Consider the following 144179-nt stretch of genomic DNA (forward strand, 5'->3'; position numbering starts at 1 on the left):
AAAAATTAATTAAAACTAAACAAATTAGGAAGATTCATTATAATATATAAAATAAAAATATAAAGTTGAACTAGAAGTAAATTATTTATGGGAAGACGTGCCACAATGTGGTCTTCGTATTTGTCGTCGAGGTCTTCGTGGAGGGTGATGATCAAGATATCAAATTAATTTTTAACATTATATAATTTACTACCCAATATATAAACAATAAATTAAAAAAAAAAATTATGACGTGGCAGAGGTCGTGCCAACTTGGCACGACTTCAATATGAAGTGGCAGAGACGTGTCATATTGGGACGAGTTATGCATATGAAGTCGTACAAAATTGGCACGACTTGCCCCAAATTTGTAATTTTTTTTAAACGGATCCTATTTTGATAAAAAGCAAAAAAAATAACTCCATTATGGTCAAAAACACTCCAATCACATTAATAACGATTAGTTGTGAGAAAATATGATTCGTTGGGTTGAATAGATTGAGTGAATAATTGAAATAGTTGAGAGTTGAAAGTATAGGTGTTTTGAAGTGTTAAATAGAAGTGATCAGTAGGTTTGAAGGGTGAATGGGACAAGGCTTATTTACTATGCCTGAGTTAATGAGTTAAAGGTGGAAGAGGTTGGGATTTGGCAGGAACATAAGAAGCTGAGTAACAAGCTTTACAAAGGTCGTTGTACCTTTGAATGTCAAGGTTGTAGATCTTCATGAGACGCTGTTGCTTGCTCTTGAATCTGCTTTGGAAATAGCCCTGGAAGGTGGGTTCTGTTGATGTCCTTAGGAAGAACATGTATGCCAAAGAGAAGTACACAGAGGTCAGATAGAAACATATGGGCTCCATCACATCCCAGTTCAGTTCCCAGAAAGTAAGCCTCATAAGCCCGGCTGTTTGAACAGTTAAAAAGCCCAGCCCACAGTAAAGCTCCCCTCGCACCTGGGCCTTTGCCTTTTCGTCAATCATCGCCTTTTGCCTCTCCATCTTCTCCAACTCCTCCCTTCTTGGGTCCTTCGGATTCGCTATTGATTCCGTTATTAACCTCTCCATTGTTTTTGCTACCTGTAAATTCAAACAACATAGCATTTTATTCATTCCTCATTCCAATCTTTTAACAAATCTCTCTCCATTAATCAACATTTAATACTTTTTTTTTGGTTAACTTTGCTGCAGTAAATACAACTATTACTCATAAGTAATCAGCACTTACACTTTAACTAAAAGGGAGCTTTAGATATGTATGAAATCCTGGATCAAATGTGACTTGGGAATGAACAAAAACATTTGTTTTCCAGAATTAAATAATTATATTCCAAAAAATCTATTTACCCATTTTGTTATCACACCTTATAAAAATCTCATACGTTGCTATCACACTTTATAAAATAAAAAAGAAAGCTTTCATTTTCCTCAATAAATTTACTAAAGTCTACAAAAATTGATCAAACTTTAAGCATTTTTAAAGATCTCCTGGCTAGATATAAATAAAATTCCTAAAACTTAATCTTTCAAATAAAAGTTTATTTTCTTGAAAGTAGTTTTTTATGTTTAATTCTCAAATTATAGCATTTTTTAATTTTTAATTTTTAGTTTATGTTTATTTTAAGTTTTAATTTAGTTGATTAAGCTTATCTTATAGTACTTTTAAATAGTTTTCGATTTATGTTTGTCACATTTTCCATTCGCGTGTAATTCAAAATTACTTCAAATTGTATTAAGACGGAATATTTATTACAGAAACAAGATTTTATCTTTTTTTTTGTTTAATAATTTTTTTTTACCTTCTTAATTATAGAATAGTTGATTTGAAAGAATGTATTTACAAAACTATATAAATTTTAAATTTAATTGCTCATTTTTTTAATAGATTTTATTTTATTGTATATGGAAAAAAATATATTAAACAGAGATTATTTTATTTTATTTTTTATTAAATATGTAAGATTTACTTGAAATCTTACATTCTATTTGAAATGTAAGAATAGATGTAACTATTGAGGGTTATATGTTGTTTTTAAAGAAAAAATATTAAACTGTTCTTATGAGTTAGTATATAACAATCTCTTCACGGGTTCAAACCACCCTCAGAATTAGGAGAACTTGGACATCTTTGTCTCATTCGAGGCTAATAAGAGAAAAAGAAAAACCGCAAATTAAATAACAAAAATCGCAAAAATACAAAAGAAAAAGTTCGGCATCTGTGTAAGAACCATCTGCATAACTCCAAAATTAAGACCCGTGAATTTGTCAGCGAAAAAGAAAAAGACAACTGAATATCCTGATTTGGCTTTCGACGGTAGAATATTTTTTTATTTTTTTATCTTATTTACATATTTTTATTTTATTTTATTTTTAATTAATATGTAACTTTTAACCTACTTTTTATGTTGTATAATGAACATTTTAACCTTGACATTAGATACTTATGTGTAATGAAATAAGAGAAAACATAACAATCCTAACCAACTTCTAATAAGATAGAATGCCTTACTATTATTCTAAAAAACAAGTTCATACTTAATTTAATTTTGCAAAATCGATATAATATAATGCTTAAACTCATACAAATTTTATTTTATTTTTGTTTGTCATGGAAAATATCTAAGCTCTTAGATCATATTTATTCATTCTACCTTATAAAATGAACAAATTAGAAAAAAGAATGGTTTACCTTTTGAAGAGACCTACCTGTTCTGGGTGTAAAAACACTACGTTGCCGAAAACGATGACATTTCCAGAGTGATCCAATATCTCGGCGAACTCCGTGGCTTGACGGTGATTGTGATCACAGTGCTGGAGGCAGATCTGAAAGTAGTGAGAGTAAGAAATGGAGGTGTGAGGAATGTCTCTCAACTTCGCTTTCACCTTCTCCATATGCGAGGTCCTAAGAATCTTCCTCGCATCATTGACGGAAATCCCGCTGATATTTGGATGATTAACATCAAGATCAACGGTGGCGCCGATGTCTTTGAGTTTGTTTTCAGCAGGAAGTGAGAGAACGTTGGAGTGGCCGTACAAGCCTCTGGCCTCGAGAAAGCGGCCGAAGAAGCCTTTCTCGGAGGATTCCGGCGAGATTAGGTAGTGGCAGGGGGAGGTGGGTTTGGGAGAATTTGGGAGAATGCGAAACGACATTTTAACACAGTCGAAAAGTCGTTTTGAGGAAAGTTTCCCAAGTGCCATTGACGAGTTATGTGTGTTTGTGTTTTCAAGTGGATGCTCGGAAATTTGGACTTCAATTTAAAGGCTTGAATTGAAGACCCTCTTAAATGGCCCCTCTCTCACTGCAACAAAGCTCTAATTTCAAGAATATTCTAGCTTTCAATTCTCCCCAACATGTTTCTTCTTACACGCTATTATTCTATTTTAAACTGGAACTTTACTTTTAAAAAAAAATATATAAATTTTTTCATTATGTATTTAAACTTTTATTTTGTTATCATTCCCAAAATTGTGTGATACTAGTTCAATAGAAAATCAAATTCTGAAATCCACTTTTTTATTTCAGAAAAGTTAATGTAACCAACTACTTGTTAAAAATATTTAAAAATTATCTACTAATGTTTTTCTTATTATTTATGTTTGCTTTTCAAATGTAATCTGGCTTAAGGTAAATAAGGATAAATATTAAATCAAAGGAAAACAAAAATTCATTCTCTTATAAATTTGAAGATTTTTATTATTATTTTAATAAAACTTATTTTCAAAAAAGTGGGGGTTACGAGTTTTTTCTTCAAAATAACTTAATATTTACTTTATTTATTAAAAATCATTTTAATAATTAGTAATATTTAACAAAAAAACTTTTTTTTTCTATTTATAAGTTTATTTACTTAATCTCTTGAGATTAAGAAAAATACGAGTTAATTTAATTCATAATAATAAATGTGTTTTACACTCATTTGTTTTCTCTAGCTATTTTTGTAACTAATACTCATCTCCCTTTTATGTATTCTATCAATTTCCCCTGTCAATCGTATTAATTACAGTTTTAGTCTAAAAATATTAATGTGAACAAGTTGAATGAGTATGATAAAAGAAGGTAGTATTTTTAATATTTAAGACTTATATGCGAAAATAAAGGAGTGTGTGGTCTTTTTTTTTTTTACTTTAAAACTACAAGTTATAATAAAATTGTCTTTATAATTAGTTGAAATTCGTTGAATATTGTATTCCAAAGGTTTTGTGATTACTGTAATATCAAACCATTAGGAATTAATTATAAACAAAAGTATTTTGATATTTAGTCAAACCATATGAGTGTTAATTTTAACTAAATAATTTTTTTTGTATGAAATTATAAGGTCACAGACATCATGACTTAGGATATTTGAGTAGCAAAATATCTTTAATATTGAGAGGGATAGAAGAGTAAATATCATTGGTATCATGGAATACTCACAGTAAATAATATTAAGAATTAGTTATTATCTAGAAGAGCAAATATATTGGTATCATGGAATACTCACAGTAAATAATATTAAGAATTAGTCATTATCTCTATAAATATAAATATAAGAAAATTATAAAAAATATAAGAATAAGAGATATTTTTTATTCTCTTATGTGTATGTTACATCACTTTATGTATATATAGGAAATATATAGGGAGTTTCTCCTCCCAAATTACAATTTAATTAGGTAGAAATTCTATCATTATTAAATTAATTGCATATAATTGGGTACAAATTGTACAATATTGCATACAATAATTGCATATAATTTGATAATTATTATTTTCTTTAATACTCTCCTCAAGTTGGTAGCTGAAGATCATGAACCCAACTTGTGTTGTATTTCCTTGCCCAATGCCTTCGTAAAAATATCTGCGAGCTGACACTGTGTCGATACATATGAAGGACTGATTATCCCATCTTGTAATTTTTCTCGCACAATGTGGCAGTCTATCTTAATGTGTTTTGTGCGTTCATGTATGTAATGTCGTTTGATTGTCACAGGAAAGTTGAGCTGGCAAGTTACAACAACTATAAATCCTGTAACAGATATCGTAACCAAACTTTCTCCAAACAAGTATTGGTCATCGCGCGGTATTCTGCATCCGCTGATAATCTTGAACGTTTGTCTGTTTTTTTTACTTTCATGAGATAATAGAAGAACCAAGAAAAATTCAATACCCAGATACTGATCTCCAAGTTGTACAACCTCCCCAGTCTAAGTCGCAATAAGCTGTCAGTTTGCTTTCGGATGGCAATAGGAATCCTTGTCCTGGTGATCCTTTGATGTATTTAGGACTCGAATTGCGGCATCCCAATGAAGTTTCCGTGGATCCTGTATATATTGACTTAGGGTCCGAACCGAAAATGCTATGTCAGGCCGAGTAATCGTGAGGTATATCAGCCGTCCCACGAGTCGCCCGTATTTGACTGGATCCTTTAATAACTCTTCATTGTCTGGTGTGAGTTTTAGGTATTGTTCTATTGGAAATTTGTCTGGACGAGCACCTGTGAGTCTCATACCCTGCAAAATATCAAGCGCATATTTTCTTTGGGACAGGTAAATACCAACTTTGGAACGGGAAAATTCAATCCCTAGAAAATATTTCAGGTCTCCAAGATCTTTAATGCGAAATTGTTGTAATAGACAATCTTTAACACGCGCTGAATTTCTGTCAAATCATTTCCTGTCAAAAGAACATCATCCACGTAAATCATAAATCAAAAGGGCAGTAAATGATGAGTTATTCTGTCTTGTGAATAGAGAGTAATTTGTCTTGGACTGTTGAAATCCTACAGATTTAATCACATGAGATGCTTGTTTGAGACCATAAAGGGATTTGTTGAGTCGACATACAATGTTCTCTCTCCCCTGTCGAGGATGCCGGTGGCAAGTCCATGTAAATAATTTCATGCAATGTGCCATTAAGAAGACATTTTGCACATTTAGCTGGTTAGTAAATCAATTTTTGGTTGCTGCAATGGTGAGGAGACACCTCAAAATTGTTAATTTTGCTGTTAGTGAAAAAGTTTCAGTCGACACGGTATCTTTTGCAACAAGGCGCGCCTTATATTTGTCGATACTACCATCTGAGTTGTACTTTTATTTCATAAACCCAACATTTGATTTAGCTGCAAGGCGAAAAGCTCTTCATCCATTGCTTTTTGTCAATTTGGATAAATGATAGCTTGAGCATAAGTGTGAGGTTATTTGACATCATGTATAGCAAATAGGAAATATATAGGGAGTTTCTCTCCTCAAATTACAATCTAATTAGATAGGATAATAATCATGAGATTCTATCATTATTAAATTTATCTGCATATAATTGGGTATAATATCGTACAATATTGCATATAATAATGCATATAATTTGATAATTATTATTTTCTTAATAATAAAAAAATAAAGATTACTCAAAAAAATAAACCATAAACACACACAATGAGTACAAACAAATAACTACCGAAAGGAATTATGGTAAATTATATTTCTCATATTCACCAAATCCATTAAATTTCAAGCAATTACAAATAAAACACTAAAAAGAGTGTGTTTGAAAAAAATATTGAATTAATCTTATTTTTCCATACCGATAAAATGAATTTATTATTTATTAGAGATCTCATGTATGTCCACTATATAAAAACATTCTATAATCCTAAGCTTTATCTTGTAAATTAATTTTACAAAGTTAAGTTAAAAAATTTATTTTTTAATATATTTTTAGTTTGAAGTACACTTTTATGGTGTGTTTGGATTGAGGAGAGGATTTGAAAGAGTTGTTTTGAAATAATTTGAGAAAAAAGTGTAAAGAAAGTGAAGTTGTTTGGATTGAGTATATTACAATCTATTTATGAGAAAAATTTATTGAAATTTGTGAGTAATGTGATAGTTGTGATTTTTTTTTTAATTTTTTAAAAACTATAAAATTTAAAACTACAAATTTATTCTAATCTTTAAAAATATTTGAATAATAATAATAAAACAAAATTAATTAATTAATTTCTATATTTTTTATAATTAATATTATTATTATGTATATTTATTTTCTATGTAAACAATTATATTTTATTAAATAAATTTATTATTATTTAATAAAATTATTTCATTATTTTGACAGGGTAAAGGGTAATTGCGTAAGTTGCTAATATGAAATTGGTTTATGCGCAATTCATAACCAATGAGTGAGAATGTGTATGAATTTGAAGGAGTGAATATATGAGGAAAGTGAAAAAAAAAATGATGGTGTTTGGATTGAAGTATATTAAAGTAGATGCATGAGAAAAGTTTATAAAAGTTTGTAATTGATGTGATGGTTATAAAAGAATTTTGATTTTTTTTAAAGATGTAAAATGTTATCTTACAAATTTACCCTTAGTTATTAAAAAAATTTAATAATGAAATGAGTTTTTTTATTTAAAACATATTCATAAATTTAAAAATTATAATTAGAAAAAATAAATAGGTATTAAATGTATATAGATATAATTTAAAAATTATAATTAAAAAATATGTATTCAACAAATTAAATAAAAACAGAAATTTTATGTAATTTCTTAAAATATTAAATATGTATTATAAAATTAAAAAATAAATCAGATATTATATAAATAAATAAAAATATTATTTTTTAATATTAAAAGTCCTGTAATAATAAATAATAAAAAATAAAAAATACTAAAAATATATAAATATTTAACAATAGAAAATAATTTTATAAAAAATTATAATTAAATAAATTAAAACTCATATAGAAAATATATTAATATAAAAACAACAAATTAAATAAAAACAGAAATTCAAGTAATTTTTAAAATATAAAATATATATTATAAAATTAAAAAATAAATCATATCTTATATAAATAAAAAATACTATTTTTTTATATTAAAAAATGTTATAGTAATAAAAAGTAAAAAATATTATAGAAGAATAAATTCACATGCCAGGTGACTTTCCTTCTAAATATTTTTATTTTGAAGAAGAAAATAATTATAATTCACAGGTATATCTTCTATTTCATTTTCTCTTTTTTTTTTCACAAATTTCTGGATTCAAATAGTTAATATCTAGTTACCTCTTTAGTTGTGAACACAGAAAGAAACATAACCTTAAACCATAAAATATCTTTATATATGTAAATGTGTGAATTTATATTCCTTACAACCTTCCTAACATCTATCACCGGTCTTATTAAGTCTATTATTATTAATCTTGAAAGTCATTTGTGACCGAATTAGCAAGAGAATAGGTTGATTAGTTGAATTGTTTAGTTAGCTTTCGATTATATAAAATTATTATTAATTTGTAACCATTTTATTTGAAAACTGGGATACCTTTTAATTGTTTGAGAATCTCTGCAACTGCCTGCTGCATCTCATCAGAATCTTTATTCCTTCAAAGCTTTAACTGCCCTCTGTTGTATTTGTCCTTTGGCCAATTCTTGATGACGCAAAATAAAAATATTAAACCAGGAAAAAAATCCGAATGCATGAAACAAACTTCAAAACAATTGAATTAATTGAATATATGCACTGATTCAATTTATCTGGGATTTTAAAACGGTAAATTCACCATGGTGTGACAACTAATATTTATTATTGTATCAAATTATCATTTTTTCAGTAAATTTATATTTTAATATGCATTACTATATTTGTATTACAAATGTGTGTGATATTCCTCAAAAAGACACAATTAAGTAAAAAAATTAGTTTGAAGCTTATAATATTGGTTGTGATGTCGTGTAAGTTTTCTTTTAGTACTTTGGAGCTTTCTCTTCGCAAGTGCTACTACTAATCTCAAATCTGTATTAGAACGGCTTTTTTCAGAAATATATATATAGAGGAAAAATATTGAAATAATTTTATAGTCAAAATTAAAAATAAAATGTAGATATATAAGAAAATTTCTGGCTATTAACTTATATATGAAATAATTTTAACTTTTTCTATTTTTTAATGCAACACGAATACTTTTCAGAATATAATGTATTCTAGTAGTATTATCGTTCAAACACACTTAAACGTGAAGTTATGATGTGATACGATATATATATATATATATATATATATATATATATATATATTTGAAGTATTACAAATTATAAATCAATATTAATTTTATTTAAAAAAAGTATGTTGTAAAATTATGTATTTTAATTGAATCCCTATTAAAAAAATTCTTATTGAATATAAAAAACTTTGTACTTTTCAATCTAGTCTTTGTTGAAAATTAGGATGACGTAACTATTTAATCTTAAAATTTAGAATTTAAGATTTAAGATTTAATTTTATTATCTCAAATAGAACACCACAAATTTAGACAATAATAAAAATGAAGTTTTAAAATCATAGTCATCTTTGTAAAAAATGATATTGTTTTATTTTATAAACTACATACTAAAAGAAAAATAAATTCAAATGAAGCATGTGAAGGAAAGAAGAAATGACGTTTGGCAAAGGTAATTAAGGTTCAACATCATTTCTTTATGTTGTTCAAAATTTGTTGTATAATACTTGAAACTACAAAATCAAACAATCACTATATTTAATATTAAAATTTTATTTTGAATATTTAATAAAATAATTATTTTAATCGAAACCCAATTAAAAATATCAAGTGAAGGAATTAAAATTTAATTAACTTGTATTTTTTATTTTTTTTATATAAAGACAATAAATTATATACTAAACTAACAACCATGAGGGTAAAAACTCAACTAAAAAAATATTAAACAGTTGATAAAATATTTTTTAATAGAAAATTAATTAAAAATATTAAAAATATATAAATAACTTAAAACTTAATTGATTTAATTTTATTTCTATTTGGTGACACAATAAGTAATGTTATGCAAAGTAACAACAATATTAACATACAGAAAAGTCGAATGAATAAATTTCAATTGAAAAATATCAAAATTTTAAATATTCAACAAAATTAAAATTATAAAATTTAAAAAAATTATCGTGAACTTAAAACTTAATAATGGTAAAAGAGAGAATGGCTAAAAAAAATAGAACAACTGAAGTGGGAATCAAACTGGGCTCTGGGTTCAAATCGGAAGGATTAGAAAGGCCATTTTGAGATAATGCAAATCTACTAATGTTATCCCCGTGCTAATTGCGGCAACGTATTCAACACTTCATCACTTCCTTTTGCTTTTATATTTTTTAACAATTTTTTCTATTGTTGATTATGAATAATTGGTCTACTCACTAGGACGTAAAAATATTAAAAGTTAAAATAATACAAATAAATAATAAAATAACATTATATCAAAGTTCAATAAATAAATTTAAAATATTAAAAATATATTTAGTAACTCTAAGATATATTAAAGTTTCAATAAATAAATTTAAAATATTAAAAATATATGTGAAAAGTAAAAATCTAATAAAATTAAAGTCAAACCACGATTCTTACAAAATAGAGTTTTTTTGTATGTTGTTACTTTTTACGAGTCAAACCAAACTCACATAACAAAGAGTTTAAACTAGCCAATCTAGTAACCAAAAGTCAAAATTAACAGCAAGAGACTGAAAAGTTAAAAGAATAAAAAAATAGTCAATTATTTATAAGAACATATAACAACAATTCATTTCTTTATTTTATTTTATTTTATTTTCTTATACTAACTTTTTATTTAAGGAAACATATAAGGAATGAGATTCTAAATTCAAAGTTAATTTCAATGAAACAAATTTGAGTAAATTTAAATTAAAAGAGGAAATACCTTACAAGAAACAATAAAAAAATATATTAAAATAGTTGTTTTATCCAGTTTCATGATTTACACTATATTCAACTATATTCATGAGAAACTTGATGTATTTAACGATTATACTTTTTTAAGATGTGTTTCAACATTTTTTAGTTTCATTTTTATAGTTTTGTTTAGTTAAACTAAATCATTTTATAAGTCCCATACGTATAGAGTTAATTCTAAACTTGTTGTATTCACAAATTAACTTTTTTTATATGATTATTCAACTAAGCTGAATAACATGTCAATAGTTCATATTGAATCTTCTAGTTGGTGAATTCAAGACAACAATTACTTTTTATAGCTTACGTTTTTTAACTGAGCATTTCAGTAATATTTCATATATATTTTTTTGGTAATTTATATTTGTAACGTTTTTTACCTTTTAATAATTTTTTTCATGCTACTACATGTTATATATATATATAAATTATTTTTTATAGCTTACGTTTTTAACTGAGTATTTCAATAATATTTCATATATTATTTTTGGTAAATTAAATTTGTAACAGTTTTTAGTAATTTTTTATGCTACTAAATGTTATATATATATATATATATATATATATATTTATTAGTGATGTCCTAGATTAGAAGAAAAAATAAAAATTGTTCACACATTGTGTTTTATTGGTACTATAACTAAAAGACTTTTTTTTTCAAAGTTAAAAATATTTTTTCAATAGTGATGGAAAATAAAAAATATGTAACGAGATAATAATAAAGTGAAATCTTAACATCCTCAACTTATAAAACTCGGTTTTGTTTTAAAAATCTTGTCAATAACAAATAATAAATGAAGAAAAATACAATTAACACTAAAAAAAAATTATAAAATAGAAATTAATTTTTAATGATAAAAATTAATTAGTTGCTTTGACAACGTTAAAAAAAACACATAGAGAACCTTACCCTCACACCATAGTACCTCTTTTTTTTTTTTTCTCTCTTTCTCTTTTTAAATTTTTTCCCTTTTCTCTTAATTTTTTTTTTCCAATCTTAATAGCACCCTAGGATTGAAGATCTGAATGTGGAAAGGACGTGATCCCAATATTCAATTTCTCTTGTAGGTATGTTGTGTGTTAATATATGTTTATATATTATTTAAATTTATAAAAATATTAGATTTTGATGGTTTAATATTTAAGTGTTTTTTTTTATGTTAATTAAGCTTTTGAATGTTGTGGATAGTGTTTGGAATGATATTGTATGATGAAATGGTGTGAAATTGAATTTATACATTTGGGATAATGTATGGATTGATGTTTTCTATGTATTAAGTATTGATGCTTATGTGGTAATAGAGATATCCGAGATTCACTGATAATCTAAGTCACATAGACTAATATATCAAGTGGTGAGAAACTGATGGAGGGAGTTCATGCACACCGTGACATATGAGATGCATTGACTTTGGTTGTATTGAACTTACCCTGATCCGATCCTTTCTGTTGGATTCTATAAGAAAATTGTATGTAAGAAGATGGTAAGAAGAAAAAAAGAAGTTTTTATTATCTTATGTGTATATTTACATCACTCCATATTTTAGTATATATTAGTGTAGAGAGATTTTCTCTCTCCAAATTACAATCTAATTAGGTAAGGATCCACTAATCATGAGATTTTATCATTATTAATTGCATATAATTGGGTACAATATCGCACAATATTGCATACAATAATTGCTTATAATTTGATAATTATTATTTTCTTAATGCTCCCTTCTCAAGTTGGTAGGTGAAGATCATGAACCCCACTTTGTGTCATAGCGTCAAAAACTGTTACTTGACCAGTGCCTTCGTAAAAATATCTACGAGCGAATACTGTATGTCGGTACCTATGAAGGACTGATTATCCCGACTTGTAATTTTTCTCGCGAAATGTGGCACTCTATCTCAATTTTTTTTTTTGCCTGAAATACTGGATTTGCTGCTATATGTAATGCCGCTTGATTGTCACAAAAAAGTTGGGCTGGCAAGTTACATGACACCTTTAAATCTTGTAACAGATATCGCAACCAAACTATCTAAACAAGTATTGGCCATCCTGCGGTATTCTGCTTCCACTGATGATCTTGATACGTTTTTTTTTCTTCCATGAGATAATAGAAGAACCAAGAAAAATACCCAAATACTGAATTTTGAGTTGTCTGACAACCTCTCCAGTATGAGTCGCAATAAGCTGTCAATGTCAGATTGTTCTCGGATGGCAATAACAATCCTTGTCCCGACGATTGTTTGATGTACTTTAGGACTCGAATTGCAGCATCCCAATGAGGTTTATGTGGAGCCTGTATATATTGACTTAGGATTCGATCCTTTAATAACTCTATATCATCTGGTGTGAGTTTTAGGTATTGCTCCATTGGAAATTTGTCTGGACGAGAACTTGTGAGTCCCGTATCCTGCAAAATATCAAGTACATATTTTCTTTCTTTGTGACATATAAATAACAGCTTAGGAAAATATTTTTTAACACGCCGAATTTCTGTCAAATCATTTCCTGTCAAAAGAATATCATTCACATAAATCAAAAGAACAGTAAATGATGAGTTATTCTGTCTTGGACGGTTGAAATCCTATGGATTTAATCACATGAGAAAATGTTGAAAAACCATGTCTGGGATGCTTGTTTGAGACCATAAAGGGATTTTTTGAGTCGACATACAATGTTCTCCCCTTGTCGATGATGCCCGGGTGGCAAATCCATGTAAATAATTTTATGCAATGTGCCATGTAAAAAGGCATTTTGCACATCTAGCTGGTGAGTAAACCAATTTTTGGCTGCTGCAATGGTGAGGAGACACCTCAAAGTTGTTAATTTTGTTGTTGGTGAAAAAGTTTCAGAATAGTCGACATCTTCAATCTCAGTGTACCCTTTGCGACAAGGCGTGCCTTATACATGTCGACGTTGCCATCTGAGTTGTACTTTATTTTATAGATCCATTTGCATCCAATGGGTTTCTGCCCAACGGATAACGTTGTCAAGGTCCACGTTTGATTTAGCTGCAAGGCAAAAAACTCTTCGTCCATTGCTTTTTGCCAATTTGGATCAAGGATAGCTTGAACATAAGTGTGAGGTTCTTTGGTGGTTGTGATGTTAGCAAGATATGCACTATGATTCATATCGTGAATTAGAAAGAAAATGATGCATATGATACCTCGCTCCATTCGACCGGTCTTGGGCAGTGGTCGAATGATTGGCTTGGGATGTTGTTACGTAGTCTTAGCCAGGAAGGTGGGGTTGATGTGCGACTGAATCATCAAAAAGGAAGGTCGGTTGGAGAAGGTTTGTTATTGGGGCTAGACTTCTTGGCGTGGGAGAAGAAGGTTGGTCTGTTGGAAGTTCAGGTGCATTATGACGAGTAGAAGAAGAAGGTTGGTTTGATGGAGGTTCAAGTGCATTCTGACGAGTAGGAGAAGAAGTTTGGTTTGATGGAGGTTCAGGTGTATTGTGATGAGTAGGAGAAGAAGGTTGATCGAGTGAATGTTGGACAGGAGTGGGTAAGTCAATGTCAATAGTGGACAAAATACCTTGAAATGGAGGTGAGGATAAGAGAATAAAAATTTCTTATTTCTTCTTACAATTTTCTTACATACATTTTCTTATATAATATCATAGTACCGATCTTGGTGCTCTGACATTAAAAGTTACTCTAATTAGCTTCTACTTTGTAATAGTTTTTTTATTCCTTATATTTTAATATATTTCAATGTATTTCTTTATTATTAATACTTTTTAAATCTATTATTACTTATTTTAATTTTATAAGAAACAAATAATTATTATACTATTTTCAATATTTATTGGAGTAATCTTTAATTTTTTTATGCAGTTTAAATTTTTTTAAAAATAATATTAGAAAATAAAGTAACTAATTCCATTGATGATGCTATATGAAAATACATAAAGTTAAAATTGAAAAGAATAAATTCAATGTAACTGCAATTTAAATTATTGAATACAAAAATTATAAATAAATAAATAAAAAATTATTAATATTTATTATATTAAATAATCTAAAAAAATGACCAATCCAAATTAGAAAAATTAAATTTTTAAAAAATAAATAGAAGTACTAAAATTTTAATAAAAATTAATTATTTTTAAAAAGAATTTTTTTAATAAAATAATAATATATTTTTATCTAAAAACACAAATTCCCTTTGTATAATAAAACTTATGTACTTTGTTTATATAATAAAACTTATGTATTTTGTTTATATAATAAAACTTATTTAGTTATATCTTTCATGTCATTTTTCTTTTATTAATTATTTTGTCATATTTTATAAAACAATTTTAATTCAAGAAATCAACTTTATCATCCGATAACTTTATAAGTTATCGGTTAATAGTTAGTTTATCAATTAGAAGTTCAGTTATTATTGCTTATCAACTACTGATAGAAATTAGCTTATCAATTACCAACAACTAAAAATTAGCTTATCAATTACCAACAACTAAAAATTAGCTTATTGTCTATTAATTAGTTATATCAAACAAACTTATCTTAAATTAAGTTTATGCATTTCGCCTTTTATGGACATGAAAATTTAGAAAAAGAAGAGTATGAGTTGATTTTAGTTCAGGCTTCTCTTTTAATTTCAAACTTCTACAATAAATTGTACTAATTATTCTTAACACTTTATATGAATTTTGCATAAATATTTCGTTTGTTTTATGATCTTATGCAATAATATTTTATAAGGATATGTACTTTAAAAAAATTAAGGAGTTAATATAGTTTTTTAAATCAGTTAGAAAAAGGTATAGATAAATGTGATAATTTTGTAAGACTTTATGAAGTTTGTGTAATTTTTTAAGACTTTAATAATACAGTGTTAAGTTATATTTTTAACTGTTGTGTTTATGTACCATGACTCAAATGATATAGTTTCATCCCTAATTTTTTGTTTCGTATAACTACGTGTATGCATCAGACTTAATGTTTTGTATTAAATACTATATTACAAGTGTTTTGTATTAAATACCCTTCGTGTTTATTAACTCGCTCCCTGACCAAGATTTGTAATTTTCCAATTAATGTTGCAAGTATTCATATCTAAAAGTTGCTGTCACTCATCACTATCCCTAACAATACTATATTGATAAATAAATACTTTTGAGCAATTTAAAATATTTTTCGATATAGTTTTAGAGAAATAAATATTTAAGTTAATTTTTTTATTTCGTTGCTTTTACCATTCATTATTATTTTTTCCATATTTTTAATTTATAGATATAATGTACCAGTTGCTGCTGATAAAAAAAAATGTAATGTACCAGTATTATACAACTTCGTCTCATGATAGCTTTGATTAAGAAATAAATAAAATCTCAATCATTATTATTATTTCCTTTATAGATGGAATTCAACGATCAAACTTTACTATACTTTAAACTCTAAAACCACTAGAATTTTCATTAAAAATCTATTCTATAAATATTTTAATTTATTTTAGAGAATGATGACAGTTTTAACACTTAATATGATTTTATAACGACGATTCTATAGTCATTATAAATAATTAATTTATAAAAGTTAAAATAATAGATTAAAAACCGTTTTTATATAATTTTTTTAATCGTTGTTAATAAGATTTTCTATAATAGTGAGGAAAAAAAATATAGTAGGGATAAAACAAAATGAATCTTGCAACATTTTCCTCAAAATTAAAATAATAGGTCTAATTAAAAAAAGTGAAACATTTTTATCTTTTATTATTTTTAGAATAAAATATTTTTTTTTATTTTATAGTCTTGGAAGAGTTATATTCACCTTCCCTAATATTTCCATCTTTATTTCCTTATTCTCTATTTTCATGGAAATGAGTAGTGGGTAAGCTGTGTTTATTTTAATATGACATATAAATATCTTTTAAAATTTGAATATTTTAATTAATTATTTGATCCTCCTAAAAAGCTTGTTAAATAGGGTTAAAATATACGAAAACAATGGTTTGTAACTTTAAGACACATCATCAGTCAAATTTATTACTCTCCCAGTAAGAGAAACAAGTAATCGGGTCCATAAAAGTCAACTAAGGGTCAATATTTTTAATATTTAACTCCTTCATTAAAGCTACTAAAACATGTGCTTTTTAAAGTTAAAACAAATGTTGTGACTTTTTAGTCCATGTTATCATAAATAAGATGTTTTTCATTCTAGTATGGAAAAATAGTCATTACTTATAATGTCATTTATGTTGAGTTTATATAATTTTGGTAATATGTAGTGTGATAAGTATCATTACCGTTAGAATTAACTCAACGAATATTATGTGGCACTTTACGATTATTTATATTATTAATTGATTAATTACCATAATTATTTTATTATATTATTGGTAATTATTTTGATGGACGTAATTATTCTTATCATAAATAATTAGGGTTTCTCTTTGGGTGTTTTATAAATAGAGATTACCAGACACTCTCATGTTCTAACATCACACGGGCGAAACTCAATCCCTAAAGTTATTTTCGAGTCTCTCATCTTTTTGTCTCTCTACTCACATAATTTCATTATAAGCGATACACCCTAAAAAAGAACCCGATCCAAATCATGTCTTCGTCCTTCACTCATTAAATCACGAATCTACCACATATTATTTAATTATTATTCTCATTTCATTGTATGATATTGGAATTCTAATCCAACGTTAACAAGGAAAAAAAAACGAAAACAAAAGAATTAAAACCAAAATATCGAATATGGAGACTGAAAATATAAAATGGCAAACATTTTGGGATTCTTTTTTGAAAATAGCATTAACAACACAAAGGTTACAAGACAGTAGTAGTATGTTCTTCAAGAACAGAAGAAGAGAAAGGAGACGAGAGTGGAAGATACTATTACAGCAAGAAGCATTTTCGTCCACCTGGGCTCGACGAAGCACACAGTGGTAATGTGATGCCAAATCAAAGTAGCCGAATCCTTGGTGGAGCAACGTGTTTTGGGTCCTGCCCCACAGGCCTGTGACTTGGCTGAAAATAAGGAGGGCTAGGAGGCGGCGGAGAAAGGAAATAAAACGCGGCGGGTGGCGGTGGCGACAACCGCAGCGGTGGTGGTGGAGTTTTACGATGCCTATGGTTTGGAGGTGTGTGGTGGTAGCAACCTGGGTTGGAGTGGGAGGGAGATGTTGGAGTGGGGTAGGAGTGGACAAGAGCACATGAATTGGAGAGTGAGAAAGCCAAGAGAAACACAATCCATACTTGAAAGTTACTCATATTTCTTATTTTTTTTCTTCTTGAATTGTTTGTTACTAAGACCACTCATAAAAAAAAGTGTTGTAGATAATATTGGAGTTATAATCAATAATAGAGACAAATGGTACTTATAGGGGCAAAGGGTCAAAGAAGTGAGTTTGTGTGTTGATGAAACTTAAAGGAATTAGTTAAAAATGGATTTTAATAATAAAGAGCGATAATGAATGTCAAAGAAAGCACCAACCGACCAACAAACTTTATTGGCGTGTCTGATATGTTTGGTGTATTCAGTGCTTCGCCGCTCTCTGGCCCCACCGCCACTATCACATTTCCCTTCCTTACTCAATTTCTTACCTACTTCACTTTCTATGCATCTATCTTTTACTGCATCTGTTTTATTTTTATTTATTATCTATTACCAAACACTACATTAGGTTTCAATTAACAATTTTCAAATTTACAACTGAATAAGTCAATTTTATTTTTTTCAAAAATTATGTATAAAAATAATTATTTGCCCTTTTCTTCTTTGTCTTAGTTTTAATTTTTAAAAGAATATGCATGCATAGCACTAAATAAAATCAGATCTTTTTTTCATAATTACTTCTAAAAATAGTTAAATTATTATTGTTTTTGTTAATTATTTTAATAAATAAAAACCACTATTAAAATTTTAAAGATAAAATCGTAAGAAAATGTATAGAAAATCACTAGCATGTATCCTCTTTATTAACTTTTATAAATATAATAAAAATACTATTTATCTAATAATTTCAATATATAAAGAAATCGATTTTATAGTTCATATAAATGTTGTTATATGAGTATTGCGATTAAATATTCATACACACATGAACAATCAACATTATTATTTAGTTAATCTCTTTGAATAGCATTCAATGAGTTGCATAATATATTTTTTTAAGAAAGTTGGTAAACGGATTTACCATTATTATTTTGTTATTGTCGTATTTTAGGAATTATTGTTTATATGTACATTACTAATTATTTTGATATAGGTGTACAATTTTTTTTTTAATTATTGAACCCGATGATCAACCCAATTAAAGTAGGGTTGCTAAAGAAGAAATGACAAACTCAATTCCATTCAATCTAAAAAAAATCAATTGGTTTGTGTTAAAAACCAGAGACTTGAAGAGAACAGAGAAACCAAAAAAAATGAGATATTTTTTTTTGCCAGAAGAGAGGGAAAAAAGAGAAAGAAAATAGCGAAAAAGACAAAAAAAAAAAAGTACCAGGAAAAAATTAACCAATTTTATTTATAAAATTCAAGAATTTAATTTTCAATTTAAATGAATTAAATTGCATTACATAATACCAAGTAAACTAAACCAAGTTGGATTATTTTGATTGTTTTTGAAATTAGTTGAGATCTTAATTTTTTTAATTGTTACCAACAGTTAGATTATTTTAAAGTATATTTTGTAATTTCACAAATTATAATCAACTTAGAATGCTGAAATTTAGTTTTTACAAACTAAACTATAATAGAATTCAGTTTCTATTTTATTTTGAATAAAATCAAAAAAAAAATTATATCATTCAATCCCATATAAAGTTCACTCAGTTCACCAAAACAATGTAGTTCTTTTTTATTAACCTACAGTGGTCAACAGTACCTAAAAGCATCCATTTTATTCATGTTTGGATTTAAACGGCTTTACTTTTAAAATCACTTTTTTCACTTGAACTCAAAAGCCCGTTTACTATTGGCTTCAAATTTGCACGTCAAATACACAAGTTCATTTAACCCGGACTCAAAAAATAGACATCTTTCTGTTCGTTTTCTACAAAATAAATTTATGAAACAGCATCTATTGCGAAGTAAAACTTTCAGTAAAAGAATGGAACACCGAGTCTAATTTCTGCTGAACGCACGTTGGCATTAACGCAAAATCCAAACTAGCAGCAAGACTATTTGTAGTGGTGGACAGCACAAGAAGTGATGTAAGACGAATGAAAGAAATTTGAGAAACTAAAAGAATATATACATTAAGGTGTCTGAAAATCACTTCCCAGGTCAGCAATACATTGAATCAAGTTGAAAAGAAAGCCGTGGAGACTTCCCTACGTTCCAGTTGCAATGTCATACATATCTACACAACTGGGTGGCTACAAAAGAGTAAGAACCTCTATAACCTCAAACTACTAACCTACTACTATATCAGAATATTAAAAATTACCGATAAATATGTTACATAATACGAAGGGAAGTGGATATTACATACATTATCTTTGTTAGCATAGACAATTTAACTTATCAAGCATCATTTCTCGCATCATTCCATCTCATTTGCAGACAGTCTTGAGCCTCTTTGCAGCCTGGACAAATCCCACAATCACCTGCAACTCGTCAATTTGCTTCACAAAAAAGAAACACAAGTTCAGAAAAACTTACGAAAACACTTTTGCACATATGCGGATCAACATACGTTTAAAGGCAATGCATCTTTCGTTTGGTATAATTTAATGACAAGCTTGCACCAGTCACATTCATCACTAGCTAGGAACTACAATTTAATGAAATATGAAAAACTATATTTTTTTTTTCATATGCCCTTCACGTGGGATGTTTTTTTTACTGATATAATGATAAAATAATTATTTACAAGCTATAACATATTAGGTTTACGTTACTCAAAACTGTATGATTAAAGAATTGAGTATAATAATTAACTGCTTATTTATAGCAAGAATATTCCTTTCATACCAATTTTGTTCCTCAAAGATTAGAAAGAATAATTTTTTTATCATCTGATAAAAGAGATTAGCCTGCACTCGGAGAGACTGGAATCAGACATGAAATTAACCACTTAAAATCTTAATTTAAGAAGCATAGAATACTTGAACAGTAACTATGAAAGACAAACGAATATGCAATCCGTAATTTTGAGATACCTGCGACATGAAATGCCTCTGAACAATGTCTACTAGCTGCTCTTTTGATGGGTTTGGGACCGCATCCACCTACAGATCCATTTCAAGAAGTAAGTACATCAGGAGGGGACACATACACGCGGTTAAAATCATCTTTTGTGGAACATAGTAACAAAGCGGATAGGTCAAAAGAATTTACAAGATTAAAATGTCGCCAATATCTCCACAATGCAGTCATTTCGAGTTTGCTCAAGTCCACCTTCTACAGAAAGATTTCAATGTAATGTTAAGAAATAAATCATTTACTATGTAAGTGGCAAGGAAAAGAAATTATGAAAAAAATAAAGTTTATATACCGTGGACCCATGAGGCATAGAAACGGACCCCTTCGAGTGTGAATCGCCAGAGAAGGACCTACTCATGGTCTTGTGAGATGATCCCAATGTTCTATGCATTCTGTGTCTCGATTTGTGGGACTTTTGTGTGTCGTCGGATGCTGAGAAATCAAACAAAGCTCACAACATAAAAAAAAATTAAAAAGTGGTGGGGTCTTGAGAGATTAAAGTAGAGCACTAGAACTTCAGAGATAACAAAAGCAAAATGAGAAGAGAATGGATCCAATGTTACCAATCTCTTCCCACTTTGGAAACCCACAAATATGGAAGCCAAACCAACAATTAATTAATAAAAATATCCCAGCATTCCAATATGTGTCTACTTTCAGTGTCGGGTGCACACACAATATCAGTCAGCACACAAGTCTCAATACTTAGTTCATAATACCAGTACCTGTCAGTAGGTAACAATTAAAAACTGTACAGTACTCACCCATATCAGATCCATTCCACTGCATATTTTCAAATTCAAGGTCATCATCCTCCTCATTACCCGTAGGTGCTTCAATCACGCTAAGAGCATTCCTCTGTAGTTTCACTTCAATACCATTTGTAAGAACCTGCATTTTTTTTATGCCAGTTAAGAACGATGTAAAATAATAGTCTAACACGAAATGCCAACTAAGGATCAAAATTCTATGTGCCATATAATCACAAGCCTCCCTTCAAATGACTTTTAAAGTAACTATTTTAAAAAATAACAAACTTATCATAGATGGTACTCTGACTGAGATAACTGTAAAACTATTTATTCTCCTATTTAAATACATTTGTTTTTATGTATGATTTAGATACAATAATAAGTTTAATTTGATTCAATTTAATTTATTAAGTTTTTCGTGAATAATATATTTTTCCCAGTGCAAATAAATATTCATAATTCGACGAATAAAATCATTATAACTATGCTAACAATCATCATCTTAGAGATAATATTTTTAGACATTGAATATTAAAATTAATGCTATATTATTAAATTAAATTTTTATACATATACAAAACAAGTATATCATATATTTTGCATGAACAAAATCCCTTACATAAACTAAAAAATGAGTAATTTAAACTTATAAAAACCAAATACCAAACATCTAAAAAAGATAGTGCTTATAACAAAATTAGATACCGATGAAGAGAATAAGGTATACAAAAATTTATTATCACTATTAAAATAAGAACTCAAATTTAATCATATATAAGAGATAACAAAGAAAATACTTTTTAAAATATTATTTATTTATGCAAGTGAGAGAGCTAAGCTTTCAAGCAAACGGTTGCAGGACAAGGATATATACGTCACTCTAATGGGGAAAAATGTCTTGATTTGTGTCCATTAAGTCATTGACTTGGGATAATAAATTTGATATTTTAGATTACAAGTGAATGCATTAGTAATTTTGCATAAGATGTATTATATGAAATGTTTATACTTTTTTATCGTATAATGAAGATAAGTTTAAATCGTTTTTCTACGTTAATTAAGATTAATTTTATCTTCAGTTATTTTAAAGACACTTTCTTTATACCTACTAAAGAGTAAGAAATGAATCATTTGTTTGTAAGTTTCGGAAACAGACCGAACACAATGTCAAAAGTTTAAAAAAATTGTTATAGAAGTTTATTGCTAGATTTCTGTTGGGATACTGTAAAGTTATGCTTCTAAAGTTCTACGGTTATTCTGACTGATATCTGGATGATTTAGGACTATGTTTGATTGAATTAAGAATTAGCAATTTAGTTATAGAATTATTTTTAGTTGAAGTTTCTTTTTATTCATTTATTGAATGGATATTAAATCGGATATTACAATATAGGAAAATGGAAATTAAAGTTTTTAGTCCAGCAAGTTCGAGGATTGGGTTTTTTCAACAGTACCTTGGCCAGATCCTGTCAATTGTCATCTCCAACCCCAGACTAGTTTCAAACAATCCAAGCTTAAAAACTATAGTCAAATTCAAATCTCCACGAAGAAAGCCCCAAGAGTAGTTTGATTTCAATGCAAATTGATCATATAAATTATATAATCAGTCATTTTATAAACAAGGAAAAAAAAAATCAGAGAGGCGAAATTGGGGGAAGAAACAAATAAAATTAATTGATGATTAAACCTTCAAAGAATAGCTCTGATTCTGATCGGAGTTTAGATTCAACTATCTTATCAATAGCATGAGCTTAATCCAAGCATAATTTTGAGCTAAGACATCAAATTAACAACACCAAATCAGAGCAAGGATCATTTGATTTACTTCCGTCAATAAAAAAAGAGCAAACAAAAGACCCAATTAACTACTAATGCTCATAGAGCACTTCATAAAACAGCAGATCCAGCAAGGAAGAAAGGCATGCAACGGATACCCACAAGTAGTAATTCGGAATTACGCCTAAAATCATACACAAATTAAACCTAATCAAGTTGCAACATGAAGAACCCAGCATTCGAAATTTTGAATTAAAATAGCTGACTGAATGACTCAGATAACAATCACGCAGGAGACACCTTCAAGCAACAGAAACCTCGGAGTAATTAAATTTGAGCAGAATTAGCCGCGTGATGAAATAATAAAACATAAACTACCAAAATTGACCGACACAGGTCATGGGTTTGAAGAAATACGCGGTTTCACAACAATGCAAACAAACGACATTAGCAACCCAAAATTAGAATAAAGAAATTCAAAATCAGTAGTGTCGTTTGGATGGTAAAGAGAAAATTACCAGCCAATGCCATCCTCCTAGACCAACGGCTTTCTTAACAACACCTTGGAGACCAACGAGCACCGATTTGGTACGGTTATTTCCGGTTACCACCACTTTGGTGTGACGTGGCAGCACCGATAACTCCTCTTCGCTGCTGTCTCCGCAGCTCTGCAAATGGGAGAAGCCACCATTGACTGAGCTTTCCATTGCCTCTAGCATTTCTAATTAAGCGGTGAAAAGGGCAAAGTGGGAAATCAAATATCAAAATTGCATTCGTACGGAAGATCGTGCATTGCTGGGTGCGAATGTGGGAGTTTCAGGAGCAGAAGAGATAGGGTAGTGGAGAAATTGGGGAAATTGTGCAGAGAGAAAAACACAGATGGAGAGAGAGAGAGAGAGAAAGAAAGAAAGAAAGAGAGAGAAAAACGAACGAGAGTGACTGGTATTGTTTATTGGTGTGTTGGGATGAATCCCGACGAGAGGAAATTGGCCAATGAAATGGCGCCACGTCATGGAAGGGGGTGGGCTCTTCAATCATGCGCTTGGAGAGAGGGAGGTTACGGCATGAACATGATGTGGGTTTTGTTTTCAGGACTCACTCTGCTTCCTTCCCATCAATTAACCAATTCCACCACACTCTCTTCTGGGAATCACTAATTGCTAATTACTATTTTTTTATTTATCAAATAAATAAATAAACTATCTAATGTGTGGATAATAATGGTTTAATTATAACCAAATACGTAGATTCTTTAGATAAATCTTCAGCATGCAAAATAGGGTAGAGGAATAAAATGTTATCAAAAGTTACTCTTTTGGAGAAGATGGGACACACCTGAATGTTTGGGTTGTAGATGTTATACATGAACAAATTCGAATGTACAAAACATAATCCATGAAAATACTTTCAAAAGCGCCAAAATATGACAACATTTTTTCCCTATGGATCTCATAATTTGCAATATTTTTTTATTAATTGTGTATTTGCTTCTTCTTCCATAACTGCTCAATTCAAGCTGTCTCCAATGTAAGTAATTTCATGTTCCCATCATCACCACCTAATAAGGTGACACATGATCACAATTTTTGTTCCTTAAGTGGTGGAGGAATCAAACTTTGTTTGAAACTATGATCAATAATGTGAGTGTAAGGAAAGGAAACTCCGAGGCAATAACAATGGCCCCAAACTGAACAGCCATTACCTTGGCGTAGAACATAAATTATTGAACTCATTTGGGAATGTATGATGTGGATGAATCTCCTGCTCTCAGAATCGCCAAGTGTGGAGAGAGAGTCAGTTTAACAAATCACCTTTTATAAACCCAATCCTGAACATATACATTTTTTTTATATTCTTTAATTAAAACAAATATTACAATTTAACATTTTTTATTACTTTTATGAATACTGTTTTAAGATTTATACATGGAAGAACACAATTACATGGCAGTAATCTTTTAGCTGCTTTTATTTATAAAAAGTCAATTATGTCAAATTTTATGAATACTGGTTTAAGATTTATACCTAGAAGAACAAAATTATAGGCCAGTAATCTTTTAGCTGCTTTTATTTATAAAAAGTCAATTATGTCAAATTCTCTCCTAATTATTCAAGTGTAAAGTTAAATAATAAAAGATTAAATATATTTTCATTGTTGTATTTCCTGATCCAAACTAATGTTGTATGCTGTAAATGGTCTAGTATCATAACAAAAATCAATCTTGTGTTATAGCATATAATGAAAAATATAATTAATTTAATTATAAATGGTTTTATATACTTAGTTATATTAATTTTAAGTTTGAGACTATTGATCTTCAAAGAACTTCAGTTAAAAATTATTTTAAAATCGAAGGATAAAGAACTTCAATTTAAGATTATATTAAAAAATTAATTGAAGATGTGTCAAATTATATATTATTATCTATAATCTATATCTATATATAAAGGGATTCCCCTCTCAACTGCTCTTAATTTTTTTTTCTATTTTATTCTTATATTAATATTTAATTTTATTATTGTATCATGGTCATTGTGTCATTTCTTATTACTGCTCTTAATTTTTTTTTCCATTTTATTCTTACTTAATAATCTATTGTATTAATTTATTTTGGTTATTTGGACATTTTATAATTTCAATAATTAATAAAATAATTTTAAAATTTATTTTATTTGTTATTATTTAACTGGATAGTGGAGAGATTGATTAGTTACTTTTCTGTTTTAAAGATCTTCTTCTCTATTAAATAAAAAATTAAAGATATTTGTAATATACTGATATTCTCTTTTATTAAAATTGTAGAATTTAAAAATTGATTTAAAAAACGGATTTTATGATTTTCCACTACACATAACTCACGTATCATACTTCTCACTTTTTCTCTCTCCACTACACATAACACATTCTTTTTTTACCCTACCTATCACTTTCTTTTCTCTTTCCTTTTCACTTTCATGTAAATAAATAAATTCATTCATTCTTTGTCATATGCAACTTTTAATTACCGCTCTCCACTATTTTATTAACATACTCTTTAACAGTATGTTCTTTAACTTCTCATTTTAATGTTATTAAGAAAAATTGTTTTTGAAAAATAAAAAAATACTAAAGAAAGAGAAATAAAAAATGCGGATACACACTACTATTTAATTGTATACTCTTTAACTTCTCATTTTAATTTTATTAAGAGAAATTATTTTTGAAAAATAAAAAAATACTAAAGAAACAAAAATAAAAAATGCAGATACATAGAGTGCTGTGTTCCCGCTAGTAATATATAATGATGATTTTTCTAATAACTGTTTTTAATATACAATTTTTTTTCTTAATTTTATTCGTGAATAAATAACAATTAGTTTAATATATAACTATCTCAAGTTTCACTTCTTTTTCTCCTTTCCTTTACTTTTTTTTTTGACACACAATTCCATTCTCACTTTTTACTTTTCTCTTTTATACACATACACACCCTCATCCTCCTTTCTATTACTCTTTCTATTAATATGTACAAAAAACTATTCATCTTTACTAAATTTAAGTTCAATTTTTTCTTAATTTTATTTTAATTCTTCCATTTTCTTTACATATATCATGTGTTTGTACATAAATTAAAATATTATAATATAAATTTATAATAATGTTTAAAAGTACAAATATACATGATTTCTTAGTCTTGAGTCGAACAGATGGAGAAACTAATTTTATAACTCCATCCAACAAAGCAGATTATGTTCTAAATATATATAACTCCTCAAATAAAAAGAATAATTTCACGACTTAATCTCATAGGTCAAACTTCCTAGAATAAAGGTTTTAAACTACGAGTCAATTTGGCTCAACAATTATAATTGAAAGAAAAAGTGAGAAAAACATGCTAATTGTGAGTTCAAGCAAATTCTACTTACATATAATTCATGAATTAAATATATTTGAATCCGATTGATGGTAGATCAAAAGGCAACCCATTTTATATTTAAATACCCAAATATCTTATAATATTTTCTTTATTTGAATTAAAGTTAAATACATCTTAAACATTTTTATAATGTTTTTCTTTAATTATCTTTGTAGTGCTATTTTGAGATTAAAAAAATGGGACCATAGGGATTATTTGTATTGATACACAGAGAATAAAGAGATATGATGCAAGCATCTGTTAGAGATGCATTGATTAAGCAAAATGTATATTTTGTGGGTTAGTAAGGAAAAAGTATTTAATATAAGTGGCGTATTTATTAAAAAAGAAAAAAAAAGTAAAAGTAGGTGGTGTAATAATTTGTTTGAAAACTTTGTTGTCGTAAATTGACTATTGTGGTCATGAAAGAGGACCCTACCATAACAGAAGGGAAGCAGGGCAATTAATGAGCATGGACATTATATTATATACATTCACTATTCTTTCTCCACGTTACAAATTTTATACACTATTTTTCTTATGTATTTCGGCACACCTTTTATACTCAACTAAATTTATACTATATCTTATTTCACACTATGCTCCTCCACATCTTATTATACCTCCACATCTTATTATATAATATATACTCATGTTTAAAGGAAAATTTTCTTTCACATTATAATTTTTATTTTTCAATTATATCCTTGTTCTCAATTTTAACATCTATTGTAAATTATTTAGAAACAAAATCAATAAATACAGTAAATAATTAGCTTATAATTACATTCAAGATGAACGACTTGATTTTTTTTTGTTTAAATAATATTAAAGGACTGTTGTATAAAAATAGAGGAATATTGTATGAGGGGAGATTCATATCCACATAAAAGATAATTTATTGGATTTTACCACTTATAAATTTTATGAGAGTGAAGACTTTTTAGTATTGTCTTTATTTAAATAAAATATAATAAATAAATAAATAAATAACATATATATATTTAAACAGATTTAAAAAAATGGATTAAAATTAAATTTCTTTATACATTTTCCATGTGAAAGAAAAACTTATGTGTGATTATTGAGAATAGAATTTTAATTAAAAATTATTGAATAATGTTTTAACACTCTCTCCGGTAATTGTGGTATATTTGTTGCATACAGATTAATAAGGTTTCATATTTTTTTTACAATTTTAGTGCTTAAACGTTTTATCATCTACAATGTTTGTTTTCGAGTTTTTAAACGTAATTTTCATCTCTTAACTTTTAAAAATATATAACTTTGTTTACTTTTTAATTTCAAATTATATTAATCCAGTGTCAAATTATATTTGATGCAATTACTCATTCCAACTTTATAAAAATTCGTGAGTATAATTTTTTTTTTTCAGTCTCAATGTGTCTTGTTTAAAGGAATAAGAAGGTCAAATAATTAAACTATAAATTGAACAAAATTACGGATAATTAAGAATTAAAAATCGAAACTGCTTAAAAAAACTAGTTACCAAAATTATAGATAATTAAAAATCGAGAATTAATGATGTAAGAAAAATTGGATACCAGAATTGTAATTTTTTTTTAAATAAAGACAAATTATAATAAAGTCAAACAACAATATATAAGTTTTTAAAAGAATTTTACTAAAATAATCTCTTTCTCGATTACCATATTATTTATATTGAGACGAATTAATTTAGATACAAAACAAAACAATTTATTGTTTTATTGAAAAATTAGAATATTGGTTAGCTAAATTTTGTTAAAAGATTAATTCTAAAATAACTATTAAAAATTAATAATTAGTATATACATATTTATTTGGAAAAACCAATCTTTAATAAGATAATGTAAAATGAAAATTATATTTCCTTTTGTTTTAAAATAAAACTGATAAAACAAGACCTACTTTTTCTTATATTTAAAATAAACATTCCTCTCCCTTATATTTTTAGTAAATAATATTTATTACTTTCATAGTTTATTAATAAAGCGACACCATCTCCTTTATTGTATTTAAACTACTCAATTTTTTACTTAAGATTTAATGTGTTATTTTAATTTAAAATTAGGAAGAAGAGTGTGATTTATTAAAAAAAATGTTTATTTAAATATGAATATATATTATTATTTGATTAAAATGATAAGAAAAATAAATATGGATTTTAAAGATATGAGGAGTGTAACAGTGTGAATAAAGGTTTAGTGGAAGTTCCCTGATTTAGATAGAAGGTTGAAAGAAAGTGCATGGTGTATTGGGTTTGCATGTGTTTGTGGGGCCCAATTTGATTCAAAAATCCATTGATTTTGACTGATTAAGCAGACATGGATATTTTTTTAAAGAAGGAAAGGGACTCGCTTACTCCTCCACAACCTTCAAACGCCACCGTTACCACCCAATTTCTCCTTCTTTGCACCATTTTTTTTTGTTTTCAAATTATATAACTCAACAAATCATTTTATTGGCTTCACAAAAAAAACACTAACATTAGATATTGTTGCCTCAGTGTAACGGCTCTATTTCGACACCGTTTTTTAATGTTCGGATTTTAAATTGTACAAAACAGTGTGTTTGCTTTGGCAGTGGGCACAGTCATGTGTCAAATGGATATTAGGTTGAAACATAATTGCAAATTTGAAGGAGCTATGTTCATAGTTCGTACGTTTTAGGCGTAGGATAAGGATTACAAACTTAGGATAATAGGATTTCCCATACCCACTTCACTCTTTCTCCTTTATAGAAACTACTACTCAATCACCTTCATAAAGTTTCTACCTATATTGGTATAAAAAATTACATATAAATTAACTATTTACACAACATCATATATTCAAATTTCATTTTTTACTGCTGTATAAAAATGCAGAGCTGGAAGAGAGAAAGAAGAATAAAAATGTAAAAGAAAACAAAAAACAAAAAAGACACATTACAAATTCTGCTGACACAAAAACCCGACCGGTTTTGTATTAGTAAATATCAGAGAACGTTTATTTGTATAGCACCTAAAATTATTTTTACATACCATAACATTTATTTTTAACAATTTGCACATTACAATATCACTATTAATTTTAATAAAATACAAATGTCACATTAAAAGTAAAAAAAGAAAAAAAAAGTACTAAGTACATACCCAAAAAGGTAAATTTTATTCAATATTCGGACTTCTTTACTCGTTTATACATATTATATAAACCACAACTAATTAAGTATAAATTTCAGTAGAAAAAATGTATGTTTCCCTTGTTAAAGCACAGTAATCTTTAAAGTTTTAATTAGCCACAATTTCAGCCACTTTAAGATGGTGGCAACTACATACTGAATAGTCTGTGAGATGTAGTGTCTGAGAAATAAAAGTGGAGAGAAACTAAAAATATATGTACATTAAGGTCAGCAATACATTGAATCAAGTTGAAAAGAAAGCCGTGGAGACTTCCCTATGATCCAGTTGCAATGTCATTTATATCTACAGAACTGGGGGTGGCTACAAAAGAGTAAGAACCTCTATAACCTCGAACTACTAACCTACTCTACTATTAGAAAGTTACAAATCACCGATAACATAATACGCGGGAACTGGATATTACATACATTATCTTTGTTAGCATAGACACTTTAACTTTTCAGATATCATTTCTCGCTTCATTTCATCTCATTTGCACACCGTCTTAAGCCTCTTTGCAGCTTGTACAAATCCCATAATCACTTGCAACTCGTCTATTTGCTTCATACAACACAAAATCAATTTCAGACTATAGTAGCCATATTCTTTTTCAAGTTCTTAGTCAAACTTACAGAAACACTTAAGCATATATACGCATACACCATGTATATTTAAGGCATTGTTTTGTTGGTGGGGTAGAGTTTGGTTACATGCTTGCACCACAGTCACATACATCACTTGATAGAATTACAGTATGGTGAAATAAGATAAAAAAAAAATTACAACTTTAATTACACGACTCAAAATACTAAAATAAAAAATAGAGTGCTTTATTTTTTTAAAATCATAGTTATCCATTATTTGTATTTGCAAAATTAGACATGAAGTTAATAATAGATATTAGCCTGCTATGGAAGTGATTAGAATCGGATATTGAGTTCACCACAATCATGAACGAATCATGGGATATTTGAACGATTACTATCAAAGACAAAGGAATATGCAATCAGTAATTTTGAGATACCTGCGACATGAAATGCCTCTGAACAACGTCTACTAGCTGCTCTTTTGATGGGTTTGGGACCGCATCCACCTACAGATCCATTTGAAGAAGTAAGTACAACGGGGACACACACAGTACCAAAGCTATCTTTTATGGGAGACAGTAACCGAACAGTTAGTTCAAAGGAATTTACAAGATTAAAATGTCGCCAATATCTCCACAGTGCAGCCATTTCAAGTTTGCTCAAGTCCACCTTCTATCGAAAATAAAATAATTTTAGAAAACGTTAACAATTAAAATACTAAAGAATAAACCATGTACGATAGTAAGTGGGAGGGGAACAAATTCAGAAAGACAATAAAGTTAATATACCGCGGACCCATGAGGCATAGAAACGGACCCCTTTGAGTGTGAATCGCCAGAGAAGGACCTACTCATGGTCTTGTGATGAGATGATCCCAATGTTCTATGCATTCTGTGCCTCGGTTTGTGGGACTTCTGTGTATCGTCCGATGCTGATAAATCAAACAGCACAATTTTTACAAAATAAAAAATAAAAAAGTGGTGGGGTCTACCAGGATTAAAGTAAGACACCAGAACTTTAGAGATAGTAAAAGCAAAAGGAGAAGACATAACGGATCCAATGTCACCAACCTCTACCACTTTGGAAACGCGCGGATATGAATGCCAAAACAACAAAAAATTAGCAAAAATATCACAGCATCCCATCTATGCATACTTTCAGTGTAGGGAGCAAACACAATGCCAACACCATTCAACATGGATGGTTCAGTTCTTATCAAAATACCGAACACGGATCATTGCCAATTGATAAAAAACGGAGAGTGCAGTTTGTAAATCTCGCCACTCAATACATATTTTCCATTTTTTAAATCTTAAATATTATTAAGGGCTAAGATTTTTCATCTCATTTTCTAAAAATTGAAGAGGAAGTTTCCTCAGAATACCAGTAACAGATAGCAAAGATAATTAAAAACAGTAAAGTGTAAACTCACCCATATCAGATCCATTCCACTGCATATTTTCAAATTCCAGGTCATCATCTTCCTCATTACCCGTGGGTGCTTCAATCACACTGAGAGCATTCCTTTGTAACTTCACTTCAATACCATTTGTAAGAACCTGCATTTGTTTATAAACAATTAAGAACAGCTTAAAATAATCGTCTAACAACAAGCGCTAACCTGGTTTCGAATAATAAAATAATATTCAAATTTAAATATCCTAGAAGAAGACCCCCAGACTAGCTTCATTTGAATGCAAATTGTTCATATAAGATGCATAATCCTTCAGTTAAGTGCATACAAACAAAGGAATCAAAGAGGGGAAATCCGGGAAAAAAAAAACAAATTCGAAGCATTGTATGATTAAAACTTGAGAGAATACCACTGATTCTGATGAAAGTAAAATAAATATTCTCTTGCCGTAATGAGAACAAAGGCGTCTATGTGATTCAATCACCATATCAATACCAAAGTAATCCAAGCATAACCCCAGAACAGTTATTATGTACCTTATCTCCCGGAAGAAGAAGAAGAAGAAGATTATGCAAGAAAATGAACAATCCCAAATAGAAAATCGCAGTCAGTTTGAGTAGAAAACTAAAAAGAATGGCTTTTTATAAATAGGAAACAATGACAAAAGGGCGTAAAGTATTCATTCTGAGTTCTGACCTCAAATTATCAATATCACAAACCATAGCAATGACAATTTCATTTACTTCCGTCCATAAATAAAAGCAATTAAAAGACGCAATCAACAGCTGATCCTTGTAAAGCAGCTCATAAAACACCAGATCCGGTGATGAGGAAAGACATGCATCGAATACCCACAAGTACTGATTCAGAATTGCGACTCAAAACATCTATAAAAAAGGTTCAAAACCAATTCAAACCGCAACACAAAGAACCCCGCATTTGAAATTCTAAATTAAAAGAGTTGAGCGAATGATTAAGATAACAATTCAAGCAGTAGGGCTCAGAACGGATCAATTTAAAACCTGTCTGGTTAGTTTTCAAAAAATAATAAGACACCTTCAATGGAAAGGCTTGAAAGCAATTAAATTTGAGCAGAATTAGACGAGTGGAGAAATAAAAAGGCAGAAAATACCAAAATTGACCGAGATAAGACATTGGTTTGAAGAACTAAGCAGTTTCACAACAATGCAAACAAACGACATCAGCAACCAAAATTAAAATAAAGAAATTCAAAAATCCGCAGTGCCGTTTTGATGGGAAAGAGAAAATTACCAGCCAATGCCATCCTCCTAGACCAACGGCTTTCTTAACAACACCTTGGAGACCAACGAGCACCGATTTGGTACGGTTATTTCCGGTTACCACCACTTTGGTGTGACGTGGCAGCACCGATAACTCCTCTTCGCTGCTGTCTCCGCAGCTCTGCAAATGGGAGAAGCCACCATTGACTGAACTTTCCATTGCCTCTAGCATTTCTAATTGAGCGGTGAAAAGGGCAAAGTGGGAAATCAAATATCAAAATTGCATTCGTACGGAAGATCGTGCATTGCTGGGTGCGAATGTGGGAGTTTCAGGAGTAGAGGAGAATAGGGTAGTGGAGAAATTGGGGAAATTCTGCATAGAGAAAAACACAGATGGAGAGAGAGAGAAACGAGTGAGAGTGACTGGTATTGTTAATTGGGTGTGTTGGTATGAATCCCGACGAGACGAAATGGCCGAATCAAATATTGCCACATCAGCAATGGAGGGTGGGCTCTTTAATCATGAGCTTTGACATAGCCCAGGTTACCGCATGAACATCATGGTGGGTTTGGTTTTCAGGAGTTACTCCTCGTCACATTTCCCTCGCACTTCCCCTTATTATCCAAATATATAACCATTCAATTTCTATTATTCATAAAATAAATTAATCTACCATCTTCTCCAACCCTTCAGCCTGAGATTCCACAATTTATGGGTTTTTTGTTTTTATTCCTATTTCCATCACTTTACCCAACTTCTGCCAGTATATTTTTATTGAAGTTGTAAATTTGAAAATTTTGCAGTTGGAAAAGTAAATTCACTCCTTGTTTAAAACTCAGCTGCAGTGGCTGTCACTGTAATTACCAGCTAATGAGATTTGCTTGCTAAATATATAATGTTTTGTCTGTTATTAACATAGAGTACTATGATGATATTTCCGGTCATGTTTCAATTGCAGAAAATAAGGATTTGTGGGCATGTGCAAAGCTACTCATGTACACATCTACTGTTATAAAAGGAATGGAGTAACAAAAGAAAAATGAATAGAGTTCAAATGTTCAATGGTTCTTTCCTAGCGAAAACAACAAAAAGAAGGATAAGTTCGGGTATTGGCAATTTTGTAAAAGAATGACGTTAATTTTGTTCTTATTATTCCTTTTTTATTTTTCTTTTTTTTTATAAAAAAATGTAAATGAAAATGTGAGAAATATAATGGGAAGAAGGAAAGCACGTAAGGTGTAATAGTAACAGCAAAAGAATGGAGAACGTAAGAAATTCATGGTGAGGGCCCCACTTGTACAGAACTCTGTACCTGCCGTCGGTGTTGTCCTATCCATTCCACCGGGCAAATTCCAACTCACTATTCTCTCTCTTCACAATACCACAGGACCACATCAAAATAACAATAAAAAAACCAAACAATTAAATTATTATTAATTTTGATTCTAGTTGTGTTGTTGTTTCTCTAATTTCTCTCCCGCCACAAGGGAGCTACAGGAGGCGTAGATGGATCTAGGACAAAGGTTGTGACCGTTGGATTTGGGCAGATATAATAAAGATACAAAAGTTGTGTCTGCTTCCTGGTATTGATGATGATAATAAAGTTGAAAAAATAAAGGAAGGAACTAAATCTTTTTGGGACACCATTGGCATAAAAGATAATGCTAAGAATTCGGGAACAACGGTAAGTTTTGTGAGGGTTACCTGCTTGTGAGTCACTGCAGCCCAGCACCATAACCATGGGATATTTTGCCATTTGGTTCAATCTTTTTTACTGAAACCTTAACTGGGTGCAGCTTCAGCCTCCATTCTGGTAATCACAGCCAATGTGAATCCCTTTGAATTCAGATTTTGTGCCGTAAATTGTACAGTATCAACATGCATATTTCTACACCTTTTACTGAAACCAAGAAAATTCGGAGTGCTGTGTTATTCTGTGTGATCAATTCATCATTTATTACGCTAAACATCTGTTAGTACTACTACACAATTTTTCTGAAGCTCTTCCATTAATTATGGGTTTAATAATGTCTAATCGTAATAATAATGGACGTATGATGACTTAAACCGAAACTGAGTCTAATTTAGTTCATTTACCTTAAATAATGTATTTATATGATACTTTATTTAATTCAAAAAATATTTATTGGATTTTTAATAATTCTAACACAGTTTTTAACACAATTTAAAAAAAGAAATATATATATATATATATATATATATATTAATTTTTTAAAAATTTAAATTTATTATACAAAATTATTATTTTTTTCTAAATTTTTATTATCAATTTATATAAATCATAATTATAATATATAGATTTTTGTGTTTTTATATGATACATTTTAGTCTCTTCATTTCTTTACCTATTTTATTAGTCTCAATATTTGTGCTTACCCTCCCTTATCTAGAGTATTGTTCTGGTAGCATTTTACACACAATTTTCATTCAAAGTTGAGGTTTCAGACTTGTGTTTGTATGGATCTTTTCATAAAAAACCTATGGGCAGTATCTTTATTTTAAGACTTAACATTCCAGGACTGTTCCTTTGCGTATTTTTATTTATTTTTTAATCTAGATGATTGCTTTGCTAACTCTTTCTAAGAGAGCAATTGCATAATTATTATGTCACGAAATATTCATCCAAAGTATTTTATCATAATAAGCCAATTTCATTAAAAAAATATAGATAAATTCTTAAATGGATATCAAAACTTATATTTATGCTTTGTATTTGATTTTGTAATTAATTTTAAGACAGATAATACGATCAAATTTGTCCCTTTTAGTCTATCGATAATTTATTTCAAAGAAATAATAAGATCAGTTGAGTTCGTTAACTTGTTGTATACTAAAATGTCTAATTCCTTTTCATAATTGCAGATTTATGAACATGTGTGAACCAACTCACATAAATTTTTTAAACAAATATATCAACAAAGTCTTTTGTCATTTTTCAATTTTTAATTTGAGTATTTTCCAACAATAAAAATGCAAAGTATAATTATTAATAAAAAAACTTAAAAATTATTTATTTATTATATGTTATAATTAAATAAATTTATTATTTATTATGACAAAGTAGACAATAAAATAAAATTTATATTTACATTTAATATTAATGAAATAATAAATTAAATAAGTAATCATATCGACACACAAATAACTATACATAACAATAGATACGACAAGATAGGTCGGTCTCCATGATAAGACAAGTTGGTCCCTATAATTTGTAAGTTATGCAAGATAGACCTATGCAAGTGATAGACTTAAATGTTAAATCAATTTTATGTTTTTTATAACTAGTTATAAACTAATCCACATTAATATCTTTATATATTCAAACAAGGATGATGATCACATAAAATCAATGACATTGAGAAGGAAAATGAGGGATACAATATTCAAATGCCACGAAAATGAGAGTTTTAAGCAACACAATCTATGGCATTTTCAATATGTTTACTTAGATGAAACAAAGTCAAATATCTCATAATTGAATAAAGAACGAGAAATTACTCTGAAAACTTTTGTACAAGAAAACAATGAAGTCAAAATGAATTATGCATGGTTATTGAATTCAATATGTTATAATTATATGTGTGGAGACAAAGAGATAGGAACATAAGCATCAAGTGTGGAAATAATTCTAAAATGTTTGTGATTGAAAAATGTGTAATATTAATGATTAATGTCAATATTTTTCTTATTCTTATTCAAGTTGTATTACAAGAAAAATGCATTGTGATTCTTATTAATACGATATGCCATATGTCATATCTATCATATTCATGCAAAGGATTGATTACATATAGGAATATCACTGAAGAAATTAGAGAAAAAAATAGTATGTGTGACTACTTAATTAGTTGGAAATGTTTTTTTTATGAACATTATTTTGTTATTAATAAATAACACTTCAATCATTTTATAAAAATAACTAATGACAATGATAGTGAAATATTAAATTTATGAAAATATTTATTAACCAATAAAGTGTATATTATAATCAAGAAAAATGTATCTCTAATATTTTATTGTTTATCTATGGTTGTAGTTGTAAATGTTAAGTTTATTTGTTTTTAAAAAAAATTGAAAAACCTTTAAAATATTGAGAGAAAAAACGTAAAATGAAGTCTTTGTGGATAGAGTAAGCAATAAACTAAAAAAAAAAGAGAAAATAAAGAGATAATTTATTAATATATATATATATATATATATATATATTACACCAAAATAGGGTGATATTAATGAATATGTCAATTCTTTTTAGATTCAATGTATAAGTTGAACATTTTACTTTTTAAATAAGTGTATAATGGTCATTATGAATAATATAACTCCTCAAAATGTTTAGAAGAATTTAAATATATAATATAACACCTTTAATAATAATGGTTTAATTGGTGTATTAAAATAAGTGATATAATTAAAAATATCTTAAAAGGTAATATTCCAACATAATGGACAATGGTGCATCATAAATCCAACCATCACTTACCAGTGCAGTAACTAACAAAACGAGAAACAATTATTTAATAGAAGATAAGTTGTTTCCTTTTTAGTATGTAGTTTCAAGGTTTTGTTCATTAATGTTCTCTTCCTATTAAAAAAACATTAAAGATTAATATTTTAGTATGTATGATATTTTTGGCTTAAGACATGACGAAAAAGAAGATAAAAATAATCTTATTTTTTAATTATTTCATAAAGATAAAATAGAGAGAGAGAGAGAGAGAGAAAATATGCAAAATTTCAGCATTTATTGATTATGTAGAAAGGAACTGAAAACATCTTAATTAAAAAATAAGATGCATATGAATTAGAATAGTTATTTGGATAAAATTTTAACCTTTTGTTTTACAGAAAGTAAATCTCTTCCTATTTGTACCTCTCCAGAATTTGTTCATTGAGCAGCCACTCAGTCAAACAAAGCCTAAGCATTCAAAATTGCAATTAAAGATAGAACTCTAAACTAAAATTTGAAATCATAATTAGGAGATTGGAAAAATTTTAAATTGAACTCAAACTTTAATTCATAATATTGTAATTTAACTAAGATTAATATTTTTTATCCTTATATTATAATTTAAAATGTATATTTTTTTCTATATGGTCGAAAGTGTTATTGTTTTCCACTATTAATATACCATAAGTTATATAATAATAACATATTATTATGGAGATCTCACCTCAACTAGATATTAGCATATTTTATTATATATAAGTGGGTGCAAATCTCATCCCATGAGCCGCTTTTAAAATATAATGTATATAAATGACTTAAAGTCCACTTCGTAATAAATCCAATCCATTGAATTATTGATATTATTATTACACATTATCAATATCAATATGTAAATAAAATGCATCTTCTGTGTGCACAATTTTTTTATTTCATTTTTAATAATATTTTAAAATCAAAATTAATAACACTAATATAAAAAAAATAAAATTCAAAATATAGTGAAAATGGGAACATAAAAAAAATATACATATCTATTTATAAAAATTGTAAAACGGTATAATAGCAAATGCTAACGTACTTGTTTTCGCTAGTTGTTATAATAATAATTATTATAAGTAATTTCTGTTTATACACTTCAAATTATATATATATATATATATATATATATATATTACTTGTCAGTTTAAAAAACAATGAGTATTAGTGATTTAACATGCATTTAAATTAATTTGCTTAAGAATATATTTTAGAATAACTTTGATAGCCAAATTTAGTCGGACAGATTTTCTATTTAATAAAACGACATACAGAATCTATAAATTATAAAATCATTTTAATTTAGGGTATAACCTTTTAGAATTATATTCATTTTGTGTGTTATTTTTAAACTTCCTACTTTATTGTTTTTTCCTTTTTATATACTCTGACATTGACATTGGGTCATATAAATTAGTAAACATACAGATACTAAAATATTAATATTCTCTTCGTACATGTGTAAACATGACGAAAATACTTTATAAGTACTATAAAAAAAATTTATCAGCAATAAAAAATTATTACAATAATTTTAGGGTGGTTTAACTCTTTTATATAACAACTCCTAATAATATAAATACTTCATAACTTAAAAAAAAAATTGTAAACTCAAAATTAACAAAGGCAACTACAAAAACACACAACAAATCCATCTAGTCAAATGTTATTTATCATAAACAAACAAGTTCACAGATCACGACACCGATCAGAAAAAGAAAATCAAGCAAAAACACATTTAGATGTTAATCAATACCCGACCTTTAATTGAACTAAAGAAAAAATATAGAATGATCAATCACTTCTTCTTTAAAGATGTGTTTATTATTATGTCTCCAAATAAGGATTTATAATCTATTACGTGTTAATAGATAACAACAAAAATATTAAATACTCAAGTTATTCACACTTTGACCTTGATTATTAAGTAACTGTAACGTTGTATAAATCGTTACGATTATATTGTCACGTTATTGAGTCTATACTTAGTTCACAAGTCTATAAGTACCTCAATCATCAGAGAGTATATCTATCTTACTATTAATGCACTCATATATAAATAGAGTTAAAGAATCTCCTACGGTCTACACATGCATCCAACAAACAACTCAAAGATTCTTATAACGCTCACATAAAAAAGGACAACCAATATTCGATAAGAACAATATTCATCCATTATAATAAGATAAATAAATATTTGTTTATGCTTTGTTTGTATCTACAAATGAATTTGAGGGAAGAATATATATATAAAAGTGAAGTTGTTTGAATAAAAAAAAAATTAAAAAAAAAATTATACAAAATTGTGTACGACAAGATAACTGTAGTTGATTAAAAACTTAATTAATTAAGATGTAATATTACAATTTTATTGTTATCGTAAAAATTAATTAAAATCAAATATAATTTATTTATTTATGTATAAAACCCACTCAGATTAAAATATGATCTCATTATGGTTGAATATCTCAATTAAAAAATATATATAAATTATTTGAAATTATATATAAAAATTATTAAAATAATTTTTAATTAAAACATAATATTTAAATATTATCATTGTAAGTAAATTAATAATTTTTTTATATTAGATTTAAATAATATTTTTTTATATCAGTATAAAATAATTTTTTTATTAATAACTATATTTATTTTTATTATAAATTACATTTATTATTTATTTATATTAACAATATTATTAAATATTTTTATTTTTTAATATTATTTTATTTACATTATATTATAAAATTAATTATTGATTAGTTACTCAAGTGTAACATATATCATGAATGTAACGTATATCGATTATATATATATATATACTCAATTATATCTTACTTATACTATTTTGTAGCATTAGAATTTTTCATTTTTTCCTTTTTTTTAGGTGAAATTCCTATTTATAATCTTTTATAAATGCATGAAACTAAATATGAGCACCTCTTCCAAATTAATCCCATGAAGAGTTTGTTGGAAATTCCACATCGACTAGAGATTAGAACCTTTCATTGTATATAAGTGGGTGTAAACCTCAACCCTATGAGCCGGTTTTATGGGGTTGAGTTAGGCTTAAAGTTTATTTCGTAATATGGTATCAGAGCCATTTCGAGCCTATCCTAACGAGTATTTGTGTTGGGTCTATTGTGTCACCCGCTATCGGATCACCCATAATTGAGTTAGACTTTGAAGTGAATGTCAATAACATACCATCTATAGAAGAAATTTGAATAAAAAAGTTATTATCAATTATTCAAAAATGGTAGAGACCAAATTTATATATATATATATAAAAAATATTATGTGAGGGAATAATTTGAACCCACTAATCGAAACAAAGTATACTTGTGTAGGAATAGTGGTGGTAGAGAAAGATGTCCTAATAATGTAAAAGAGTGTTTAACAGGTGGAAAGAAAATGAAGATATTTAGAAAGAATGAATGGTTCAAAGCAACAACACAATTAATGAGAAAACCGGACAAAACAAACACATGGGACCACTTTCCAACAACTTTCTTGTTCCCTCTGCCCCTGCCTACCATTTTTCACGGACTTTTCTTATATTCTGCACAAACAAACAATTCATAATAACATAAAATACAATAAAAATTAATCCTATTATTAGCCTCCTCTTACACGCCACAACCACTCAAATTATCAAATTTCCCTTACATCCACACACTATATTCAACACTGATCTTCATCTTTCTTTCAATCACTTCTTCTTTATCTATAATCTTTCATATCCACATCTTACTTAAACTGAACCAAAATCAATATTCTCTCTGAATTTAATTTTATTATTTTATTATTGTACTGGGATGATCGACCGGTCTTGTGACCCGGTCAACCCATGTGTCAAGACCATACTTTAAGGTACGAGGTCGACCATGTGTCACACGTGGCCGACCGAAACAAAGTGCTCAAGTCAAAGGTTGACCCAATTAACGAAGGTTAACCTATGTTTAGGAAACGACCTAATCCAACCATAATCGCTAAGTAACCCCCTAATCCGGCCCAACAGCGATGGCCCATCAAGGTAATATAAATATCACGCATTCCAAGGAACAAGGTACGTCATTATCTATAGTATTCCAGCCAGCCGAATACGATACCCCACTGACTTGAGCGTTGGAGTGTCATCTGCAGGTACCCCACCCGCCTGAGGAGTCATCCTACGAGAAGAACCGAAGGAGGAAGCGAAACACGACCGACCGAGTGACATCCGAAGACAATAGTTCTCCCAGTCCCCTACCTAGTTCGAGAACAATTATTTAATCTAACATTATAAAATAACTTATTTTAATAACAATGTAAAGAAACACTATACTACTTAATAAAAATATAAAGTAAATATGTCTAAAAAAACGTGGAAAACCAAAATAAAATGTCGGATCTTATTTTATGTTCTCTCCTTTGTACATCTTTCTCTTCTCATATAAATAGTGGTCAATTCAAAATATCAGACTTTAATTATTGAAAGTCACGAAACTGATATTCACCACAATTTAGTTGAAATTTCTAAAGCAATTATTCTTGCAATCTTCATCATGTAAGCATATATATACTCTTGTCTGTATTCTTCAAGTTACATTCTAATAACTTATTTCAGAGAGTTTAATGATACAAATTCAGAAATCCATGTCAAACAATCTTTTGAATTCAAATTGAAATCAAAGTTTCACTTTGTTTGATATTATTTTGTGAATGTTTGTTGACTTCTTTTCCCATATAACATTATTTCCAATATTAAATTCTCAAGTAATATCTTTTAATTTTCAAACTAACGCTCTTTGAGAATTTAGTTAATCGAAAATCGATTTCTAACATTCATTTTTTATTTGTGAAAAAAAAAACTCTCTTTAGAATTTGACTTTTGGGAACCAAATTCTAAAAGTATTTTTTCGATGATAATGAATACTTAACAAAAAATAGTCATTCAGAGGTGAACGAAATTCAATTTTTGAAAAATATAATTTCTACTTTAGTGTATAAATGTTCATTTGTCAAAATTAATCATAATGTTGTATTTGTCAAAATTAATTATACAATAACTAAATGTTTTACGGAAATCATAATGTTGTACCAAATTAAATATTGATTCAATAACCAATTTCCAAAACATTTAATTATCATATAATTAATTTTAAATAAATATTTATATGCTAAAGTCAAAATTATATTTTTCACCTCAATTTTGATCATGCTTGTGTTCATTATCATAAAAAAAAATACTTTTAAAATTCGGTTTCAAAAATCAAATTCTAAGAAAGATTTTTTCCCCAAATAAAAAATGAATATGAAACCGCATTCTCACCATAGGAAAAAAGAATGCTAGGTTGGGAATTAAAACAGAAGTGCTAGTTGGGAATTTAATATTGGAAACAGTGTTATTTACGCAAAAAAACTCAATGTTTGTCATGTCTTAGGTTTAAGTTTTTTTTGCTCACACAATTTAAATTATTATTTTTTTCTTATTAGTTATGAAAGTAACTTGCTGAAATTTTTTTATGTGTTTGATATAATTTATATATATATATATATGTATATTTATATATGTGTATATATAGAGAGAGAAATAAATACATTTAAATGTTATTTTTTAATTTTGATGAAATATTTTATTTTTCATTGTTTTAATTATGGATATAATAATATTTTCCTATTACAGAAAATATTTAAATGCAATTTATTTTTAATATTCTTTTATATTTATAATAGGATATACCCATATAGTTGTATTTATAATAAAAGTATTGTATTCAACATCTATTTTTTTTAATGTTCTAATGCATTACATATTTGGAATTGGGTTCGATAGATCTTCTTTCTTTTATTAAGAGTGATTGTAGTCCTTTGGTTAAATTGATTAAGCTTGTTGTGACAACCTTTTCTATATGAATGATATGATGAATTATGCTAGATTTCAGGACAAGGTTGAGGTTTCTAAGGCTATTTCGGTAATTAAAGATTTAACTTGTCTAGTGGGAAATTCGTCTAAAGGTTCAATGAAGAATGATATGTTGGATTTCAACATGATTAAGTTTTTTGGTATTAAGACTCGTAGTGGGAAAGTTCTATGTCCTATTCCCGTTAGATGGGAATTTCCTTCATCAGGCTCGGTTAAAATTAACACTAATGGGGCTGCTAGGAGTATCATGGTCTTGCTACTTGTGGGTATTTTTCGTGGGAGTATAAGAGAATTTATTGGTGTTTTTTTAGCGTTTCTTGAAATTCATACTGCTTTGGTTGCTGAGTTTTATGGAGTTATACATGCTATGGTGGAAGCTCAAAAGATGAGACTTACTAATGTTTGGCTTGAATGTGATTTTGCCTTGGTTTGTGCTGCGTTTATTGCTAGGACTAATGTTCCGTGAATGCTTCGTAATCGATTGAATACTTGTCTTAATTTCTGTGGGACAATCAGGTGTAGAATTACTCATATTTTTCGTGAGGAGAATGCATGTGCTGATAAGTTGGCTAATTTAGGGTTCATTCATAGAGAATCATTTCATTGGTATAATAGACTTCCATTTAGTCTGTTCTTAGAATTTTTTATGAATAGGTATAGTCTACCTATGTATCGTTTTTTGTTAACATGTGGGTTTTGGTCTAGTTCCCCCATATTTTTTGTATTTTCTTTCTTTTTCTTTTTTTAATAATACTTTTTTTCATGTGATGAAAGATGGTTGTTGTTACTTGAGGTGTCAGCCTAACTGAGATGTCAAGTTACATAATGATGCATAACATGAAAGCTTTTATACAAAAAAAAAGAGAGTATTGTATTAAATTTTCTTTATGCTTGTTTAATGATGAAAGTGATTTATTTTGGTACAGTAATAATTTTTTAATTTATTATAATATTTTATTTTATTTTTAATTTTTTTTATAAAAAGTTTTCATGTTAGGTATGCTATTTGACATCTCAGCTAGGTTGACACCTCAAGAAAATACAAAAATATGGGGAACTAGACCAAAACTCATATGTTAATAAAAACGACATATAAATAAACTATACTTATTAATAAAGAATTCTAAAAACAGACTAGATGGAAACCTACTATAACAATGAAATGATTTTCTGTGAATAAATTCTAATTTTTTAATTTATTCTAATATTATTTTCATTTGTTATTGTTTTTTAAAATTTTATGCGACTTTACACTCATGAAAAATGGTGTAACTACAATAAATTTTTATCTCGTGTTATTTAAACTCGATTAGACTAAATATAGTTTGTCGATACTCAATAAAATGAAATCAAAATAATAATTTAATGTATTTATTATGAGAAATTTATAAGTATATGATTACCAATTCTCTAATTCTCTTCATATTTGAAGAACTCACCAATTCAACTCGCCCAATTCCAACTGTATCAGTTTTATCTTATCTCTTTCCGATTTCCAAATACATATTGAAATTCATTAGTTCAAAGTAGAATTAAACTTTCATTCAATTTATTTATTTGCATACAAATCTCCAATTAAGTAATCAAAATATCATATTAGGAACAAAATAATATTTCTACAGCTAAAGAACAACAGTTCTTACCCACTAACATTTACGTTACTCAAATTTGACAATAAAACTTAGATTTCCCTCATTTCTCTAGTTTTCAAAAACATTACTTCCTCCTATTTTTAGGTCTAATTTCATATTCAAAATTTTAAATAAAACCGAAACAGTATAAATAAACAATTTAAATATATATATATATATATATATATATATATATAAATAAATAAAAGGACCTAGCTTGCCTGATTTGGGATTCCCTAAAAAGGAATAAAATATTATAGGGTATATTAAGCAACCAAAGTCTTTAAAACTAAAAAGAGAAAAATGTTCAAAAAAAAAACCCTTTTGGTCGAACACAACTTCTATCTAGGGTTTGAATAATATAGTTATTTATTTATGTTTTAATGTTTATTTATGAGTGTAATTTATTTAAACTATACAAGAGAAATCATTTTACACGTTGGCAAACTCACTAAAAAAAGCTTTTTTAAACAGATTTATAATTCATCAGTTAACACAACTTACATTGAATTATGATAGTTTTCGTGTGGCGATAAAAAAGATTATAGTTTTCATGTAATTTAATAATATAAAAATCTTTTTAAACTTGACAGTGAATACCAACACTTTAGTGATTTTAGTTTTAATATAAATATTTCAAAATTTATCACCTTTTTTAGTTTTTTAAGAGATAATTGTTTTTCATTGATTATTAATCACTTTTTACTAAAAAAAAAATAGTGAGTACTATAGTTTATTTTAATTTAATATAATTTTATGACATAGTTAATCTAAGTTTTAGAAAGTAAATTATATGAAAAATATTTTATATTTATTACATTGTGAAGATTTTTATGTAAAATCAATGATTCACATATATAAATTTTATTTTTTAAAAAGGATACGTGTTGGTTTTCTGTTTAATTGTATTTATTATTGTATAACTTTTACCATTTAAAAAATATGTGTTTATAATTTTTTTTATAGAAAAGATTAATATATATATATATATATATTAATGAATATTGTATCAGCTGTGGTCTTCTCATTTCTTTGAGTCTTTACTTCAATTTAAATATAAAAATGTGTATATTTAATTGTTGTATAATAACGGTTAGTAGATTTTAATTTTTTTTAAAACAAAAAGAATTTAACAAAAAAATTAAAAGATACAAGTTTATTATTTCTTTTTTTTTAATTTTTTTATTCGTTGTTAGTTTAAGATTTTATAGAAAAGGTGTTGATTATTAAGATAGTGTGAAAAAGGTATTGATTATTAATGTTTTAAAATAAATAATTAATATTATTTTAAAAAATTAATATATTTTAATGTCATAGATGAAAATCTTTTATTGTTAAAGATTTTTTTTTAGTATCATTTGGAAGTAAAATATTTTATTTGTTTTTAATGAAAAGATTGATACGTTAATTTTATTTTAAATGTTGAATAATGCGGATACACTTTTCACTGTCTTGATGTATACCTTACTATTTGAAGACTAAACTTATACAAAAATATACTACCAAATATAAATAACATCTATCTCGTATTCATATTCATTCTACCTTATATTATAATCATTTTAATTTTTTTCCGAGTTCAACATAAAAAATATCTCTACATTGAGATCAAATTTTAATTTGTTCCCTTGTGAGAATAAAATTGAGGATGATTGAATACATCTAAAAAAATTCACACAAAATTAAATATTTACAACCAATAATATTATTTTGATAAAGTTTGAAACTACGACGTGATAATTTTTTGTTGCAATGAGTAAAGGGAGGGATGAAACCCATGTAGATTTAAATTCAAAACAGCAAGAGTATTGTGTTTACAAATTGATAAAATGTCCAAACTGTATTTGTCATATTAAATAATTAGCATTCATAGAACTAAAGGAATATAAATTTGGACAACGATTTTTTCAAATGTTTATTTGATTAAGTTCAAAGGAAATTCTGTAAATAGTTATATTAAAAAAATAAATTATCATATATATAAATATAGGTATTACTATATGCTATAATTTGCTTTCTTTATTAACAATAATAAGGTGATTAGATTAATTTTATAAATCAGTGATACCAGAACAAAGGTATTTACTTATTATAATTAACATTGGAAGAAGAATATATGATGGAAGACTATGTTATACGAAAAAACAATAACAATGGACATTCAATTCGTACATTAAGAAAAGTGTGGCTGAATGGATTGAATAATATGTACGAATTATTGTAAATATTTTGTACCATAAATCAATGTAGTACTTTAAATAAACATAGCATACATTTGGTAAAGTACATTTTATTTTGCTGATTAAAAAAATAAAAGTACATTTTATTTTAAATTGAAGATTTTAAATTGATGCGGTTTTCGGTTTGGCGTGGAATAGCGCCAGTGTCTCTTGAACCCACATGTTTTCTTCTTTCATCTCATCATTTCAATTTTTAACAACCACCACTACTAATTAAAGTGTTAATTTCGACTTGGATAAGGAGGACATGTGGGTCTAAAAGGAAGTAGAGGAGTTTGGGTACACAGTTAAATCGGTATACTTCGAGAGAGTAGGGGAGAATGAGATGGTGTTTAAAAAGTTTTGGAAGAGTAAAGTTGTACTTACTGCTTTGGTTACAAATTGGAGGGTGTTGGAAAACAAGTAAACCACCAAGGCTAACCTGGAAAGACGCGAAATCATTGCTGCAAGTTCCATGTGTAGTCTTTATGGGGTTGAGGAGGAGACTAACACTCATTTGTTCTTTGAGTGCAAATTTGGTTGGTTATTGTGAAATCATTGTTATGCATGGTTGAGCGTGCTGAGCGTGTTTCACAACGTTCAATTGTTAAATTTTTTTCAGTTTAAAATGAGCAACGTGCCTGATTCGGTGAATGAGGTTTAGGTGTTGTTTGGATCACAGTAGTCAACGAGGTTTAGAAGCATAAAACAAGGTTATTTTTAACGGGAAGTAGTGGATGTTCTATAAGTTTTTGCTTTGGTTCAATTAAAGGCTTGGTTATGAGTTACATCCAAGTCATAGTTTGCGAGTTTTTCCTTTTCTGATTAGTGCATAGATCCGTTGGTTTGTATGAGAATGATCTCACGACGTATTCATTCAAACTGTTTCCCTAGCTGTCTTCCTCTGGGTTAACTAGGAGAGTTATGTTTTGACAGATTTTGGAGTAAGTATTGTGATGAAGATTATGGGTGAGTTTTTGTATAAGGGTTGAATCATCCTTAAAGTGATTCATATTTATTTATTGTTTATTATCGATAAAAAAAAAACTACCAATCAAAATTATTTGAATTTTTTATTCATAAAAATAATACTTTAGTATATATTATTGTTTTGTTTAATCCTTTGTAGTTTTGTAACTAGTATTTTGCAGTTGTAAAAGCTCAGCGCTACTAAAAGCACCTATATATACGTTGAAATATTTGCGTGAAGTTTTCAAAAAGAGTAATTGTTCTTTAATGTTACTATCTATGCCTATTAATTGTGCCTTTATCATCAGTTTTTTTTTGGTACGCCTACCTGCACTGTACTTCCCAATAAAATATACATATAAATTCTTTACATTCAAAACATTATAAATTATCAAGAATTTTAAAATTTACAAAACTATCTACTTTCTTTTCAAAGCATGATTATACTAGGATCACAATCATAAATAAAACCGAAAAATGAGTTACCTATTTAATTTAACATAATTACAGATAACATAAAACATATGTAATTTACATATTATATATATATATATATATATATATATATATATTGTAATAGTATTTTCCAAATACTAGCATTAAGTTTAAAGTTATTGACTAATCCCAGTACTTTATTTGTTTGACAAATCTAATTATTCCACTGCGTATCTCATAAACCAATCTTGTATGAAAAGTAATTTTTTAAAATATGACAGTTAATTAGATGTGAATTTAATTTTTTTATTAATAATAAATATTAGTTTAGATATAAAAAATGTATTTAATTTTTAAAATAATATTTAATTTAGTTAATATAGTAATTAATTATTTTTAGTCTTTAAAATTATTTATATTAAGGATTTTTTATAGTAAGAAAAATTTTAAAAATAGAAAAAACTCCATAAAATTAGATAAAATATAAAAGAAGGGAGAATAAACATGGTTAGGAGAAAAAGAAAAAACAAGGGGTAAGACTCTTAAAAAGCTGCTATTAATATTCTCTTTAGACCAAACTTACTTAATGTACTGTGATTAATGGATTCATCTCATTTCCACTGCACTGTAGTATCTTAAAATTTTATTTTAAAGGCATTGTTAGAAATCATATATTTATTATCACCCTAATTAGTTTGAAGAATCATAGACAATAAAATCTCTTTAATATTAGATATATTCCATTCTATAAAAAAAAAAAAAAATCCCTTTTAGAGTTTTACTTTAATAATTTATATTTTATTAAATAAATTTCATATTATCAAATTTTAAAGTTAATTAAAAATCAACAACAAATACCCATATTTGTTGTCCAATTTTATAATGAACGAAATTATACATTAGTAAGAAGCTGTCTTTGTTTCATAGAATCTTTGAAACAATGTCATTTAAAAAAACAGTGACAAACTAGAAAATTTAAAAGGATAATAATAAATTGAAAACTCACATTTTTCATATAATTATATTATAACTCTTTATATTTCAATATTTTTTAATATCATTTAATTTCAAATCTACTATTTATTATATATTTATTTCTAAATTCATCACATAAAAACATATATATATACAATTCGATAGGTTTTAGAAGTATCATTTTTTAATTTAAAATTTAAAATAGGTTGATAAAAATAAGAGCGTGTCTTTGTTTCATGAAACAAAATAATGATAAAAACTAATATGTTAAAGAGTAAAATACGGAAAATAGAATACCTAAAATGACAACCTTAATTTATAACAACAATAAAAAAAAAAACATAACGAGTTAGGACATGTGCCCCACGGTGCTTAAAGTGAGTCCGTCATGGTCGATTCCTGGTCATATTATTTCACATCTTTTGTTTGTTGCTGGAATAGCAAGTTCCGGAAATTAAGTTCGCAACTGAAAGTACATTTCTGGTTTTTTATCACTTGCTAAATCAATGACTTATGTAGTTTTGTTGCTAAGTAATTTGTTTTTTCATACTCGTTAATAGCAGAGGTTTTAGGTAGATTATGTCGTCCTATATTCAAAATTTAGAATCCTTACTGAATCATCGTACCAAAAAAAGAGCTCTTTATTTTTCATCCTCATTCTTCTTCTGTTACTCACCATTAATAATTTTATTACTAACATAAAGAGTTCCGGAACCTAACTTTTCTGTTTTTCTTGAATTTTTATTGGTCATCATTATTACTTTTTTAGGTGGTGCAAATTAAGGCATTGTTATCTGGGTCTTTTATAATTTTATTGGTCATATGACGCTAAAGAGGCACATAAACTAGAATGGCAATAAAAACATTAATAAAAGTTTTTGTTGTGTTATGTGAGAGGGATAAATGGATGAGATTTAATATCAAAAAATTATGGATAACTTATATAATGAATTATGGTATTATATTTAACTCAAAACATTAAGATAATTAAATTATATATATATATATATATATATTATTTTTTAAATATTATTCAACTTTCTTATTTAATGTAATGTGGAACTTAAATTTATATTTTGATTTCTAACAATTTTTTCTCAATAAAACACCTTCCACATTAGTACCATAAGTAAGTGACCCTTACTTATTTCACATTTTACTTGTAATAAATTATGAATTATTTGAAGCTCATTTATAAAAAAAAAACATTTTTCATCTAACTTGAACCAAGTTACTTGTCTCAATGAAGTGAAATAAAATTACTATTTGTAGAGTGTAGAGATGCAAGAAGAAAAAAAATGGTTTTAAAGGGGGAGATTCTTTATTAAATAACTTGGTCTTAGTTTCATTTTCATTGTTCAAAGTGTAGTTAGTGAAAACCAGTTTATCTCGATTACTATTATCTTTGATTGGTGGATTATGAGATAGGTTTCCGAAAATGAACATGAATTTCAATTTTAGATAATTTGAGAATAAGAGGAAAAATGAAGGAAATTAATTATTAATGATTATAACATGGTAAAGATATAAATACGAAAGTGATGGCTGTTACATTTGCGATGATACAGTAGAAATTGGTCCCCATGCTTGACTGCATCAAAAATGTTCAGAATGGACCAAAATCTCAAACCTCTGCCCGGAGGGTAATAACGTCTAAGAAATTTTGATAGCTAACTTTCATATAAATTTAGCTGAAATTATGTATCAATAAAGTCGTTGTAGTATAGTGGTAAGTATTTCCGCCTGTCACGCGGATGACCCGGCAACGGCGTTTTTTTGAGATTTTTTTTCAACAATTATTTTAAAAATTCTTAATATCTTATCTCTTTTAATACTATTTGCTTCTAATTTGAAAATATCATAATAGATGATATATATATATATATATATTTTGTATACTATATGTATGGATTTATTCATTTAATAGTTTTTTAAAATTTCTTTATTTTTAAAATGTTATTAATGTTTGCTATTTTTTTTTACAACAAAATATAACTAACAATTCAGAGCTAAGTATCTATAAGTGTTTGTAGTTAGAGGATACTACTAACCATTGACATTACATTTGTGTGATTTGAATGTTAAATGCAAAATCTTTCAACAGATATGTTAGAGTGGTAGCATGTGATAATACTTTTATTTAGGGAACATGTGTTGAATTTATAGGAACATGATTTAGCAAGATAATTTGATAATACATATAACACTTTTATTGTTTTTATTGTTGTTAGATAATTGTTTTTTATATTAATGGTGATTATTATTTGATAGTACTTTATTTATTTATTATGCAATATAATTTTGGGTTAATTATGTTTTTGTTTTTATTAATGTAAAATTGATTTTTTTTTCTAAACAGTGAATCTTTGATGTTTATAATTAATTATTGGCTCATCGTTTTTGTTTTTTTTAACAAACGAATTTTCAATGTCGAATATATTATAATTGTAGTATGATAGGTCAAGTTGAAGTAGTTTGTAAACTCTTGTGAAAAGGAATAAAATAGACATGGAAACAATCTTAAATAATAATAAATATTCAATATAGTAGTCCCATTATTTTCTTCTTTGTTACAATAATTGAAATAATATTAATTCATTTAAATGAGGGATTAACATTTAAAATTGAAAAATATCAAATACAAAAGGTAGGGAAAACATGTAAAACATAAAAAAAAACACATAAAAAAGTATACATAATAACTCGATTGGTTTATGGCTAAAATAAATATCTAAGTAGGAGACATCATTTTTGGCTTGAACAATAATATTATAAATTTTTTTGAGTTAGCATGAACTATTTTAACATCCTATTTCATACTAAAATTATGTTTGTCACATAAAAAAAAAGAATAAAGACTCATTTAAATAGCTTTCGCATTACAAGTATCACTGTAAAAGGAAGAAAATATGTGTTAAAAGATTAGATGAATCTAGTTTTTGAGAACTTATTCTCTTTTAATTGATTTAGTTTTTATTATAATTTTTAAAATTTATCTTTTTTAAGTTAAAACTTATAAAATCAGTTAAAATAACAAACTAAAATTATACATAAACTTAAATACAATAATTCAAAAGTATATTAGATAAAAATAATAAATTATCAAGATACAATAAAGCATTTACCTAGTAACATTTATTGTTTAACTTAAACACGTTCCTATCATTTTGTCTTGTTTTGAGAAATGTTACATAACCAGTTCAGTTCTTCTTAGAGTCACAACATCTTCATCTCAAATATATTAATTTGTACAATATGTTTTAATAAAATACACACAAAAAGATTCTTCGGTTATTTTTAAAATTTATTTTACCTTATATTCCATCAAATGCAACAAATTAAATTTTATTGGTTTAAAAGTGTTAATATTTCTTTTTCACCTTTTATGTTTTGTGGTTTTATAAAACACCTACTCATATATTTTGAGAAAAACGTCTTAACTCTTACCAGTTTTTGTGTGCAATACTATGATGACATTATTATCTTTTGAAATATTCACTTGTGTTTTTTTTAAGTTGATTTTACTTATGACAATGTCATTTTTTTTACATGATTAATACGTGAAAATCACATTTTTAAATTAAAGCATGAGTGTACAAATACAATTATAATTTTGATACATTACTAGCCTAAGAAATTTTATAATTTTATTTGGAGAAAAATTTATAATTTAATTGAAATACATTAATAGTGTTTGTTTAAAGTGATTTAGTTTAGTATTTGCAAGAAAAAGGAGGTACAAATCATTTGTGTTTGGATTTATGTATTTGGGACAATTTAAAAGGATGGAAAAGAGTAGGAGAAGGAGTTTATTGGCATCTCATCCATGAGTATTATAGTGAGATCAAAGTGCATTTATTTTTTCCCAGTACAGTGTTGATAAGTGAAATTTTTTTGTCTTTAAGATGAAACTATTATTGTTTGGAAAATAATAATTTTTGTCTCACTAATTTATTGTTTGATTTAATTTTTGTATTTTATTTTCTCAGTAATAAATTTGCATGTGTCTTTATTTTAGTAGCTTGGATTGATTCAGTCTCATTATGGATTTGTCCCATTTTACAGGGTAAGATATGATATTGGTAGGTTTGTTATGAGTTATAATTTAAGAACATAATGATTATGCTTCTCAACTTCATTGTGTGTATTTAAGAATAGCATAATCAATTAAAATAACTTGCATAAACAGGAATGTATGCAAGTATAAATGGATATAAATGGATTATATAAATTACCTTACTCGATTATGTCACTTCATGATTTTATTTTTTTTTAAATAATCACAATCATACTTCAATATTTATCATATGTAATTTTCTTTTTTACCAATGTGGATGCTAAAAATTGTGTAAATAAGACCTTTAGTGTTGTTTACCATTTTGTGTGAAGATTTTTATAATTTGTAAACTATTTAATTTTCATAATTCATAAACTAACACATCATAACCCAAAATAAATTGAAATAATTATAGTATAGTTAATTATGTAACATGTAATGTAATGGAATTTTAAGTGTATTTTTTTTTAATTGATATTAAATGAGAATTTATTTATAATTTGAAATATTACAAATTTTGTAATACACTTTTTTTTATTTGTAAATCAATTTTCAAATTTTACAAATTTTTAATACACTTTTATATTTTTACATTAGTATGAAAATGTTTCAACCTTATTTTTAATTATATATATATATATATATTTATTTTTGTAAAAATGATTATTTTTCTCTAATCAAACGGTGAATCTTTTGGATATTTATAATCAATTATTGGAATGAGTATTTACTGGTTTTTTTTAAGTAACAAACGAATTTTCAGTGTCAAATATATTATAATTGTGGTATCATAAGTATATTATAACTGTGGTATCATAGGTCAAGTTCAAGTAATTTGTAAACTATTGTGAATAGGAATAAAATAGATATGAAAACAATCTTAAATAATAACAAACATTTAATATAACAATCTCATTGTTTGTTCTTATATTATTATAATAGTTGAAATAACATAAATTTACTTAAATAAGGAATTAACATTTAATATTGAAAAATACTAAATATAGAAGGGTGGGGAGAACATGTAAAACATAAAAAAGAACATCGAAAAAAGAACAGAACAACTAGACTGAAAATCATTGTTTATGACTAAACTAACACTACAAGAAAAATTGGAATTACATACAACCAAAATCCGTATGTAAAATCCAAAATCCGTATGTAATGTAAAAAAAATTATTTTTAACTTTTTCATTATTTCTAATTATTATTTATGTCTATTTATATTATTTATTAATGTTGGAAGCCATCTGCACTTAATATGACTCTTTTTCTTTGAATAGTGTCTCTTCTTATCTAGTAGTAATAATTTCCATAGCAGTCACAACGCGACAAGATCCAACTTGCCCTGCCATCTACCACTAGAAGGTTAATTTTACATACGGATTTTGATCCGTATGTAATAATCCGTATATAATTCGCGTTTTTCTTGTAGTTTAAATATATAAGTAAGAGGCATTGTTGTTGGCTTGAACAATAATATTATAACCTCTAAGAGTTAACCTGAACCATTTTAATATCTAATTTCATACTGAAATTATGTTTGTCACATAAAAAAAACAAACAAATAAAGAGGTATTTCAATAGTTTTGGTACTACAGTACCACTAGAAAATATGTCTATAATTAAAAATAGTGGAAGAAAATATGTGTTAAAAGATTAGATGAATATAGTTTTGAGAACTTATTTTCTTTTAATTGATTTAGTTTTTATTGTATTTTTTTTAAATTTATCTTTTCTAAGTTAAAACTTATAAAATCAGTTAAAATAACAAACTAAAATTATAAATAAACCTAAATACAATAATTCAAAAGTATAATAGATAAAAAAATAAATTGTCAACAGGTACAGTAAAACATTTACCTAGTAACATTTATTATTTAACTTAAACACGTTCCTATCATTTTGTCTTTGTTTTGAGAAATGTTACATAACCAGTTTACTTCTTCTCATGGTCACAACATATGTCATGAATGTAACGTATATTGATTATGTTAATTTAGGGTATACCCTTTTAGTTTACTTCTTCTCATGGTCACTTCATCTCAAATATATTAATTTGTAAAATAATGTTTTAATAAAAGACACAAAAAAAATTCTTCGGTTGTTTTTTAAATTTATTTTACCTTATTCCATCAAATACAACAACTTAAATTTTATTGGTTTAAAAGTGTTAATATTTCTTTTTCACCTTTTATGTTTTGTGGTTTTATAAAATACCTACTCATAAATTTTGAATGAATAGTCTTAACTCTTATTAGTTTAGTTTTTTTGTTGTGCATTATTAACTTTTGAAACATTCACTTATGATTTTTTTTACATGATTAATACCTGAAAATCACATATTTAAAATTAAAGCATGATGTACAAATATAATTATAATTTTGATACATTATTAGCCTAACAAATTTTATAATTTTACTTTGAAATTTTTTTATAATTTAATTGAAACACATTAATAGTTGTTTCAAGTGATTTAGTTTAGTATTTGCAAGAAAAAGAAGTTATAAATCATTCGTGTTTGGATTTATGTATTTGGAACAATTTAAAAGGATGGAAAAGAGTAGGAGAAGGAGTTTACTGTCATCCCATCCATAAGTATTAGTGAGATCAAAGTGCCTGTAGTTTTGCTCAGCACAGTGTTGATAAGTGAATTTTTTTTGTCTTTAAGACAGAGACTATTATTGTTTGGAAAATAATAATTTTTGTCTCACTAATTTATTGTTTGATTTAATTTTTGTATTTTATTTTCTCAGTAAGTAATAAATTTGTGTGTCTTATTTTAGTAGCTTGGATTGATTCAGTCTCATTATGGATTTGTACCATTTTACAGGGTAAGTTATGATATTGGTAGGTTGGTTATGAGTTATAATTAAAGAACACATTATGATTATGCTTCTCAACTTGGTTGTATGTATTTAAGAATAACACAATCAATTAAAATAACTTGCATAATATGCAAGTTTAAATGGATTATATAAATTACCTTGATTATGTGGCTTCATGACTTTTTTTATTTTATTTTTAAATAATCACAATCACAGTTTATCATTTTGTAATTTTCCCTTTTTATCAATATGGATGTCAAATATGTATAGATGAGACCTTTAGTTATTTACCATTTTGTGTGAAGATTTTCATAATCTGTAAACAATTTAATTTTCATAACTCATAAACTGACACATCATAACCCAAAATAAATTGAAATAATTATATAATATGAGATGTAATGGAATTTTAAGTGTACTTTTTTATTTAATTGATATTAAATGAAAATTTATTCATGAATTTGGTCCTCAATGCAGATTTGAAATATTACAAATTTTTAATACACTTTTATATTTTATATTGTTATGGAAAAAATGTTTCAACCTTATTTTCAATTATATATATATATATTTTTTAAAGTTTAGATAAATGTTTATATTATTTTTGCATTATATAAAGTATTTCTTTCATAATTGTTCATTTCTTATTAAATTATAATTATTATAAACTTGTTGCTGAAATCTACTTATTTTTCTCAATCAGAATAATTTCCATCTCTTTCTCTTACTTTCTCCTCTTTTTCACCCCTACTCCAATCCAAACAAAATGAAGAATATGAATATTTTGTACACTCCCATTTAATCATAATCTCTTACAAAATTAAAGTTATTGATTTTTATAATAACTACATAATTAAAGGCAAGTCCTACATTTTAGAATAACACCTATTTTTGTGTGTAAAAAGATCTTTTCCACTAGCAAAGTGTCAAAATAAATTACTTGTCTCCTATTATTTTAACTTTCTTCATTCTTCTCTTACAATATTTTTCTTTGAATAGTGTCTCTTCTTATCTGGTAGTAATAATTTCGGTAAGCGACAAGATCAACTTGTCCTGCCATCCATCACTAGTTTTGTAGCATCTCAGAGTGTTTCATGATTTTCATCTCCAGTAGTAAGGAGCACATCCTCAATAATTGAAGTAACAGAAAAATAATAATCAGATAATTGGATTAAACTAACCCAGAAAAGATATTATTGTAATAATTAGATCTAAAAATCGAATGTGATCACAAAATAATGCACAATGCTTAGCATACAGAAGACTCAAAAGGAATAATTAACAGTGAGAAGGAAAACAACAAAGAAAGAAATTAACAGTGAGAAGGAAAACAACAAAGAAAGAAACAAAAATGGAGAAGGGTTATATCATGCCCGTGCCAAGATCCTTCACGCGGAACCCGGGTCGGGTCTTCACATGGTGATATCGCACATGTTGTGTTAATTGTGTGAGCCGTTACGTTAAAGGGAGAAGAAAAAGAAAAGAAAAGGCAAAGGAAAAAGTGTTTGGGAAGATCGAAATTGGAAGGTGGATCCATCACCACCCGTTGTGGCATAACCACTTTGAAAGGGCTTAGTTTGAGTAGAGGTGAGCTAAGCCCATATGTGGGCCCCATGGGCAGTAATAATTAGGTGATCAAAAGGCAGTGCACATGTTATGCTAGGTCTCCGCACCACCATGCCTTTTATAGCGTCTACTTGTCAATCACGTCCCATCTTTTAACGCTGCTGATACGCGTGGCCCTCAAGATATTCGGTGAGGGTTTCCGCATCTTATTATAACCTCCCCAACTAGCTCCTAGAGGGAGACAACACCTTCTATTCTTCAACCATTACAAGAAGTGGAAGCAGCGCATTCCTCGTGAGCCTCTTCTCTGTCTTTGTTTAGATCGGCTACTGGAACTCACAATGACTTCCGACGGAGCAACGTCGGCAGCTGCGGCTGCCAATCGGAGGAAGCCGTCCTGGAGGGAAAGAGAGAACAACCGGCGGAGGGAGAGGCGGAGAAGAGCCATAGCTGCCAAGATATACACTGGACTTAGGGCACAGGGGAACTACAATTTGCCCAAACATTGCGACAACAACGAGGTTTTGAAGGCTCTGTGCATCGAAGCTGGCTGGACTGTTGAAGAAGACGGCACCACCTATCGTAAGGTATTCTTCTTTTTCCTTCTCTCAACTTCTTCATTCTCTCAACGTGTTTAATTTCATCGAGATCTCACTTTTTCCGATTTTGCATTCACTGTTCACTGTTTGATTCAAATCTTGCTCCAATAACATGAATCCTCACTATTTTTTTTATCTTTAGTTTTCTCGTGTCTGTAAGAGAGAGAATATGAGTTGTTCTTTAGAACAAATAGGTAACACATGAATCAACAAGGTCAATTTTCCTCAACCAATGATGTGTATGCTTCTATTCATGCTTAATTGTTTAAAATGATCATGTTCAATTATGAATTCAATGTTAAATTGCCTAGAACTAGAATAATCACTTTCAAATATGAATAAAAGTGATTTTGTGTGTTTTATTTTACAAATAGGAGAATTGATGTTGACTTGAAATTTGATTGTGTTGAAACATTTTTTTTGTTAATTTTTGCATGTAGTAAAAAAAAAATAGACCCTAACTTTGGGATAAAATTATTTAAAATAAATTGCTTAATTTCTTAACCTATTTTTACTAGAAGTGAATGGTGCAAATGTTAAACGCACACCGAGGTGTAATTAAGCAAAATTGGGATGTCTAGTGTAGATACTTTGTAAAAGATATGGATGTACTGATTTGGTTTCGGGTATGACTATTGTTTGTGGAATAGGGATGCAGGGTACCATTTCCAGGGGATGGCGCTGACACCTCCATCAGAAACACCCCCTTTTCATCACAAAATCTGAGTCCTCTTTCTTCTTCGTTTCCAAGTCCAATTCCTTCCTACCAAGTTAGCCCCTCCTCCTCTTCTTTTCCGAGCCCTTCTCGTTTGGATGACAACAACGCGTCAAATTTGATTCCTTATATTCGACATTCTTTCTCTGCTTCTCTCCCTCCTCTGAGAATATCAAATAGCGCCCCTGTGACCCCGCCTTTGTCTTCGCCAACTTCAAGAAACCCCAAACCAATACCCACATGGGACTCCATTGTCAAAGCCTCCATGGCATCATCATTCAACCACCACCACCAAAACCACCCTCTCTTCGCTGCTTCTGCCCCGGCTAGCCCCACACACCGCCAGCTTCATGCCCCGCCCACTATTCCCGAATGTGATGAGTCTGATACCTCCACTGTTGAGTCTGGCCAGTGGTTGAACTTCCAAGCATTTGCACCTTCTGTTTCTGCAGTGCCCATCTCTCCCACCTTGAACTTTATCAAACCTGTTGTGAGTCAGCAGCACATGCACAACCTCAACCACCCTGATAACCGTATCCAAGAGATGAGAAACTCAGAAGTGCAATTTGGGGTGCAGGTGAAGCCCTGGGTTGGGGAGAGGATTCATGAAGGGGGATTGGATGATTTGGAGCTCACACTAGGAAGTGGGAAGACGCTTGCTTAGGCGGCAAACACTGTTTCCTGGATTATGTCAGATTGAGAGGGTGAGGATGAGTGAGACCCTACAATTGTTTATTTAATTTTGGGGTGTTGAAACTTGAAACTCAAGTAATTGTTAGTAGATTGTCATGCTCTCTAGCTGCAAGCAACACTTCTTATGTATGTAGTCACATACTAGTTATTGGAATCCGCAAGTATAAGACTTCAGGGCGCTTTATGGTTACAGTAACTACGTGCAAAACCAAGACTCTTCCTTTACTCATTTTTTTATCATATCAATTTTATTTATATTTTTAAGGATTTCAGTTTTTAAAAATATAAACAAATAAAATCAGAATAAATAATTCATTTGGTTATCTGTTTTTCATTGGATCCTTTTCTCCTCAACCTTCCTATCTATCCAAACATGCCCAACAAAACTGGTGTTTGTTTATAAATGGTCAATAGTACTACAGTTACTTTTGCACAGTTTCTTCCCAGAACAATTAAAATGGTCAGAAATCTATGTTTAGCAAAACAATGCAATCGAATTGTCTTGTTTAGTGGACTTGATTCCACTCTGATTTTAGTCTGTCAAATCACAAAACCCAACTTCTAAATAGAATTTTAAACAGACCTATCATAGAATTCGTACTTATTATAGAGACTAAAAGATTATCAAATTGAAGCATTTTGAAAAAAAAATAAAAATTCTCAAACTAATTAATTTGCAATCATAATATCGGTTGGTGAAGTGAACTAGGATAAAGCAAGAAAATTGTACGAGGAAACCCATGATAGGCAAGGCAAGGACACAGTGAACAAGGATAAGCAAGAAAATTGTTGTACGAGGAAACCCATGATGGGCAAGACAAGGACGCAAACAAAGGACCAATGCAAAAGACCCTCGAGATGAAGTTTCTAACAGTCCCCCATTATTATGGATTAGGTTATAAATGATGATAGTATTCCAAATATGTCCATGAATATGAAATATAACGGACATGGAAAATGCATTATCAATTCTACATGGTGGCAATACTAAGCTGAAAATTAATTACAGAACACCGAAACAGAAAAACAACTTTATCAGTCAAGTGTAGTCAAAGAAACATGCACCTTCAGATGCGAACACCAATAACAAGATGGGGCCTGTCATTTTTTGGTTAGGTTAGGTGAAACACGACCAAATTAACTAAGAATAAAATTATAGCATACAATACAATTACAAAAGTAAAATGACAACAACAATCCACCATGTCTTCAGTGATTCTGTTTATCTCAGCTCCGAAGTTTCATTTTGTAACTTATTACTCTCCTTAACCTCAGTTTTGAATTCGTTTTTGGTCGTCACGTTGCATTCTTGGTGCCTGAAGCATGTCAAGAGGTGGTCATTAACAAGTCCCGCTACTTGCAGGAACGAATAAACCACAGTCGGTCCCACACATTGGAAACCTCTACGCATCATGTCCTTGCTTATCACTTCTGCTTTTGGAGTCTTGGCTGGTACTTGCCGCCCATATCTGAATTCATTTCTTATCGGTTTGTGGTTAACAAATCTCCAACAGTAATTGCTGAACGAGCCAAACTCCCTCTGAACCTATAATGGATAAATCATTAACCAATGTGATTTTGAGATGCATTAGTTCCGACTTTCCTCACTTTAAAATTCAAATCTCCACTCATATATTTGCTTCAAAAGCAGCATTAAAAGTTACCTTAAGTAATTGTTTAGCATTTTCCACAATGGCACGAAGCTTTGGTTCTGATAACAATGAGCTGTCGTTTCTTTTCAGTGTTAGCAATTTCTTTTCAGTAAACTGTGCAACTGATGATGGGTCAAAATTTTCAAAAAGCTTCCTGTGGCACATGTTCAATTCTAAGAGTCAGATAATACGTATTTACATAAAGTGTCACGGTTTAAAAAAAATTGGTTGATTTAGAGATAGACATGCCTGAATATGTCCCTCTGGTTAAGAATTGTTGACCAACTATGTTCTGCCAATGCTTGTGAAAATACCAGAAGTTCAAATAGCTTTCTATCATTATTAACTGGAACACCCCATTCCTCATCATGGAAAGCAGTGTAAAGGGGATCTGTTTAGAATGGAGTAGCATTGCTTGAGAAGGTAATTATCAATGGGGCAAGGTAAATAAGAGCTTGCACATTCTAGTTAATTTAAGAATATTGAGAAATTAATAAGTGATCCAAACACTAATTTTCATATAACTTATATTCACAATTTATAATTTATTAAAAAATTAATAATACTTAATTATATACTGTATCTCTTGAAAAATAGTATTCAGAATCACTTAACAATCACCCACTAATAAAAATTGGAAATTTAGAACTATAAAAAAAAGAGAGTTTACAAACAAAATCCGAAGCTAAAAAGAGGTAACGAGGATATTTCTTCTAACTTCATTGGGGGAAATGTGATATACTTTTGTCTTTAAATGTAAAGATAATTTTCAATGAATACAATTTGAGAATAATTTTAGAAAAAATCTCTCTATATTATATGAAAATAAAAATGTAAAATAAATTGAATTATGTTTTTTTATAGTTTAAGAGTAATTAATTTTACTAATAATTAGTCAAGAGGAGATACTGTCGTGTAAATAAGTGACATGTAATAACTACTACCGAACAAAACCATTTTTGGACCATAAATACCACGAGAAGCGAAATGACGACAAACGTTTAGAATCACAATAAATATATATTATCTACAAGTCCACTAAAATAATTGTCGTACAAAGTTTTGTCACAATAATAAAATAAAAGATATAACAAAAAAAACAAAAGACAAATACATTTTATTAAATATTGTCATTTATATTTTTTTTATGTAATAGTTTTTATTTTTTAATTACTTAAGCCTGGAAAATTGGATACATGCAGGTTCAAATTCTTACTATTTATTAAAAAAACAAAAGTGGTGACTTTTTAACACTGAAAAAGAAAATGAAGATTCTCTTCTGCGAGTGTGTGTGTGGGCGAGGCACGCTTACCAGAATGTGGAGTGATCCATTCACATCTCTTGGGAGGCGGAGACACGGTGGTGGCTACGTCCACGGCGTCGGGCACAACCCTAACCGGCTTAAACCCGTTACGGTTCACGCTTCTCCTGCTTGCAGTTGCAGTTGCGGGATTCACCGTTTTGGGAGTTGAATTGCTTGAACAGGAATCCGGGGAACACGTGCTATCCAAGGAGACGTTGCTTTCCGTAACGGCATTAGGAATTTGCGGTGGCAGGTTTCTCGGGCGCGGAGGAGTCTTTACGTGGTTGTGGTTCTTGTGCTTGGGCACGTTGTCGAAAGTCACTCTGTTTCCGGCGGGTTTGAGAATGGGTCGCGGTTCGGGCATTGTAAGTGTTTGTTTGTTGGATTGGATTTGAAATTTTGGTTCTGAAGGATGAGATGAATATATAGTGAAGAAAAGGGGAAGAGAGTAAGAGTGAAGTTTAGCGTAGGCGAAAGGTCACAGTCAGCATTGTTCAGTAACGTTAAAGGAATTGGATTGTGTGGGTTTGTTGTGAGAATTGGCCTTGCTTTTGTTTGTTGTATTGTTGTATGGAGGTTGGGTTGCTTTGTCAACCGTTGAGAAAAAGAATCCAAAGACTCTCACACCCACCAAAAGGCCACCTCATCTCTCTATCTATAACTTCTCCCAACATGGGCCGGGCCCTCACTTATCTTCTATGCAAGCCCTGCCCATTAAAATAATTGAATTTTTTATTTTCTAGAAATCAGATTACTCGGCCTGTTGTAACCTCAAGAAAATGGGTGGGCCGATGCAACCCAATTCATTTAAGGCTTCTTCTTTCTGCACCCCTACATTTTTCTTCCTGCACCCCCACAATTTTCTAAATCCCGAAACTGGCCTTAATATTTTATTTGAAAAAAGTCATCGTGGTTACTGGAAATAGGAATCTGAGAGTATGCTACGGATTCATCAATTCGGAACTGAATATTTTTTTTCTGGATGAGGGGGTGTTTTGGAAGTAATTTTTGCATAAATTATTGATTTTCGGATTGCTGAATCCGGAAGCCTAATTCTGTTACGGATTCGTGAATCCGGAATTTTTTTTTTGAATTACGGATTTCTGAATCCAGAATGCATATTTCTGTTACGGATTGGAGGATCCAAAATACTTTTTTTGAATAATGAATTTTTGAATGTGAAATGCATAATTTGAATTACGGGATTGGTTGTGGATCCAAAATTTTACCAGAAGTGTCAATCTAAAATTTTTCTGGATTCCATAATCCATAATGCAAAAAAATAAATACAATTCAAGTGTATTTTAGGGTTTTTATAAAATAATTGGGACAATTTAGTCTTTGCATAACATTGTGGGGGTGCAGGAAGAAAAATGTAGGGATGCAGAAACTGCCTTCATTTAATCATTTTGATCAGTTCAGCAAATATATGGAAGAAACAACTTTTATTTATTTTTTATTTATTTTTTTTGTGAAAGAGATATTTTAACGAGTATATATAGTTTTCGGTGCTTGGAAAAAAAGGGGAAAAAAGGAGATTTGTGAGGAAAGAAAAGAAAAAGTAGCAGATCGCATAAGCGAATAAAAGGAAGAAACAGAAGCATCTGTGTGGTCTATCCTTTTCCCTGTTGCGTCGCTGCATTTCTCTTCCCTCTCTTGCTAAAACCCTAAATCTATTATTCATGGAAGGGAAAACCAGTGAGTAATTCATCAATCAAAGTAGCTTCATCGTTCGATCCACAATGGAGTCCGAGCTCAAAGACCTCAATTCCAAGCCTCCCAACGGCAGCACCGCTCGGGATGACCGTCCTCTCCTAAAGTCCGAGTCTCTAGCCTCCGCCGACAGCATCGCCGAGATGGAGAAGAAGTTCGCTGCTTACGTCCGCCGAGACATCTACGGCACCATGGGACGGGGCGAGTTGCCGGCGAAGGAGAAGCTCTTGCTCGGTTTCGCGTTGGTCACTCTTCTCCCTATCAGAGTTCTTCTCGCGGCCACCGTTTTGCTCTTCTATTACTTAATTTGTAGGATTTGTACTCTCTTCTATGCGCCCAATCGCGAAGATGAACAAGAACATTACGCTCACATGAGTGGGTGGAGGAGAGCGGTTATTGTTTCATGTGGACGCGCCCTCTCCAGAGTCATGCTCTTCATTTTTGGCTTTTATTGGATCCCCGTATTTAACTCTGCTTCTCAGGTTATTTTAATTGCTTTGTCTTATTCGCTTTCTCAGTTTCTAGTTATTGACTTTTATATGGGACTCGATGATATCCATGACCTCAAGTTTAGCTTACTTGAGTGTTGGATAGTGTAAAAGTAAGAGCATTCAGAATTGTTTTTAGAATTATAAATATAAGGACAAAACTTAGATACGGGGCTCTTCTCCAGAGAGATTTTGCCTGATATTTTATTCCTTTTTGTTTTCTGGGTAAAAATATAAGTATTATATATGGATAGAGAGTGTCATTTACTCACTAATTGTATTTCTCATTTCAGTTGAAGTTATGTGAATTCTGTCCCGTAGGAACTGAAAAAAGGATTTAGTTACTTTTTTTCATTCCTTTTTTAGTATTTTCAGTACGTGGTTTGTTAGTAAGCTTACTGAGAAGTGGTGTCTCCCTTTGCTTTTCACTCCTGAGTGGAATGATGAAATGTATTTTAACAGTTATTAGATGACAAGTCTTTAGTCATCTTGTTTCATTATATTTTGCAACAAGAAAAATGTTATGTATTGGTATTTGATTTTAGTTCTTCCTCTCTTCTTTTGTTTACTTCAATTCCCGAAGGAAGACGAGCAACAGCCTGAAGAGTTGGAGAGACCTGGTGTAATAATATCTAATCATGTGTCATACCTGGATATTTTGTATCACATGTCATCCTCGTTCCCTAGTTTTGTTGCTAAGGTTTGTGTTACGACTAACTTTTTGCTCCATGACTAGTTGAATATGAATGTATCCTTTACGGATGTTTGTTGCTGACATTTTTTTTGTTTCAATTATTGGATTTCATTGATGTAGAGATCAGTGGCTAGACTTCCTCTCGTTGGTCTCATCAGGTCTGTTAGCTTAAATTGGATTATTGCAACCTTAGATCACATTGCTTCATTTGGGTTCCTTAGATCTTTACATGCTCTGGTCTATTCCCCCCTCAAATTTCCATTTAAAATTGTTATTTCATAAGATTAGGGATCAGCATATGGTTCTGAAAATGAGAATGCCAGATTTCTTATAATTCAATATGCATTATTTTTCTATTGCAAGGGACTGCTAAAAAATCAGGTGGTTATATATTTTGGTATGTTTCTTGTGACAGTAAGTGCCTTGGTTGTGTCTATGTTCAGCGGGAATCAAAGTCATCAGACTTCAAGGGTGTTTCAGGTGCGCATATGTATCTTTGTATGAGCATGCACTTTATAATAATTATAACACTGTACAATTCGAACAATGTAAAAGAATGTAAAATCCCTTGTTGTATTCCTTATTCTGTGCTTTATGTTTTTTCTTTTCATATTTTTTATGGCACTGCATTAGTTTTTTTGTATCTTGATTTTTTAATTTTTCTACACAATATGCATACCTCCCAATCGTTTAATTGTAAGGCATACATTAGAAGATCCGATATAAACCTTTATGTACCATTTGTTGAAGACTGCCCAATCATTGTTGGTAGTTGAGGAAGTTGACTTATCTTAGAAGTTCTCATTCAGAGTGTTTGGTGGCATCACTCGTCTGATTAGAATTCCAAAGTCTTTACATAAATAGGAACTAACAGCAATTAATCTTCGTTTTCCTTTGTCTGTATTAATTTTATTTGTTTAATTTGAATTTCCCCTTTGGCATCTAAATACACTCAAGCTATTTATCACTGTCTAGAGGGCAGTTGTCCTGTTATGAATATTAGTTATATTGAGTGTTATAACTGGTGGCTAAATTTAATCTCGTGCAATCTTTTCTTTGGGACATAATCATCCATAACATCTCGAAGCTAACATGTGAATTTTCATTCTGCAGCTGTTGTCACTGATAGAATTCGAGAAGCTCATCGAAATGAGTCTGCTCCATTAATGATGTTATTTCCAGGTTATCATCCTCTTTGCTCTTTTTTTGGAGAGGGATTGATCAAATTTATTCTTTCAATATTTAGTAGTATTTGGTATCCTGTTGTGTCCAATTTATAAAAAATTTATATAATCTTAAGAAGATGAAGCCACAGTAGTTGGCAGTTTTTTAAGTTTTTAAATTTTTTTTACCCCTACCCACCTCTTTGTTCTCTATTATATTAAGAGGAAGGTATTGATTTTGTATATACTGGCGTATAAAATGATTGATGTGGATTTTTCTACTTCTATTTCAACTTGTATTTATAATAAAATTAATTTTTGGTGATTATAGTTGCTGTATTTCTTGACCTTTTATCCTATTTGTTAATACTGAATCCATGTTCTCATCAACAGGCAGAAGTTTATGTTTTTAATTCACTCTTTTCTCTATTAAATCCATTTTCAACCTAAAGATTCATTAGTTATGTTCACTTCTTAGTGGCCACACCTCTCATTTTGTATCTTAAAATATAATTCTGTAGCTTTAAGTTCTTCATGTTTATTAATTTATTCTGCTGCTATTAATTGTTGCATATGGTTACAGTAGTCGTAGTTTATCAGTTTCTTTCACTCATTTCTATTTATCATTTAATTATTAATGGAGTAATTTAAGTTTCTTTCACTCATTTGTATTTATCATTTACAATCACTTAATTTAATGATATGGGTATTCTACAGAAGGTACAACCACAAATGGAGAGTTCCTCCTTCCATTCAAGACTGGTGGTTTTTTAGCAAAGGCACCAGTACTTCCTGTGATTTTAAGATATCATTACCAGAGATTTAGCCCTGCCTGGGATACCATATCTGGGGTAAGTACTTAAATAGTAATAAAGTGTCACGTTTTTTGCTGGATTCTGATTATAAAAGCCAATCTTATACCCAATATATAAACTGTTCTATTCCGATAACTGTTATATTTTGAATCTAGAGGTGTACCTAAGGTTTGAATTCTATGTAGTTACTTTTTTCTTGAATTTTCTTCTGAAAGTATGATGCCATGTCTGAAATTGTGAGAAAGCTAGTGGAACTCTTTATTCTCACTTGGCTTCATACTTGGTAGTTGATAGTGCAATTTCTTTTTATTTTTTCTTTTGCGTGAGTAGCTCAAAAACATTCTTTCTACATGTGTAAAGCGTAAAAAGTTGTAGTACGTTTTAGAACAGAGACCAGCTTTTGTCCTTCAAAGGATGCTGTGTTAACCATCTAGGAGAAACGATTTGTTGCTGCTATTACTATTCTTATTTTAATGTTATCTGCTCATTTTCTATAAGAAACTCTAATAAAATTTAATTCTTTGAAATCTTTTGGTGTAATTTCTATTGTAGAAATTGTCATCTTTCTTAGTAACATTTGTTTTTATTCTTTTATTTAAGTGTACATTTACGATGGCAGGTGCGGCATGTGATATTTCTCCTGTGTCAGTTTGTGAATTATATGGACGTGATCCGATTACCTGTTTACTATCCCTCGGAACAGGAGATGGATGATCCTAAACTTTATGCAAATAATGTTAGAAGGTTGATGGCTTCTGAGGTATTGTTTTCTCCGAGAAAAAAAATCACTGTTTCTCTACTGCAGTGTTAATTAAATAGTTAAGGATATAGAGTGTTTTCCTGTTCTATGACTGGAGTCAGTCTTTACTCACATGTGTATAAATTGACACCGAGACTTTACAGTCACACCAAATAATTCTTTAAAGAACTTGCTTTTTTGGGCAACCCATCTGTTGAAAAATTGTTTATTCTTTCTGCATTTTCAGAATTGAGTTAAAAGTGCTACATGCTTTAATTGTTGGTATTTTCTTTTCTTTTCTTTGAAAAGTATATTGTAAATTAATTTTGTATTTACTTTTTTAGCGTGATATGTTGTAAACTAATTCAACTGTGGATATTTAATTTTTGTTTTGGAGGAAATGTTAGAATATTAGGACTAGGTGTTTTGGGAGTCTTGTATTGTTGCTTTGCTTGTGATGTTAATTTGCTCTCCTTATTAGTGGGCTTGTACTAAATTGTCCCAAGCCATACACTGGTACTTGACTTAGATTGGTAGTTTAACTAGGTGTTTGTGGTTTGTATTCAATACAAACAATGCACAACTTACTCTCAAAATACTGTTACACTTGGAAGTTATTCGGTAGACAGAAGTGTGAATCAAAGCCATCTTACACCATATAATCTGTTGGATGACTTTCTTACAGTGTCTATCATTAGATTGGAAGTTTTATCACATTCATAATTGTATAAATTTTTATATTCTACTACTTTTCAAATATAGAAAAATATTAACTCTTGTGTGTGCACACTCACATACTTGCAATGCTGTTTGGTTTAGCAAATTATAGAAACGGTTAAATGTTAATTGAGTATAATATTTAATTTTATGATATTGTCCCTGTAATTTTCATTTTCATCTAGCATAATGGGATTGTTAGCAGTTAGAATTTCCGTTTCTGTTCTGAATTTAATAAGTAGAGTATGTTTTCGGTTTCAAAAAAGGTGGTCAGTTGTTGACCTATTTTTTAGGGATAATACGGAGTTAAAATTTAGCTCATATATTTAGGAAACGACCCACTATTCTGTGAATGAAATTAGCGGGTGCAGATGATGTTTTCTTTGTTGTGTTTGTACGGCTATGAAGCCTAAATTGCATTTTGAATTCAATAAAACTTAAGGTATTGAAAAATAGAAAAAACTCACTATTGTGTTTAACAGGGATACACTTAAAAATCTTACACACTTTCACTTTCAAGGGCTGTCTAGTGAAAATCAAAAGCTTAATTTCCTATTTTACTTTATTTTTATCGTATATCTTATTTTGCTTCCATGTTATACCATTTACAGCAAAGTGTATTGACCTATATCTTATTATATAACTCTGTTGATGCTAGCTTATTTATTCTATGTTGTGTGTTGTACTTGCAGGGTAATTTGATACTTTCTGATATTGGGCTTGCTGAAAAACGAACGTATCATGCTGCTCTCAATGGTAATAATAGCCTGCCTAGTGTTTTGCATCAGAAAGACGAATGATAATTTCTGGCCCCAGTCTCAAATGAAATGTAGTTCAAGTCGAGTTTTAGTTTCAAACTTAGTGTCTCTGCTTAAGAATGTTCGGCTTGCGTGAGGGGTATTTATAGCTAATTAGTATACATTCACCTAAACATCTGAATGGTACTTATGTAATTTTATTGTAAATAATGTGACCAATAATGTTTAATTGATGGTGTTCTATTGAGGCCCACAATTCAAGATCTATTAGTGTTTCTGTTCGTTCACGTTTTTGATTGTGATAAATGACCTGAACTCATTTGAGAAAGACCATGTAACCTTAGATCTGAATCTTCTTTTTCGTTTTCCTGCAGGTTTGTTTTCCCAATGCTAATTCTTCGGATTCGTGGTCTGTATATTCATTGTATGGTTCCGTTATTTATCAGGAAAGAAAAGGAAATTAATATAGAAAATTATGTGCAGAGCAAGAATTCATATTTGAAATGTATTTATCTGATAACTGCATCTAGAGTCTAGAGCATTAACGGATTTCTGAGCGGACGCTCAATGTATGTATATAGGGTCTTCTAAAATATCATTTCCAATTATTCTTATTATTTAATGTTTGTTGCATTTGGTAGAGCGACTTGGGTGCCATTTTTTTCGGGGGGTGATGATGAGTTAACGGCAATAGAAGCTGTTTAGGTTGATTCTTTAAGTAATCTAATTTTATTGGAGCAAATGAGTTTTTACATACTTCATGTAAAGGTTGTTATAGGAGAAACAATCTACGTTGCTTAATTTTTTAAGTCAATAAGGGTTTTGTGTGATAGTGACAAGGTAAAATATTATGAATTATTAAAGATAACTTGAGAACTCAAGTCGGATTTTGTTTTTGTGGTGAAATTATTTAGTACTCAAATTTTGTGGCGTTAGAAGACTAGTTGCAAAAAATTAAGAATTCTAGGTATAAAGGTTAATTTTAGCTTAACTCGTAAGAATCTTAATTATAAAAACTATGGGAAGATAGTAGTCTATATAATGTTAAAAGTATTTATTTAAAATTTAAAAACTAGGAAAGATGTATACGAATTAAAGAGATATTTAATATTCTGAAAAAAAGTCTATTTTATTATATAATTAATAATATAATAGTTGGTCTTCCGTGAAAGAAATGCATGAAGTTGAATGTATTCTGAATATTTACAAGTAAACGCAATATGCATATAGATAAAAAATATATCTTTTTTACGCACTTTAAAAGTCATCTAAAACGTTAAAGATGGAATATTTGTTTAATATTTGGGACAATCCATTTACTGGGTAAGTTCTCTAAGAAAGGAAAGCTAAAATTTGTTTCTCTCATAATCGTAAAATTACATTTGTAACTTTGTTAATGGTTGGATTAGACTGGAATTTTATCAGTAGATTCGGCACACATGTTTCTTAATCCAATTGGCTGGTTCGTTGATTTTTTGCCTGCGGGTAATAGATGTAGAGTATTTCAGTACTATTTTTTTAATGCTTTCATCTTCTTGATTCTTTATTTGGAAGTTTGTGTTTTATTTGTTTGGTTAAATAATGAAGATTAGATTCACGTCTTTAGTTGAATGGCGAAAATGTATATATTTTTGAGTGATTGTAAACTCTTAATAACAGATAACTAACAATGATTTGACATAAGTATTTTTTTTTTTCTAAATTAAGTTGTGTACAGTATAATTGCAGCAAAATTAGGGAAAGTAATCGTAAGTTGAAAAGAATTTCCAATGAAACAGAAAAGTGAAGCTGATAGAATGACTGTACCTTCAGGTCAGTGACCTCTTTCTATATATTGTGCAGTAGATATACAAGTAAGAAAAATAAACTATAGTGTTGAAGGGGAAAAAATATTGGTGAATTCATACCAGACAGGAAAATTACATATTTTCGACCCAATATACTACAATTGCTACGAAATTAGTTACAGGTATATAAAGTAACACTTGCTTTTGTGATAAGAACAAGATCTACCCCCTTATTGAGAGTCCATGGAGGGAAGCTTCGCACAATGTACCAACTAGAGCTTTTACTCAATAAAGGTATTGAAAAATTTACAGTGCACCGAGCATATTGAATTGAGTCCATGCCTCCTGCATTGTAAAATATGGACAAAGTAAGTCACTGTTTTGAATAAGTTTAAAAAAAAGAAGCTAGATGATGATAAGTTTATAAATCATTTCCTGCATTTCAATACCTTCCTAAGAATAGAATAATTGTAATGCTAATGAATTGGCAGAAATATGTTACCTGTAAAATATCAAAAACCTTCTCTGCAATATATTTCTGGTCTGAAGAAGCACCCTTTTGCTGCAACTTATCGGGATGCAAGCAGAGTAAAGCTCTTTGATAAGATCTTTTTACCGCGTTCCCTTCAATTATATCAACAAGAGGCACATGCTTCCATCCACACTCCTTCCAAAGTACCTTTATGCGTGATTTAACAAGAGTTAGTACTTTGCATGGAACTATGGATAATCAAATACACAATTTTACGAAAATTAAGTTATCCCAGAGTGTAAAACTCTCAAAAGAGAATCAACTTTCTCCACCCTTCCTAATATACTCATAATATCCTAATTAGATCAAAGTGACTTTAACTCCCACTCATCCTTCTTAATCCCTCATGTTACTCAGAAAAGTGAATTTAAATTTAATTATTTTTTTAATACTTACTCAGATTATATTATTAAGAAATAATAGGTGGATTATCATACTCTATTGTCCCATTTATATTAAAAGCACAAACCTCTTACTGTATTCATCATATTATTCAACAAAAACGGAGAAATCAAATTTTCAACCAAATGAGACAAGAGCAATAAGGAGTAAGTATTGTTTTCTTACATGTTGTAATGTCGATAGCAGGGATCGTATGTTTCCTTCCTTCCCTTTAGACCACTGTTTTATCTTCTTGTCAATCATCTACATTGTATACAGAGATATATACTAAATATAACTGTTCTTCTATAACCTTGAAACAAACAAATCTAGTTAAGTAATAAGTTACTTGAATTTCTTGATTTTGTAAGTCCTCGCCCTCATCTTGGGATAATACTTGTATCTGAAAAACCCAATATAGAAGCTTATCATTTTAAGCTCTAAAACTTTCTACTCATGAATGGAAATTAATTAATTTTGTATGAAATACCATGAAACCCCCGTGGAAGCACTCGTCTTTATCTCCGATAACAGTAAATGATATATCAGGAATTTCTGCTAACAAAATCAAGTTGTTTCATAATCATCAAGTATTCAGGCCAAATCATATCTACAGAGTTTAAAAGCTGATCAAAGATTGGTGTAAGCGTATTTCAGACTATCTTAAATAATCAAGTGTCACGTTTGAATAATAACAAGGGATTTTTTTCTTGCAAGGAAAACTTCTAATAGGATTTTCTTAAAATAATTGGCACCGTATGATTCACTGATTCTGTAAATTGTTTCCCTAGCACCGTATCAAGATGAAATCCATCCACATCTTGGATGTAGACCATACAGTGAAGAAAACTTACTAGAGTACTGATTTAACAGACAATTAAGAAAAAAACATTAGGAAATAATAAGTGACCACATAAAATTTTAAATAAAACCTTGCTGCATGCTGCTTGTTGCTTGCATGTAATTATATTTTTCTATTGTTAGATGTAGGTCACATGCATATTCAGTAAGTTTGCCATATTCTTGTCACCATGCTAGGAATAAAGAGGAGAGGAGTATATGCACAATTCGATCTCTTCCCATGTAAATAAATTCTCAACTGAAGGGATATTGATAACTAAGCAATACCTGATTCTGACATATCCTCTTGATTTGACATATCATCAGCAGATATGTTGGTAGTCTCTACAGTAGAGTTCTCCTTCTTGGATTGTTCAGGCCCACTTTCAACCTGCTAGAGTTGAAAGAAATATTAAAAACCTTCGCTGTTGTGAAACCAGAATTATACATGAGATTTAGCACTAAAGCATATTCAAAAAGTTAATGTCCTTTCAACAAAGTGCATTTATTAAGCTGTGACAGCACTTACGTCATTCTTTGTTCTTAAAGCATCTCTCTGCTTGTATGTAGAGCCCTGAGGTCGAGATTTGGAGTCAACTTTCGGTTTTGTTGCAGTTTCTTGGTTGAAAATTCGAGCGAATTCTTTGACCTTTCCTTTAACTAGGCCTTTCCCCTTATTCTCACCTAAGCTCACTGAACCCTGGGAAGTGGCTTTGCTATGTCCTACATCTATTGCGGAAACTGTCTTTTCTACTTGTTTCATGGGATTCTCGGTAACATCAAAAACAGCAGACAATTTTTTTGTGCTTTTCATCCTGTTTTCTTCTTTCTCCCTTGTAATCATCTGACTATTATCTGTCATATGATATGAAGAACAGTATCACAGACTGGAAAGGTAGTAATATGTGTTTAAACATACATACATTTATATACATAATGTAAAGGGAAAATTACTTCACCTTGTTTCTTATCATTTTCTTTGAACAGAAACTGTAAAGGTTTGGACTCAACCTTCTGAGTATCCCTTCCTGTCTCAGTTTTTCCAGAGAAGCCGTTCTCGCCTGCAGAATGAGTACTTGATACTGCTCTAGCGTCACCCGGGGTAGAACTAGCGGGAACATCTAGGGTAATATGTGATTGAGCCTTGGCAGAAACTATTTGTTCTACAATCTGGTTTGAGTCTGCTCCATTTTCAGTGGCTGTGGAAGTAGTTGATACGTTTTCTTTTCCATTATTCATGACAGAGGAATCATATGCCATAGGTTTTTGTGTGGTGATCTCACTGACCACCCTTTCTTTAGCACTTGAGCATTTCTCAAGTTTAAGCTTATCCTTAGCCTTGGAGGCTCTTTCTGTCCTAAGAGACATCACCATTGGCACATCTTTACTGGCCCATTTGTATATTGAGAAATGGAATTGACCATTACTAGAAGCAGGCGAAACTTCACTAATAGATATGTCCTGTTTCATGATGCTTCCTTTGTCTGCTTTATCAGATGTGCTCGAGTTTGAAAACTCCTGTGATAGAAGACTTTGTCGGTAAGGTTTTAAATCCTTTTTCAACTCCTTTTGCTGGATTGAAATTCTGGATGAGTAAGAATCTGAAAGGCCAAGTCCATTTGAAGCAACAATACCATTGTTGATGCTGTTAGTCCTCGTGGGGGAACCAAATGTTGGAAGGTCCACCCCATTTGTCAATTTGGCTGGAAGGCTGGTCAGTTTAAAATGGTGGAGCAAGAATCAGCGGCAAATTGAAGATGAACAAGAAGAAATCATTAATGAATTGATTTGAAATTGGGGATAGTAGAGAGTGGTGCTGTAAGATCAGAAGTTTATCTTTTTAGGATAAGATAAGGAGTCATGTAGGGAAAGAGGCGCTTTATTTTAAGCTACCTACGCATGCTATTTATAGCTAAAAACTAAAAACTCATCATATAGTAATTATTTAATACTGCATTCATGTTTGAAATAATTTGATTTCAGCAATAAAAGACAAACATATTTGTCAATTTTCCTTATGTAAATCATAATTATGAAATCTGACTCCATTTGACCCGTCCAATAAAAATAAGTGGATAGATTAAGAAAATAGTTTAACTCAGGTTAACATGTTCTGAATACAATTGGGGCAATTAAAAATCCGGTCAGACTTATTTTATTTTTGTATGAATAGGCAATAGATAAGAGATTCTTTCATTTAGAGCGTTGAATATTTATGTTTTATTTTTACTTGTATTCAGACAGTGTAACTATAATTGGTTACCTTTTTATAGTTATAATTAGGTCTAAATCAGAGTTTATAATTGGTTAATTTTCTTCTGATAAAACTTTATCAATGCCCAACTCTCCAATCTCAAACCATACAAATATTTAGAGAAATTGAAATAATATCGGTACATATTCAATTATGAACATTTTATATCTGATTTAGGTTTTTATATAAAAAAACATTTTATATCTGATTTAGGTTCTTATATAAAGGTCACGAACTAAATTTAGAACATTCAAGATAGTCAAGAACAAGTATCTTCTTAATCTAAGATCGGTCTCTTACCATCACGTATGTTGAGTTTTCTTGCTATACATTTCTTACCCTTTATTACCCATAACTGCTATGAACTTCTTTCATTTTTTGTTTGCAATATATTATTACCTAAATTATTTTAAGAAATTAATTTAGTAGATTATCAGTACAAAGTTTTTACATGGTCATTGATTAAAAATTACTTTATATATAGCCTTTAAAATATATATATATATATATATATATATGATAATTTATGATTTAATGACTTTGTTAAGAAAATAAATTTTAATTGAGCTTCATTTTTTAAAATATTTTCAAATTCCCAAGTGATATTTTTTTTAAGTTTGAGTACTGGTTGCATTAAAATTTGATTATTTATTAAGTACCGATGTATAGACAATAAACAATTAGTTGATAATAGCTTACTTAATTATTTCTCATTAAAGAAACTGATAAATCGAATTATAGGTTCTTATATTAGATTGCAGTGTCCAACAATGTAGTGTTGATGTGAATTATAATTCTTGGAATAACTATGTGTATCACAATTCAAGATAAACATTTACTAGAAGTTAAAAAACGTGCATACAATAACTTTTGTAGTAGTGCTTTATATAACATTTGACTACCTTTTTTATAAAAAATTATGCTATTTTGGTATTTCTGAGCTCTCCATTTCTAAACTATTGATATTTAATGTTATTACATAATATTTTTAATTTGTGTCTGTTTTTAACCATCATTATTTAAAATTTTAAAATATGATTTTAACGGGTTTTTATATTTAGAGAAAATAAAATATAAACAGACTTATTTTTGTATCACGTATATATGTGTGTCTTTATATACTTCAAAATTATGAAAATTATGGCTCTTTTAAAATTTAGTTAATTATATTTTTACTTTAACAAGTAATCGCTGATATAGCTATTTGTTTGTGTAGCAATAATAAATTCATATCCAAATGGTTAAAATGTTAATTTAACAATTTATCAAATATTTACCTTATATTAAAATAAATATTGGTTACATGAAAAAGTAACATATTTTATCATTTTCATTAAATGTATAAATCAGATATTAGTTTTTCAAAAAAAATTAACAATATTTTTTCAAAAATTGTTAGACTAAATAATAAAACAATAAAAAGATATACATCAATGATAAATGATTAAAAAAGATATAGCATTTCCTAAATAATTGAAATATCATTTTAAAATAGTAAATTTTTTATTATATTAGTCTCATTATTATAATTTTGAAAAGCTTTTCACATATAAATTTAAAAGTATTTTACCACACCCTTATACTTTTTTTATATTGCAAGTAATTTTCTCTTTTTTAAATTCTGCAAAAACCTTCTTTATATATCATGTAACATTTTTCAGAATAGTTAGGGTTAGTGTAATGTTTATGGAATATTTGTGTAATATTTTTCAAAACAATCAAAATTTGTTTATAATAGTTAAAATTTTAAGATTTCATTTGTTTTTTATTATACACAACTCAACTATCATTTTATTAAACACAATTATTTATTTCAACAACAAATTATTATTTTAACAACAATAGAATATGTAATCTGTTACTTAAAAAATAATTATCTTATAAAATATTGAATGATGTTTAACAAGAAAAAACGAGAAATAAAAAATTCAAATATAAATAAAAAACTATAAAAGTGTAAGCGTTTATAAAAATTATTTATCAAAGTAAAACTTATAAAAATTTAATATAATTGTATTGCTTAAAAATAATGTGACATAACATGTTTCATTTAAAGTGAAATAAAAACTTCAATATTGTTATTTTTTATAAGAACCAACATATATGCTCTTAGATCTCTTTAACCAATATATATACTCGAGTTTTGTAATGAAAAAGTCTTAAAGTTCAAGGGTTTTTTTCTTTTGGAAATATATGATTAGGAAGAAATAATTTAAGAATTTCGTGATGATAAAAGTGGAAATCACTTAAATGTTATTTATAACAAAAATTTAAAGATTGTATTATTAGTCAACAATTAAAACTTTTTATATTAAATGATTTAGAATTATTAATTGTTGCACTTTATTTTAAGTTTAATATTTGTGTATACTTAATATATTTTATCTTAAATAAATAAATAAAATAGATACTTGAATGAAAGAAAGAAATACGAAATTTATGTATTTATTATTATTATAAAATAAAACTGTAAAAAATCATCGATAAACAATTATAAATTATAAGATGAACATAAATATTAATAAAACATTTATTATATAATCAATTATAAATTATACCTAATCTATTATTTTATCTTCAGGTAACTTTCTTTCATTTTTCCCTCTCACACATGCCGAAAGTCTGTTCAATTTTCAAATTTTCTATGCATTTTATGTATTCCAAACTGCTTAAATTCCATTTTTACTGTTCATGTTCAATACATGTTAGGGATTGTATGTCATCCATGTTTAGATGAGAGCGCAAAAAGGAAAATAATTTTAATTTTAAAAAATAAATCAAATAGTGGAATAACTTGAATTATTATTTCTTATTTAATTTTATTGATTCTTTAATTTATATCAAATCAGTTAAATGACATAATTTAAAAATATTTTGTATTTATTTCTCATGTATTTTAACTTTGTTAAATAACTAAGTATTACATTTTATTTCTTGTCTATTTCCTTTTTTTGTTAACCAATCTTTATTTATTTCTTTTAAAATAAACATATGTTCGAGATAAAGTGATATCACGGCATTGTCATTATTATCTTGTTTTGATAAAAATATAATTCTAAAAAGATGTTGAGACTAATCCTCATATAATAAAAAAGATTCACAACTCTTTCCACAACCTTGAAGTCGTATGCACAAAGAGATTAGAAATAGGAAAAATCTACATACCGGAAGGGATATAGATGTATGCAGTTTCATTGGAATTTTTTATACTTATACTTCATTTTAATTTAATTTTATGGTGTAATTACCGAGTAATATATTAGTAGATCACTTACTAGGAACATTAAATCACTTCATTTACTAACAAAAACTTTAGTAGTAATAAATTTATCACTTAAACCACATATAATCAATTTTCTTATTTTAGGGTACACAAATTACTATCAAATACAACTATTTTTTTTACATAAAAATATACAATTCCTAACTTCTATATAAACATTCTTTTAATATCATAAACATTAAATAAAAAAAGAGAATGTAAAATATATTTAAAACAATTTCTTTTTATTTTTTATAATTTTTTAATTATAATATTTAATGATAATTAAATATTATAGGCCTTGTTGCGCTGTGTGTTCTCTGGTATTAATAATGAATATTCATACTAAATATAATATATATATTAATGAAAATAATGGTAAGAAGAGAAAAACCTGAATGGTAGAGGAAGAGAGGCAGCAACGGGATCAAGCGCCGATGGCAGAGGACTGGACACTCGAGAGAACGTGAAAGGGTCCCCAACGCGTTTCTTTGGCGTGGAACACACACTCGCCGATTCCTCACCTCCGAAAATGTCATCGAAGAAGTCATTGTTCTTGTTGCCGTGACGCCTCCGGTTTCCAATATCCTCTCCAAACACCGGTTTCTCCCGCTCCGGCGGCCACCTACACCAACCACTTTCCCCTTCCTCTTCGCTCCAATCCTTCAACTCGGTCAGACTCTGCCGCGCTTCGCTTAGCGATGACCTCCGCGGCGGCCCCCCAAACACGTCGTTGAAATCAACCTCCAAGTTGGAATTGGTCGAAGACGACCTCCGAATCAGAGAATTATTTCCATTCTCATAACTAATATTATTATTATAACCTAAAAGGACGCTCTCTCGTTGAGAAGAATAAATTGTCTCCATAAAATAAGAATTCACAAATCAAACCTCTGGCGGGAAACTGTTGAAGTGAAAGTAGAGAGTGCAGAGTGCAGAGGTGTGTTTGTGAGATGGAAGAGGAATTTGGACGAGGAAGTGAGTTGGAGAAGAAGAGGACAATGGCGTGTAGGGCTAACGGAAAAATGTAACCAAAATTGCGAAGCCACAAATTATGAGTGAATGTGGATTGGCTGCCAAATTTTTTAGCGGATAAATCTAAAGTGGTGATCGCGATAAGCAACGCGATCTACTCCATGTTTTGGATTTAGCATAATTTTGTGTGATACGTATTAAATACACTCTCTAAAAACTAAACTGTGATGATGACACTCCTCTCGCGATAGCCTCTCATTTCATTGCTCTCTACTTTTGTCTTTTCCTTTCACATTTTCAAAACCTCTTAATATTTATAGATACATAGAAAGAGAAAAAAAGTGAGCATGACAGTTCATTTTTCTTATTTTTATTTTTTAAATGGAAATATATAAATTTTGATAAAAACAATTCTTTAAAGCAGTTTATTAACTTTATAATAATTACATTTTAATTAATTAACAATATACAAATTATTATATTAGTACCACGTGAAAATGAAAATTAAAAATCTTAATATCACTTGTTAGATCAATAACTATTCTTTATATCGAGGATGAGTTGTCCTTCTTTTGAGATATGGTCTCTGTGAGTACGGTGTATTTTTTTTGAATTTACAGAAAATTCTTCGACACTCAAACCAGTTGAAATATAAATAATTTTGTAAGTAAGTAAATGAATAATGAGATAGATCTACTTCCCGAAAAAATTAATATATTTATATACTTAAGAATTTAGATAAAGATACAATGAAGTAACTATTTTATAGTAATCATTTAAATATTTATATACTTAAGAATTTAGATAAAGATATAATGAAGTAACTATTTTATAGTAATCATTTAAATAGCGTTCGATACTCAAATCAAATCAGTTATATTGCAGATAATTTTGTAAGTAAGTAAATGAATAATTTTGTATACTACTATTAATATTAGTTAAGAGTTCACGTCTAAGAATTCTGATCTAGTATCACATGATATATTATAAATCCTATATTGTAGGTGTTAGGTACAACTACTAGTTAACGATTTTGTATTATGTTGTTAGTTTTAGGTTGTGCGTTGGGCAGGCGAAAGCGACAATAAGCAATAAAAAAAGGGAATGGAATTATAATGAACGTTGCAGTGTGTTTGGGTTTTATAAAACAAGCTTTTGCATTAGTCTTTAGAAACTTAATTTTAATACAGAAGGTCTGTTTTTATTTTAGCAATATCACATTCTTGTTTATTCAGAATGGGAATTTGTGGCAGAAGAACAGAAAGGTACATACAGAGAGACATGGAATGCACGTTACCATCCTCATAGGTAACGTAACGGATCCAAGCATTTGCATTTGATTCATGAGTAGCTGTTGAGACTCGCGGGAGGTAATTTAATCATGCATCTAATTGTAATTTCACTCCAATTATTATTTTTTTTTACTGGTCGGACCCGTTGAAGACATGAATTAATAATGTAACACAATAAATACGTGATAAGAAAACAGTTATAATTGACGTTAAATATGTCAAAGATCCACTTCGAATGCATTCCTGTGATATCAGAAAACCACTACATATGACCTGAGGACCACTACACACGTCTTGGTAAACCGGTTATCTGGCCCACACTAATGAAGGCACAAGTCAACTGATAAAAAAGACTTCTGAATGGAGAAAATATACGTTTTCATATCCTGAGAGAACAAAACTAATCATTAACACTGACTTGAGCATCGGAGTGCAATCGCAGATACTACTAGCACGACCGACGGAACACACGCGCAAGAGAGGAAGAACTTTAAAGAATTCAGAGACTACTAACACGACAACAAATTGTGTATCGAGTGGATAAACATTATTCACAGGTACACTTTTAATTTCTATATAAATTGTATAAATTTGACATTGTTATTTTTCATTATAAGCATGTGTCTGCACACTTTTTCATCCACACTTTATATTGTTTTCAACAGACATTCGTGTTTTAGGCAATTAACTGAATTTCATTTGTATGTATAATTCACTTTTATTCTTTCTAAATTGGTTACATGCACACGTATTCATCTCTTCAATTCAGCATTTCTTATTCTTAAATGGATTTCATTAGAGAATTTGTACGTGGAAGTAACTCTCAATGAGAATAGTTAATTACAGAAAAGAATGAGGATGAGGTCCATGCCATGAAAGACCTAAATGCAAGTTAAAAAAAAATGAGTGGAAGGTAATATGGTTTATTTTTATAGAAAATGATATAGTTTGTTTTAATAAAACCCCATAGTGGAAACAAATAAAAAATGTATAGTATATAATTGATTTGACTGAATAAATAAATACTGATAGTTTGTAATATAACGTCAAAATTCATCTTAGATGTATTTTTAAAATATAAATATTTTTTTAGTAAAATATTTTTTAAGAAAGTATTATTGATTTAAATATATCATTTATTAATTGTCTGGTAACTATTAAAAAGTATGCATGTAAATATTGTTATTAAGGGTACAGTAAAAGTTCCAAACACTTTCCAAAAACTAGGACTTTCTTTTTATTTTATACTCAATTTTTTCTCTGAAAATTATTTCAAATCACACAACCCAAATATATGCGATCCTTGCAAATCTACTTTTTGGGCTGTGGCATGGTTGTTGAGTATGGAACTACCTTTTGGACTGTTGTAACATGGGGTTTGAGTATGTTCTTGTGGTGCAAAAAATCCCTACGACTTCATTTGCTACGTTTGATCTAAGTTAGGAACATGTGCTTTTCATAGGTCTTTAAAGTGGATTTGGGTTACTAGTGAGACTGAGTAGGCTCAATTCTTTTTTTGTCGAAACTCAAAGCATAGATGACTAGAGTTTTGTTATTTCAAAAGACATTTTATAGTAGTGAATTATAATAGTAGTAAATAATTTCTAGATAACATAAATACAAGAAATTAGGAGGATAAACAAGATTATCTTGATTAATAAACAAGATTATCTAGAGAAATAGAGAAATAATGAGTATAGAAGACTTGGGACGTGTCCATCTTAAAATAATATAAATAAAAGATAATTTTTTAAGTAAATAATTCTCTTTTCTGAAAAACATCTTGTAAATAGCTTATAAAAAACATTGATTGAGTGTCGGAGTGTCTTTGCAAGTATTTGTCTCTCTAAAATTGAGACATTCAACTGGAAAAAAGAATAAGATAAAGATCACTAGAAATTGAGACATACTAAAAAAAGTGTTTTAGAGAGTGAAAGACACATTTTCGAGTGAATATGATAAGGTTACAAAGGCCTTGCAAGTACATTTTGGCGTACACTATTGACTATTACTAAACCACATGGTTGCAACAAAAAAAATAACAAACAATGAAAGACATACCCCTAAAAAAATGTAAGAGAATCACACTAATCACATCACCTTACTATTATAAATGAGAACGAAAAATGTGAAGAAAATATCTAACTAAAACGCATATTGAAGAGTAGTGACACGGTTCCCTTGAAATCCAAGTTAAATCGAGAAGAACTAGTTATTTATAGCCAACCAATCTTTCTTAAAACCCATGAGACTAATAACAACCTAAAATCAACTATTCACACGATTTTTGAGTCATCACGACAACAATCCTTCATTAATCTCCTGTTTGTTTTGGACGACAAAAACATATAGAGTAAAAAAAAGGCAAGTAAAGCTAAAAAAAAAAAACACAATACTGAAAATTGCAAGAGAAAAAAAAAATCTCTCCTCAACTTTCCATTTTCACTTAGGAAAGAAAGTCTCATTTTTAATAAAATGTAACAACTACTGTTTTTTATTTTAAAATAATAAATATTTGTAATATATAATAAAAATTAGATTTATAATAAAATAAAAATATTTAAATAATTAATAAAATAAATTTAATATTTTGTTATTATATGTTTTATGTTAAATAAATAAAATAAAAATATTAAATTAATAAATAAAATAAAACTAATTAAATTTTGATGATTTATTTTAATATAGTTTTATTTTAAAATATTATTTTTTTATTTATTAAGGTTTTGTAATAATTTTTATTTTTATTTAAAATTTATTTTATCTTTAATTATATTTTTCTAAAATTATTAAATATATTATATGTTTTATTATATATGTTTATAATTATTATATTAAATATATGTTATATTTTTATATTATTATTTCATTTATATTTATATTATAATAAAATAATGATTAGTTATATAATATAATATAAATAATTTCTATTATTAAAATAAAAAATTAATAATATATAAAATAAATTAAACTAAAAAATATTAATGACAAAATTTATAAAATAATATAAATAAAAAAAATACAATTTTCTGTCATCAATTATAAACTTTATCTTCACTTTTTCACTGAACAATCTCAAATCACCTCAAATTTCCTTTTTCAAATTATCTTTCTAATTCAAACAAAAATTAACCTCAAATTCCTTTTTCAAATTATCTTTCTAATCCAAACGAAAATTAAGATCATTGACCTTTTACCTAATGTAAACAAACTCGTCCTTAGAACGATATTTCGGAATAGGAATCTAGATAAACACGTAAAATATTTATGTAATCTATGCAGGGTGAGCTGGTTCATCCGTTTTTCCTCACACTCCTTAAACTTTTTTGACACACTTATATTAATTGTTTGAAGCCTAATTCGTCGTAGCATAGCTCATCACCTGACATTTATGCCACTTATCAGTAACTGAATCCTTGCATACCTTCACGCTTTTTTTTTCTGGCACTGACATCCCCAAATACTATTAATTATTTGCTATTATAATTGTTAAACTATGTTTTTGATAAAGCCTTTTCATTACTAAATTTTTTTTGCGGTGATTATTAACACACTTAAAACAAGCAGTAGCAAGACCCTTGAAAATTGCATTGTCGACTTGGTTGGTTGGAACTTGTGTGTGAACTTGGAAATTCTGGGAGACAAGTTTGAAAGTTGCATTGCATTATTTTGGTAACTCGTACAAATGCAGAAGCAGGACCCACTGCTGCTGCTGCTGCAGAAATTGACTACCACCACCGTCACCTATCCATTCCCATGCATTTATTTTAATCATCCATGCCAACCGTGAAATGGAACCTAGTCACTTCACACTTCTTTTCAACCTTTCTTTTCTTCAAAATTATTTCAACAAATCATGTTTTATGATATTTAACAAATCTTGGGTTAAGTCTCCTCCTTCAATAAAACTAATGAGATTCACAATCACCATACATGTTTGTAAATTTAGTATTTATTAAATTAAACTCATAAATATTTATCTTGGCTGATGAATCCAATCAACTTTTATTAATAAAAAATTTCAATAATTCTGATAATATATTATATTATCAAAGAATGAACTTTAAATTTAATAAATTTCATAAATCTAATTCATAAAATGAGATTTTTATCATACTATTAAATATCTTTATTTTTAAAAATTATGAAATTATATATATAATATAAACAATAAAGATAATGAAAAAAAACTAATTAAATTTACCCAAAAAATCTGCTAATAAAAAGTAAAGAGAAAAACACAAAAGATCATCAAGAAATGCATATATTTAATAAGTCAAATTTGTTGTACAAATAAAAAGAAATTAAGCAGACCACTTTATTTTACGAAAGAAGAAAAGAAATTTATATATTTAATGCACATTTAAGTTCTAAATATTTTATAATTGTGTATCTCCAAACAAACACTAATATCAAATTGTACAACATATGGAAGGTGTCTTAGCATTTAATATCATTAATGGTATCCTAAAATAAATTTGTCAAGATTTTCTTAAATAAGAAAAAGTCAGTTTGGTGAATTAAGGTTCTTTCCTTCTCCTGTGGTCCATCTCTAATTTGTTCATTTGTCCATATCTTTTTGTCTTTCTTATACAAAAGCTCATCTCTGAAATACTATTCAAGTCCTGTGCAAGCAGAGACAACACTTCTTATATAGACACAAAATCTGTTTGAATACAAACTAAAAGTATAGTTTTTTTAATAGAGAAACACTTCAAAAATCTTTTAATTTTGTTTCGAACCAGACTCATAATTGAGAGTGTGCTGCTACAGTAACTTGTAGACTTTGCTGATCGTGACTATTTAGCAATCATAAGAGTTTTTTTATTAATAAAAAAAATTAATAAATAAAATCAGTTTAAATATATAAGTCATAAAACTAAAACATATCTCTTATTAATGGTGATCAAATGAATAACTAAAAATGTGTTATATGATTATCGGAATAAAATAAAATTATTTATATTCTTGGAACATAATTTCATCTTTTATCTTACTTTCAAAAAATAAACTAATTACAAGATAGGACATTTTTATTTATTTCCGATACCAATTTAAGTAAACCTTCTCCAAATAAAAGATATGTTCTACTAGTATAAAACTCAACATGAGATAATAAAATAACATAAAAAAAAGTAATAACAATTCCTTATTTCTGAAAACAAAATATCATTGTTTGATTCACTCATATGTACTATTAGTATATTACTAAAAATAGCTATTAATTAGTTTTTTATATAGTTTTTTTTATAAAAAATAAGATTACAGTGGCCATGTGGCCATATCTACATTTTGATGACAGCATGAGGAGAATTGCCAGAGAAAAGAAAAAGTGAGAGGAGATTTATACATATAAATATTGCAAAGAAAGATTCTAATACATTATACATGTAACTTTATCCTATCGTTTTCTGAATAGCAACAGAGTTTGGCTGATTAACCCGTCACAAAAATTCCGGGCATGGCCAGAAGACCCAACAGTTTTGTTGCGCAGATGCAACTGATTAAGGCAGTGTCTGTTTTCCGTTCGAGAAAACAACTAGACAATTATTTCCAGTTTTCTAGCGGTGAACTCCTTCATCACCGGGTGAATCGAAGTTCCCTCCCAAAGACGTGACCAGGGCAGAGAGACCACCTCTGCTTGCTCCGCCGCCGCCACCGATGCTAAGACCGAGAAGATCACGGGTCATTGGCTGGCCCACAAATGGGGTAGAAGGGCCCATCACCACATCTGTCACACTTCCACTTCCACAGGGAAGCCCAAGCCCAAGGTTATCCAGTACGGACTGATTCTCTTGTTTTACTCGCTGGTTCCATTTGTTGATTTTGGCTTAATCCCAAGTCCCACATCGGTGGGTTCATTGTTTGGGAAGGAGGTTTGAGGGTTATAAATTAAACTCTTCTCCTTCACTGTTATATATCCCAATTTGTAATATCTTCTCTCATAGTAATAAAAGTGAGCTGTTTTTGCTGTGCTCGGAGATTAGGCTAAACAGGCCGAACTCCGTTAACAATTTTCGGGTGTGTTCTTTCCTCTTTATCTCTTTTATTATTCCGCTTTATTTATTCAATATTATTTGTCGGGTAGCTCTGTTAGAGTTTTGTTTTAGTGGGAAAATTACCCGTTTTTCCCAACAAGTGGTATCAGAGCAGAAGGTTCGCCTTGGGTTGTTTGAAATTATTTGTAATATTGAATATTATATTGTGAGTCTGTAATGGCAAATTCGGATCAAGAAGGGAAGGCTCTGCAAGATGCAAATGTTGCAGAAAGCAAAAGTGATGTGTTGATTGTCTCGCTTTCAGCATCATTGCATCCAGATGAGTGGATATTGGATTCAGGTTGTACCTATCATATGTGTCCCATTCGGGAATGGTTCTTTGATTTTCAAGAACTCGATGGCGGGGTTGTTTACATGGGTAATGATAATCCATGTAAGACAGTCGGGATAGGTTCAATCAAGTTGCGGAATCACGATGGATCCACCAGAATTTTGCGGGATGTACGGTACGTGCCAAAGTTGAAGAAGAATCTCATCTCATTGGGGGCTTTAGAATCTAAAGGCCTAGTTGTGACGATGCGAGATGGAATTCTTAAAGCAACTTCAGGAGCACTGGTGATGTTGAAAGGCGTGAGGAAGAACAATTTGTATTACTACCAAGGTAGTACAGTGGTGGGGACAGTAGCGGCAACAACTTCTAGCACTAAGAAGGATGCTGAGGCAACGAAGTTGTGGCATATGAGGTTGGGACATGCTGGAGAGAAATCCTTGCAAATTCTTACCAAGCAAGGATTGTTGAAAGGTACGAAGGCTTGCAAACTTGAATTTTGTGAGCATTGTGTTCTGGGAAAACAACGAAGAGTGAAGTTTGGCACTGCAATTCACAATACCAAGGGTATTCTGGATTATGTGCATTCAGATGTGTGGGGACCTGCCAAGACTCCGTCAATCGGAGGTAGGCATTATTTTGTCACTTTTGTTGATGATTTTTCCAGGAGAGTTTGGGTGTTTACTATGAAGAACAAAAATGATGTGCTTGGAATTTTCCTTAAGTGGAAAGCTCAAGTTGAAAACCAGACAGGAAGGAAGATTAAGGTTCTCCGAACAGATAATGGAGGAGAATACAAGAGTGATCCGTTCCTGAAGGTATGCCAAGATTGTGGCATAGTTCGGCACTTCACTGTTAGAAAAACACCACAGCAGAATGGGGTTTCGGAGCGTATGAACAAGACACTTGTGGAGAAAGTTCGTTGTATGTTGTCTAATGCTGAGTTAGGCAGAGAGTTTTGGGCTGAGGCTGTGACATACGCTCAACATCTCGTCAATCGTTTGCCATCATCTGCTATAGATGGCAAAACCCCGTTAGAGGTATGGTCTGGAAAACCTGCAACTGATTATGATTCTTTGCATGTTTTTGGTTCTATTGCATATTATCATGTGATTGAATCAAAGTTGGATCCACGGGCAAAGAAGGCTCTTTTCATGGGCTTTAGTCCTGGAGTGAAGGGATACCGTTTGTGGTGTCTAGAGGCAAAGAAGACGATTATCAGCAGGGATGTTACCTTTGATGAATCTGCCATGTTAAAGAAGGTAAATCCAGAAGGAGCTGATAGTACTCCACAACAGGTGGAGTGTGTTCGGAAGCAGGTGGAGTTTGAGCCGACAGTGGTGATCCCAACACGAAATACCACAAGTGACTCTCCTATGGCAGAAGAAGAGTCAGATGAGGAAGAGGTTCCTACCCAAGAATCTCAACAACAATCAGCGCCAATTGCAGTTAGAAGACAAAGACGAGATATTCAGAAGCCTGCTCGTTTCATGGATATGGTTGCCTATGCACTTCCAGTTGTTGATGACATTCCATCCACTTACCCAAAAGCCATTCTGAGTTCAGAAAGTGGTAATTGGGCGGGTGCGATGGAAGAGGAGATGCAGTCTTTGAAGAAGAACAAGACGTGGAAGTTGGCACAATTACCAAAAGGTAAGAAGGCAATTGGGTGCAAATGGGTATTTGCAAAGAAAGAAGAATTTTCTAATAAAGAAGATGTTTGCTACAAGGCAAGGTGGTTACAAGGGCCAAGTTTGAATATTGTTTAGACTTGGTTAATATTTTGCACATTTGAAGTTGGCGCCCGGAGGCGCAAATTTGAAGCACTGTAAAGTTTGTTTTTTGTTATGTTGTGAGAAGATTTGTTTTAGGTGGGACTTGAAATTAAGCCAAGGTGGAGATTTGTTGATTTTGGCTTAATCCCAAGTCCCACATCGGTGGGTTCATTGTTTGGGAAGGAGGTTTGAGGGTTATAAATTAAACTCTTCTCCTTCACTGTTATATATCCCAATTTGTAATATCTTCTCTCATAGTAATAAAAGTGAGCTGTTTTTGCTGTGCTCGGAGATTAGGCTAAACAGGCCGAACTCCGTTAACAATTTTCGGATGTGTTCTTTCCTCTTTATCTCTTTTATTATTCCGCTTTATTTATTCAATATTATTTGTCGGGTAGCTCTGTTAGAGTTTTGTTTTAGTGGGAAAATTACCCGTTTTTCCCAACACCATTGTGCGGTTGTGGTTGCATTGATGTTAAAACGCTGGTGTTTCCCCAAGGATGATGATGATGATGGTGTCTTTGCTAAGCCTAAGCCACGAAGAAGGGAACCACTGGATGCACCCATTTGAGCTGCTTTTTGGAGTAATGCAGTGGCAGACAGAGCAGGTTGAGGAGATGCTGTGAAGTGGGGAGAGTCATTATTGGAGAGATAGAGTGGTGAGGAGAGGGAGAGGGATGTGGGTTCTCTCAGGTTAGATATGGCCTTAGGGTTATCCGAGCGAGCCAAGTTTGACATGAGGTTGAAGAACGAGGAAGTTGATGGTGACGGTGATTGGGATTGTGAATGAGTTGTCGTTGTGGACGGTGCCAACACACTCGCAAAAACAGTGGTACAAACAGTGGAACCGGAAGGGGTGCTGCTTGTCACGAAGCACGTTGCGTTTGGAGACATTGGTGATAGCTTCCTTGGGTTTTCTGGACAAAAACAAAAGTAGCAAAATAGATAAACTAACAAAAAACAGAGTTAAAATATAAAAAGAAAAATAAGCTTTTTAGCTTTTAAATGATTATATACAATTATATTGCAAGAGGGTTAAAAAGCTTGAAATTGAACATGCATGGAGCAAAAAGTGAAACAATTATTGTAGAGGTCTCTCTTTTTATTCTCAGCTTCAACTTCAATTGAATATGCATGGAGCAAAAAGCTTTCACCCTTCCTACATAATTTTTTTTACTAAAGAATTTAAGCGTGGAACTTATGGCATGGCTTATCTGAGTATCATGGGGGAGAGTACCCAGAGTAGCATTATTTTTTTATATAATTAAAGTCAATAATAATTGTTTTACTAATGAAATAAAATAAAATTTATAGGGATTTTTTTGAAATGAAATTGTTTGCATGGAATATTTTATCATTAATTATTAACCAATTTGAGAAGGAATATAATGAGCGTAGATCCCATCCCTATCTCCTGGGCAGATCCATACTACAGCCAGACTTGTAGATTTCTCCAACAAACAGAATAAAACAAAAAATGTCAAAAGTGTTTATATAAGCTTCATTATTATATGCATTTATCTTTAACTCTTTTCAATTAAAAATGGAGAGGGAAGTGTGAAAAGTTGAAGGAGTTTGAAGCTAAGAAAACTACGTACCGGAGCTCTGAATGGACAAAGTTGGAGAGACGACGGTGGCAGAGGGAGTGAGTGGAGGTGCAGGGGGCGAAGAAGGCACATCAGCGTTGCTAGTGCTAACATTTTGGGCTTTGGCGCTCTCTTGCGCTAATACATCACAAAATGCTCTGTGCGTGATGAAACTATCCCTCCTTCAACAACATAATACGCATTACTATTAGAGACATTACAATGGAAAAAATAAAAATAAAAATAAATAACAAAAGAGAAGTATTTTGATTTTGATACCTCGAGAACAAGGCGCCGCAGTCGCATCGGTACTCTCTGCTGCCGCAAGTTTTCATATGAGCTTTCCAGTCCGACTGTACAGCGTATTTCTTAGAGCAGCGTTCGCATTTCCACTTTTTCTCGCCGTGTTTTCTGCAGAAGTGCTTCTTGATGCCGGTCAGGTCGCCGAGCGCCCTGGCGGGGTTGTGGTGGACGCAGGAAGGCTCGGGGCACACGTACGCTTTCTTCCGCGGTTCCTTGCTCCCTCGCTGCCGCAGCTTCCACGGCAAGTTGTGACCGCGCCGGTGAAGCTGCAGATTCTGATCGCGCTGGAACCCTTTGTTACAGATCTCGCAAACGAAACGGTTCGTCGCCATCAGCGTCTTCGGTGACAAAGCAATCACTTCAGCATCTGGATCTGAAAAAAACAACAAATAAAAACACGCAAAATCCAAAACCAAGAATATTCACAAAGCCACTCAAACTGAATATATTTATCATATGTAAGACACAAATTATGGTTATATAAATTGGAAGTAAATAAATAAGTACAAATATACCTGGCATTCCAGGGAGGCTTCGTTTCCTTTTGGGAGGTGGCGGAGGTTGTGGTTGTGGTTGTGGTGCGATTTCCGAAGCTGAAGAATGTGTGAATGGTGAAGGATTCTGAGGTTCCGTCATGGTTCTTTTCTTAACTATGGTGAACTGAACAACTCCTCTCCGAGTCTCTCTTTTAATTATATGTTGTACTTTGTGGAGTGAAACCGTGATTCAACGTTCACGGCCGCGCTGCTTACGACGGTCCTTCTAGGCGGCGCGGTGGAGGAAGTTGAAGGAGAGGGGGAGAAATAATTTGAAAGGAAGATGATACGTCATATGTATTGAAAAATACTAACCAGGCTAAAGCGGCGCGAGCTAACCATGGTTAACCTGCGAGGGAGACAGAACTGCTCAGAAGGTTTCTATTGTAGAAAACAAAAACAAAATCTCTAGCCCCTGTCCCTTACTTTATTTAGTAATTAAGGAATTAATAATGTTCTAACTATAAATTACTTTAAAAAAACACATACAAAGCTAAAAAGTTTTTTGTGGTAAATAAAAAAAATGAGAATCCCACCGTCCACGTGTTACAATAACCGGTTCATGACCTTTGTCGATAGCAAAACCGTGGAGCGGTGCTTGTCGTGTACTCCAGTGGTAACCTGTAACAGAGAAAAATAATATTGTGTCTTCATTTGAAAGAAAAAAACAAAAACAAAAACTCGGGTATAGTTAAAGCTACACAAATAATATTTATGGATAATTGTTTGTTTCATTATTTATATACATACAATCATTATTACTTGAATAGTTATTTCAACATGAAGTAAAGGTACTTGGTTTTAAGTTTATTTATTTATATATTTTGGTGATTTATTGAATTTGAGCATCATTGTAGCAGCTGAGCTTATGTGGTATAGACCAAAGTTGCTCATAGTAACAACTCACTCATTTGGTTTTCATAACACTATGATTGTTTTCAATTCCTATCCAATCTTATCATTACAATTCTGTCATAATTGGTTAATGACAAAAATTTTCAACACTTTCTCTCATTATAATTACATGCTACAAATTCTTCATTTATTTACAAACAATCTATATCTGTTAACTATAATATAGAAATCTTGAACAGGGTATTTATCTCTAAGATCATTGAAAAAAAAACAAGAAATACGATCAAATCTTAAACTTTTAATTTATAAATAAATTTTAAAATCTATTTTGTGTACTTCATATGTCAACAACATTGATAATGATAGAGGTGAAGGGCATTTTAGAGTATTCATTCTCAGATCATACTACTATTATAAATCTATTGACATTGCACTTCACATTTTTAGAATATTTAATAAATTTTTTACATAAATTAATGAGTCAAAAAAATATATTTTATAAAGATAATTTGGTGTGTAAAAAACATGTTCTAATTTTATTTTATTTAATTAAAAATTTAAATTTAAGATTATTATTTTTAAATATGATTAAATTCTTTATTTGAATAAAAAAAGTATTTTTGAAAAACTAAAATCTATATTTTTTAAACATATAACTTTTATAAATGTAAAATAGAAATATACTTAAAATAATTGTAATTAAAAATAGGACTCACTAGGTCACATAATTTATTTGAGATTTATCAATCTCCATAGACTTGTGAAAAAATTATGCAAAACCCTTAAAAAGACCAGATAACGAAAAGTAGTGAAATAAGAAAATAAAATTATGCATAGTCATGCAATTGCAAAGCATATCCAACCTGTCACAAAATTCAAATTGATTTAAGGATAGCTTCAAGATGAGGTGAGAGTTTCATTGCTTATAGTTTTTACTTATTTTTGTAATGTGAGATAAATGTAATTATCATTTAATGATTTTATAGTGTAAATTATTATTTTTATCAAGACTTATCTCTTCTCAATTTTCTTTTTTTACATTAAATTTCGCCTTGTATTGTATTGCAAATATTTGTATATTTTAAATAAAGTTATAATTTTTGGTAAAAAAAAAAATACCTACAACCTTTTATCTTTGAACAAATAAAACAAGATTATTATTATTATATGTAAACATATATGGTTTACGATGAAAACAGAGTTACACTAAATTTTAAGTTATTTTTTATATAATGTAATCAAAGTAGTTAATTATAATTACTTTCTATTTTGAAGAAGAGTTTTGAATCTTGAAATAATTTTTTTAAAACTTTTTTTCATAAGTTTGAACATAGTAACACTTTTCAGAGACTACTTTTATTTTAGAAAAGTACAAACAAATATCTATTATCAGAGTCAATCAATTGAATACCTGAAAGTGATTAGAAAGAAGTATAGGTATCAAAGTTAAAAACAAAACTAATGAATCTTAAAGTTTAAAATAACATATGATAATTAATTAATTTAAATTTTTACATAAGAAAAGAGTATATTGTTGTAAGTTGTATGATTGGTATAAATAATTAAGAATAATTAAGATATATAGTAATGATGAGGAGAGGCATTGGCAGTTCAAATCAATTGATGAAATGAAAAAAGGGTTGAATTGAAGAGAAAGAAGAGAAGAGCAGCCAAAAAGATCATCAAACTCAAAATCATTATATTTTTTCCTTTTGACATTATTATGCAAACTGCAAGCAAGCCAAGGGTCCCAAAACCCACCACACCTTACAGCTGTATCTCATCATCATCATATCATCCCATCAACTTTCTAGATAAGTACTTAAAAATATCAAATTATATAAGATGTATTTAGTATTTTATTATTAATTTTTTTATAGAATATAGTTTATCCATTCTCTCGTTATATAAACTAGTTCACCTCTTTTTTTCATCTATATAAAAGATATCTCTTTCTCAATTTAAACATTAATTTATTTGTAATAAAATATCAATAAATTATTATTGTTATTATTTTAAAATACATCTAAAATGTGATTTGTTTAACGTATTGATTTTTACCAAGAAAAAATATGAATGCATTAACAATTTTATACCATTTTGACATACACCACCAACTTAATATGTTAAACCTAAAGTTATATAATCTTAATCCATATTAAGGGTAACACATGTGTACATACATGTACATCCATCTTTTATTACAATAATATATACTTAAAAAGTTATTTATTATTATAATAACTATTTAAATAAAAATATACATACAATAGTTATATTTTTATTAAATTTTATAATATATGTAATTTTTTATTATAATAACAATAGAATTAGTTATGTTTACAAGAATAAAAATGATAAAAGAGTATATTAAATAAGAAGTGGTTACATGACACAATCTCTATTAATTGTCTTTATAGAAGTGGACAAGAAAAAGAAAAACAATCTTTTGTATAAAGTATAGATTCCTTTTATTATATGTACAATTTTTTATTGTAAGTAAATAATAGAATTAAATGTTTATCAGGATAAAAAATGATAAAAGAGTACTTAAAAAAAGCAGTTATAGAATATAAACTCTATTAAGTTATAGAACATAATCTTTATTATCTTTATAAAGGTTGAAAGGGTAAACAAAAAACAATCGGTTTTATTCTATAAGAAAATAGAAAAGTTTATCTCATATTAGTTTTTTTCTCTTACTTCACTTTATAATTTTTAATAATAAAATATTATATTATTTTAATAAAAATTAATGTCAATAAAATTTTAAAATAAAATAATAATATATTTAATTGAGTAGTAAATATATAAATTGTGTCAACCTAATAAATTTTTTTAATAATATATATTATATTTCTTGATAAAAAATTAATATAAATAAAATAATAATATTTAATTGACCCTAGCAATGCTATGGATAAGAGGGACACCGTGTTAATGTATTTTTCAAATAATAAAAAAAATATTTTCAAAACAGGTACAATTTAATATTTTGTTATCAGATACTCCTCTATTGGTGTTTTTATATATAACAAAATGATATTCATGATTTTTTTTTAAATTTTATAATAGATATTTAATCAAAATTATTCATTATTGAAAAAAAATACCCTCATCACTTAGATAAAATGAAAATTTTGAAAATAGTAATATAAAAAAGTTGATATAAGTTTTTCATTATCTTTAGCTCAACATAAAAGACGACAAAGACAATCAATTCATAGGCGTTTTTCACTGTCATGCTAGTACCACATGTTCTTAAGGATATAACTTCATAGAAAAGACATCATTTAAAGAAATCCTACATATAATAATTTTAATAATATGAAAATGTTGACAATAAGAACATAAAAAAAAACTTATCTAAATCCATCCTAGTCTCTAGCCCTTATAGCCTCCCTGCATAAAAGATCTAACTGGAAGGCAATCAATTTTATCCTCTTCAGTCCCACCTCCAAAAATACATGAACACAACCAACTTTAAAAGATACATTGGAAGAAACAAAAATAGACAAACTCTATACAGGTAAAGATTGCTAACATACCTGACCTTCAATATTAGTACTCTATTATTGATGAATATGAATTCTACGGACTATGTTCATCTAATAATAATTATATTAATAGCCATTTCTCTTGTTAGTTCAACTAGTTTACAGTAACAATTTAAAATGTCTATCAAGCATGTTAAAATAGGTAAGTCAAAATACATATACTATCTTCACACTGCAACATTAACCGTAGTAGATTATGATCCTATCTACTCTCAAAAGGCACATAAGGCACATATGAACAACAGATTTTCTCATCTAAGTTCGTTTCATATGTTTCATATGCACATTTGTATCTACTAGTTCAAATTGAACAGTACGTGTGTGTGATATTTTAAGGACCTCATTCGATCACTATGCCAATCGCATCTTATAAAGTTAGATATTTAAGATACTGAAGGTTGAACTTTCCAGCTATAAACAAATGAACCACTCAACCACTCGGTCAAGCAGCATCCATAACTACCCAATTCATGAACGGCAGGCATTAAATATTTGCCCTCTCATTGCATCAATTGGCATGTGCTCAAATGTGTAACGCTCAGGACCAAAGTACACTCCCGTCCTCTCCAGAAGTGCAATACTTTCATCCCTACCGTATCTTGAAGCATATAGTCTAAGGTACTCGATGTCCTAAATAACAGTCAAGGAAAACGGAATCTCAGATCAGAATGCAGAAGAGAAAAACACTTGCAGCTTTATTCCAGAACATGCCATGAATACAGATCTTCAGGCAAGAAACAGAGATGGGAAAACCAACTAAATAAGGAGGCTGTGACATTCCTTCAAAATACAACAATAACTTACAAAGTTACAAAGAAAAGATGATAAAAAGTTTTACCTGCAAGCCATTAAGTATGCGCTCGAGTCTAAGAGAAGCCACTGGCTGATGAGAAATTGAGAACACCTCACCAGGATAGTATAGGACTCCATCTCCAGGGGGGAGACCATGCCTGAATTTTATCTGCATCCAAAAAATTATTTTGATTGTCAAAAAATAGTCAAATTATCAATGCAGTATAACAAGTTCTAACAGCTCCATATTTTAGAAGATAGCATAAAAAGCTATTCAGTCACCTCTGCACTGGCTACAGTTGCCTTCTCATAGCAGTTGGCCCCCCAGTACAAAAATCCTGTGCCACCCTCTTTCCACACACGCCACATAACAGCACGGTGTTGGGTACCTCGCATTCCAAGATGCCAATTTGGATGAGGATCTGACGGTCCCATACAGACATAAGTCCACCACTCCTGTAGCAAAATCCACCACCATTTCTCCTTGTTTAGTTAGAATTATTACTAAAATAAGAATGAATTGATCAGAAAAAGAGAGATAGGAGGGAAACAGTACAAAAACAGAAATTGAAGTGGAATAAAAAAGGAGATATGTTGAGAATAAAAAGACAAGTGCACAACATAACAACCCAATCAAATATATACTAAAATCCGTAATCAAATTTTGTTTTTTATTGCCCTCATTCTTTCTTCTACCTCACCCGTTCGCCTATTTTCCACGCCTTACCACCTAGCCTGTTATTCTAATACCATCCTTGTCTATGTGATCAGATTTAAGTCCAGGTTAAAGGTTTATCTAAATTAATTAAACTTAGCAAATTTTATTTGTTTTTATAAATGATGACTAAAAAGGTAAAAACTAAGTATGTCAAAATTCTTTGATTCCATATACATATTAAGTACAAAAATTTAAATAACTACATGGGATCTACCAGTATTTTCTCTTTGGATAGCGTGAATAACTTTCAATATTTAAAATAATAATGTAGGTCGTTGTTAGTGTCCCTTTTGGATCCACTTACTTTATGGTTATTATATAACTTTGATTTCCTCATTGCCCTTGGGAATATATATATATATTTAGGAATAAGAGTTCGTTAAAAGAATATTCATATTTTTTCACTTGTTTCAAATTGTTGATATTTCCATTTTGTACATTTAATTATTTTAGAATTACCTTCCTAAGAAGCTAGTAACTTTCCTATGCATGATAAACTACTGGAGTCAAAGTATGGTTCCTAAGACTAGGTTTTGAAACGATATTTAGTATGTTTTCCTGTAATAAATAAACTTCAGTGACAATTCCCATTTTGTTAATTTATTTTAACGTTTTTCCGGTCACTACAGGTACCCAACATCTTTAATGATTATTTATACATCACAAATTCATAATTAACTTGAGAGAATACTAGATGTAATGATCACAGGTGAGAGTGAGAGGTATAGGGGCTATATCCTGTGATACATAACAAAGCACAATGACTCCCTTAAATAATGCAACCTGAGCCTTGGTCTTAACAATTAATACACTGAAATTTTAAGGAAATAGACTTGGAAGCAGGTCAAAGTCACAATAACAAGAATATAAGAATCTATCCTAAAACGTAAAGTTGATGCTAGCGTTGTTTCCAAAATCCAGATCATGGCAGACAACGAGGAAAAACATAAGGAACTTAGAGCTGAGCCTCATAGTACACAGGTAGACTCGGCCATTATTATGAAAAATATATACCAAATAAGAGTGCTTACTTGTGTTTACGAGATTTTGTTCTACTACCAGCATTGATGCGGTACACAGTAAGTATCAACCACCCCAGCAGATATTTAGTGCACAAACCAAATAACAACTTTGGAAAAACAATGAAATTATAATATTACCTCACCATTCTCTGGTTGTAATTCAGCAATAATATCCTTAACCAGATCTTCCCGATTGCCCAGAACCCATTCACTGCAAAAACATATTCAATTACTTAGCATGCCTAACGATAGAAGGCTTCTGTTTTTCTTTCTTCCCTATCTTATTTTCAACATGGCAAGAATGATTTCTTCCAAGGGCACAAAAAATGAGACCTGAGAAATAAACCCGTCAAGGTATCCAAAAAATAACACTATAGTTCAGTAACCTAACTGAAGTTTAACTCACAATGCATATAGAAATGAATTGATCCACATAACAAAGGCTTCCAAAATATGAAGGTGGTCAGCAGTCCCCAGAGGGCACAATAGCTCTCACCCAAACCACAAGACAACCAATTTTCACAACGAAGTCCTTCAACAAATATTAGCAATCTGTTTATTATGAAAGAACATTTTAATGTCATTAACTATCCATGAAGCACCAATAACTCAATTTGCTTCATGTATCTATATTTACCATTACTTTATGATACTTCATCGATATACACAGATGAAGTATCCAAACCAATAAAAAACACTAATACTTTTATTTGTTTCACATATCCAATTTTGATACTTTTGGATACTTTACCCATTTGTGTTGATGAAGTGTCCACACTTTTTAAGTGCATTTATATTCATTTAACAAGAAACATATCAGTGTGTGTAATACAGAAACAAAGAAATATAGTCTCTTCATAAACCAAAGATAAAAATCGTTCTCTTCATAAATCATTTTAAAAAAGTATAGACTGATAGTGTTATTCCTATATGTAACTAACAGAAAGTAATATGATGACATGATTTATAATTTTTATTTCAATATTGCCTAAGAAATGTGTTTTTAATTTTGATTTGCACTACTGCAGTTATACATTTATTATCTGCTTCTATGAACTTTTATCCAGGTATCTTGCACATATCTTATCCTGTTATTTTTAGGATAAACATGTTGCTGTATTCGGTATATATCATATCCAATATACATATAGTATCCGTGAATCATAGTTGACTATATATAAGATCCTGAAAATTGCTTCAATTGGAATTCCAAAAATTGCATCACCACAAACAGAGTCTCACTACATCAGTAAATTTCATGAGCATCTGGTCGCAACTTGAAATTATTCCAGAAAGTGAGGACAGAAAAATGTACTAAATATCAATACCAATTTTGGAAAACAAATGTAGAATGTGTCTAGAATGTCGTTCACTCATGTTCAATACCAATTCACTATATGAGAAGGATTATGCATCAGAAAGCAAAAATAGTGTAAATCAAACACAACTGCGATCAATGTAAACAGGAACAAGACCTAAAAAATGTAACTCCTTATGCCCTAAAGTAGGTAAAAAACCGAATAATGAAATCAACATAGGAAATCCAGAAAAAAATCATAAACACATGAAAACAGTACATCAAAGTATATGCCAATGCCAAGAGTACCTCTGAAATGAAAAGGATAACTTTCAATATTACTTTTGACATACCCTTGGTCAAAAATAAGCAAAGTTAAGCAAATAGTAAATAGCTCAAAGTTACACATTAAATAGTGTACTAAACTCTGGATAGGCAAAGGTCAGAATAGAGCAATACCTTGTACAATAAATTTGATTATGAGGACGCAAAAAACTTGGAACTTTAACAAAAGCCTCAAATGGAGTAGATGCAAGAGGTGCATCATTTGGTCCTACATAAAACAATAATCACACAATAAGATAATTACAACAGGAAAAAGAAAATTCAACTGTAGAAGTTAAAATGAACCAACTAGGCGGATTAACAGAGTCAAACAATATATGAATTAATTGTGAAGTATGTTTCACAGTCATCAGAAACATGCAGCAAAAACAATAATCAACAAAGCATATTTCTGATTGGAATCATATAAATAAACACATACAGATTGTGTCATTTATTTTCCCAGGTCACAGTCACAATACTTTTATCAGATACTGTCAAATACTATCTGAACAAAGTCAGAAATTGTCAACCAATATGATTTAGCAACAGGTAAAATATTAAGGAAAATGATAGGTTGACAACTCTTGGAGTTGTATACAACCTTTGATGTGATAGGTTTAGAAATAAATATATGTAATAAAGGGTAAATTTGTAATTAAATGATATAAAAAAGTATTAAAATAATAGTATTGGGAGTTGTAATGTGGTTGTATAAAAAATTGGGGTTGTCAAATATTAAACCCCAAGAATGTGCCTGTAAACACTTTATACCATTCTACCTAAAGTCTAACAAGATTAAATTCGCCCTAAATGAGAATATATGTTTTGTTTTTTAATTAAGTAATATATACGAACACCCACAGATTTACCCAGGCAAAACTATTTATAGATCCAATAACTGTAGAGAGCACCTGGATGATACTAACTCCAACTACACAATTAACTAATTCATGAAATAAATTATAATTACTGACAGAAATGCAGCCATGTAAAAATTTTGCTGTTATTATGAGAAGTGCATGCTGATAAAAAAAAAATTATGAGAAGTGCATTTTGTTAAATAAACCAAGCCTCATTGCCAAGATGAGAAACAATAAAAAAAATACATCCTAAGGGAGAGAAATTATCATGTAATCCCCACATAAGACTGTAGAGATTAGCTTATGATAATTTAAGATATATAATACATACCACAATAGTAAGTAGTTAAAATACGAGCATCTGGAGCATACGCATGAATCTCACTAGCCATATTGCGAACGGAATCATATTGTTCCAAGTTCAGTGGCTGGAAAAATTATGAAAACAAAAACAGCTGATCAGGGTCATAGCATGCTGGACCTGGTACATAGCTATACTAACGAGGCAGTAAAAATATAAGGAAGCTATTAAAAAGAATTATTAGACAGAAAAGCATGAAAATAATTAACCAATAACTACAGAAAGAGTCACTTGCCTGTTTTTATTTTTCTTAAACAGCACTATCAAATCCAGAGATAGAATAAAGGTCTATCTAAACTAAGATGTCATCCTAGAGAAGAACATTTTATATTATTGCAAAACAATAGCACACATGTCTATACCTCATCCCACAAGTAAAAGTAAGCTTTTCTCCAGTGAGCCTTGGTTCTCAATATCTCAACTTGTTTCTGCAAGTAATCCTTCGCCGCATCATTACTGTGGCACATCAACAGATGGGTTGAATCTCATCAGTTTTCATTGCAAATATACCTGATAGAAGCAAACGGAAACAACTGACTGTATACCCGGAGATTACTTGTTTATATGGTACAGCATATGCTGCCAACCGTGGATCTGAAAAATATTCATCTGACTTTGGATGATCCGCTACAATGGCAAGAAGTGAGGAAGTTTCAGCAATCCCATATTAATTCTCTTTTTGGAATTGATTCTGTCAAACTTATTGCCGCATAAAAATACCTGGCCATGGAGATGTGTATGTCAAAACACGCATACCATCAGCCCATTTACAAAAATAAGGGCTGATTCTATATTGAAGAAGCCATTTGAAATGTTGATCCAATGCCTCATACCACTCAGCTGTCCCTTGTTGAACACCAAATCGATCCTCAATTACAGTATCAGATATCTGGTGTAATAAAGGTAAAAAACAAGTTTGCAACAGATAAACTTTTCTAATTCCTAATTTCACAAAGATATAGGTCCAAAGTGCAACAGTGAATGAAATATAAGTGCCAGTTACGTTCTCTACAAACTGTTAAGAAATATAAGTTTATTATATTAAATGGGGAAATATCTTGGTAAATAATCCTCATTATTAGTTATTAAATTTTTTCTCTGTTACTACATCATTTCCTCATTATAAATAAGAATGTGCATGTGTGTGTACATGACCCCAAACATTACAAAAAGGTAAATATAATCATCTGGATTTAAATCTTTGGCCTTTTATGGGTAGAGGATACACCAAATACAGCAGGGAGCGAGGGAGTTTCAGGAAGTACAAATTCCCAAACAGTCAGATTTAACTTCACCCGTAGGGAGAGATTTGAAATGGCATCCTCATCCATTATGTCTACTGGTCCATTATCTGAAATGAATTCAGAAAATGATGGGGACACGAGAATCCTTCTTAAAGATGTAGTTGCAGATTTCACCCTTTCAACCTAAACACAATATGCTTAGATAAAAAAAAAACCATAATGGCATCAAGGTCAACAAGAGTATCAAAATGAGGAACAGTGATAAAAAAAACCCACCACTTCTTCTAATGGTTTCCCATCGATAGGCTCGATAACATCAAGACATCCCTTTAGGTCCCTATACAATTGATGTTTCTCAACCTTGCTTAAACTTTGAGCAGGAGATCTGTGCAGTGGGTAAAGTTGACAAAGTTGATAAACAGAAATTACAAAATTATGTGTAACACAAAATCAGAAGTGAAGGAAAAGAAAAGGGCTCACTCTGCATCTGCTTTTATGGCAGTAATGACAATCTCTCCTTCATATTGTCCTGGAGGTTGAGAACTAGGAACATCAATAGATATCCAAAGAGCAGTAGTCTCCCTAAAGAAGCAAAAGAATGCCAAAAACAGTGAAAACTGAAAAAGCAGTCAACCATCCAGCAACTTTTGCACACAGCACTAGAACTCAAGAGAACATAAATCAGACAAGTACCCAGGAAACAGGTTTATTTGACTGACTGGAAGCTCAACAGGAACAAGAGCATCTGGTACACCTAAAATGGGCACCACCCGTCGCAACAGTAGTGACTGCCCAACAATCAGTCTGCCAAAACTGATGTCAGCATAAAATGGAAGTAAATCATGTATTTGTTCCATACAATATGAAAAACTCCAACCTGTCTCCAGATGTGGAGCATAGGTCATTGCACTGAATCTGCACAGTCCCTGCAGCAATAGAACCAGCCCATGAAACCTTTGGTCGGATAGCTATTTGCACACTCTCCCTCTCATTTCTAGCCGCCAGTAGATTTATCTGACATTAAGCAAAAACTCTAATGTCAAGCAAAATAGCAAATGTTTCAGGATTTATAAAATTTCTTAATTCCAATATGATTCTACAACTTTTTTATACATAAAACTCCAACCACAAATCAAGGGTAAAGAACTTTTGGTTCTAAAAGTGAACTCTTGTGTCTGATTGTCAAAATTATAATCATAACCGCAAGTTCTTAGAATTTAAAACTGCCGTGCCAAACTCAGTGCATTAATTATCAATATAATACAAACCATTTTGAGGCATGCATCATATGCTGTCAGTCAAGCATGTAATTGGGAAGAGTCAATTTGCAAGTGGATAACACCCTTGACAAAATGTGAAATAATAACTATAACTATAATGCAGTTACTATTCATAAACGGCAAACACGAGGTCATGCTAACCAGAAACATGTAGTTGTGTATACACGAATTATTAAAATAAAACACTAAGACTTTTACTGGAAGATGAATAGGAATATTTGCCACCACAATGAGATACAACAAAAATACTAACAGGCTCCAGATGTCTGGCCATATCTTGAGGTCCAACATTTGCTGTGTTTGGCATGCACCATACATGCACTAGGTCCCTAGTCGGAATTTCTGTTGGGTCAACTGGTCCCTTGACATTCAAGCCAAGTGTGCCACCATCATTCCACCCATAAGCGGTACCACCTCCTGCAACACCTTCAACTGGTGGCACAACCACATCTTGAGAATTCCCTGCTAGATGCATTAACCAGTCAAATTGCAACACCTCAGCACAGGTTCACTAAAGATCAATGTACTCCACAAATTTTTTGTTTTCAAAAACAGAACAGTCCCATAATCCACTGGATCCATTCCTAAAAAGGTCAAAATAATACAAAATATCAAATATACCTATTTTTTAGACTCTTTATATAACTATTTCATTGAACCAGTTGAAGTGCAGGAACTAGCCAATTGATAAAAGATACATTATGAAACTCATTAAATGCGTGTATCCAAAGGGTATAGACGTGAGTCAAACTGCAGCCTTTGATTCAAGATATACAATAGATGGCTAGCGTTAGGTGATCAAAGTTCAAAACAAGCTATAAGATTTTGTTTTTTTTGCATAGTTTCACTCACTCACAATCCATATCAAAGTAAGTAGAGAAGTAAACCAAAAAAGGGGGAAACAGAAACAAAAACAATAAAAGCAAGGTTGCACATAAACAAACCTCTCAGAATTCACACACACAGCTCCTCACTTACATCACACAAATTCGGTTCAAGTTATTTTTTTAACAAAGTAATTTCAAACATAGCTACACGGCTAGATTTCGAATAGGATTAGCGGATCATGTAGATTCTCCATAAACAAGCCCTCTCAAACCTCATCTTACACAGCTACCGACTTAACAACCGGGCATAGATCGATTAGGTCTCTAAAGCCCTAACAAAATAAGAAACAAAATCCATTACGAAAGCAAAAACAAGCCGCGGGAATTGTAAGCACAGCACACAGAAACGTCGAATCCGTGTGATTACGCCCCAAATTGAAGCGTGGGAAACGAGAACTCGCAACAGGTGAAACAACGAGGTTTTGTGGTTAGATTCGAACTGAAAACATGAAAGGGATTCCCAAAACGAAGTAACTGAATTGAGAGTGAAAGAGAATAAAAGAGCTATGTACGTAAGCAAGAGAAAGGAGAGTGAGAACGAACCGGAGTTGTCCATGACGGATCAGTGGAGACTGTTCCGATGCAACGGTGAGTGGAGAAGAGAGAAATGATCGCGTTTTGTTTGAGGGTAGCCAATGTCTTTCTCTTTGTAGGAAATTCAGATATCGGAAGCGAAACAATGTTTATAGCGAGCAGTAACAACTTCAGGTTAACTTCACATTTTTGTTTATTAATGGAAAAAATCTCCATTTCACTTACTTCATATTTTCACTTTGTTCTATCTTTTTTTTTTCCTTTTTTCATTACATCTATTATCACATTTATTATTCTTTCATCTATTAATAGTATAATATTATTTTAAAAACTAAATTGTTAATTTAGTCTTACTCTTTAGTTCAACCTTCCCACGTCCATTTCGTTTCATTTCAACCTCCAGCCAGATGTTGGTTTGGGAATTTGCGCTTAGGCAACGACGGTGCACCGTCTTCACGGCATTTCAAATAATAAAACAATATTGGGCTTCTTAAACTATCCATCAATTTGATTAATACTTTCTTGTTCCCGATAAATAATTGAACAAATTATAACTTCACTACATCCATAAACTAATTTAATGAAAACAAAGATAATTTATGACCTGATAACAACTTTTATGTTAACGCTAAAAGGAAGAAATCCTGAATACTTTGGGAAAATTACTACTTTTTTCACTTGTGGTACATTTGGCACGTTAGAAATTGAAAATTGTTTCTTTATCTAGTATACATTTGAAAAGATAACACAAAATACTCCTGGAACCTACAAGTTAAATTTATTTTAATCTATCTGGTGTTATCTCCATTATTTATCATCTGGAACAAATATTTAAATTAAATAAAATACTAAACATTATTGATACTACTTCAAACTTCTAAGTTAACAAATAAATTGAAACAGAATTTCTTTTTAGACAAATATAAAAGCAAAAAAGAATTTTACAGAACGAAAAAAAGGTTACTTAACTATTATTTCACGTATGAGGAATTTATCTTTTTTCAATTATTTCAGAAATTGAAATAAATTATATGATAATTGATAAAGGTTTAAAGGTTTAAGCATACGAATATGACCAATATTTCCATCGAAGTCTCGCCTACGCCTTGGTTGGCTTCTTCACTAACTTGAATGCATCAAATATTGATGCATTTGGTTGAACTTTGGAATTCTGCAAGCTATGCTCTGTATGATGTGAAGACTTCCTTAGTATATCCAAAAGCGATACATTTGACTCTTGAGATGCAGAATTCGAGGTAGCATTTTTGTTCTGTGTATTTCTTTGGAACTTGGTGGAAGCCGGTTTTGGTGGTTGACTCTCCCTTGGAATCTGTTAAGTTCGTCAGGAAAGTAACACGCCTTACAGATTAGCAAATTGTCCAATAAGCAACCACAACAATGTCAAGCAAATAATTAAGAGTTGTGTGCTTATTATTATCATATTATCATCAGCATGAAACTCCAACCATAATTACCAATGTTATGCTAATGATAATTGCTAAACGCATGCAAAAAAAATTGTTACGGAATATTATTTTTAATATAACTTATAAGTAGAGCGTTGAGACACCTCAAAAATATTTGGAAGAGTATTTGATGAGCATTATTTAAAAATATCATAAAATCCATCAGAAATTATTATATTATGAAAAAAATCAAACTCTAATAAACATCTCTAAAAAATCTCAAAATAAAAATTCATAAACTAAAAGAAACTTATGCATCAATTAATGTATAAAAGATGTCAATAATTTCTACAAAATTTTACAATAAACTTTGACACAAACTAAATTTATTACTTTTTTCTTAAAAGATAATTATGGAAATGTTCATAAAAACACTCTTATATTATTTAGTCAAATTTTAGTAATATAAAAATGATTTTACACGCGTTTTACTGTATAAGTATATCAAAATCAATCTGTGAAGTCTGAAGTAATGGCAACAATTTTCAAAAACCACAGAAAGGTTTAACATTTTGGTTTCAGCTAGTTACCGCATCTGAAGAATCCTCTGGCATCAAATATGAACTTCTGCTGTCGCTGTCATCTCGCCCAAATACAAATGATCGGACCTTGCATGATCCCTGCTTTCGAGAATTGGGGATAAAACGATCTGAAGCCCGACCGACAAAAGATGACTGCAATATTTAAAATATATAAAAAAAACTAAGAATTGGCACCTAATATATAGCTGAGGATAATGAAAACGCACTTTTATCATCCAAGTATATCGTTGAAAATGTTCAAAGAAGTATCTAAACATATAGAGCATGCTTGGTAAAGGGACGTTTAATAAGTAAATAGTTTCATAATTCTACATTTAACAGTCTAAGCTAACCAACCTTTGATGATATTTGTATGTTCTGTCCACTGGTCGGCATATCAAAGATGGCTGCAGCATAAATTAATGGCAGAAACCATTATTAGTATTCTCACGACCTAGAAGCATTATTGATATACATTGCATGTGGTGAAAGTGGAATTTGTAAATCTTACAAGTAGTTCTTCCTTTTCTCTTGGTATCGGGCACATTTAATTTCTTTATGAGACTGAAAACACCCTTGCTACTTTCGTCCTCACCTGGTGAAAAGAAAGTAGCTTTCTTTTCCTGCTAGTACATTACAAAATTGGATCAATTCCTATTTGATTACATGAGAATATCAGAACACACATGCAAATGAAATAAATTTAAGTTAAAACAGTGATAACTTTAGCACAGTTATAAAAGAGATATGCAGTACACGTTCATTACGGTTGCTTAGAAGTGAGAACTCACAGTTTTATAATAGAGGCATTGTCTAGCTAGTTTCTCCTCAGTTTCTTCATCGTCAGATGATACATATTTATCATCTTTATCTGAAAACATTTGTGGGATCATCTGCTTCATCTTTTTCAAAATGGCCTTCAAGGATTCTGCTGGAGCAACGTATTCATCAGCTTCATCATCTTCATCACCGCCATCACTTTCAATTTCTATGCTTTCTTCATCTTCTTCAATTGATTGTATTTCTTTCAATTTTAAACCACAATTAAGTTTCTGGAGTAGATTATCCACTCCAACTGTATCTTGTTGCTGAAGCCACTGTTGGTGGAGTTGGTCACGCTTTTCTTTATCATTTGGCTTTTCATCATATTGAGTTGCAATCATGTCATTAAGTTCCTCAATATCATCATCATTGTCTTCTTCACCTTCATTATCTTGGAAACGATGTAGATCATGATCACTGTCATCTTCCTCTTCTGCTTCTTCATCAACAAAAGCCCTAACAGGATCACCATTTGGTAGTAAAGTAAAGTCAACTGGCACATGTACATGTGGATCTACGTTCTCCTTGTCATTTTCCTCCTCATCAGAAGAGCTGGAAAAAAGAAGTTGCCAATTTTTTTTCTTTTATTTTAGAACAAAGTGAAGTAAAAGTAACCAACCACTATCCAGATCTTTAACTTCGCAAAATTTAAAGGTCGTGTTTTGCCAAAGAAAAGGATCCACAAATCATCATTACATATCAATTAGCAGCTTTTAAGTCATAACAAGAGTTTGCAGACATAAAACAACACCATATTGTTATTTGACTTATCTCTATATGTGTTTTCAAGGTTTTAATTTTAACAGAAAGTAAGAGCCACATAGTTAAGTAAATATTAAATAACAATGCTAGTTTCATAGTAGTATGGTATTGGCAACATTATAGGTGGCAAAAATAGGCAATGGAGTTTTGAAAAATCAATGTGATGAAATTTCTGCGTTAGCAAATCTTTTGAAAAAGCACGAAAAATTAAAGACTTACACATCATCGTCGGGAGAAGCAGAATCAAGTTTCAAGTTCATTGAAAGCATTGATGGGACAAAAACTTCTTCCGAAGGATTGTTAGACTTCTCATTTACAGCCTCTCCTTTAGTGTCACTTCTTTCAGAATCAAAGAAGAGTTCCTGGAAATTGCAGACAAGAAAGCAATTGGTGACAAAATCGACATTTAACGGCAAGGATTTTAGCAAACAGACTGATGGAAAACCTGTGTATCACCAATAGGAGCTCGAAATGCATGTTCAGACTCCGAACCCATAGCCTGAAATTCAATAGAGACGTGATTTATAAATTTTTCAAATATATACACTTAGTTAAAAACTTAAATAAAGACGTGGTATAGCATATACAAAATGCCACACTCCCAAAGACGTGACCAAGATTAACACATTACATTGTCCGCAATTGTGAGCAGAAGAAAATACCTAATGGCCTTTCATAATCAAAATGAAAGATTATTTCCCAGTAAAGTGCATAAATTGACTCACCGTGGGAGAAGGAATGCTGCCAGAGCAAAAATTATCTTTAGCATCGCTAGATTCAACATTTAACGTCCCAGAATCACTCTTTGTGGCTGCAGGGCATGTGGCTGGCATTTCTTCCAGATCATCCTTTTCAACATTATCAGATATCCCCTCATCCATCAGGATATCGTCATCATCTTCAAAAGAAGTACTAGATCTACAAACCAGGTAACAATGAGTGTGTTTTCCAAGGTTAGAATTGCGTGCTAAGAAAAAATTTTATGCATATCCACCTACTTCTTTAAAATCTCCAATTTCCTCTGCCGAATCTTATCCAATATCGAAGAAATTGGCTTTTGAACAAGAGGAGCAGGTTTAAAAGCCGCATCTCCAGTTTCTATTAAAATCACAGTGAACTATTAGAGTTGGTAGAAACTCGAATCAGCACTAGATCGAAAAATTGATTACAGCTTACAATCAATCCGTACCTCGAAGAAGCCTTTGAGAATCGGCTCGAAGATTATTCATAGTTTCTCGCCTTTCCTGTTAGATCATAAAATCCACAAATTAGCAATTCCAAAACCAAACGCATCAATATTCAAAAAAAATTTAACAGCATAGGAATATGTAGTTGTCCACCTTCTCGGCCTTCCTCTTATTGGTGGCAGATTCTTTAGGCTTCTTTTCACTTCCATCACTGCCGACAATTCTCTTCTTCTTTTTATTCTCCGGTAAGTCATTTAAACTACGACGTTTCCTCTCTACTTCGTCGGTATTGAAAACCGTGAACTCATCGCCGGTCTTCAGATCCCTAACTTCTTGACTCTCACCATCAATTACAGAATCGAAATCGAGAACCCTCTTCGCGCCCAAATCACCATCGTTGACGGTTACGGCTCTTTGAAAGTCAGGCTGAGAGCCTGGACTTGGGCTATGTTCCTGAGTCTCATGTTCCGATCCCAATTTTCCGTTTGATACGGTTAAGTGTTCTTCGCGTTTTCTGGATTCATAAAAAACAGCGGGCGAGGGAGGAAGATGAGAAGGTTCGGGAACCCTTGCAGCTTTCCTCAAACGCTTCAGCTTTCGTTCGTGGACCGGAGATGAAGGCAATAGCTCAAGGTCGTGGTCGCTCTCCATGGATGATTCTGAACTGAGTTTCAGGGTTTGATGAATCAAGATCTTTGATTTGGTGAAACCAGTGCCGCTAGACCTGCAAATAAAAAGGGCTCGTTGCATCATTATACCCTAATGAAATGGCGGCAAATACTTTCGAAATTGGGAAAAGGCGCCAAAGGAAATCACCCTTTGTAACTTTCTTTTTCTTTTTTAACTCTTTCCTTACATAAATATAAACTAATATCTAGTTGTTAAAAAAATTATTATATTTATTTTCATAAATAATTATAAATTGATAAAATAAAATACAAATATTAACTATCTATACCATTATTTAAATATATATATATATTAATATATAAAGAGGGTATATTATTTGATAATTTTTTTATGTTATCTTTTAATTGGGCAAATCTATCATCAATAAATATAAAAAATAGTTTGTTTATTTATTTATTTATTTAATAACATGAATAATTGAATAACTTCTTTTTATTTCAAAATAATTAAATTACTCTCTTTTTAAAAATTATGGCTATATAATTTTTTAATACAACTTTTAAAAATTAAATAGATACATATTTTTAAATTGTATTCTTTTTATTTTTTAATTATTAATTCATAAAAATATAATAAAAAAATTATGTAATTGTATATATTTTAATAAAACTATGAATACAATATGGAAGTAATTCATTCAATTTTAAATAAAATGTTACAGAAAATATTAAAAAAATTATATATTAAATTAATAAAAAAAATTATAGTAAATTATTTACACTACAAATAAATAGTTATAGAGATTAGTTCTCTTCGTTAATAATTGTAAAAGTTGTAGATAAATAATTCTAAATTGTTCCCTCAGGAGAAAACAAAAACTTTTTTGTCTGTTTCTAAAATAAAATTATCGAAAACATTAAAAATTATAATTATTGAATATCTTATTAAAAAATTACAATAAAATGAATAAACATGTAAGAAACAGTTTACATATTTTCCCAAATTATACTTTTGTTTATCCTCTCACCGTTCCATTAATTTCCTTTTTAAATCAAATTTAAATAAATTCATATTAAAAACAATTTTTATTATTTTAAAATAAAATGAAATAAAAGCACGTATTGTGGACAAAAGTTTACATTATCAACTAATTATAAATCATTTTATATATGATTTTTTTTATATATTAACCCTTGTTGAGGGTTAACTATACATTGTCATTGTAATTAATTCTTTAAAAAATTACAAATATTATAGAATACAAAACATATGAAATAATAAAAAATAGCATCCCATATATAACCAACAAAAATTTTAAAAATATATATTCAAATAACACATTCTTAGTTTATAAAAAATCTCAAATATATGAATATGTGATTAGCCATATGTTTAACCCCTATAATTCAAAGGGAAAATATGTCTTATATGAATTATTTAGTTACACAATTTAATATTATATTTTATATTCTTTAAATGAATCACACTAATATAACAATATTTTATTTTATTTTAATTTAAAATGATCGATATGAAGAGAACATTTAACATTATTTAAATTTTAAGATGACAAAATAATTATAATATTAGTCCTTTAAAAACAAAAATAACACTAAACCTAATCATTTACTTTATATAATATGTTTTATCTTTTGATATATTTTACTTTTATATTAAAAATACTTTTTTTTTTCTTTAAAATTTATAGTCTGTGAGATCGAGTGCCTTTTGTTTAAAATTGTTATTTTAAATATGACTGGTGATATTTTTACACCACACCACTAAATACATTTATTTGATATTATTAAAAGATAAAAACATTTATTTATTTTTAATTTTAAATAATAATATATATTATTATATTATTAAAGCTGGTTGTTAGATGAAAGTATTTTTTTTATTTGAACTATATTTAAACCAGTAGAAACACATTTTTCTTCTTTTATTTAATTTTTACGAAAATAGAAATGTAATATACATATATAAATAATTTTGGATGAGTCAAATTAAAAAACAAAAGATGAAATGAAGAAAGTGATTAAAAATTAATATTATTTTATTTTATGCGTGAGATTTGTGATAAAAATGTATGAGGTTATGCTCTCTTTATTGTCTTAAAGTAAGAAACTAAGAAAAAAGTGGAGAGCCATAAAAACTGTAAATTAATATTATTTTAAAAAATAATAATAATTTATATGAAATGATTAAATATTCAATTGTATTAATAAAATGAGATGTATTAAATAAAACTAGAATCGGAAAAAAAAAATTATATAAAAAAAAAAATAGTTATAATGGGATTACCTCTATAAATAGATAGGTATAAACATTATAAAATTTGCATCTGAATGCAAAAAAAACAATATTAAGAAAAGCCCCGTTTGCTTTAGGGTGAAGAAAATTAAGCATTTACTCTATGTGAAAAACTTAAATACCAATGCAAACACGAAAATCGGAAAAAAAAAATTCAATCAAAACTTTTTCGATGGGAAAAAAATTGTAATTAACTAAATAAATATATATTTACTTCATTAATTAATTATAATTTGCTTTCTTATCCTTTTTATTTTACACTCAAACTATTATTATTTTTATTTTAAATAAAATTATAATTTAAATATAAAAATATAATTAAAATTGTAAAAAAAATATTATTATAAAATAGCATAATTAATCATATCATATCTAATAAATTATAAATATAAATAATAATAAAAATAAATATATATTTTTAATGATATAGAAATAAATTTATATAATAATTATATTAATTAAAAAAAGTAAAGATAAAAATAATAATGTTATTTAATGTAAAAATAAATTTGTATCAAATATTTTTAGTTAAAAACATTTCAATTAAAAATAATTATAATTTATAAATAAATAAATCAAATTAATATTTTAATAATTTTTATATATTAGGATAAATTTGTAAACTTACATTTTTATCAGTTAAAAAAAATATATAGTTTCAATCACATCATTCACAAACTTTCAGAAATTTTTCGTATATTTTTTACTATATTTACCTTAATCTAAACACTCTACTTTCTATACATTTCATTCAAATCATCTCAAATTCACTCTCTCATTTCCACCCTCATCCAAACAATTAAACTGTAAGTTTAAAATTTAAAATTTATAGTTTATATTTCATTTCACCGATATTCATATAATGACTTATAAAAATAACAAACTTCTTTCATTATTTGATGTTACACTGAGTTGTCTAAGAATTAAGACATCTGAGAAAATATAAGAATCCTTATTGCTTACGACTTGCAACAATTTCAACAAAAAATATTTAATAGGAGAAAGATGCATTGTTTGACGATGATTGTGGAAAATATGTAAGCGACCAGTAGCGAAAATGAGAGAAGACAGACTAAGGAGATGCAAGTTGATTGGGGAGAAATGGAAAGAGTTTGTGACGTTATATTTAGAAGGGTGTTAGATATATTAATATTCTCAATACACAATAATAAAAACATATACCTCTCATTTTAATAAATTAATATTTTAATTTAAAAATATTATTATATTACCATCAAAAATATCAAAGATATGTTTTTTTTTAATTATTTACAGTGTTAACAAAAAATTTCTCTAGTTAAAAAACAAAGTATTGTGACTTTGAAGACAATTATAATTTGATTTTTATGCGTGACTCAACCATTAACTAATATAAAAATTATTTTCAAATTTATAAACTATGAAGGAAAAATATTAATGTGACTTAAGAGGTTAAGACCATGATATGTGCGTGGAATCTAACCCACCACAATACTTTTTTAAGGACAATACCATTCTCCAAAACAAAACAAGTAATACATTATGGGTAATAACTGAAGCCAAAAGCTTTATTTTAAAAATATTAATATTATTGGTGGGAACACAAGAAAAAATCTCACATCCTATATAAAATTATTCTTTTTTTATTTTCACAAAATTTTATGCTAACATTATAAAAAAGTTGTGTTGTATTCACTACAATTATTGAAATAGACCAAGATACAAGTCTATCAAAGTTAATTTGTAATCAACTATATTTGTATTATTTGATAAAATTATAGCATAATATTTTACAAACAAAATTGCAATTTTTTTATTGGATTCAATTGTCATTAAAGATTCTTATAATTATTTTTATTTTTATATTTTTTTTCATTCTCATATCTTCAATAAATTATAATTATAATATGATTCAAATAATTTGTGATGAAAACAACTAGTTCATTATAGAAAAATTAACTTTGATGGGAAACAACATAAATTGTCATTTTTTTAAAAACCTATGCAAAAATATTCCCATTAACCTACATTAGAATCACTTTTTTTTAACCAGTGTAAAATTTGACTCATTCACGTAAAAATAATAGTGATATATACTTTCCATAAAACCAATATTCCTTATTTTTCTTTCTATTTCTTTTATTACATATCATATGTATTCCACTCACACTCATCTATATTCTTAATCGCATACTAGAATTGAATGAGATTAAATTAAATTTGTATATGAATATGTTTTTTCAAAGCAATAAACAAATAAAACATCCTAAGACTCGCTCATTCACATATAAAATAAAATAAAACAAAACACAATTTACTTTTCCATATCAGTTTGTTTTAACGTCCGTTTGAAGATTTCTGACGGACGTAGGGCTCCATACGAACATTTGTTGCCAAATCTCCATGAAAACTCTAACAATGACTGAATGGTAACTCCGCGAGTTCAACGCCAAGAAACACTGCAAAAGCTGTTCCAGGTCTTCCGCCTCAGACATCTCCATCTCCGTTATCATCTCCATCATCGATTTTTTAAAGTCTTGGTAAGGATCCTTCGACTTCTTCACCACCGCAAAGCTCTCCCTCACCTTCCCCTCAACACTGCTCCGCGTCACCGTCGTCGACATCTTCTTCACTTTCTCCCTCGTTTCCGCTCCTCCCCGATTCTCCAAAGAGCTCCGAAACCTCACGCTCTGAACCTTCTTCACGCTGCTCGTCTTCCTTCCATGCCGACTGCTTCTCAAATCTCTCACCTCGTCCTGACAAATCTCGTCGGAGAAACTCGTCAAGCAAGAAATCAGAGTCGCGCTTTCCTCCTCCTCGATGTTGTCGATTAGAAAATCGCTTCGCCTCGACGGAACGCTCGACGTGCCTTTCCCGCGTCTGGATTTGACTTTCGTGGGGTCCTTGTCACGGCACATTTTGCACCCTTGAGCAATGGACGACGCTATCTTGGACGGTGAAGGAGAAGGAAGGTTGGGATAACCGGTGTCACGTGCGTTGTGGTTAACGGGAGAGAGACGGTATATGGCGGGAACGGGGTTTCCTGGGAAAGAAGAAAGGTCTTTTGAGCGACATATTTGAAACGAAGGGACACTGAATTTGAGTTTGAATCGTTTGGCCATGGTGTGGTAATAGTCGGAAACTAGAGAAAAGATGGCACGTATTAAACACTTTAGGGTTAAGAATATATTTATAATAAAGAGAAATAAAATAGAATAAGAATGGCCGGCATTTGTGTTAAGTATTAGGGAGAAAGGAAAGTTTGATTGTGTGAGAATATTATGACTGAATCCAAGTGAGAGTGTGGTTCCGTTCGTACTGGAAATGGCCGTAGAGTTGGAAAGCTGTTCGAAAATGACAGTGAGTTAGGGACCAGTTACGTAATGAAGACACGCACATAATTGCAAGAACCTCACGTTCGCAGAAGAAAGGGGTTAGCACCATGCTATAGATTAAACACTTAATGTCGACAATTGAAAACTAAGTATGCAAAAAGTTATGCGAAAGGTGTTGGTACCTGGACTAATCAACGCCGAACACCCACTGAATTTAACATTTTAAATGAATCCAGTTTAATCAACTTTTCCGTTCATTTTTTATTTATTTTGTATTATGGAAAAGGTAAAAAAATAAATAGTCTTTTTTTTTATCAGGAAAACGAATTTATATATATGTCTAAGCCAGTTATGTAAAAGCTTTCTTCATTAATTAAAATTAGAGAATATAGTTGCTTTGACTCATGAATGCATGGTAGAATTTAATTATTTGCTTTCTTTTCTTTGTATAAATATTTATGCTATAATTTTATCTAAATGTGACTTAATTGTCCGCAAATCCTTGTTTTCCTCCAATGTTGATGGAAAGCAATGTGTTGACGAGTTCAACACAGCATATCCCAAAAAGAATGATCCATCTTTTTCAACTTTTCTGAAAAAGTTAAACCCCACCTACGTTTTTAGACGCACTGGGGTGATCGCCTTTTTTTTTCTAATTTAATCATTTTTCACATTATTTAATTATAAATTGTTGAAAGTAAGTGATCAATTGTAAAATACTCTCTTAGGTTTAAATCATTAGAAGTTTTAGAATAAGTGAGTGAAAAGTATTAAGAGTTAGTAATAATGGTCTCTAAAATAATATTTATTGACTTTTTAACCTATAAATTATTTCAGTAAGCACTTACCTTTATCATATGGTAAACCGATTTTAATAAAGACATAATAAAAGGGTTAATTTTCAAATTAAGGTTGATAAATGGAGTTCATGATTTTCCACAATGTGGTAGTACAATTTGGTAAGCACAGCTCCAAACACAGATGCAGATGGGACAACAGAGACTTGGTAACGAGATACGTGGGACGTATCACAGTTCTTAAGTGCACAAATGGACAACCATTTCCAAACAACATTAAACTTTCATGCCTTTCTACACTCTTGCCTATTTTGACTCAGCCCACACACCTGTTTTTGCGTCACCACACACGTTATGTTTTTGGTTTATTTTTTAAAAACATATAGATAGAAATGCTCTTGATAAATTATATTCTGACATTAACATATTTTTTAAAACTAGCAATTGAAAAAAATAAATAAAAAATATTTATCGTGATATCCTCTCACACCCAACTGCCACTCACTTCCAAACAAGCGCAAACAATCCACCTGACGTAGCCTTCGGCGTTTGCACTGCATGTTCTTGTCCACATCTTGTATTTTGAATATTTCTTATACACTTTTTCTTTTATCAATTAATACAAATCAACAATAATATGGTATACTTTGCTTCATTTTAAACTTCACATCCACTTCACCTCCTCATAAATTAATTATGTGCTGCTTATACGTGATATTTTTTTTAGTGTAATGGTCAAGTCTGATATTGCATAGATCATAATAGAATAGTTTTCAGTTTTTTGGCTTACGTCCAAAACGAGGAAGATATAGTGTTATGAGTCAGGTTTGATAATGTGTAAACGCATCTTCTATCGATATTCATATTCAAATGCATTAATACCGTATTACAACAAATCAATGAATCTTCAATAATTAGTCTTTTTTATCGAATCAACCCATATAAGACTTGATACATAAAGAAGAGAACAAAGACTTTCCGTACATATAAGATAACACATAAGAAAGAAAAACGTATTACATACTAGCTAAAAATACACTTATTTTTTACTACTCTAAATGTTCTAGATGTAATGTAGTTCAAACTCTTGTCTAAAATAGGTTTTTTTTTATCAACAACTAAATAATAAAATAATAAAATAATAGAGAATATTTTAGATATCTCAATCCTATTACACAAGAATACGTTATCATAATCTCTAAAATAAAAAATATAAAACTATCAAAACTTTTTTTTTTATCAGCAAATAGCAATGAAATTAAATAAGACCACTTCAGGGGTGGTCCAACCCTTATACAACAAAACAGATTTTCTCAAAGAGCCTTTCCATCTACATATCAACCAAAAGACCTCCTACTCTCTTTCCCATCTCAATCAATAATAAAAGAAACCCAAGAAACAACCTTTTACATAAAAACTAAACAGAATACATACATACCAAGGGTTCAAGACACCAATCAGAGAATGAGAAATTAGCTGACGGTATCTTTGATGAGATCCATGACCAAACCTTAATCTGTGTTAGAGAGAAAATTTCAGTGTGATCAACCACTCCACCTTTAAATAAACAATTATTCCTGTGCCTCCATATCTCACTAACCAACGCAATCCACAGGTTTCCCATAATAAGATTAACTGAAATAGGTGCATCCAGAATCTTAAAATGTTCAAAATGAGACCCAGGATCCATACAATCCACTGATCTTATTCCTAACCAGTTATAACAGAGATTCCAAATTAGCCAAGCAACTCTGCATTCGCAAAACAAATGATTTGTTGTCTCCTCTGACCTCCTACACAAGCAACACAAATTACTCTCGATCTCAATTCCTCTTCTCTCTATATTAACCCTACAAGCAACCTTGTTTTCAATCACTCTCCAAGCTGTGACTTGAGCTGAGGGAAGCGCCTTAATTTTCCAGAAAAATTTATACCTTCTTAAGTCTTCCTCACTACCTTCTCCCCTTAAAAACCCATAAGCGGACTTAACTGAAAACTCAGTTGAATCGCTATCCTTCCAAACCCAACTATCCACTGTTTCTGTCTCTAGTGTCTTATTAGAGATCAACTCTAAAAGTTGACTTTCTTGCTCCTCTTCCCAAGCGAACAGACCCCTTCTCCACCTTAAGTTCCACTTCCACGTCCCGTTTTCCCACAATCCACAATCACATAAAACTGCCTCCTTATTAACAGATAAAGAATATAGCCTTGGAAAAGTGCTCTTCAATTCTTCTGAGACAATCCAATTGTCTGACCAAAACATAATCTCTCTCCCGTTTCCGACCTCCAAATTCAAACGATCTTCAAACTTCCCTCCCCAATCCTCAGACCTCCAGACCTTCCTTAAATCTCTCCACCACAAAGAGACCTTACTTTTATTATCTCGCTGCTCCTTCAAACCTCTCCATCCTCCATACTTAGATTCCAATACCTCCTTCCACAACCCTCCTGCTTCTGTTTTCAGGCGCCATATCCATTTTCCCATCAGAGCCAAATTAAACTGTCTGACATTTATAATACCAAGCCCTCCTGCTTCCTTAGGTTTACAAACCTTATCCCATGCCGCCCAGGCAATCTTCCTTCCATCTGACCCCCATCCCCACAAAAAATTCCTCTGCAGACTCACAATCTTCTTTAAAACAATAGACGGAATCTTAAAAAGAGAAAGATAAAACAGTGGTATTGACGACAAGACTGACTTAATTAAACAAATCCTCCCCGCCATCGAGATAAATCTTCCTTTCCACCTGCCTAACCTTTTCTTTACCCTGTTAACCACCTCATCCCAGAACTCACCCCTCTTATGACATCCCTCTACAGGCATCCCCAAATATTTAAAAGGAATGCTCATTACCTCACAATTTAGAATTTTCGCAAAGTGAAGAATCTCCGTCTGCTCCACCCCAATCCCACCAAGTCTACTCTTGGAAAAATTCACCTTAAGACCAGATGCCAATTCAAAACAGTTCAACATAACCTTTAAATTAAAAACACTTTTGCTCTTTGCCTTACAAAAGAACAAAGTGTCATCAGTATACTGAAGCATATTTACTTTTACCGACTTATTTCCAATCTCCAAGCTCTCAATCAAGTCCTTCTCTACTGCAGTTCTAGATACCCCAGCTAACCCTTCGGCCGCAATAAGAAACAAGAATGGAGCTAATGGATCACCTTGTCTCAGCCCTTTCTTCGGAATAAACTCCTTAGTAGGACTCCCGTTTACGAGAATTGACATCGACGCTGATTCCAAGCAAGCTTTAATCCAGGAAATCCACTTTTCACAAAAACCAAGCTTTCCTAGCATATAGTATATAAAATCCCACCTCACAGAGTCATATGCTTTCTCATAATCCACCTTGAAAAACACACAACTTTTCTTCTTCCTTTTCAACTCTTCTAAGGTTTCATTGGCTACCAGAATACTATCCAATAACCCCCTTCCTTGAAGAAAGGCAGATTGCCTAACATCGATAACTTTACTGATCACTTTTTTCAACCTGATAGCCAAAATCTTCGAAACTGTTTTATACACACACCCTACCAATGAAATCGGTCTATAATCATTAAGCTGTTGCGGATTATCATTCTTAGGAATCAAACAGATGAAAGAAGCATTTGAACCCCTAGGCCACTTACCATTGACCATAAAATCATTTACTGCTGAGATAAAATCTTCCTTAAGACAATCCCAACAAAACTTAATGAAACTGAAATTAAAACCGTCAGGACCAGGGCTCTTCGAACCATCACAACTCCAAACAGCATTTTTAACTTCTTCTTCAGAGACAACTCCGACTAGAGACTCATTATCTCCTTTTGATAACGAGGAGAACTGAACATTGTCCAACCTAACCACTGGCTCGGGCTCCCCAACGAATCTAGCCTCGAAAAACTCCCTGACCTTATTCATTACCACCTCCTTCTCCTCACACCATTGACCGTTCACTTCTACCCCGTTAATCCCGTTTCTCATTCTCCTCCATTTCACCGATGAATGGAAAAACTTTGTATTTAAGTCACCTTGTTTCAACCAATTTTTCCTTGCTTTCTGTTGCACAATCGCTTCTTGTTTAAATAAGTTCTTACTTTGTTCAGCCAACAAAAGTCTCCTCTCCTCCCGCCCAAACTCATCTAAAAAACCTTCGTCATCTCTTGAGTCCAACTCTTGAATTTTCTTTTGTAATAAGATACCTTCTTGATTGACATTCCCAAAAACCTCTCTATTCCACTTCTTCAAATCAAGCTTTAACTTCTTCAATTTCTCCTTTAGTACAAACATCCCTCCTCCCAACACTTCATAATTCTGCCATTTGCTCCGAACAAAATCTAAAAATCTTCCATCTCTTTGCCACACATCTAGACTTCTGAAAGGTTTCGGCCCCCAATCTACCGATGTTGTTTGGAGCACTATGGCACAATGATCAGAAACTGATCTACTGAGGACTAAATGTTTACTGTTCGGCCATACATCCAACCATTCCCTTGAAACAAGAATCTTGTCAATTCTGCTCTTAATCGTACCATTCGGCTTGTACCAAGTAAACTTTCTTCCAACCATCGGGATATCCAACAATTCTGTACTTTCAATAAAACCATTGAACCCCTTGATTTCTCTACTATAATCTGATACTGAAACTGTGCTTTTTCTCTCCTCCTTCCTTCTAATTGAATTGAAATCCCCAACAACACACCACACCCTGTTTTGTTGTCTCTTCCTGATCTCACTAATCTCCTCCCATACCTCATTCCGTGCTTTCAACGAACCGGAGCTATACACATTCACTATCGTAAGTTGTACCCCATCTCCTGCTTTCCAAACTCCTTCAATAACCGAATAAGCTTTTCCATTAAAAAATCCCGTCATATCAAAACTGCTTCTTCTCCACATAGTAATAATTCCTCCTGCATTATTAACTGCCCCATTCTCTAACCATTCAATTTCGTTTGAACCCCACAAATAATAACATAGCTCCTTGCTAATCTCTGAGCACTTTGTCTCCTGTAGGCATACCATTCCAACCTCCTCTTTTCTAATCAAGTCTCTTAAGTATGTTCTTTTCGTGCTTCCACCAATCCCCCTTATATTCATACTAATTAGACTCATCATCTAAAACATTATTCTCCATCTGACAACATCTGTAGTCCCGACTCTCCAAGGTACTCAGTCTATTTAAAACTACCTCTTCTTCTTTTAACAACGTGAAACCCATCTCCTTACCAGATTTCCACGCCCTCTTGATTTCACCCTGTTCATCTTTTAATCTCAACATTTTTCTATATTTTCTAACATCTCTAACTGAGATAGAAATTTCTGACCTTAAACCCTTTAACGAATTTGACTTAGATAATCTTTCAACCAACGGTGACTTTCCATCTCTTAGAATCGATATATCGCCTACCCCTCCTCCGATATTGTCCAACAACCTCCCTACCGGACAACTAGCAGAAATTAACTCCATCCCACACATCTTATTCTTTGGTGTAATTTCCACCACAGCTCTATCATCAACATCCGTGACCATTGCGCCCCGTACTAGCCCCATCGTACTCATCTTTTCCGTAACTTTTGTTGTCTCGTCGTCTACCTCGCACACAACGATCCCTTCAACGTCCGCAATCATTGCACCCTGTACTGACCCCTCCATGCTCAACTCTTTCGTAACTTTTGTTGTCTCGTTGTCGGTCTCGCACTCGACGGTCTCTTTGCTTCCTTGATCAAACCTTCTCAACTCACCTTCTTCCTCATCAAGCTGTCCAGCCTCTTCGAACTCGCGACCACCGTTCACCTCCACGTCGCTGATTCCCTTCGTATCACCGCCCCGCTTTGAGCTCTCGCTGGCGCCACCCCCCGCGACGCACCATGGCGTTCCAGGCTCGCAAAAGCCAGTACCAGTGTACGCCGTCGCCGTCGCCTGCGTTTTTGGAGCGACCCGTGCTCCTTCACCACCGCCCATCACCGTTCCCACGTCGGTCGGCGCTCCAGACGCCGTGAATTTCTTCCCCGCGTCGCCCACCTTCGACTGTGATTGAGAAGGGATGCCGACGACTTTCTCCACTGCAGCTAGCTTCTCCGTCGACGTCTCCACCCTTTCTTCTCTCCCTACCTCTCCGTCGCACCCTCGAAAGTCATCGAGGATTCCGCCGCCGCCGCCTCCGCCTTCCACCATGTTCTCCACTCTTTCCATTCCAAACCCTAGTTGCATTGCCACGTCAGCAATTGGGTCAGAAATTAGGGTTTCCCCTACCCAACTTTCTGCACTCAATTGGGCTTGAACCGGCCCACTGCAGATTAGGTCATCTGCCCATCCCCCAACAATATTCCCAACTGTAGCCGTTCCACTATTATTCTCTACTAATATATTATTTTGTGCCTCCCTTTTTTCCAAGTTGATAATCCCCTCTTTCCTTGGTTCCAACATACTATCATTGTGACTCTTTCCAACAGAAATAATTCCTCCATTAATGCATGTTCCGCCTTTTGAATTTTCTCCCTCTTCTGCCGGATACTGAACAGTCGTCTCCTCCCTTCTCCTCTCTCCTTGTCTACCATCATGATCTGAGTACTCAAACTCTGATAAAACTTCACCTATGTTGGAGTCGAATTGTGCTTCCGATTCATCCTCTGAAGCCACCCCCCACTTGTGAAATGGAAATCCAAGTGAAGAAACAGGGAAAATTTCTTCCTCGAAAAAAACCTGACATAACCTATCATTTATCTTCATTGATTTCGCCTGACTTACCTCCATGCCCAAAGGGATTGTAATACACAACCTTGCATATTCTAACACCTCCTTAGAAATTGTTCTTTCATCAACCTCTACGAGCTTGCCTAAAAGAGCCCCAATGCGTTCAAAACATTGGTTGCTCCAAAGAGCCAACGGTATACCCCTGCATCGGAACCAAACTATCTTCTCAGAGACCGCAAAAGAGTCATCCCATGGAACAATTGACTCAAAAAATCCTTCAAACCATTCTTTGTTGTCTGCAATCAACCTCTTAATTTGTCCCTCTTCTTCACTTGATAGTAACACAAACATTCCTCCTAAGATTCTCACCCTTACTGAATTAAAACCTCCCAAAATAAAATTCTCTTTGATTTTTTGCACATCCGCTGCCCTTAACATTTTCCCAATGAAGCATCTCTCCAACCAAAATGACGTCTCCGCATTAACTCTAACATGTGGCAAAACAACATCTTCTTCCTTCTGAACGCGACCTGCTTTTCCACCCATAACTACTTGTGCATAAGAGCACTGTTGATTCTTCTGTTTCCAGACTTTTCGATGTAAAGTCGGACTCCGCGGAATGTGCAATAACTTCTCTCGCCTTCTGTATTTCGGTTTGTTTGCCTGAAGCTTCCATGTACCAATCCAAATGGAATCAAGCTGTTTTTCCAAAGCATACTCATCCTTAACTTCATGAAATTTGACAAAACCGAAACGTTTTTTCCTGGCATTTAACTTTCTAGAAATGAAGACGTCTACAACCCTTCCCCAATGTTGAAAAACTCTCCATAAATCTTTTTCTTGAAAATCATTTGGAAAATTAGTGAAAAAGAAAGAAGCTTCTGCCATCACCCTCAAACTTCTCCCACTCTCTCTCCGCTCTCTCTCCTTAAGCCTCCAAGTTCTAATAATTCTTTTTTAAAAAAAAAAAAATCCGTGCTTACATCCCTTCTGCGAGAGCTTTTCAACCACGACCAAGGTCTTCAACCAAAAACCCTGCATTCCAGTACCAAATCAAAGATTCAAGTCATAAATGATAACATTCCATATGTTTAATCCAATGTTTTCCACCCAGCTAATAAAAATAACAGAGAGGATTTTATTTCCTTTCACAAGGTTATTAAGATCCATTTCTTTTATTGTTATTCTACCTACTATCTTCAATATACTTAAATTTAGAGTATACATGTCAGTGGTTGGGGTTAAATCTAGTACTTCAATGCTTAATGATGTCGTCAGATGAGAATTATATTTAAAATTAAAAGACATTATTAACGTATTTATTTGCCAAAAATACAACTAAATATATCTTTTCTTCTAGATTTACTTAAAAACCTATAAATACACAATAAATGCAGTAGATATTGAATTCTTTTATACTAATTATTATTATTGATTTTAGCAGTCTTTTCTATGAAAACCTTTATTCGATACTCAAAAAATTCAAGAACCTTGGGAGTCCAGTAGCTCGAAAAGAAAACATTGTTCTTTTCACAACCTTCTGATGAAAACATTTGGTTATGACGTAGTATGATATTGGCTGATAAAAGAAATAAAAAAATGACGTGGTGTGATCATGGGATTCCCCAACAAAAGAACTGTCAACGTTAATTTTGTTCTTGAAGAGCCAATGAAAATCCATTGCTGGAATTGAATGCTTGAGCCCCGATCTTCACACAAAGCTACATATTATCACAGTCTTTTCCCATCATACATGTACAAGATAGTATAGAAAAAAGTATAAGGAACTCTTTTTTTTATCTTAGTTATTACTTTAGTTGAGTTAAAGGAGAGAAAAATAATATAAATAATAAATAGTAAAATAAATGTGAATTTGAGGAAAATAAAGTTTAAACATATATATTTTAATTCATATATATATATATATATATATATATATATATATATATATATAAAGGGTAGATAAAAAACTACAATTATGTTAACATCATTACTACCATAATGCTTATTATTGAATCATTTTCTAGTACTGTACTAGTTGTGATAAATGATCCTCTTTTTTTCCTTCCAATTTTATTTTTCTTAAACTTAAAAAAAAAACATATTTTATAGGCTTAACAACGTTATAACCCATAAATGGAGATAATAAGAAATGGATGCAAAGCAAGCATTACATTTTTTAACTAAGAAAATAGATGATATTGAAGTATTCACGTGAGGTTTGGTCATCAATTACGTTTAAAGTAGGAGATGCAAGTTTTTTTTTACTTGTGGTTGGACCTTTGATTTGTATACAATGAATAAGAAAGTTGAGGTAAGATTGTGGCAGAGGGAAAGAATCTGGGTGGTGCTATACAAACAAGAGGTACATGAGAGGGTTAAGGGCAAAGTAAATTTGTCTCATCTAACTGGTTGTGTTTAAGGGACCACTGCTGGGGAAGGTATGTTTTGTTTTGCAGGTTTGAAGCCAGGCCTTGCAGCTGCTGTATGGCGATTAAGGAGAGCATTGCAGAGGGATTTAAAGGCAGCGGATAAAGAATGACAGCAGAGGAAAAGTAAAGGGAATGAACATGGGGTTTAAGAAGAAACTGCAGAATTCAGAATGGTAGAGGGATTGGGCTTGGGGAGTACTAGGCTTGGTTGATCAATGAAAAAGGTGAATAGCAAGTAAGAAAAATGTACCGGCATAACCGACGGATATGCTCATGTGTTCGGTCTCCCTTACCGACCTGACCGAAACATCCATGATCTGACTCACCGACACATATAACCATTAATGTTCAAACCAAAGTCAATGAAACTAAATCATCATTAAGAATTAGATAATGCAACAATAGAATCCATTCCACTAATAGATACAATGAGGTAAGCCCATTAAAATAATATAAATAACACACATTCCAAAGAACAAGTTACGTCATTATTACTGTATACCTATCTGAGTACCAAACACTCTTTATTGACTTGAGCGTCGGAGTGCCTTGTGCAATACTTCCACCATTTGACATCCACCCAAGACCAAGAACCGAAAAAGTAACACAAAGATGAGAAAGATCTCAGTGGAACTCTAGCAACCTGTTCAAAAGAAAGAGAAAGACGAAAACTTTAATAGTTTTTAGGTCTCATCTCCCTAACAGAAAAATAAAATAAAAAAATAAGGAGGTAGAGGGTGCAGGCATTATACACAAGACAATTCACCTCAGTGGGCACAAAAGAAGCTTGTTGCTATGCTCAAGCTTGAATGACAGCACCCAGTGTGATATCCTGTGCTGCATAATTTGGATTTGCTAAATCTGTGCTGCATATTCTGCATAATTTAAGCTGCATAATCTGGATTTTTTTGCATATGCTATAAGCCTGATCTTGGCATAGTGCATGGCTCGGGTGTCTCTGAACTCTTGAATTAATGTGCATAGGGAGATGATAATGTGCAGGAAGAAACAGTCCAGCGGATTGACCTTGCTCAGAACGATGGACGAACAAACGAGCCCAACTCGTCATTTTGTCCAAAAAAGAAAAGAGAATTTAGAAAATACTACTAAAACCAAGGTAATATTTATTAATGTCATTCTAACACATGATATTCTAGATTCCTCCACATGCTCTACGCAATGTTTCAGATTACTCCATATAAATGTTACGCGCAATATATATTTCAGATTATATTTGTATTAATATTTTATTATACACTTTTAATTATATTTAAGTTCTATTTTAAAAAAATTATTTGAATTTATATTTTAAAATTTTATTTTTAATTAATTTAATTTAAAATTAAAAAAAAACTACAACTATCTATATATACCGATATCCATTAATTAAGTAACATAAGAGATAATAAGACAATTTTTTTTTAAAATAAAACAAATAATGAATATGAGGTACTCATATTCCTCCCAATACAAATCACAATCATTTATACTCTGTTACTATTTATTGTTATCCATTATTTGTCATTGATGTTTTTTTAAACCTCAACAACCTTTTTATTTATGGTTATAAATTTATTATTACTACAAATTAGCACCACCATTATTCATATTTGCTATTTTCTTTTTCATCATGATCATTAATTTATTGCCATTAATGGTTATGCTATAATTAACTGACTCCAGGGGTGACTCTCATCACCATTTTTGCCAAACAAGTTGGAATTAAGAAACAGGAGAGCAGCACTTAGTAGTTAAATTTAAAATTTATAAAGTGGATATACAATTTGAACCCTTACATATTTTTGAACCCTAAGTTCAAAACATTAAAAATCAATTTGAACCCTTACATATTATTTTGAATTTAAAACATTGTTTTAATCCTGAAATGTATTAGAAAATTGTAGTACTTATCATATTATGTTTCAGAATATACAAATAAATAGAGAAATAGTGTAAAGAAAGAAGACAGATCCTTTTTTGGTGTATGCTAAATTTGCGTAGAGAAGAAGGAAGAAGAGAAGAACAAGAAAAGAGAGGTAGAGATTGGCACCGTAGCTAACCCTACGGGCATGGAACGGCGTAGGACAGATAACGGAAGATCTGGTCCTGTGTTGCGTTTTGGTTCTCCTTTGACATTTCAGTAGGGCACAAACAAAGGCTTCCCAGGCACAGGGGTTACCCTCTACCCAGAAAGAGGAAGGGTGCTCTTAAAATTAAGGATTCCTATCCCTCTTTCTTGATATCATGAGGAAGTTGTGTCCTAATCTTGACAAGGAAGATGGGTTGGAGACGATCCTTGAGGTGCCAATTCCTGATGAGATGTTGAGCAGCATGGGCACCACCGGCTTCAATCGGTGGCAGAACCTCCGAACTCTGATGAATACTCAATTTGCTGATAAGTCATCATTGAACAATGAATTCTTGGTGCTGCTCAAGCTTGTGGGTGCTCCCGTTATCCCTGTTCAGCTTTCATCAGACCATGCTTTGACTCGCCCCCTCAAAGATTGTTCCATTGTAAGACCTAATTACCAATTATCTATTCAATTTCCCACTCCTATTATCTCATTAGACACCAATTATCATATGCAGAATATCGTGAGTACAACTTTTTTTTAACTCATACACAAACATTTTTTTAATGAATATAATAAATAAGAAAGATACCCAATCCTATTAAAAAATTATGAACATTAGAAAATCAAAAGCCAATAAAAACTTGCAAACAGTCACCCCCACAAAAACTCCATCCTCGCCACAAAACCATATTATATAATGTGACATTTTGCATTACCTTGTCCAATAATTAATTTTTCAGTTTTTTTCTTCAAGATGGTACCATTCTACTTTAAATTTATACAACATGATAGATTTTGTTTTGTTTTTTTTTTTTTTTTTTTTTTTTATATCAATGTAGGTAAAATTTACACTGTGTTTAGAAGTAAAGCTTGAAAATGAAAAAGTCTAGCTTTTTACCCCAGTTTTAATGTGATTTTTTTTTTCTTTTTTAAATTGTGTTTGGTAACATGATTTTCAAAACATGATTTAGGATTTTTTTTTAAATGTGTTCATAAGCATGTTTTTTTATAAAAAATTCTTAAGGATCACATTTTTAGTTTTTCAAATTTTAATTTTATTTTATTCTTTTAGAATTGTGCACATTTCTGGGTGTGTTTTTTTTTTAATTTTATTTATTTGATTTTTTTAAAAGGACTTGAATATAATGTTGCATTTATTTATTTCATAATAACATTTTTATAATTTTAGATTATTTTGTTAATTATTGAAAATGATTATGTTAATTGAATGCAATTTAGAAATATTAATGAATAATACTAAATTCAAGTATTCATGGTAATGAGATAAATTCAAAAAATTAGGGAACAAATATTACTAAAAATGATTTATCCTTTTCATTATAAATACGAGTAGTATTTGAACTTCTTGAGTGTTTACGACAGATTTAAAAGTTAAGAATTAAATTTAATATAACTAAATCAATAATCTTCATCTCGAATTGAATAAACTAAATTTTGCAAGTCTGAGTAAATTTTAGTAGTTGTGAGTGACAAGAGGAACATAAGACAATGATTTGAGGATAAGATACTCGAACGGTTTAAAACTCCTTATGATCACATTATTGATAATTTAATTTAACTGTGTACGACATTATTATTGACCAAGTTGGATAGTCGTTATCTCTTAAACATTAAACTTGTAATTTTGTCTATTCTACCATTGAACATGACACATGATTAATCTTTGTTTTTCTTGGATATTGATGTCTACTCACAATATGCACTTTATCTTGATCCATCTTTCATCAAATTGAGATTTTGTTCTTTCAAATGTTGTCTTAACAAGAGCATAATGGGTAAGTCCTTTCAAAACAAAGTTTGTGCATTCTTGCATCCATCATATATTTGAGTTTACTTCTCTAATAGTATTTGATCTATCCATGAAATGGTTTGCCAAAATGTTGATCTCCTAGTTGAGTTAGCTTGAATAGTAGATTGTTTCATTTCATAACTTTAAATACTATAGTAAATGACACATTGACTCTAAAGAGTCTTTCCTATGTATAAGTTTGGTTAATATGTGATTTATTGGCGCAACAATTAAAAGAACCAAACAACAAACTTATTTTATCTCACATTCAACATTTGCAAATGTTAGAAACAATATGTTTGGATTTCCATCATGGACAATTGCAATTAATAAAGTGGAATGATATTTTTCAGTTAAAAAAAGATGTTATGAACTTGAACAACTAGGTTACAATAATTTAATCATTAATTTATTACTTAAAAGACCATAACACACATTCCAAGATATATCATAAATTGTCTTGTACACCGTCCATAAGATAAATGAGAAGCAATATATTGTATAATAGTTCGAGCAATACTTTCTTGTATAACTTACAATCATCATGTATGAGTCTTTTAGTTACCAAACTTCATGATCGAAATTTTTTGGTTTAGAAATTCATATTTTCTTTATAATTGAGTAAATTGTCCGTATACAAAATAAAAAATATTATTGATAATATTTGTGTCCCCATTTTATTGAATTTAGTTTATTAGAATAAAGACTTAAATTATTACAATCATTTTAAATTTTTTCCAAATTACATTCCTCTAACATAATTAATTAGCCAAATAATCTAAAATTATAAAAATATTGTTATGAAATAAATAAAAATAAAAACTACAATATCACATTCAATAAATTTTCATAAAAAAATTAAAGTAAATAAAATTAAAAAACACACCCAAGTACAAAACAAAATTCCCCCAAATAAACAAAAGAATATTGTTAAAAGTCATGATTTTAGAAGAAAAAAAAAACAAAATGTGCACAATTCTAAAGAAATAAAATACAAAAGTGTTCCTAAACATAATTTAAAAAAACTATAAAACATACTTTTAAGCACCACCTCTTAAAAGAAATTCTAGAAAGACATAAAACGTTTACTTAGAATTGCATGATTGATGTAAATAAACCTAATTTGTGATGCATATTGGTTTATATAATAACAAATGAGACGGGGATGCATGCATTGATGATGGATGCAGAAAGATTCGAATGCTAAGTACATAGTTCAGCAGTACGTGGCAGCGACGGGAGGAGTGAGTGCATTGAATTCACTGGAAAGTATGTATGCAATTGGACGAGTGAGAATATGTGGATCGGAAATGCGTCAAGGTGAGTTTGATGAGGAAGCTGAAGCAAGAGGAAAACCTGAAGTGGGAGGCTTTGTGTTATGGCAGAAGAACCCAGATTTGTGGTGCTTGGAATTGGTTGTTTCCGGTTACAAGGTCAGTGCAGGATGCGACGGTAAGATAGCTTGGAACCACACTTCTTCTCAACCCTTTCATCCAAACAAAGGCCCTCCCAGACCACTTCGCCGCTTCTTTCAGGTAATAGAAACCACGCTTTCATCCAAACCACGCTTTTTTTTTTTCATGGGAGCAGACTCATCACGTGTTGTTATGATCAGGGACTGGACCCAAGGTGCACGGCAAACTTGTTCCAAGAGGCAGAATGTGTGGGAGAGAACATCATCAACAACGAGGTTTGTTTCATGCTGAAGTTGCACACGGCTCAACAAGTTCTTCAAGTGCAGAGCACGTCCAACACTGAGATTGTGATGCACACGATAGTGGGCTACTTTAGCCAACGCACGGGGCTGCTCGTGAAATTCGAGGACACCAAGTTGGTGAAAATGAAGACCATGAAAGGCAAAGAGTACGTCTTCTGGGAAACTAACATCCAGTCATTGATCGAAGATTATAGATACATCGATGGCATTAACATAGCGCACGGTGGGACCACCATTGCCACGCTTAATAGGTACGGTGCAGAGCAAAATCACAAACGTATGATCGAGGAAACGTGGACGATTGAAGAGGTTGACTTTAATATTGTTGGGTTGTCCATGAATAGCTTTCTCGCTCCCTCTGATGGAGAGAAAGAACAACACGAAGGTACAGAGGGAATGGGATAGGATTTTGCTTCGGTTATCGTCGTTATCTCTGCTCCATCAACTCAACTAGGAACTGTAAATACTGCAACATATGTAGACAAACATATGGCGGAATGGGTATCCTGCACTTGAAAGTAATTCAATCCTTTTTTAACTGGGATCTTTTGGGTGACAGATAGATGCATATTGTTTGGAAAATGTTCAGTTGGATTCACAGTTTTTGTTTATAAATTGTTATTTGATTACTCTATTGAGGGTTTATATTCGATCAAAGAACGAACTAATGATTTATTCAGATGAAAAAGACAAAGTTTATAAACAGCTATGGAAAATAGCAATTATAATAGTATAATCTCAATCTGCATATCTAAAACTTTATTTAAGAGAACGTTCAGACCAATGAGAAATGACAGCGAAAATCATTCGTAAGTCTATTAAGAAAATCTTATAAAAAAAATTATCTTTGAATTAGAGTCTAGAATTTTAACCTAGATGCATATCTTTGGAAAACTAAATCATTGCAATGCTAGAGTGCTCATGGGTGATTGTCAGATTGTCTAAGTTTACATATTAATTCTGGAAACTGGCATCTTTGTTGTCACTTTTTTTGTCATATTCATTATAGTTCCTTTATATATGTGTCTGGACCTTTTCTATGATTTGAACATTTGCTACTTCTGAGCAGTAACATCAATGCTTTGAGGTATATGCTTCTAGTTTTTACCGGATAGTTATTGTATGGCTGTGGTGTTAAGGTCACTATTCAGTGATTCTAGTAATTGGTGATGAAGTTTGCATGTTCTTTTGTTTCTAGAGTTTGCATGTTCCCCAGTTTTCACAACAAACTGGGGAAAGTCCTTGTAATCCGACTATCTTGTATATATTCATTTCTAGTTTGAACCGCGTAAACTTGAAAAACAATATAGAACTTGACATTTAATTGTTTATCTTTGTCTATTATAACGTGTAAGATTTTATCCTATGAAATATTTTCATTGGGCTAATTAAAGGCATGGTACTGCATCACAGAGAAGGAAAAATTAGCTTCCTTTACTTATGTTGGATGGTTAGATTCTCTGACCTGTTTGAACTCTATAAGAACCTAAATTATGCAGCAGGATTAAGGGGTGGGCACATAACATATAGTTGTCTTAGATGTGATCATGTGATAGCTATGCTCACGGTTGCTTTTTTGTGTCCAATGCAGGACAGTGGTGGGTGTTTTCTGTGTCCAAAGCAGGAAATAATACAGGGAGGAGAACCAAACCGTGGACATACCAAGAGACAATTGCAGTTCTAGATTATACTATAATGCTTGCAGTTCAGTTAATGTTTTCTGAAAAAGTTTTATGTGTTCTGCTGTTGTTTGTGGTTTTTTCACCAGTGCATTTTTTTTTCCATATTTACGAGAAAAAAGAAAAAATTACAGTGGAAAATTCTTGGTCAAAGTTGTGTATAGGCAACATCAATTAAATTTGTTAATCTATCTGTTTTTTATTTTTTAATTAAAGTTTTTAATTGGGTTGACAACTTCAGTTTAAATAAAATTGAATACTGCCAAATTCACTCCATTGAAGTTGTTAATTCGGTTGGCAAATTCAGTTCATTTTTCTAAATAATTTTTTTTTAAATTAATTTTTTTATATAATAATAATTTTTTTAATTAAAACTATTAAAACTAAAAAAAATTAAAACTAAATTTTTGTTTTCACAAGAAACAAAGTTACCCAAAATTAAGTTGGATTAAAAATAGGTTGTGTAATAAATATAAAATATTCAGTATTTTTTAAATAATGTTAAAATTAAAAATACTTTTGTTGTTTTTAAAAAATTGAAATTATGTTCGTGAAGTAACGTTTATCTTGATATAATTATAAATAAATAAGGTAACGTTTAAACAATATTTATAAAATGATAAATAAGTACAATTCATACATGATTATAAAATAAAGAGGTATGAAAAGTTGTCATCTATGTGAAGATGTGACGCATGGTGGTCTTGTTGGTCGATAATATTACATGGAAGACATTGGATTGTAGGCAGATGGGGATCATGGTAGAAGTTGCAAATATTTTAATATCATCTTCTTTTAATGACTTTCTATTCAATAATTTCATTTATTTTTTAATACATTTATTTTACATAAATACATGTATATTATTACTTTTTACATATTATATAATTTATACTTTCATATATTATATAGTCTAAAAATTTATACATAAATCATATCACATTTTTATAAGTGTATTTTTAACTTTAGCAATATTTAAAAAATAGTAAATATTTTTAATTTATCGCACAACTCATTTTTAACCCAATTTATTTAAAATTATTGTAAAAAAATTAATTTTAATTCTTCAACTTTATATACCATTTTCTTAAATAAAATAAAATAAAATTTTGATATTATAATTAAAATAAAAATTTTAACTTTATATTTTTATTTCCAAAAACATTAATTGTCATTTCTTTTAAAAAAAATCAAGTGAACTTTTCAACCAAATTGTCAATTTCAATGGAGTGAAATTGTCAATCTAGTATCCAATTTTATTTAAACTGAAGTTGCCAACCGAGTTAGAAACTTTAATTAAAAAATAAAAAGTAGATAGATTAACAAATTTAATTGATGTTGCCTACACCATTAACAACTTTGACCAAAAATTGTTTATTTTTGTAATTTTTTTTGTTTACGTAAATATGAAAAAAAAAACACCATTTTGGTGAAAAACCCGTTGTTTGTTCTATTACTATTACCTGTGAATGGGATGAATTTGCAGTGATTTTGAATGGTGAGGGGAAAATATACTTGAGACGCTTTTGATGAAGTGGAGCTCCGATGGAATGATATTTTTGCATTGTAACTTTGAGGTGTGTGATTCCAATAAGAATAACAAATTATTTATAAAATAAGAATACCATTTTAATTTGAATTCTATATTATAAATTGAAAAAAATTTGTTTACTTTAGATTTACCTACGGATTTTTGTCGTCCGTATATAATTCATAAATAATTTCAATTTATTTACGGATTTTTGGAAATTCTGTACTAATTTTAGTAATAGGTAACAATTATTCTTCTTGTAGTTATAGGTGTGAAATCGATATTAAAATAATACTTTTTTTAAAAAAACATTTCTAATAAATAACTTTCTCTGGAAATGTTCTTACTTAAATTAATAATAAAGTCATTGTTATGTTTTAAGAGAGTAATCAAGTCATTAATTTTTAAGGGAATAATCAAGCTATATTATAGGAATCAACTTATTATCCATAGAAAGTTTTAACACTTGTTTTCTTTATATTTTTTTATATAAATATGAATTTTATAAATCATTGTACTTTTATAATAATAATAAAATTAATATCAAAATATTCAACGCGTTAAAAGTCTTAATCATTTAAAGCATTAAGTCTTAGAAAACTTACTTTTTTTTATATAATGTGCAGCATTATTTTTTTAAAAGGTTATTTTATTTTATTTTTATAACACAAAATGTCAAAGTGGGAATAAACTAACACTCCAATTGATTCCATGGTTGGCGAATAACACATGATGAATGAACCATTCCTTATTTAATGGAATTATACCTTCCTTCTACCGAATACAATATTATATGGTCAAAATGGTGAAGAAAGAAACTCCTTATGCAACGTGAGTTTTAACGGAATCATATTATTTTATTTAATTGAGTTAAAAATTAATATTTATCTTATTTTTATTTTTATGTTGTGAATGATTTGTTTGTGAATTGCTATAAGCTAGCAAATATAATTTAGTTGGAAAAAGTTTTATAGGTAATGGAAGCGTTACCCACCATTGCCCACTTTGTTTTTGGGCCAAAGCCACTTGAATTCTGACACAAATATAAAGTGAAGCAGTGTATCTTAACCAAAACAAAAAACATGACAAAGAGAGGGAGCCATGATGCTGATTCTGGAAACGGCAACCGTAAGAGGCAGTTCTTATTTTGGGTCTTAGCAGTGGTTATCCTCGTTGGTCTATGGTCCATGTTCGCTGGTTCCGTCACCCTCAAATGGTCCACCACCGACAACGATGATTTCGGTTCTACCATTATTCAAGATCTCGACGTCCTCGTACGTACACAACAAAACGCAATTTCTTCCATGTCTCTAGCAGTAAAACTAATTTTACTAACTTTTATATGACGTAAAGTTTTTATTAATTTTTTCTGTTTAATCGAAAAAGTAAAGCGATGAGAATTAGTTGAGATGATGAAGATGTAAAGGTTTTAAAGTGTTGTGATATAATTTGTTTGTGTTTATGGTTTGGTTTTGGTTGAAAAAAAAGGAGGTGGAGGAGAGAGAGAAGGTGGTGAGACAGATGTGGGATTTGTACAGTCACAGTCGTACAAAATCCGTTGGATTACCCAAGTTTTGGTGGGAAGCCTTCGAAGCAGCTTACGAGGAATTGGTGAGTGATGTTGGTGGAGTGCGAGACGGTGCCGTTTCAGAAATTGCCAAGATGTCTCTACTGCGATCTCTTCCTCTTCAATTGCACCAGGTCAGCACGAACTTAAACTTAGGATCGTTTTTCTTCTTTTCTATGTATGTGCCTTTCCTCACTTCGTTTCTATGTATGCCAAATGCCTCAAGATTTTACGAGTCTCCAATTTGTGTTTGGATGAGTTAGTAAAAGTATGTTTTCCTAAACCCTAAACCCTCAATCCATATTTATCAACTAAATTAATATGTAAAATATGTAAACTCGTATATTATGAAATATTTTCGATGTTAGGAGGATGTGTGTTAAAAATTCTATATCAATTTAGTAGATATAAATTTAATTTTATAAGATTGAGTTAAATTTAAAGTTCATATTTTAATTTTAATTTGTCTATGAAATTATGTGATAAGATCAATACACTATAAGAAAAATTGAACATGTATAATTAATCTTTTATCGAACTATTGTTTTTAAATTTTCTTCTCTCTTTATTTATTCATTATTTTACCTCTCAAACTCTTGCATTGGAACCTATCTTAAATCTATAAAAATAGTCACTCAACATGTTATTCAGGTAACTAATATAATGGCACTGAGCATGAAGGTTGTATGGAAAGAAATTTAAGTCTCATGTTAACTAGAAATATAACACAATGATCGTATAGTGCACTTCATATTAGAAGCTGGTTTTTTAAGTTTAAATCACTGTTTTGATTTTTCCGTAGTTAAATACAATGCAACTGACTCAATTACTAAGAGAAAAATGTATGTTTTTACTTTTCATGATTGGCATGTGCAGAGCATGACGGAGTCAAGAAAAATGAAGCAAGGAGAGAGTAGGGCAGTGACAAATAACTAGAATCCTTTACTCTGATTGTATGCAATGCAACGACCATTATACTTTTGGACTAGTCTCACGAAGCCAGTGCATAGGAGTAGCAAGTATTAATGCAATGATCAATTTAGTCAACTTAGTTTCTAAGTGATTAACATTTATTACAGTGTCACATACTTGCTTATCTTTAGTTGTTATTTAATCTATTTCCTTAACTTTGGTTGTTGTTAACTTATTTTGCAGCTCTGCTTTTGTTTTCCATTTTTAAGTTTCATGTATATTTGTTATCCTTGGGTCTTCAGAGCTATCTTGCGTTTTGTTTGGATTACAAATTTGATCTCTACGTTTAGGGATTAAAATGAACAAAAAAATGAATGAAACTTAAAAAAAAAACTTGTATAATTTTTTTCTTGATTTCAGAAACTAACATAACAATGAGGTAAAGAGCATCCATCCCTTGATTTAAAGTGTGGTAAGTTGTGTGATGTATTATTGGTGATCACAAAACAACAATATTATAATGCCAAAGCAGTGGGGTTAGTGGCTTAGAGAAATGAAATCATGGATTTAGCCTCTAGTTTCCTACAAAGTGAAGTACGAATGTGGTTCTGCAATCATGGAATTATAATTTATTTTTTACAATACGTACATGCTACGGACATTTTGAATACATTTATATATAAATATATTCTTATAAAATTTACTTGTATGTGCTAAATACGAAATGACTTGAAATATACTCCTATGTGCCAAATACGAAATCTTTAGAATTTAACAAAATTATTTACGGGCGATTTATTTGAAATGAAATCATATATTTTGTGTAAGATTTATCTAATTTTAAAATATATATTATTACCATCCTGCCAACCTGCAGCAGAAATAAATGTCTAGCAATCATAAAAAAAACCTCTTCAACGAAACATTCTCTATACTTGAATGGAATAACTTTCTGCCAGAACTAACTGTTTATCAACCATTCTTTGCCCCATAATGCTGTAAGTTTGAGCAATTGTGATTCCAATCATTAACTCTAAAACACGCATGCTAAATTTTCAACCTACATAATTACTGGAATTGAAATCACAATTAATTTTAAACTGGCCAAAGTACCACTTTAAAATATTTAAACATAAATGTTTAAATCAAACTTTATAAAATACAAAAAATCAAACTGAATAGCTAAAAGACAATATTTATTTAACCCTTAAAAATATAATCAAGAAATAGAAACATAACACCAAGCACTTACATGTTCTGCCCTTGAATAAATTTGCTTGTTTGTATATACGATAATGAACAGGAAATTAATTGAATCGAGTTAAGGCTGCCAAGAATATGTTTGTCAGCACGATCTTTCAAACGCCAAAATTTTCTACATTAAGATGACAAAATTGCTTGAGCAAATCCAATTGATGCTGCTACTGTTAGTGTAAAAAAAACCTCATTTACAAAATACAAAGTACGGCTAAAAACATATTTACACGTTCCGCAATAACCTGTGTATATCAGTCATCTACCGCCTGAATCTCACCCATCATGATCCGGTTACTCACGACATTGAATCCCAAAACCGAAGACCTGACCTTTTTTCCTTTCTTACCTTTCTTCTTTCCCAAACCTATATCTTGTACGACTGTATTTTCAGATTCATCAACTTTCTGATCATTTCGCGTTTGAAAAGCTATTTCCAAAACATCTGATGGTAGCAAGTCCAAGTAATTGAGAAATTTATCAATGAATTCATGATCAGGGTCATATGATCTCAGGTTTTCCGTGAGAATAATCTCTGCTTCAGATCTGGACTGCTTCAAGCAAAACTGAAGGAAACTTGTATCTGCCATCCAAATGATAGTCAAAATAACATTAAATAGAAATTCAAGATGATATAACCACTCAATGCCTGATTACATTCAGACAAGCATTGAACTGTTCTTTGGGGAGAATAATCATTTGGTGAAATAGACTTTTCTTTAGCATTCTTAATTCAATCTACTAAATCACAATTAATCCATCAAAACATAGCATGGAAAACAAATCTGAAACCGCAAATACCTGTTGTCCCAATAAGCCTGACACATTCATTCTCACACCAAACTCTGAAATCCGTGGCTTCTGAGAAAAAAAGGAAAAAAGTAACTTAGTATTTAAACTACCATCAATAGACCAATCAGAAGGAGTAGAGTTATACATACTGAGGCTAAATCCGATAGAATTGCCAAGCAGGTGAAAATTGGAATTAACAATGTTAAGCAAAAAGAATAAGAAAATGTCAGTACCAGAATTCTTAGTCATGGCATCTTTTTTCAGTTTTAGCAGCGACTGAGAAGGGGCAGGTGTCGACCATAGAGATCGCTCGGCTGGTTTGCCACTCCCAGATTTTTGTCGACTCAATAATCCAGGGGAATTACCTTTCACGGTGACATTTTTAGAACCCCAGCTCCCCTGGCTAGCAAGCTGTGAGAAACCTGACCTGCTTAGAAAGAATATAATAGTCAAGTTATCCATAAAAACAAGATTATAAAGGAAACAATAAGTTGGCCACCTACTGCTGCATAAATTACTCGTAAATGCAACAACAGTTCTAGTATAAAGAAAATGTGAGGTTGTGTCCCAAATCTTAAATCTGCCTCGATTATGACTTATTACCATGTTTATTATATTCTGTTTTTAAGTTATAGTACTATTTAACGCCCTGAGGCCACTAAGTGTTAATTTAATGCTAAAAACTGAAATTTCAATGTTCATCTACAAAAGCTTTTCTTTTCTTACACCCACACGCACTTTGCTAGCTGATTGTGATGTAGATAGAACAACGTATATTTAACAGATACCAAAACTAACATTGTCAGTAAAGTATTATTGAAGAAAATAAGATTAATCAAGCCAATATATTAATGAGTAGAAGCAATAGGCCCAATGAAGAGACAGAGGACATACTGCTTATTTTCTTGCTTAGATTGCTCAACTGGACCCCAAAACAGTTCATCATCCCCTCTATATTTTGACAAAGAAGTTTGGGAGTTTATCTGGTTAGAAGGTGCTGTTTTTGGTGGAGATGAAGTTGAAATTGGCCATGAAGAACTGCTACTCCGAGCAACTTGGGCAGGCTGTGATTTCTGAGGGGTAGGCAGTTGGTTTGGGAGAACTGCAGCAGACTTCTTCTCCTGCTCCTTTTGAATATCCCTTAATGATGTTGGTTTAGGAATCCTACCAGAATCAGTAGTCCAGGCTGGAGGGGGAGATGGGCTTGTTGCCTCTCCTTTCCAAAGAACAAAATCTCCGAGAGAGGGTCCTGAAGGGATAGAAGGCAGTTGTTCTTTCTCCAATTGAACAGAATGAGAGCCTCTTACCTTTTCAATGTGACTCGAACTTAAGGGGATTTCACTAGAAGCAACAGGAATTGAAACCTTAGCCCCTGAACCCTTCAACTTCGCATATTTTTTCCGGTTTCTTTTGGTGTCTTTAGCTTCAATGAAGTCTCCTTCATCTATTGGTTCTGAATGAGAATGAACAACTAAATTTTGTGAGGGGATCAAGCTGTTTGGAACCTTGCCATCTCTTTCACTATATTTTGGTACATCTTCTGCCAATAGATCACTTAATGGGCTTTTCTTGTTTTTACTATTTTGAGATTTTTCAGATTTAGCTAGATATTCAGTATAATTTGCCTCTCGGTGACTATCACTAGACACCTTCACAGTGTCTGGATTGGCCACAACTCCAACCCAGGGAGTTGTTGAACTCGTGGAATTGACAGGGGTAGCAATCTCAGACACAGGCATTTCTATCTGTGCCCTTTTTTGTTCTTCCAGTTGAATTTCTAAGAGAGATTTTGCCTTAAAACCAGGAGCAGGTTTCCAAGCTCTCCCTGAAGGTAATTCACTATTCTTGGTGGAAATAGAACTGATTACCTTCGGCTCATTCTCAATAAATGTTTCAGTGATGCTTCCTGGAGTATTAGTTGGGAGATAATTAACTTCTTGATGATTATCTGTTTCTGCAGTAGCAGTTGCAGATTGTTTACCCTTACTCCATGTTTGTTGCAGATATGTCTCATCAGCTGATTCACCCTTGTTGGTTTCTCCCAAATTTTTTTCAGCACAATGTGGCTTCTCAGATTCTGATTTCTTTGACTTCTGCAGAGTCACATTTTTTAGCAATCCTTTTGCCTGATCAGAAGACTGAGATTTTGAAGATTTTTGCTTCTTAGATTTCTTCTCAGTAGTCCTTTTGGGTTCCCGTGCTTCAACACTTTTCGCATCCACCACCAAGGGTTCAGTATTTAAGCTCTCTCTTTCACCCTGCTGCTCTTCAATACTACCTGATTTAATCTCCGCATCTGTACCCACTTGACTTGATACTGGTAACTCGGTACCACAAGATCCAAATGAAGACACGGGAACAAAAGGACCAACACACTGTAGTGGTCGAGAACTCTCACCGGACACGGAAGTTGCACTCACCTGAGTATCATCAGCAGGACAAGTATAGTCTGGCATTTGCTCCATGATTTTAGCAGTATAGTTAGAAAAAGAAAAAGGTTTCTGGGCAATGTCGAGCTCCTCTTTAGCTATGTTATTCTCACTCAATAAGGATTCTTCGAAAGAAGCTGATGCAGGCAATGTTACACTGTGGTGCTTGTCACTAATTTGCTCAGGATGTGTAGCACTCCAGCTTTTTTGATGACTAATATTCTCAAATAATTGGTCAGGCAGATGGGCAGAAGATTCACTGCTTATATTATAACTAGTGTCCTGACTTACTTGCAGAGGTAAATTCAAAGAAGTAGTAGTAAGCTCGCCATGCACACCAGGAATTGATGTTTGAGAACTCCTAGAAAAAATCTCTTTTGGTGGTTGAATTTGAGAAAGATTTGCATGCAAATTTCCCAGTGGTATTCCACCTCCAGGCAACTGTTGATAAGATAAATCACCATAGCGCTGGTGAGATTGATGCTCCTGCAGCACTTGAGATAGCAGTTGTTGTTGTTGGCGCAATAACAGCTGTTGCTCCTCATGTTGCTGTTGCTGTTGCTGCTTCAGCAATAGAAGTTTATCTAAGAAAGGTATCGGTTGTGAAAAAGCAGCTGCCTGAGAATGCAACTGCAGCAGTTGTTGCTGCTGCAACATATTCAACATTTGGGAATCTTGGGATAAGCCAGAAGAAAGCAACTTCTCTGCTGTCAAAATACTGGATGGAATATCCGAAGTTGGAGCAATTAAGTTGTTTAAGGGAAACTGGTTCGGTGTTTGTAACCTTTGTTGTTGAATTCCAAATGGCATTTGAACATAATTTTGATCACGATGGAAGTCAGTCTTATTCAGAAGGGGATCCAATCCACCTTGCAAAGGAAAATTTGGCCATCCAGCAATACCACTATTTAAGCCTGTGGATGACCTGTCAGATAATCCTTGGATTATTGAGTTTAATTCAGAATTTTGCGGCTGAAGCTGACGAGGATTGTCACTCAATGAAGACATGATATTTGAATGTGGTGCTGCATTTGA

The 144179-nt window shown here is 30.5% G+C and overlaps 14 protein-coding genes across 26 annotated transcripts in view; 4 read left to right on the forward strand and 10 right to left on the reverse strand.

Annotated features, from left to right (window-relative positions):
* Positions 1-447: 447 nt before the first annotated feature.
* LOC137822711 (calcium uniporter protein 4, mitochondrial-like) lies at positions 448-3335 on the reverse strand. Of its 2 annotated transcripts, none has more exons than XM_068627658.1 (2): positions 2680-3335; positions 448-1053 (listed from the first exon to the last, which is right to left on the reverse strand). In XM_068627658.1, the coding sequence occupies exons 1-2, from the start codon at positions 3169-3171 to the stop codon at positions 595-597; spliced, it is 951 nt and encodes a 316-aa protein (XP_068483759.1). In that variant the 5' UTR covers positions 3172-3335; the 3' UTR covers positions 448-594. The 2 variants fall into 2 exon arrangements, with proteins under 2 accessions (XP_068483759.1, XP_068483758.1); XM_068627657.1 differs by having other exon boundaries at positions 448-1049; positions 2676-3334.
* A 16578-nt stretch (positions 3336-19913) lies between these two features.
* On the reverse strand, positions 19914-25058 carry LOC137820025 (uncharacterized). Its single transcript, XM_068623798.1, has 6 exons — positions 23935-25058; positions 21653-21779; positions 21181-21320; positions 21024-21086; positions 20846-20914; positions 19914-20308 (listed from the first exon to the last, which is right to left on the reverse strand). Exons 1-6 carry the CDS (start codon positions 24133-24135, stop codon positions 20237-20239), a joined length of 672 nt encoding a protein of 223 aa, XP_068479899.1. The 5' UTR covers positions 24136-25058; the 3' UTR covers positions 19914-20236.
* A 5613-nt stretch (positions 25059-30671) lies between these two features.
* LOC137820026 (uncharacterized) lies at positions 30672-34356 on the reverse strand. Of its 2 annotated transcripts, none has more exons than XM_068623800.1 (6): positions 33751-34356; positions 32497-32623; positions 31853-31995; positions 31674-31733; positions 31502-31570; positions 30672-31038 (listed from the first exon to the last, which is right to left on the reverse strand). In XM_068623800.1, exons 1-6 carry the CDS (start codon positions 33949-33951, stop codon positions 30967-30969), a joined length of 672 nt encoding a protein of 223 aa, XP_068479901.1. In that variant the 5' UTR covers positions 33952-34356; the 3' UTR covers positions 30672-30966. The 2 variants fall into 2 exon arrangements, with proteins under 2 accessions (XP_068479901.1, XP_068479900.1); XM_068623799.1 differs by having other exon boundaries at positions 31674-31736.
* Positions 34357-59031: 24675 nt separating this feature from the next.
* LOC137821065 (protein BRASSINAZOLE-RESISTANT 1) lies at positions 59032-61018 on the forward strand. The gene is made up of 2 exons (XM_068625483.1): positions 59032-59402; positions 60065-61018. Exons 1-2 carry the CDS (start codon positions 59157-59159, stop codon positions 60791-60793), a joined length of 975 nt encoding a protein of 324 aa, XP_068481584.1. The 5' UTR covers positions 59032-59156; the 3' UTR covers positions 60794-61018.
* Positions 61019-61801: 783 nt separating this feature from the next.
* Positions 61802-64407, reverse strand: LOC137821066 (uncharacterized). Its single transcript, XM_068625484.1, has 4 exons — positions 63787-64407; positions 62724-62865; positions 62487-62628; positions 61802-62368 (listed from the first exon to the last, which is right to left on the reverse strand). Exons 1-4 carry the CDS (start codon positions 64139-64141, stop codon positions 62045-62047), a joined length of 963 nt encoding a protein of 320 aa, XP_068481585.1. The 5' UTR covers positions 64142-64407; the 3' UTR covers positions 61802-62044.
* Positions 64408-65179: 772 nt separating this feature from the next.
* Positions 65180-71486, forward strand: LOC137820503 (lysophospholipid acyltransferase LPEAT1). 4 transcript variants are annotated; one of them, XM_068624625.1, is made up of 9 exons: positions 65180-65972; positions 66562-66678; positions 66793-66830; positions 67088-67152; positions 67786-67854; positions 68553-68686; positions 69270-69410; positions 70799-70862; positions 71239-71486. In XM_068624625.1, exons 1-9 carry the CDS (start codon positions 65520-65522, stop codon positions 71256-71258), a joined length of 1101 nt encoding a protein of 366 aa, XP_068480726.1. In that variant the 5' UTR covers positions 65180-65519; the 3' UTR covers positions 71259-71486. The 4 variants fall into 4 exon arrangements, 3 of the variants coding, with proteins under 3 accessions (XP_068480726.1, XP_068480727.1, XP_068480725.1); XR_011082642.1 differs by having other exon boundaries at positions 65216-65972; positions 69251-69410; XM_068624626.1 differs by lacking the exon at positions 71239-71486 and having other exon boundaries at positions 65216-65972; positions 69251-69410; positions 70799-71129.
* A 1167-nt stretch (positions 71487-72653) lies between these two features.
* LOC137820456 (J domain-containing protein required for chloroplast accumulation response 1) lies at positions 72654-81069 on the reverse strand. Of its 4 annotated transcripts, none has more exons than XM_068624563.1 (9): positions 80315-81069; positions 75364-76115; positions 74934-75259; positions 74693-74795; positions 74055-74119; positions 73914-73967; positions 73751-73828; positions 73154-73330; positions 72654-72996 (listed from the first exon to the last, which is right to left on the reverse strand). In XM_068624563.1, the coding sequence occupies exons 1-9, from the start codon at positions 80785-80787 to the stop codon at positions 72958-72960; spliced, it is 2067 nt and encodes a 688-aa protein (XP_068480664.1). In that variant the 5' UTR covers positions 80788-81069; the 3' UTR covers positions 72654-72957. The 4 variants fall into 4 exon arrangements, with proteins under 4 accessions (XP_068480664.1, XP_068480661.1, XP_068480662.1 ...); XM_068624560.1 differs by having other exon boundaries at positions 74055-74122; positions 80315-80990; XM_068624561.1 differs by having other exon boundaries at positions 74693-74798; positions 80315-80990.
* A 6439-nt stretch (positions 81070-87508) lies between these two features.
* Positions 87509-93053, reverse strand: LOC137821474 (zinc finger protein GAI-ASSOCIATED FACTOR 1-like). The gene is made up of 5 exons (XM_068626081.1): positions 92694-93053; positions 92155-92551; positions 91888-92057; positions 90736-91206; positions 87509-88017 (listed from the first exon to the last, which is right to left on the reverse strand). Exons 1-5 carry the CDS (start codon positions 92812-92814, stop codon positions 87749-87751), a joined length of 1428 nt encoding a protein of 475 aa, XP_068482182.1. The 5' UTR covers positions 92815-93053; the 3' UTR covers positions 87509-87748.
* Positions 93054-97224: 4171 nt separating this feature from the next.
* Positions 97225-106905, reverse strand: LOC137820113 (uncharacterized). Of its 3 annotated transcripts, none has more exons than XM_068623940.1 (16): positions 106458-106905; positions 105281-105489; positions 104625-104761; positions 104441-104551; positions 104228-104329; positions 104024-104132; positions 103730-103930; positions 103224-103392; positions 103049-103130; positions 102866-102959; positions 102474-102570; positions 101415-101508; positions 99797-99869; positions 98201-98374; positions 97965-98087; positions 97225-97756 (listed from the first exon to the last, which is right to left on the reverse strand). In XM_068623940.1, the coding sequence occupies exons 1-16, from the start codon at positions 106468-106470 to the stop codon at positions 97595-97597; spliced, it is 1950 nt and encodes a 649-aa protein (XP_068480041.1). In that variant the 5' UTR covers positions 106471-106905; the 3' UTR covers positions 97225-97594. The 3 variants fall into 3 exon arrangements, with proteins under 3 accessions (XP_068480041.1, XP_068480042.1, XP_068480040.1); XM_068623941.1 differs by having other exon boundaries at positions 105281-105611; positions 106458-106639; XM_068623939.1 differs by having other exon boundaries at positions 105281-105492; positions 106458-106619.
* Positions 106906-107387: 482 nt separating this feature from the next.
* On the reverse strand, positions 107388-111974 carry LOC137820112 (uncharacterized). 2 transcript variants are annotated; one of them, XM_068623938.1, is made up of 11 exons: positions 111360-111974; positions 111209-111263; positions 111018-111117; positions 110745-110937; positions 110465-110518; positions 110239-110381; positions 109227-109809; positions 108947-109058; positions 108793-108842; positions 108445-108588; positions 107388-107778 (listed from the first exon to the last, which is right to left on the reverse strand). In XM_068623938.1, the coding sequence occupies exons 1-11, from the start codon at positions 111957-111959 to the stop codon at positions 107548-107550; spliced, it is 2265 nt and encodes a 754-aa protein (XP_068480039.1). In that variant the 5' UTR covers positions 111960-111974; the 3' UTR covers positions 107388-107547. The 2 variants fall into 2 exon arrangements, with proteins under 2 accessions (XP_068480039.1, XP_068480037.1); XM_068623936.1 differs by having other exon boundaries at positions 108947-109061; positions 111360-111967.
* Positions 111975-116203: 4229 nt separating this feature from the next.
* LOC137821453 (transcription repressor OFP8-like) lies at positions 116204-117562 on the reverse strand. The gene has a single exon (XM_068626059.1). It carries the CDS (start codon positions 117248-117250, stop codon positions 116456-116458), a length of 795 nt encoding a protein of 264 aa, XP_068482160.1. The 5' UTR covers positions 117251-117562; the 3' UTR covers positions 116204-116455.
* Positions 117563-129131: 11569 nt separating this feature from the next.
* On the forward strand, positions 129132-134867 carry LOC137821654 (uncharacterized). Of its 2 annotated transcripts, XR_011082856.1 has the most exons (4): positions 129418-129892; positions 132454-132798; positions 132879-133498; positions 134572-134867. XR_011082856.1 is itself a non-coding variant. In XM_068626354.1 (3 exons), the coding sequence occupies exons 1-3, from the start codon at positions 129623-129625 to the stop codon at positions 133383-133385; spliced, it is 1122 nt and encodes a 373-aa protein (XP_068482455.1). In that variant the 5' UTR covers positions 129132-129622; the 3' UTR covers positions 133386-133708. The 2 variants fall into 2 exon arrangements, 1 of the variants encoding a protein (XP_068482455.1); XM_068626354.1 differs by lacking the exon at positions 134572-134867 and having other exon boundaries at positions 129132-129892; positions 132879-133708.
* A 2234-nt stretch (positions 134868-137101) lies between these two features.
* LOC137822630 (uncharacterized) lies at positions 137102-138900 on the forward strand. The gene is made up of 3 exons (XM_068627550.1): positions 137102-137464; positions 137679-137891; positions 138634-138900. The coding sequence occupies exons 1-3, from the start codon at positions 137273-137275 to the stop codon at positions 138691-138693; spliced, it is 465 nt and encodes a 154-aa protein (XP_068483651.1). The 5' UTR covers positions 137102-137272; the 3' UTR covers positions 138694-138900.
* A 1032-nt stretch (positions 138901-139932) lies between these two features.
* LOC137820266 (protein ESSENTIAL FOR POTEXVIRUS ACCUMULATION 1-like) overlaps positions 139933-144179 on the reverse strand; it is an 8750-nt gene continuing 4503 nt past the window's right edge. Inside the window, exons 6-9 of the mRNA XM_068624243.1 lie at positions 141610-144179; positions 140949-141142; positions 140725-140784; positions 139933-140506 (exon numbers count right to left, since the gene is read on the reverse strand). The exon at positions 141610-144179 is cut by the window's right edge and continues 176 nt beyond it. Of these exons, the coding sequence (XP_068480344.1) occupies positions 140178-140506; positions 140725-140784; positions 140949-141142; positions 141610-144179 (3153 nt within the window). The 3' untranslated portion in view covers positions 139933-140177. The remainder of the gene's footprint in view (positions 140507-140724; positions 140785-140948; positions 141143-141609) is intronic.

The sequence above is a fragment of the Phaseolus vulgaris genome, chromosome 9 (genome assembly GCF_000499845.2).
Source record: "Phaseolus vulgaris cultivar G19833 chromosome 9, P. vulgaris v2.0, whole genome shotgun sequence".
NCBI classification, from domain to species: domain Eukaryota; kingdom Viridiplantae; phylum Streptophyta; class Magnoliopsida; order Fabales; family Fabaceae; genus Phaseolus; species Phaseolus vulgaris.

Excerpts from the sequence above, each read along its gene's own strand:
- LOC137820113 (XM_068623939.1), bottom strand. Across the intron at positions 104,762-105,280 it reads TGGCCAGACATCTGGAGCCT|ATAAATCTACTGGCGGCTAG; the intron begins GTTAGTATTTTT and ends GCTTAATGTCAG. Across the intron at positions 103,131-103,223 it reads ATACACATCTCCATGGCCAG|CGGATCATCCAAAGTCAGAT; the intron begins GTATTTTTATGC and ends TTGCCATTGTAG.
- LOC137822711 (XM_068627658.1), bottom strand. The coding sequence starts at position 3,171 with ATGGCACTTGGGAAACTTTCCTCAAAACGACTTTTCGACTGTGTTAAA. Across the intron at positions 1,054-2,679 it reads TGTTTTTACACCCAGAACAG|GTAGCAAAAACAATGGAGAG; the intron begins GTAGGTCTCTTC and ends TTGAATTTACAG.
- LOC137820025 (XM_068623798.1), bottom strand. The coding sequence starts at position 24,135 with ATGCTAGAGGCAATGGAAAGCTCAGTCAATGGTGGCTTCTCCCATTTG. Across the intron at positions 21,780-23,934 it reads TAGGAGGATGGCATTGGCTG|GTTCTTACAAATGGTATTGA; the intron begins GTAATTTTCTCT and ends AAAAAAATGCAG. Across the intron at positions 21,087-21,180 it reads CTATGCCTCATGGGTCCACG|AAGGTGGACTTGAGCAAACT; the intron begins GTATATAAACTT and ends ATCTTTCTGTAG.
- LOC137822630 (XM_068627550.1), top strand. The coding sequence starts at position 137,273 with ATGACAAAGAGAGGGAGCCATGATGCTGATTCTGGAAACGGCAACCGT. Across the intron at positions 137,465-137,678 it reads TTCAAGATCTCGACGTCCTC|GAGGTGGAGGAGAGAGAGAA; the intron begins GTACGTACACAA and ends TTGAAAAAAAAG. Across the intron at positions 137,892-138,633 it reads TTCCTCTTCAATTGCACCAG|AGCATGACGGAGTCAAGAAA; the intron begins GTCAGCACGAAC and ends TGGCATGTGCAG.
- LOC137820112 (XM_068623936.1), bottom strand. The coding sequence starts at position 111,959 with ATGATGCAACGAGCCCTTTTTATTTGCAGGTCTAGCGGCACTGGTTTC. Across the intron at positions 111,264-111,359 it reads ATAAGAGGAAGGCCGAGAAG|GAAAGGCGAGAAACTATGAA; the intron begins GTGGACAACTAC and ends ATGATCTAACAG. Across the intron at positions 107,779-108,444 it reads CAGAGGATTCTTCAGATGCG|ATTCCAAGGGAGAGTCAACC; the intron begins GTAACTAGCTGA and ends CGAACTTAACAG.
- LOC137820026 (XM_068623799.1), bottom strand. The coding sequence starts at position 33,951 with ATGCTAGAGGCAATGGAAAGTTCAGTCAATGGTGGCTTCTCCCATTTG. Across the intron at positions 31,996-32,496 it reads GTGGAATGGATCTGATATGG|CATCGGACGATACACAGAAG; the intron begins GTGAGTTTACAC and ends TTGATTTATCAG. Across the intron at positions 31,737-31,852 it reads CTATGCCTCATGGGTCCGCG|AAGGTGGACTTGAGCAAACT; the intron begins GTATATTAACTT and ends TATTTTCGATAG.
- LOC137820503 (XM_068624624.1), top strand. The coding sequence starts at position 65,520 with ATGGAGTCCGAGCTCAAAGACCTCAATTCCAAGCCTCCCAACGGCAGC. Across the intron at positions 66,679-66,792 it reads TCCCTAGTTTTGTTGCTAAG|AGATCAGTGGCTAGACTTCC; the intron begins GTTTGTGTTACG and ends TCATTGATGTAG. Across the intron at positions 67,855-68,552 it reads ATTAATGATGTTATTTCCAG|AAGGTACAACCACAAATGGA; the intron begins GTTATCATCCTC and ends GGTATTCTACAG.
- LOC137820456 (XM_068624559.1), bottom strand. The coding sequence starts at position 80,787 with ATGGAGACAATTTATTCTTCTCAACGAGAGAGCGTCCTTTTAGGTTAT. Across the intron at positions 76,116-80,314 it reads TCTCTTCCTCTACCATTCAG|CCTTCCAGCCAAATTGACAA; the intron begins GTTTTTCTCTTC and ends TAAACTGACCAG. Across the intron at positions 73,829-73,913 it reads TACAAAATCAAGAAATTCAA|ATGATTGACAAGAAGATAAA; the intron begins GTAACTTATTAC and ends TATACAATGTAG.
- LOC137821654 (XM_068626354.1), top strand. The coding sequence starts at position 129,623 with ATGAGGAAGTTGTGTCCTAATCTTGACAAGGAAGATGGGTTGGAGACG. Across the intron at positions 129,893-132,453 it reads CCCTCAAAGATTGTTCCATT|AAAGATTCGAATGCTAAGTA; the intron begins GTAAGACCTAAT and ends TGATGGATGCAG. Across the intron at positions 132,799-132,878 it reads CACTTCGCCGCTTCTTTCAG|GGACTGGACCCAAGGTGCAC; the intron begins GTAATAGAAACC and ends TGTTATGATCAG.
- LOC137821474 (XM_068626081.1), bottom strand. The coding sequence starts at position 92,814 with ATGACGGAACCTCAGAATCCTTCACCATTCACACATTCTTCAGCTTCG. Across the intron at positions 92,552-92,693 it reads AAGCCTCCCTGGAATGCCAG|ATCCAGATGCTGAAGTGATT; the intron begins GTATATTTGTAC and ends TGTTTTTTTCAG. Across the intron at positions 91,207-91,887 it reads TTTGTCCATTCAGAGCTCCG|AAAACCCAAGGAAGCTATCA; the intron begins GTACGTAGTTTT and ends GTTTTTGTCCAG.
- LOC137821065 (XM_068625483.1), top strand. The coding sequence starts at position 59,157 with ATGACTTCCGACGGAGCAACGTCGGCAGCTGCGGCTGCCAATCGGAGG. Across the intron at positions 59,403-60,064 it reads ACGGCACCACCTATCGTAAG|GGATGCAGGGTACCATTTCC; the intron begins GTATTCTTCTTT and ends TTTGTGGAATAG.
- LOC137821066 (XM_068625484.1), bottom strand. The coding sequence starts at position 64,141 with ATGCCCGAACCGCGACCCATTCTCAAACCCGCCGGAAACAGAGTGACT. Across the intron at positions 62,866-63,786 it reads ATGGATCACTCCACATTCTG|ATCCCCTTTACACTGCTTTC; the intron begins GTAAGCGTGCCT and ends CATTCTAAACAG. Across the intron at positions 62,629-62,723 it reads AACCAGAGGGACATATTCAG|GAAGCTTTTTGAAAATTTTG; the intron begins GCATGTCTATCT and ends CATGTGCCACAG.
- LOC137821453 (XM_068626059.1), bottom strand. The coding sequence starts at position 117,250 with ATGGCCAAACGATTCAAACTCAAATTCAGTGTCCCTTCGTTTCAAATA.